This window comes from Carettochelys insculpta, chromosome 5 (assembly GCF_033958435.1).
Source record: "Carettochelys insculpta isolate YL-2023 chromosome 5, ASM3395843v1, whole genome shotgun sequence".
Taxonomy (NCBI): Eukaryota; Metazoa; Chordata; order Testudines; family Carettochelyidae; genus Carettochelys; species Carettochelys insculpta.
The window spans coordinates 129,227,314-129,331,637 of record NC_134141.1 but is presented as its reverse complement, the minus strand read 5'-3'; the positions used below and the strand labels follow the sequence as shown (position 1 = coordinate 129,331,637).

The window sequence follows — 104,324 nt, the reverse complement described above, 5'->3', positions numbered from 1 at the left end:
CTCGGGGCGACCCCCCCCGCCCATCACTCCCCACACCCGTCACCCCCTCGGGGCGACCCCCCCGCCCATCACTCCCCACTCCCGTCACCCCCTCGGGGCGACCCCCCCCGCCCATCACTCCCCACACCCGTCACCCCCTCGGGGCGACCCCCCCCGCCCATCACTCCCCACACCCGTCACCGCCTCGGGGCGACCCCCCCGTCCATCACTCCCCACTCCCGTCACCCCCTCGGGGCGACCCCCCCGCCCATCACTCCCCACACCCGTCACCCGCTCGGGGCGGCCCCCCCGCCCATCACTCCCCACACCCGTCACCCCCTCGGGGCGATCCCCCCGCCCATCACTCCCCACTCCCGTCACCCCCTCGGGGCGACCCCCCCCGCCCATCACTCCCCACACCCGTCACCCCCTCGGGGCGGCCCCCTCGCCCATCACACCCCACCCCCCTGGGCGGACCCCCGCGGCCCGTCTCTCACCCTCGGCCCCGCCCCTTCCCGCGCCCGCCACGCCCACCCCCGCGCGGCCTGCTGGGTTTGCACATCGTCAGTCGCGCGCAGGAGGGGGCGGGCTGTCACGTGTCTGCTCTACGGTCTCTCTGACCAATGGCGGCGGGAGGCCCCGCAGCTCACCAATGAGCGGGCTCGGGGCCGACACAGGCTGCACGAGGTGACGTCATAGTGGATGTGTTGGGAGCGCTTTGCGGAGCGGAAGCGGCCGAGCGAGGTAGCGGGGTGCGGGGAGGGGGGCGAGAGACCCCGACCCCGACCCCGACCCCGACCCCGCCCCCGCCCATCGGCTCCCACCCCTCTCCTCCCCCCGCCCCGGGATAGAACCCCGGCGCCCTTCCCCCCGCCCTGGGGTAGAGCCCAGGAGTGCTGTGTTCCCATCCCCCCCTCTACCCCCCCCCCCCGCCCTGGGGTAGAGCCCAGGAGTGCTGTGTTCCCATCCCCCCCTCTACTCCCCCCCCCCGTACTGGGGTAGAGCCCAGGAGTGCTGTGTTCCCATCCCCCCCTCTACTCCCCCCCCCCGCCCTGGGGTAGAGCCCAGGAGTGCTGTGTTCCCAGCCCCCCCTCTACTCCCCCCCCCCGTACTGGGGTAGAGCCCAGGAGTGCTGTGTTCCCATCCCCCCCTCTACTCCCCCCCCCCCCGTACTGGGGTAGAACCCAGGAGTGCTGTGTTCCCAGCCCCCCCTCTACTCCCCCCCCCCCGTACTGGGGTAGAACCCAGGAGTGCTGTGTTCCCATCCCCCCCTCTACTCCCCGCCCATACTGGGGTAGAACCCAGGAGTGCTGTGTTCCCATCCCCCCTCTACCGTACTGGGGTAGAACCCAGGAGTGCTGTGTTCCCATCCCCCCTCTACCCCCCCCCCGCCCTGGGGTAGAACCCAGGAGTGCTGTGTTCCCATCCCCCCCTCTACCCCCCCCCCCGCCGTACTGGGGTAGAACCCAGGAGTGCTGTGTTCCCATCCCCCCTCTACCCCCCCCGCCCTGGGGTAGAACCCAGGAGTGCTGTGTTCCCATCCCCCCCTCTACCCCCCATACTCGGGTAGAACCCAGGAGTGCTGTGTTCCCAGCCCCCCGCCCCCCACCTCCCCGCAGCGGGGTAGAACCCAGGAGTGCTGTGTTCCCAGCCCCCCACCTCCCTGCAGCGGGGTAGAACCCAGGAGTGCTGTGTTCCCAGCCCCCCCCGCACCTCCCCGCAGTGGGGTAGAACCCAGGCGTCCGGGCTCCCAGGTTGCCTGGGGTAGGTGCACCTGGTGGGTGAGGTGTTGCTGCGTGTATGGAGCAGTTTTTCTGACACTTCCTTTCTCATGACTTGTTGTAGCTCATAGTGGTCCTGCTCTTGCCCTTGCCTGTCTGGGCCCCTGTTCATGGCCAGCCTCCCAGCCAGATGTTCCCTGCGTTTGCAGGGACAATGGGGACCTACTTGACCTGGACTGAAGGCCGCCTGCTTTCACTGCCTGCCCCTGTGACACAGCAGACAGTGTGATCCAGCACAGTTGTCTAGGGACTAACTCCCTGTTTCCCATGCGTGTGGGTTCTGCCCTCCAGTTTGGGCACAAGCTGGCGCACCTGCCCATCATCTCCAGGGAGCGCCAGGGTGCAGAGGGTATTCTGGTTCTGGGGAAAGCTCAGGAAGCAGGCTCATACTGGGACTGGTTGTGCCTACCTCTGTGCACCCTGCCCATCCAGCTTTGCCTTGTGGCAGCATTCTCACGCTGCCAAGTGCCTTGACCACACTGCTCTGCTTCTGGGCTGATAGGCTTGGGCAGTGCATGGTCACAGAGGGAAATGCCCTCTGGGGCCCACCTTGGCATGTGTTGTACTTTGCCTATAGAGCTCCTCGCAGTTACAACTGTGATGTGAGTGCCGGGCAGAGGGGCAGGTGGGAAATGGGTGTCTCCCAGAACCCTTAGATGGCCCTGCTTGTCTTGTGCAGATGTCGTGCCCAGATGAGGAGCTGCTCAGCTTCTTCCTAGCAGATGATTCTCTCTGCACAGAATTCTCGGGGGATGAAACCAGCCTGCTGGGAGACTGGGGTCTGCTGGAGCCCGAGGTGAGAATGCCGTCTGGTACAGAGCCTAGAGAAGTGGACGAGGCTGAGCCATGGGAGGGGGCTTGCAAACCTCTGTCCTCTGCTTAGCGGCAACTTTCTCTGCAGCTCCTGAATGACAAAGAGGTGGAGGACTTTCTCAGCTCCCTGCTGAGCCCCTTTGCAGAGGGGCCCAGCGCCGTGCAGGATTATTTGCCTCCCGACAGTGATAACAGCATCTCCGAGGACCAGAATTCATTCTCCAGTCCCAGCAGATGGCACGCATCTCCAGGCAGTGACCTTTCAAGCAGTCCTTTGAGCTCTGACATTGTGCAGGTTGATCACTGCTACTCCCTCCATCAGGACGAGGTGGTGCTGGAGAGCGTGAGAGCGGAGACGGCAGAAGGAGACATCTTCATTGACCTGGGTAAGGGGCAGGCTAGAGGATCCTCTTGCACAGCTTGAGCCCACAGCTACTGGCAGCACTGGGCTTGGTAGCAAAGCTATTTCCGATTTAGTGTTGTTTCTGGGTGGAGGAAGAGAGCAGGAGGTGGAAAAGAGGTGTCTGGTTGGCCAGCTGGCAACCACACCCAGAGGTGTGTCATTCCTCTCCCAGATACCTGCGGGGATTCAGGAAGTGCCCAGGAGACTTGTGATGAGCAGAGCTTCAGCTCCCTGGTTGCTGTCCCCATGGATGACTTTGAACCTGGATCCTCCATGCAGGTAGAGAGGCCCACGCCCCCGGGACAGGCCCTGTTGGTCATGCTGGTGGATGTCCTTGCTTGTGTCTCTGCTCCCTTTCTGGGCACTCAGCTCCGGCCTTGCCCAGTGCTTCCCTGGCTGGTTCCAGGAGCGGGTTCTCCATTCACAGTAGTGGGTTGCTCTGTGTTCTAGCTTAGCTTCCCAGAGCTGATCCTGACAGAAGAGGAGAAACGGCTCCTGGAGAGAGAGGGTGTCTCCTTACCAACCCACTTGCCCCTGACCAAGGTGAGCCCCACCTGCTCTGGGGCATGGCCCCTTCCCCACTCACCAGCAGAGCAGGCCCAGGCCAGAGACTGATCGTAGTGAGGAAGTGACCCTTTTACCAGTCTCGAGGGCCAGCGCTTCGCTGAGAGGCTGAGCCTGTCCCGCAGCTCTGCCAATGGAGATGGTGCTGGATTCCTGCTCTGGACCTCGTTTGCAGGGTTCCGTCTTCCGTAGCAGCCACTGTCCAGGCCCCTGCTCTGCCAGCTGCTGGGAGGAAGGAAGTGTGGGGGAGGTGCAGCGTGCTGCTGTCCCTTGCAGGCCACTAGGCAGCTGCTGGGTGGGGCGTGTGCGCCGCTGCTGTGCAGAGCCTATGAAGTGTGTCTTGATAATCCTCAGCTGCCCACAGGTACTTGAAGAGCAGTCATGGAGCTGACTAGTCTGCATCCTGCGGCTGGCTGCCCTGTGTGGGGCTGTACGTACCCTGCAGGGCCAATGGCTTGGACCTTCCCCTCCTGCCAGGGAGTTTGGTCACGTCTCCTGGGGCCAGCGGCTCTTTCGGGCCCTCCTCTTGAGACTTCTAGCAGGGCTGGGTTCTGGTCAGCCTGTCTGATGTGACCTGGGCCCAGGCCTGCAGCGCATGCTGGAGTAGGGGCTGTGAGAGCCAGCACGTGCAGAGACTGGAACAGTAGAAGGCACTGTCAGAGCTGGAGCTCCTCTGCCTTTCTTCTCCCTGCTGTGCTGATCGTGCCCCTCTGGTTCCTGAGGCAGCAGGTCTTCTGGGCAGCCCCAGGTCACCTGGCCATTTAGGCAAGGTCCGGTGGTTGGGTTCCTGGTGACATGACAGCCAAAGCAAGGGAGAAGTACATGGACTAATTTCTGCCCTTCCCGTTCTGTTCCTGCACTGGGCCCAATGGCAGGTACCTGCCAGCTGCTGTTTTTCCTTGTGCCCTGTGGGGCCCTGGGCAGTGAGGGGTTAGGCCAGCAGGGGCTTTGCTAGGAGCGTAAGGGTTCCTCTCGCCCTGGAGTGTGAATGCCCAGGGCCTGGCCTGTAACCTGACCTGGCTCTTTCAGGCTGAGGAGCGGCTGCTGAAGAGAGTCCGTCGAAAGATCCGGAACAAGCAGTCGGCCCAGGACAGTCGGCGCAGGAAGAAGGTCTATGTGGATGGCTTGGAGAGCAGGTACTGTGGGGACAGCATAGGGTTTTGCACCCCAGGATGTCAGGGCGTGCCGGGCCCAGCAGCAGGCATGAATCCAGGGTGCACTCCTGCCTTAACTCTGGAACTGGGAAACTCAGTGTACTGAGGGCAGTGACCCGCGTGTCATGGTGAGAAGGGCAGGGCGTCCAGTGCTTGTGCTCTGAGTACTGGAGGCAGCTGCCTGCCCCAGGGGCTTGACAAACAGAAGCTGATTGGCAGGGCCGGTCTGTACCATGCTCTGGCAGAGCTACGCAGCTCCAGTCACAGGTGAGGGCACACGTGTGCCCATCTGGAATTGGGCAGGGTCTAGCGACTCCCTCCTGAGCCAGCAGCCCGATCCCCCCTGCGGGGATAGCCTGACTCGTTTTTTCTCTGCCTGTCACTCTTTGTTTGGGAAGGGTGGTCACCTGCACAGCGCAGAACCATGAACTCCAAAAGAAGGTGCAGCTGCTGCAGAAGGAGAACATGTGAGTTCCTGATGCTCGAGACATGGAAACCTGGGGCAAGGGAGTGGGAAAGGGGCATTGTCTCTCTGTGACATGGGCCCTTCCAGTTAGCACCTCCCCTGGGGGAGGGGGACATGGGCTGTGCAGAGCTTGGCAGGGTATGGGCAGCCTGGGCTCAGGCTGCACTCACCTGTGAATGACACTTGGCCCTAGGTCCTTGCTTGAACAGCTACGGAAGCTTCAGGCCCTGGTGAGACAATCCTCGACCAAAACCACCACTGCTGGCACCTGCATCATGGTAGGTGGCCCAAGGCCCTGCCTCCCAGCATCTGCACTGGCCGCATGAGTCGTGCTGAGGAGAGTCCTTGGCTGGTGTTACATGCTGGTGCTGATGGCTTGGTTGTCTCTCTCCAGGTGTTGCTCCTGTCTTTCTGCCTCATTCTCTCCCCCAGTCTCTATCCACTTGGACCCCGGGTGCAGCCTGTGGAGTTCAGAGGAGGTGAGTGGCTGGCTGCACGGGGCCGGTGGGGAGGCAGGAGTGTGCCATGCAGTGAATTCTTCTGGAGTGGAATATTCCTGCAGAGAATGGGGGTTCCTCAGCTGCAGGCTCATGATTGCCCAGGGCTGGCGGATGCAGGATGTGATGCTTGTTTGTGAGTTGCTCAGCTGTGGTTTCCCATTGCCGGCTGTTGCCAAAGCCGTTCCCTCCCTCCTGTCCTGCACAGAGCTTGAGGTCAGCCCCCACCTGGTGCGTGGTGTTTGGGTGATGCCAGGTAACTCTCCTCTCTCTCTCTCGCAGTGCTGTCTCGGCAGATCCGCGAGTACCCCAGTGACGTAGCCCAGGGCCCGGCAGCAGGTGCCCACCAGGGGGACCACATGCTGGAAGGGCTGGCCTTGGAAGCCTCACTGTCAGGCAGCCTCAATCACTCCTGGGAGGGAAGCCAGAGCCCCCCCAAGGCACAGCATGGCTCTTCCATCAGCAGCAACTCATCCTCTGACCCTCCAGCCGGGGCTGCCTCTGCGCTGGGTCCGCCGCAGCAGCAGTCGGAACAGCTTCCCGGGAGGCCAGCCCTGCACTCAGCAGAGTCGCCAGCCTGGGGGACCAAGCAGCAGGAGTGGGTGGAGCGCACCACCAGCGTGGTGATTCAGCAGCACCGTGTGGATGAGATGTGAGCACCACGTGCCCTGCTCTGCCTGCAAGGGAGCCAGGACAAAACTGCTCCTTACTGACGCAAATGCTTCTGAATGCCGCTGAGCAGGGTCTGCCTCCCAGCCCCCAGACTGCAATGGGGAGGGCTGCTGGGCTGAGGTAGCAGGAGCCTGTTCTTGTTGCAGTGTGGAGGTGGCACAGCAGTGGGAGGTCTGTCCGTGGATCAAGCGCTTGTGTAACATAGTTCCTGCAGCCAGCCCGAAATGGAAATCACTTGGGTTGCGCTGGGCCCTTGTTTCAGGCACCCAGAGCAATTCCTCTAGCTTCGTGTGACCCGATCCCGGCAATGTGCTCTCAGCTGGGCGCACCAAGCCTCTATGCTGTCAGCTGTGTCTGGCTCTGCCCGAGGACAGCACTCACCATCTTGTCTACTACAGAGCCCAGTCACTGCTGGGCATTGCTGGGGACGGTTGCGGGCAGAAGGTCACTCCCCAGTGCTACATGCTGCTTTCCTGCTGCCCAGGAAGCTGCTGACTATGATCCTCTGCGGGGAGGAGTCTGCCCTGCTGCAGGGAAGGGGGTGCAGTGATCCCTGAGGGGCAGCCGCTGTGACTGGGCTGGTGGGTCCAGAGCCCATGGCATGGGGGTGGGGTAGGTAGGTTAGCTGCATCTCTAAGTTGTCACTGCTGTGACCTCCTGCCTGCAGCCCTGTGCAGGGCCGGCGTAATGCAGCAGAGGGCTGCCAGCTGAGCCAGCGACAGCCGGATCCCCCTTCCAGCTGCTTATGGCCCAGGGCCCCGGTCTGGTAGCTCCCAAGCACTTGGTAGTGGTTCTGTTATAATAAAGTGTAAATGAAACAGGCCTTCGTTCCCTCTGCAGGTGTCGGTCTCGACGTGCAGCTGTCTGCCATCCATACCCTGGGGATGCGTCTGGGCTCAGACTTGACTCTGTTGGCCTAGAGCCCGCGGCAGGCCTGGTGCCTGGCTGTCCTGCTCCCTCCTCAGGGCAGCAGGTTCTGCATCTGAGCTATGCCTGAGAATCAGCCTCCTGCAGGCAGCTGTCGCTCTCAGCCACTTTCTCAGGGAACTGGCCCTGCCCTCGCCATGCAATTGGAAGCTCCCTCTCTGCATGGTCCCAGGAAACCAGGGCCCCCGCACATGGCTGGAGAGAGGCCTAGGCTCATCCATGGGGGAAGATATTGGGCCACCTGTTTTGCCCCTAGTTGCACTTTCAAGAGGCTTATCCCAGAAAAGGCTCCAAGCTAGAGTCCTGCATGGATACAAAATTTGTATCTGCATCCTCAAAAAAGCTGTGCTACAGTTCAGCTCGCTGCCAATTTGCAGGGTTCTAGAGACAAATTTTGTATCTGTAGCTGCAAAAGGAAGCTGTGCATGTGCAGGTTCTGCTCCAAAGTGGTACTTGCATGCATGGTGTTGGGCCAGGAGTTGGAATTTGATAATCTAGGGCTCCTGGCTGGAGTCAGGGAAGGCCCCCACAAGCCACTGCTGCAGCGGGACCCTTCACTTGGTAGCAAGGAAGGTGTAAAAGGAACCATGGGAACCATTTACTGCTGGTGCTTCCCCCCCACTGAAGGTGTTTCAGCTCTGGGGTGGGATGTGTGGGGCAGGGAGGGGAAGGGCGTGTTCCGCTCAGACTTGGATTTGTTTTATGGTCATAGCAGTGCTGCAGCTGCTTTGCCCTGTCTGCTTTGCCCTGAGTGCACCCTTGGGGGTGGCAGGAGTTCCTGCTTCCCTTGAGGGCTAGTGCCCTGGTGTGGTGAGGCTGGCATGGGCTGGGAGCTCACCTCTGGTGGCAGCTATGCTCAGCTAACCTCAGTTTGCGCCATGGGCTCCTGGTGAGTGCTAGTCCCTAAATGGGTTCTGCCCCAGGCCCTGGGGAGGGGATGGCAGAAGGGGAAGCTGAGGGGCTGCTTGCTGCAGACTCCAGGTGTGTGAATGGTGATGTTCCCAGGAACCACCCCCTTGGGTCGAGCGTGTGGACCTGCATGCTGTGGTTTGTCTCTGACAGCTCAGCCCTCTGCTCGTGTCGCACGCTGCCTGTGTGGTGAAAACAAAGCAAAGGGGCACAGTCCAATAGGGGCCTCCTGGGCTGCCCCCATAATGCCTCCTGTAAGTTGGCCTTGCTCTGGGGCGGAGCAGAGCCCCAGGACTCCTGCCTGGCCTGCCAACACTGGCTTTGCCCTCCTAGGGTCTTTCCAGCCACCACTCTCCAGCTGGGCCCTGCCCTTCAGCTGCCCTCCAGGTGGCTGCTGACTCAGTGCCCAGCCATTTCCCCTTCTGGCGAATGGTGGGGTTGGGGAACCAGGCCTGCTCTCTACTCCCGAGTGCCGGCACAGGGACCTTGTCAAGAGCAGGTGCTGTGTCCCTTCAGCTGCATTGCAGGGCTGCTCTACTTCCCCCCAGCCCATGCTGTTGTCACCCTTTTCTCAGCTGTGCCCCCATGGATTCCCCACAGAATCACAGGGCTGGAAGGGACCTCAGGAGGTCATCTAGTCCAGCCCCCTGCTTCAAGCAGGATCAACCCCTACTAAGTCATCCCAGCCAGGACCTTGTCCAGCCAGGACTTAAAAACCTTGAGGGATGGAGAATCCACCACCTCTCTGGGCAACGCATTCCAGTGCTTCACCACCCTCCTGGTGAAGTAGTTTTTCCTAATATCCAACCTACGCCTCTACCCCTTCAACTTCAGACCGTTACTCCTTGTTCTGCCATCTGACACCACTGAGAACAGTTTCTCACCCTCCTTTTTAGAGCTCCTCTTCAGGAAGTTGAAGGCTGCTGTTAAATCACCTCTAAGTCTTCTCTTCTGTAAACTAAACAAGCCCAAATCTCTCAGCCTATCCTCATAGGTTGTGTGCTCCAGCCCCTTAATCATTTGTGTTGCCCTTCGCTGAAGCTGCTCCAGCAAATCCACATTCTTTTTATACTGGGGGGCCCAAAACTGGACACAATATTCCTAATGTGGCCTCACCAGTGCTGAATAAAGAGGAATAACTACTTCTCTAGATCTGCTCGAAATGCTCCTCCTAATGCACCCTAGTATGCCGTTAGCCTTCTTGGCTACACGGGCACACTGTTTACTCATATCCAGCCTCTCATCCACCATAACCCCTAGGTCCCTTTCCATCATACTGCTGCTGAGCCAGTCGGTCCCCAGCCTATAACAATGTTTGGGATTGTTCTGCCCTGGGTGCAGGACTCTGCACTTCTCCGTATTGAACCGCATCAGATTTCTTTTGGCCCAGTCCTCCAATTTATCCAGGTCACTCCGGATTCTCTCTCTACCCTCCAATGTATCTACCTCTCCCCCTAGTTTTGTGTCATCCGCAAACTTGCTGAGGGTGCAACCCAGTCCCTCATCCAGGTCGTTAATAAAGATGTTGAACGACACTGGCCCCAGAACCGAGCCTTGTGGCACTCCACTTGAAACAGACCGCCATCCAGATATTGAGCCATTGACCGCTACCTGTTGGGCCTGACCATCAAGCCAGCTTTCTATCCATCTTATGGTCCGAGGATCCAATCCATATTTCCTTAACTTATGGACAAGAATGTCGTGGGACACCGAATCAAAAGCCTTGCTGAAGTCAAGGTGTATCACATCCACTGACTTCCCCACGTCTGCAGAGCTTGTTACCTCGTCATAGAAGCTAATCAGATTGGTCAGGGCAGGACTTGCCCCTGGTGAATCCATGTTGGCTACTTTTGATCACTTTCGCCTCTTCCAAGTGCTCCAGAATGGATTCCTTGAGCATTCCCTCCATTATTTTCCCAGGGATTGAGGTAAGGCTGACGGGTCTATAGTTCCCTGGATTGTCCTTCTTTCCTTTTCTAAAGATGGGCACTACGTTTGCCTTCCTCCAGTCATCTGGTATCTCCCCCGATCGCCAAGAGTCTTCAAGGATAATGGCCAAAGGTTCAGCAATGACCTCTGCCAATTCCCTCAGTACCCTGGGGTGCATTAAATCCAGACCCATGGACTTGTGCACATCTAGTTTTTCTAGATAGCTCAGAACTTGTTCCTTCCCCACAGATGGCTGCCCTCCACCTTCCCATACTGCATCGTCTAGGACCGTCCTGGGGAAGTTCACTTTGTCTGTGAAGACTGAGGCAAAAATAGCATTGAGTACTTCAGCTTTTCCTGCATCATCTGTCACTAGGTTACCTCCCTCATCCAGTAATGGCCCCACACCACCTCTGATAACCTGTTTATTGTTCACATGCCTGCAGAAACCCTTCTTGTTACTCTTCACATCCCTTGCCAGCTGCAGTTCCAATTGTGGTTTTGCTTTTCTGATTACCCGGCATTCTCCAGCCATATGTTTATACTCCTCCTTATTCAACTGTCCACGTTTCCATTTCTTGTATGCATTCTTTTTGAATTTAAGCTGACTAATGATTTCCCTGTTAAGCCACGTTGGTTGCCTACCATGTTTGCATTTCTTACTATGCAGCAGGATTGTTTGTTCCTGTGCCTTCAGTAAGACTTCTTGAAAATACTTCCATTTCTCTTCAACTCTTTTTTCCTTCATCTTCATTTCCCAAGGGATCCTGCTCATCCAGTCTCTCAGGGAATCAAAGTCTGCTCTTCTGAAATCAAGGGTCTGTATGTTACTGCTCACCCTTCTTCCTTTCGTCCGGATCCTGAAATCTACAATCTCATGGTCGCTGCAGCCCAGGTTCCCTTCCACTTCTATTTCTTCTACTAGTTCTTCCCTGTTTGTAAGCAGCAGGTCAAGTTGCTTGTGAGCAGCAGGTCAAGTTGTGCACGGCCCCTGGTCAGTTCCTTCAGCACTTGTACCAAGAAGTTATCTCCAGCATTCTCCAAGACCTTCCTGGACTGTCCGTGTGCTGCTGTATGGGTCTCCCAACAAATGTCCCGATGATTGAAGTCTCCCATGAGAACCAGGGCCTGTGATTTGGAAGCTTCACTTAGCTGCCTGAAGAAATCCCCATCTACCTCCTCTCCCTGATCTGGGGGTCTATAACAGACACCAACTACAACATCACCTCTGTTACTCCCACCGCTGAGCTTCATCCAACACGTGCATGGCTCTGTTCAGCCTCCTGTCTGAAGTGCCGGTCCCTTAGCCAGCCACACAACATCCCTGCTGCCTCAGCCCCAGCTCCAGGAAGGGTCGCATCTGCTGGCCCTACAGCTCTTCTTCTGCTGACCTGCTGGGCCCTGTGTGGAGGTGGGAGGGGAGGTTGCTGGGAAAGTCGGGTTGTGGGAATGCGTCTCAAGGCAATGGCTCAGAGGTGACGTGGTCTGTGTCTCAGTGCACCTGTGTGGGGAGGTGAGTGCTGCATTTCCTCCGGCCGGCCGGGCCGGTGCTGGTGTTGAGGGCTGGAGGTAGAAGCTGCAGACAGGATAGAACATTGTAACAGGTGTTTGCCGGGAGAACAGCTTCCCTTGCTCGTTCTCCATCCAGCCTTGCTCTGAACTGAGACCAGGGATTTCTGTGTAAAAACTCCATCCCAGGCAGTCCCAAGCTACTGGCTTCCACAGCCTCACTTGTGCAAGAGGGGAAAATATTTCCTTGCACTGCAGGGCCCAAGCGCTCACGTGGAACTCATGAGGAAAGTGCAAAAGAGGAAGATCTCGGACAATGAGAAGAGCTGCTGAGACTGAAGGACAACGGGGGCACGCCTGGGGTCACCGGGAAGTTCTGTCTCAAGACAGAGTGAAAGGGGGGAGATGTGTAGATAACCCTTGTAGGCCGTGTGGAGCACAGGTCAAGAGTAGCTGTAGCATGACCGCGGTCTCTGGCCTGGGTGCTGCAGGGTCAGGCTGTATGGTCCCTGCTGCCTTCGATGCTTGCTCGTGAGTCTCAGGCTCACTGGCAGTGCTGAGATCCAGCACCAGGTGCTGTGAGTGCTCAGGCTGAGCCATGTGGACAGCTCTCACCCCTGAGCAGCTCTGTGTGCTGAGGAGAGAACAGTGGGCTGCTGTTAGTGCAGTGGTGCGAGCTGTACAGGTGTCAGATACACTGTGAACGCATTACCCCTTGAACCCGCACAGTTAGCCAGTACTCGTGGCCTTACAAGTTGTTCCCAGCAGCAGGAGAAGTAATGGTGGTGGAGTCAGGTTTCTTGGCAGCAAAAGCTGTTCATTTGCAAAGAATGTAATAAGTTCTGTTCCCTTGAATACAGCAGGAATCAAACCTCTGGGATGGTTTCCTTGTGCTCTATTCCGAGCCCCTTTCCAGCCCACACTGCACAAAAGCTCCTTCAGCTTTCTCTGGGATCACCCTTCGTGAGGACTCTGGTTGGCCTCTGCTGTCTGCTCTGTCAGGCTACCTGGCGTTTCTGGGTTCTGCTGCATCTGCTCTCCCCCACCCCGCTATTACATGCACACCTCCCCCCAAACACACACAGCTCCACCAAAACAGTACCCATCCCTCTGTGTGTGCATTCAGCCTCCAAGGCGCCCACCACCCCCACAGCTTGGACTCTGGTGGGCTTGGCGCATGGCCTGTGTTTTGAGTCGGGGTGGTGGGGTGCTGTCTCAGGCCAATGGAGCTTGACTATTGTGTCCATTGTGCCAGCTTGAAAGGCTCTGCCACAAGCACACACTAGCGTTAGCAACCATAGCTCTGCCTGGCCCTCCATCCCAACGTGTGCTCTACTCCCCTAACAAGCACACCCATATGTGCCCACCTCCCCCCGGAACAATAGCGTGTCTTCGGAAAAACGTTTCTGGCTGTTGCTCCTCCCTTAGGCAGGAGCCTCTGCAGGTGCCTGGCCTCAGGCTGGCGGAGGAGGAGTAATATGCTAGAATGAATCCCTGGCCTCTTGTGAACATCCCAGGAAGGTGCTGAGTGCCAGAGATGACAGAGGATTGGGTGTTCAAATAAGCTGCCTGGGAACCCGCCCTAAAAAGACACAGAAAAACGAAGGCTCCAAAGGTCAAATTCCAGGATGCCCTCCCCACTGCAAAGAAGTCCAATAGACCTTTCACCCCAAATCAGACTCTGGGTGTTTGTCTGCCGTAGAACTCGGCTGTGCCTCTGTATGTCGGGGTGCCTGCTCTGGTTCCTGCAGGCTCATGTTGCACATTCTGTGGTGTGCCCTGGCAGCAGCAAGGTGAAAGGGGTGAGATGTGGCCATGCCCAGCCTCTGGATCCCAACCTGGAGAGCTCCAAGCACCTGACACAACATGACTCCGAAGTACTAAACAAACTGCTTGAACAGGGAGCAGCCCCAATGAGCAGTAAGAGTGAAACTAGGAACAGCTTTGCATAAAAGCTGTCAATAAAAGGAATTTGTTGGTCACCAGCGGCACCTACTGGCTACCAGCAGATGTAGCTGAGAAACTACAACCAAGCAGTCCTGGAACACCTTACAGACTAACACATTTATTTGTTAGGTAATGAGCTTTCATGGGCAAGACCCACTTCTTTTGATTCTTCAGTCTGGAGAAGTGGGTCTTACCCATGAAAGCTCATCGCCTAATAAATAAATTTTCAGTCTTCAAGGTGCTACACAACTGCCTGTTTTTTGTGATTTCTTGTAACCGTTTGCCATATCCTTCCTTTTACTTGGTAGCACTTGTGTCTTGTTCATACGTTCGTTCTTACTGTGTCAGCTCAGCACTGTGCTTAAAGGACAGGGTGTATTTTCCCCAGTAGGCTACTCAGCTGTGTCGTGTTTTTGCGGCTCTGTGGTGTATCTAAGCTGCCCAGGTGAGTGTCAGGCACTGTGAGGCATGCACTTTGGGAAAGGTTGGGATGGAGGGTGAGTTGAGGGATCCCTGGTAACCCCGCAGGTGGGAGCCAGCGTGGGGCTGTAGCCAGGCTGCTGGGCTCAAGTTACATAATCACAACTGTCCAGCACACTCTGGGTGTGACCTGCAGGCTGGGGAGGCTGATGAGAGTGCAGGTGCTACAGCCTCAAAGCATTATCAGGCACACAGGGCAAGACGTGACAACTCCACACCTGTCTGGATCCAGCTGAATACCTTAACAACTCCCTGCCCTGCTCTGCCCCACTGGGGCGCCAGCACTGCCTGCAGCTCCAGCCTCCCTCCGAGGCTCATCTGACTGTCAAACGCCTGCCAGCTGTTCGCACCAGGACGGTGGCTGACAGGTGTGCAGGGAGCCTGGCTCAGGGAGCCGCGGTAGAGACTGCACTGGCTCGTGAACTGTTTGACCTGGTTCTTGTTGGGACAGTGTAGGACCCTGCAGAGACTTGCATCAGCCCCATGATGGCTCATGGGTTTGCAGGGGAGCCCTGCGGTGAGAGGGTCTCTGAGCCTGGTGACCTCAGAACCGTCTCAGATGACACCCATTCTGCTGTCACTTCTCCATGGTCAGGGACATGGAGCAGCACCAGTTTTCAAGCTGTGAGTGCTTGAAGTGCAGCAGCTATCTGGGGAGGGGCCTGGGCTGCAGCAGCTGCTCAATTAAGAGCTCAGCAGGGTCAACAAGTTCAAGTCATGATGAACTTCCAGTTCCCAGCCCATGCCACCGATTTCGTTACCTTAGCTGGCACTGTTTTGCAGCCCATCTGCATGGAACAACAGAGACCCTCATTGGCATGGTGCACCGCAGCCCTGGTGGGGAGTCTGGAGCTGATAACAATGGCTTTCCAAAGACAAATTTGTGAGGATTGCATGCAGCCATGGATCCTGAGGTCAGCAGAGCTCCGTGACCACCTAATCTGACCTCCTGTATTGGGTCAGATTAATATTTTGTGGGCCTGGTGCCACAAGTCTGTGGGCCCCCCATATCGTCATTATTGGTCCCTGCAAGTGTGGGTCCCACGTGGCAGTGCTATAGTATACTGGTAGGGAGTCCTAGAGGCATTTTTCATGTTGATCACACTCCTCTGCAATCTTGTGTGTACTGTCACACACGGCTCCTTGGGGCCCCAGTTTCGCTGTACACACATGTGGGTTACCAGTGTCCACTGGGAGCAGAAGTCTCCTGGTGATCGAGTGAAACGCCCCACAGATTTATCTCCCACCTCCTCCTCCTCCTCCATTGCACAGCCATGACTCCAAGACCACCTATTTCACCTGTCGCATGTGTCCTGGTCTCAGCTCAATACAAATCCACACAGCACTTATCTGATCACAAATCCCTTCTGCATAGGGGGACCATGGCGCCCTGTCCCAAGTAAGAGCCATGAAGATATGGGGGGGAGGGGTTGATCCTCGCAGCTCCACTGAGCCCCAGGGAGCCGGAAGGAGGTGGCAGCCACCAGCTTTCCCCGAGCCCAGGGGAAGGGGCAGCTGCCAGGGCTCTCCCGGAGCCCAGGGGAAGGGGCAGCTGCCAGGGCTCTCCCCGAGCCCAGGGGAAGGGGCAGCTGCCAGGGCTCTCCCGGAGCCCAGGGGAAGGGGAAGCTGCCAGGGCTCTCCCGGAGCCCAGGGGAAGGGGCAGCTGCCAGTGCTCTCCCGGAGCCCAGGGGAAGGGGCAGCTGCCAGTGCTCTCCCGGAGCCCAGGGGAAGGGGAAGCTGCCAGGGCTCTCCCGGAGCCCAGGGGAAGGGGCAGCTGCCAGTGCTCTCCCGGAGCCCAGGGGAAGGGGCAGCTGCCAGGGCTCTCCCGGAGCCCAGGGGAAGGGGCAGCTGCCAGGGCTCTCCCCGAGCCCAGGGGAAGGGGCAGCTGCCAGTGCTCTCCCGGAGCCCAGGGGAAGGGGCAGCTGCCAGGGCTCTCCCCGAGCCCAGGGGAAGGGGCAGCTGCCAGTGCTCTCCCGGAGCCCAGGGGAAGGGGAAGCTGCCAGGGCTCTCCCGGAGCCCAGGGGAAGGGGAAGCTGCCAGGGCTCTCCCGGAGCCCAGGGGAAGGGGAAGCTGCCAGGGCTCTCCCCGAGCCCAGGGGAAGGGGAAGCTGCCAGGGCTCTCCCCGAGCCCAGGGGAAGGGGAAGCTGCCAGGGCTCTCCTGGAGCCCAGGGGAAGGGGAAGCTGCCAGGGCTCTCCCCGAGCCCAGGGGAAGGGGAAGCTGCCAGGGCTCTCCCGGAGCCCAGGGGAAGGGGCAGCTGCCAGGGCTCTCCCGGAGCCCAGGGGAAGGGGAAGCTGCCAGTGCTCTCCCCGAGCCCAGGGGAAGGGGCAGCTGCCAGTGCTCTCCCCGAGCCCAGGGGAAGGGGAAGCTGCCAGGGCTCTCCCGGAGCCCAGGGGAAGGGGCAGCTGCCAGGGCTCTCCCGGAGCCCAGGGGAAGGGGCAGCTGCCAGGGCTCTCCCCGAGCCCAGGGGAAGGGGAAGCTGCCAGGGCTCTCCCGGAGCCCAGGGGAAGGGGCAGCTGCCAGTGCTCTCCCGGAGCCCAGGGGAAGGGGCAGCTGCCAGGGCTCTCCCGGAGCCCAGGGGAAGGGGCAGCTGCCAGGGCTCTCCCCGAGCCCAGGGGAAGGGGAAGCTGCCAGTGCTCTCCTGGAGCCCAGGGGAAGGGGAAGCTGCCAGGGCTCTCCTGGAGCCCAGGGGAAGGGGCAGCTGCCAGGGCTCTCCCCGAGCCCAGGGGAAGGGGAAGCTGCCAGGGCTCTCCCGGAGCCCAGGGGAAGGGGCAGCTGCCAGGGCTCTCCCGGAGCCCAGGGGAAGGGGAAGCTGCCAGTGCTCTCCCGGAGCCCAGGGGAAGGGGAAGCTGCCAGGGCTCTCCTGGAGCCCAGGGGAAGGGGAAGCTGCCAGGGCTCTCCCGGAGCCCAGGGGAAGGGGCAGCTGCCAGTGCTCTCCCCGAGCCCAGGGGAAGGGGAAGCTGCCAGGGCTCTCCCGGAGCCCAGGGGAAGGGGCAGCTGCCAGGGCTCTCCCGGAGCCCAGGGGAAGGGGCAGCTGCCAGGGCTCTCCCCGAGCCCAGGGGAAGGGGAAGCTGCCAGGGCTCTCCCGGAGCCCAGGGGAAGGGGAAGCTGCCAGTGCTCTCCCGGAGCCCAGGGGAAGGGGAAGCTGCCAGGGCTCTCCCGGAGCCCAGGGGAAGGGGCAGCTGCCAGGGCTCTCCCGGAGCCCAGGGGAAGGGGCAGCTGCCAGGGCTCTCCCGGAGCCCAGGGGAAGGGGAAGCTGCCAGGGCTCTCCCCGAGCCCAGGGGAAGGGGAAGCTGCCAGGGCTCTCCCGGAGCCCAGGGGAAGGGGCAGCTGCCAGGGCTCTCCCGGAGCCCAGGGGAAGGGGCAGCTGCCAGGGCTCTCCCGGAGCCCAGGGGAAGGGGAAGCTGCCAGGGCTCTCCCCGAGCCCAGGGGAAGGGGCAGCCACCAGCCCTCCCGCCACTTCCCTGAGGCTCAGGGAGGTGACCTAGTGCTCTCTGGCCAGCAGCTGCAGCCAGCTGGGGGAGGGCCCAAATATGGGGACAATTAGTCCTGTTTAAAGAATAAGTCAGGGCTCCTTTTTGGCATCCCAAAACCAGGTCCGTCCTGCCTAATATGGGACAGATGGTCACCTCGCACCTGCAGCACCCGACAGAGTGGAACAATTTTCAGTTGCTGTGATTGGAGGCTGTTGGGAGCCGTGTTGTAAGACTGTCCCAGGGAACAAGGAGAGGCTGAGGACTCATTGTTCTTTTGTTCCACTCTTTGTTTCTGTGGGAAATCATCAATGCAGACTTACGGTCTTCTTGTTAAAAGAAGGAAACTGAAAACCTGGCAGTGGCGCTTGACAGCAGCAGGGCTAGTCCCAGCGAGCGCTGCGACGATGTCAGCATTTGTTGTTCAATTGTGTCCTATTTTTTCTACACCAAATGATAGAGGGTCAGCGTCTGGCTTGGGAGAAATGACGTGGCAGCTGCCCAGACTAAACTCATGTGCTCCTGGTTGTGGTGGGAAGGTAGGCGCCAGATTCCCTGGTGGAGTGCTAGATAAATCTGGAAGGAAAAGCCCATTTCTGCTTCCCTGGCTGTGGACATAGAGTCAAATCCTCCTGTGTGCCAGGGATTGTGCCAAAAGCTGCCCACAGTTTTCCTGTCCTTACTGGTCATGTTGACTGCTCCAGCTGGGTCCACACACCTCCCTGGCCAGGCTGCAGACAGAGGTGCACTGTCCACCCCTTCCTTCTTGGGGTGCAGCCAGCGAAGGCCACCAGCCTCCCCAAGCCAGTCTGGGGAAGACTTCTGAGGGGGAGATCTGAGCCAGCGCTGCCTGGGCACTCACAGCCCCATACGCTCCTAGTGGCCAGCTCGCCATGCACAGCACGTGCTGTGCAGAGGTCTCACAGCTTCCTCCTCCCTTTCCTGCAGCTCGTGGCCAAGGCAAGACTGGGAAATGCAGCCCTTCCCTTCCCCACAGCCAGCTATCTAGGCGGGAATTGGCCAGGGCACTACGGCTCCCAGGATGCCTTGAGTTCCCACACTCTGCCCTGTGGGTTCCTGCCCAGCACAACGGGGAGGGGAGAGAAACGGGGCCTTTCAGAGCTTGGGGCTGGGGCCAAGGCACACATGGCCCAAAGGTAAATCAGCCACTGCCAGCGTTACACAGGCCAGCAAGCTGCCCTGACTCCCTTCCTGTCTGAGCTGAGCTGAGCTGAGCTGAGCTGGTAGCCAGCCAGCCAGTCCTGACAATGCATCTGGCAGCCGTGTGCCTTGCTGCTCGCCCCTTCAGAGAGTCCTTCTTTAGCCCGGCAGATATTGGCAATGGAAGCCCAGAGGCAAGTGCACAGGCTGTCTGTCTCTGGCTGGCTGGCTGGCTGGCTGGCAGCACCAGTTTGCAGGGTTCAGGCTCCTTTGCATGACAATGTCAGAGCCAGCTGGTTAGTCAGTAACTTTTGGTTCCAGCTGAAGCAACATGTTGCTGGGCTTCCCGGCACCTTGGAGCGCCTTGGAGGGCACATGCCGGGGAGACGCACGGCAGTAATTTGGCCAGGTAACTAGCAAATCCCAGAGAGCCGAGCAGAGCTCACACAATCCGTGGCTGGGCCATGCTCTGGCCTGGACCTCTCTGCTGTCTGTGGTCCCAGGCCTGCACAGCCATCAGGCCGCGGTGTGTGAGTTACCTGCTGTTCCTGGCCGCGGGCTCGTTGCTCACGTCAAAGAGAAGAGTTGGATCTGTTGCTCACCACAGACGGGATGTGCACAAACCCTCTCCTTTTGCCAGTGGGGACTCACTGATGAGGGACAAGAGCAATGGGGCTGCCGCAGGCCTCCTCTGCGTGTGCCTGAGCCTAGCAGGTGCTTCTGACATTCCTGGGAAGGAGCCAGCCATCCTCGTGGGGTTTTGCCTTTGTCTCTTGCTAGGTGCGATGGCTAGAATGTGCCAACAGGCAAGAGGCTGAGCGAGACATCTCACAACCTTTGCAGCTGCTTTCAAATTACAGTGACTACCCCACAGCTGTGGGGCTGTGGTCCAACCTTGCCCCACCATGAGACACTGCAGAGCAGTAGCCTTTGGGGTGGAGGCTGTGCCTGGTTCCCAGCTGTGGAAAGCTGGTGCCGCCACCCTGATCTCACCACCTCTCCCCAGCATGGTGGGACACACAGGGCTCAGAAAAGGCACAGCACAGCTGCCAACTCTCCTCCAGCAGAGCCTGGCGAGGCTGCTCTGCCTCACCCCCCGGGGCAGGCACCAGCACGGAAACCTGGAACCGGCTCCCTGCCTTCTGCCTCCCACGCTCCTGTGCTGAGCAGCACTGGGTGCAGAAGCTCATCCTCACCGGCTGCCTGCTAAACTGCTGAGCTCTGGCAGCGGGACAGGCTGAAGGCAAAGCACAGGCTGGTGTTACCCTGGGGAACTTGGCAGGATGCCAGTGCCCCATTTCCCCCCTGCAACACATCCACCTCCCTTTCCCCTGTCACAGCTTCACCCAGTGCAGTGATGTCTGAGTCTGCTGACAGCCGGGGATCAGCTTCGTGCCCCTCCACCTCCCTGGGCATTAACACCACCTGCTCACCCTGCCCTGCAGAGGTCTGATGGCTTTAGCTGCTGGCTGGGCGACAGGGGCAATGGGAAGAGAAACAAAGGTCAGGTGGCGTGTGGATTCCCTCGGGAGCGCACTGAGGCTGTGTCACAGGGATGCTGGAGCAGGGCGGCACTGCAGTGCTAGACGGTCACAGCTGTGTTACTCTGGGGCCTGAGAAAACCACCTCCCAATCGGCTCCCTGCGGGGGAGCATCCCCCACCCCCCCAACAGCTACTGGATTTACTGTGCAAAGTATAGGGGATCCATGCCCCTACAGCTGCACCTCTGCAGCGTGTCACTGAGCAACTTGCCCCGAGGCGCCACACAGAGGCCAGGCCTGCCCATGACCTTCACACACCCGGCCACGTGAGAGCCTGGGGAAGGGATGCAGGGGCCGAGGAAGTGCCTGGTTCCAGGCTTAGATCCTGCCCCTGCTGAAACCCTGCACAGTACGGCTCCCCCAGCCAGAGTGCCGCTCCGCCCGGGCAGCGCAAGGGGCTGGGACCGGCTTCCAGGAGAACAACCAGACCTGGGCTCTGCTGGTCAGTGGAAAAGGTTTATTTGGCGCCCAGCTCCCAGAACTCCAAGCGTGCGGTGCCTGCCCGAGAACCGAAACGGGGCAGGCAGTGCTGGAAAGGGGCATCCTGAGCAAGATAACGGCCACGTAGCAGGGCCAGGGGCTCTTTGGGGCTGCGCTGCGGTTGCTGCACTCCTGCCCCAGGAAGGGCCTGGCTCTCAGCAGAGAACCTGGCACCTCCCAGGGAAGCCGGCGGTCGGTAGGGCAGAGCAGGAGCCTGGGGCTGCAGAGTGGGTTGTGGAACTGCTGGGTCACTGGCACCGTCACTCCTCTTGGATTCTTCTGTGTCCTGTCACTTGATCCTGGTGAAAGTATTTGTGCCGACCCTGCAGGGACGCGCACTCGCTTAGTGTGCTCAGGACTGCCCCGCACAGGAGGGGAGGCAGGGCCTTACCTGAGATGCACAGCAGCCCACAGAGGCACCTTCTGCAGGCTCCATCTCAGGGGGCACCAGCCCAGAGAGGCAGAGTGGCTGTGAGCCCTCCATTCGAACCTGGCCTCAGGGCCCTCGGTAGCACCCTGGGGCTCTGCAGGCTACATCCCCGGACACACCCTCCGGGGTGGGTTGGCAAGGGCTCTTCTTCCCTGGCACTGACTCAGCTCCCAGGGGAGCTCCCCTCACCACCCCAGCGGGCTGCTCGCCCATTAGCAAGTTCCTGGAGAAGAGCTGTGGGGGGACCTGGCCTGGCCTGGCCCAGCCTCACCCTCGGGGAATCACACACAGTCCTGGGGTTTGGCAAACCCAGAAAATCCAGCAAACCCTCCCCATCCCGCAGCAAGATGCACAGCTTCCTTTGACAGGCCAGAAGAGACCACTGAGGTCTGCGTCCAACCCCTCCCACCGGAATGGCACCGGCCCTGGGAGCGGGCTGATCCCCTCCCCTCCCACGCACAGCACAGGCCCCAGGACTGGTCCAGCCCCTCCCAGCACAGCACAGGCCCCAGGACTGGTCCAGCCCCTCCCTGCACAGCACAGGCCCCGGACTCACGGGGTCCCGTTGCACAGCACAGGCCCCAGGACTGGTCCAGCCCCTCCCTGCACAGCACAGGCCCCAGGACTGGTCCAGCCCCTCCCTGCACAGCACAGGCCCCGGACTCACGGGGTCCCGTTGCACAGCACAGGCCCTGGGGCTTTTCCCCCAGCATCCAGCGAACATGAACTGGGAGGAGACAGCGACAGGGCCACGCTCATGGGCAGCACCTGGGCTCCTGGCCGTTCTGTGCCCAGTCACCCACCTGGTCGCTCTCCAGTCGTTGCTGGGGCCTCTGACCTCCTCACGCAGCAGCCAGGTGGTGTGCAGGGACTCTTCTCCTTTGTCATCCAGGAAGCATTGGCCCACAAAGACGGTCATGGAGTCTGGCGGAGACTCTGCCAGGTGTTAAGTGACAGAGCCATTGCTGTGCGCCCCAGGACCCCCGCCCCCCCCGACGTCCCCAGCCAGAGCCCTGGGCCCCTGGGAAATCACTGTGTGTCACTGGTCACACTCTCAGCGACCTACTGTGCCCACTGCAGCAGCTCCAATGCCGCGCCAGGCCGGTGCAGTGACCCATGGCGGGGCAGGTGAGGCACAAGGCAGTGGGCCGCAGAGAGGGGCAGTGGGGAGACGACGGAGCGCCGGGGTGGAACGGGGCGCTGCCTGAAGGTGGAGCCAGAGGTCTGTGCGGCAGGGGCAATTTCGACCCTGCACCTCTGCCCTGGCTTCCCTCCTATGCCTGGGCCAGGTGGGGCTGCCTGACACCCCTGATTCCCAGGGCAAGCCCTGCGTCCTGCAATAGAAATGTGCTGTGGGGCTGCCAGGTTCCCTGCCCGTGGAGACCCAGTGATCCAGGGGGCCTGGCAGCCCCATGGGACACTTGTGTAAATGCGGGTTGTGGGGGCTCCATGGCTGGAGCTGGTGTGGCTAGTCTGTCGGCTAAGTATTCTGAATATCTGGCAACCCTTGTGCCAGGCCAGGCCAGGGCAGGCCTGGACCCGAGCAGTGCGTCTGAGAGACGGGCTCTGCCTGTCACGCAACGGGACGCTGCAGAACTCTCCTTCCGACCCGACGGACCCCCTGCCCTGGTGCTCCAGGGTCACTCTGAGCCAGGGTAGGCAACAAGGGGCCTGCGACCTGGAGGTGGCTCACTGGGGTTAGCCTCTGGCAGGATGCCAGATGCTTTATGTGCCAGAGCATCTGCCGTCATGGCCCTTTCCAGCTCCCACTGGCTGCGGTTCGCCAGTCCCAGCCAACAGGAGCTGCAGGAAGTGGCATGGGCCGGACCTGGCTGCGCCCGTCCTTGCGCCCACCTCACACGGAGGGCAGCGGAGATGCCACCAGCATCCAAGCTGTGTGAGCTCACTCCGTACCTGCAGGGGAAGTGCTGAAATGCCTCTCACTGGTGCCCCTCCCAGCCCTGTCCAGCAGCGTGGGGGTCACTGGCGCCTCTCCCAGCCCTGCCCAGCAGCGTGGGGGTCACTGGTGCCCCTCCCAGCCCTGTCCAGCAGCGTGGGGGTCACTGGTGCCCCTCCCAGCCCTGCCCAGCAGCGTGGGGGTCACTGGTGCCTCTCCCAGCCCTGCCCAGCAGCGTGGGGGTCACTGGTGCCCCTCCCAGCCCTGCCCAGCAGCGTGGGGGTCGCTGGTGCCCCTCCCAGCCCTGCCCAGCAGCATGGGGGTCACTGGTGCCCCTCCCAGCCCTGCCCAGCAGCGTGGGGGTCACTGGCGCCTCTCCCAGCCATGCCCAGCAGCGTGGGGGTCACTGGTGCCCCTCCCAGCCCTGCCCAGCAGCGTGGGGGTCACTGGCGCCTCTCCCAGCCCTGCCCAGCAGCGTGGGGGTCACTGGTGCCCCTCCCAGCCCTGCCCAGCAGCGTGGGGGTCGCTGGTGCCCCTCCCAGCCCTGCCCAGCAGCATGGGGGTCCCTGGTGCCCCTCCCAGCCCTGCCCAGCAGCGTGGGGGTCACTGGTGCCCCTCCCAGCCCTGCCCAGCAGCGTGGGGGTCACTGGTGCCTCTCCCAGCCCTGCCCAGCAGCGTGGGGGTCGCTGGTGCCCCTCCCAGCCCTGCCCAGCAGCGTGGGGGTCACTGGGACATCTCCTGCCTATTTGCTCCCCTGCCGGGAGGCCAGTTCCAAATCCCACTGCTGTCTCCTCTGCACCATCTCCAGGATCACAGGCGCTGACTTCAGCATTTCCCGGCACTGCTGCACTGCTGCTTTGCCCGATTCCCCATGCCCCACCGCGCCTGCCCCACTGTGCCCTCCCCAGGCCCCCCAACCTCACTCCACCCCGCCTGCCCCACTGTGCCCTCCCCAAGGCCCCAACCTCACTCCACCCCGGCTGCCCCACTGTGCCCTCCCCAGGCCCCCCAACCTCACTCCACCCCGCCTGCCCCACTGTGCCCTCCCCAAGGCCCCAACCTCACTCCACCCCGGCTGCCCCACTGTGCCCTCCCCAGGCCCCCCAACCTCACTCCACCCCGCCTGCCCCACTGTGCCCTCTCCAGGCCCCCCAACCTCACTCCACCCCGCCTGCCCCACTGTGCCCTCCCCAGGCCCCCCAACCTCACTCCACCCCGCCTGCCCCACTGTGCCCTCTCCAGGCCCCAACCTCACTCCACCCCTCCTGCCCCATTGTGCCCTCCCCAAAGCCCCACCCTTGTCCACCCCGCCTGCCCCACTGTGCCCTCCCCAAGGCCCCAACCTCACTCCACCCCTCCTGCCCCACTGTGCCCTCCCCAGGCCCCCCAACCTCACTCCACCCCGCCTGCCCCACTGTGCCCTCCCCAAGGCCCTGACCTCACTCCACCCCGCCTGCCCCACTGTGCCCTCCCCAGGCCCCCCAACCTCACTCCACCCCTCCTGCCCCACTGTGCCCTCCCCAAGGCCCCAACCTCACTCCACCCCGGCTGCCCCACTGTGCCCTCCCCAAGGCCCCAACCTCACTCCACCCCGGCTGCCCCACTGTGCCCTCCCCAAGGCCCCAACCTCACTCCACCCCTCCTGCCCCACTGTGCCCTCTCCAAGGCCCTGACCTCACTCCACCCCTCCTGCCCCACTGTGCCCTCCCCAAGGCCCCACCCTTGTCCACCCCGCCTGCCCCACTGTGCCCTCCCCAGGCCCCCCAACCTCACTCCACCCCGCCTGCCCCACTGTGCCCTCCCCAGGCCCCCCAACCTCACTCCACCCCGCCTGCCCCACTGTGCCCTCCCCAAGGCCCCACCCTTGTCCACCCCGCCTGCCCCACTGTGCCCTCCCCAGGCCCCCCAACCTCACTCCACCCCGCCTGCCCCACTGTGCCCTCCCCAAGGCCCCAACCTCACTCCACCCCGGCTGCCCCACTGTGCCCTCCCCAGGCCCCCCAACCTCACTCCACCCCGCCTGCCCCACTGTGCCCTCCCCAAGGCCCCAACCTCACTCCACCCCGGCTGCCCCACTGTGCCCTCCCCAGGCCCCCCAACCTCACTCCACCCCGCCTGCCCCACTGTGCCCTCTCCAGGCCCCCCAACCTCACTCCACCCCGCCTGCCCCACTGTGCCCTCCCCAGGCCCCCCAACCTCACTCCACCCCGCCTGCCCCACTGTGCCCTCTCCAGGCCCCAACCTCACTCCACCCCTCCTGCCCCATTGTGCCCTCCCCAAAGCCCCACCCTTGTCCACCCCGCCTGCCCCACTGTGCCCTCCCCAAGGCCCCAACCTCACTCCACCCCTCCTGCCCCACTGTGCCCTCCCCAGGCCCCCCAACCTCACTCCACCCCGCCTGCCCCACTGTGCCCTCCCCAAGGCCCTGACCTCACTCCACCCCGCCTGCCCCACTGTGCCCTCCCCAGGCCCCCCAACCTCACTCCACCCCTCCTGCCCCACTGTGCCCTCCCCAAGGCCCCAACCTCACTCCACCCCGGCTGCCCCACTGTGCCCTCCCCAAGGCCCCAACCTCACTCCACCCCGGCTGCCCCACTGTGCCCTCCCCAAGGCCCCAACCTCACTCCACCCCTCCTGCCCCACTGTGCCCTCTCCAAGGCCCTGACCTCACTCCACCCCTCCTGCCCCACTGTGCCCTCCCCAAGGCCCCACCCTTGTCCACCCCGCCTGCCCCACTGTGCCCTCCCCAGGCCCCCCAACCTCACTCCACCCCGCCTGCCCCACTGTGCCCTCCCCAGGCCCCCCAACCTCACTCCACCCCGCCTGCCCCACTGTGCCCTCCCCAAGGCCCCACCCTTGTCCACCCCGCCTGCCCCACTGTGCCCTCCCCAGGCCCCCCAACCTCACTCCACCCCGCCTGCCCCACTGTGCCCTCCCCAAGGCCCCAACCTCACTCCACCCCGGCTGCCCCACTGTGCCCTCCCCAGGCCCCCCAACCTCACTCCACCCCGCCTGCCTCACTGTGCCCTCCCCAGGCCCCCCAACCTCACTCCACCCCGCCTGCCCCACTGTGCCCTCCCCAGGCCCCCCAACCTCACTCCACCCCTCCTGCCCCACTGTGCCCTCCCCAAGGCCCCAACCTCACTCCACCCCGCCTGCCCCACTGTGCCCTCTCCAAGGCCCCAACCTCACTCCACCCCGCCTGCCCCACTGTGCCCTCCCCAAGGCCCCAACCTCACTCCACCCCGCCTGCCCCACTGTGCCCTCCCCAAGGCCCCAACCTCACTCCACCCCGCCTGCCCCACTGTGCCCTCCCCAAGGCCCCAACCTCACTCCACCCCGCCTGCCCCACTGTGCCCTCCCCAAGGCCCCAACCTCACTCCACCCCGCCTGCCCCACTGTGCCCTCCCTAAGGCCCCAACCTCACTCCACCCCGCCTGCCCCACTGTGCCCTCCCCAAGGCCCCAACCTCACTCCACCCCCCCTGCCCCACTGTGCCCTCTCCAAGGCCCCAACCTCACTCCACCCCGCCTGCCCCACTGTGCCCTCCCCAAGGCCCCAACCTCACTCCACCCCCCCTGCCCCACTGTGCCCTCTCCAAGGCCCCACCCTTGTCCACCCTGCCTGCCCCACTGTGCCCTCCCCAGGCCCCCCAACCTCACTCCACCCCCCCTGCCCCACTCTGCCCTCCCCAAGGCCCCACCCTTGTCCACCCCCCCTGCCCCACTGTGCCCTCTCCAAGGCCCCACCCTTGTCCACCCTGCCTGCCCCACTGTGCCCTCCCCAAGGCCCCAACCTCACTCCACCCCCCCTGCCCCACTCTGCCCTCCCCAAGGCCCCACCCTTGTCCACCCCGCCTGCCCCACTGTGCCCTCCCCAAGGCCCCAACCTCACTCCACCCCGCCTGCCCCACTGTGCCCTCTCCAAGGCCCTGACCTCACTCCACCCTGCCTGCCCCACTGTGCCCTCCCCAAGGCCCCAACCTCACTCCACCCCCCCTGCCCCACTCTGCCCTCCCCAAGGCCCCACCCTTGTCCACCCCGCCTGCCCCACTGTGCCCTCCCCAAGGCCCCAACCTCACTCCACCCCGCCTGCCCCACTGTGCCCTCTCCAAGGCCCTGACCTCACTCCACCCCGCCTGCCCCACTGTGCCCTCCCCAAGGCCCCAACCTCACTCCACCCCTCCTGCCCCACTGTGCCCTCTCCAGGCCCTGACCTCACTCCACCCCTCCTGCCCCACTGTGCCCTTCCCAAGGCCCTGACCTCACTCCACCCCGCCTGCCCCACTGTGCCCTCCCCAAGGCCCCACCCTTGTCCACCCCGCCTGCCCCACTGTGCCCTCCCCAGGCCCCCCAACCTCACTCCACCCCTCCTGCCCCACTGTGCCCTCTCCAAGGCCCTGACCTCACTCCACCCCTCCTGCCCCATTGTGCCCTCCCCAAAGCCCCAACCTCACTCCACCCCGGCTGCCCCACTGTGCCCTCCCCAAGGCCCTGACCTCACTCCACCCCTCCTGCCCCACTGTGCCCTCCCCAAGGCCCTGACCTCACTCCACCCCACCTGCCCCACTGTGCCCTCCCCAAGGCCCTGACTTCACTCCACCCCACCTGCCCCACTGTGCCCTCCCCAAGTCCCCAACCTCACTCCACCCTGCCTGCCCCACTGTGCCCTCCCCAAGGCCCTGACCTCACTCCACCCCGGCTGCCCCACTGTGCCCTCCCCAAGGCCCCAACCTCACTCCACTCCGCCTGCCCCACTGTGCCCTCCCCAGGCCCCCCAACCTCACTCCACCCCTCCTGCCCCACTGTGCCCTCCCCAAGGCCCCAACCTCACTCCACCCCGCCTGCCCCACTGTGCCCTCCCCAAGGCCCCAACCTCACTCCACCCCGCCTGCCCCACTGTGCCCTCCCCAGGCCCCCCAACCTCACTCCACCCCGCCTGCCCCACTGTGCCCTCCCCAAGGCCCCACCCTTGTCCACCCCGCCTGCCCCACTGTGCCCTCCCCAGGCCCCCCAACCTCACTCCACCCCGCCTGCCCCACTGTGCCCTCCCCAAGGCCCCAACCTCACTCCACCCCGGCTGCCCCACTGTGCCCTCCCCAGGCCCCCCAACCTCACTCCACCCCGCCTGCCCCACTGTGCCCTCCCCAAGGCCCCAACCTCACTCCACCCCGGCTGCCCCACTGTGCCCTCCCCAGGCCCCCCAACCTCACTCCACCCCGCCTGCCCCACTGTGCCCTCTCCAGGCCCCCCAACCTCACTCCACCCCGCCTGCCCCACTGTGCCCTCCCCAGGCCCCCCAACCTCACTCCACCCCGCCTGCCCCACTGTGCCCTCTCCAGGCCCCAACCTCACTCCACCCCTCCTGCCCCATTGTGCCCTCCCCAAAGCCCCACCCTTGTCCACCCCGCCTGCCCCACTGTGCCCTCCCCAAGGCCCCAACCTCACTCCACCCCTCCTGCCCCACTGTGCCCTCCCCAGGCCCCCCAACCTCACTCCACCCCGCCTGCCCCACTGTGCCCTCCCCAAGGCCCTGACCTCACTCCACCCCGCCTGCCCCACTGTGCCCTCCCCAGGCCCCCCAACCTCACTCCACCCCTCCTGCCCCACTGTGCCCTCCCCAAGGCCCCAACCTCACTCCACCCCGGCTGCCCCACTGTGCCCTCCCCAAGGCCCCAACCTCACTCCACCCCGGCTGCCCCACTGTGCCCTCCCCAAGGCCCCAACCTCACTCCACCCCTCCTGCCCCACTGTGCCCTCTCCAAGGCCCTGACCTCACTCCACCCCTCCTGCCCCACTGTGCCCTCCCCAAGGCCCCACCCTTGTCCACCCCGCCTGCCCCACTGTGCCCTCCCCAGGCCCCCCAACCTCACTCCACCCCGCCTGCCCCACTGTGCCCTCCCCAGGCCCCCCAACCTCACTCCACCCCGCCTGCCCCACTGTGCCCTCCCCAAGGCCCCACCCTTGTCCACCCCGCCTGCCCCACTGTGCCCTCCCCAGGCCCCCCAACCTCACTCCACCCCGCCTGCCCCACTGTGCCCTCCCCAAGGCCCCAACCTCACTCCACCCCGGCTGCCCCACTGTGCCCTCCCCAGGCCCCCCAACCTCACTCCACCCCGCCTGCCTCACTGTGCCCTCCCCAGGCCCCCCAACCTCACTCCACCCCGCCTGCCCCACTGTGCCCTCCCCAGGCCCCCCAACCTCACTCCACCCCTCCTGCCCCACTGTGCCCTCCCCAAGGCCCCAACCTCACTCCACCCCGCCTGCCCCACTGTGCCCTCTCCAAGGCCCCAACCTCACTCCACCCCGCCTGCCCCACTGTGCCCTCCCCAAGGCCCCAACCTCACTCCACCCCGCCTGCCCCACTGTGCCCTCCCCAAGGCCCCAACCTCACTCCACCCCGCCTGCCCCACTGTGCCCTCCCCAAGGCCCCAACCTCACTCCACCCCGCCTGCCCCACTGTGCCCTCCCCAAGGCCCCAACCTCACTCCACCCCGCCTGCCCCACTGTGCCCTCCCTAAGGCCCCAACCTCACTCCACCCCGCCTGCCCCACTGTGCCCTCCCCAAGGCCCCAACCTCACTCCACCCCCCCTGCCCCACTGTGCCCTCTCCAAGGCCCCAACCTCACTCCACCCCGCCTGCCCCACTGTGCCCTCCCCAAGGCCCCAACCTCACTCCACCCCCCCTGCCCCACTGTGCCCTCTCCAAGGCCCCACCCTTGTCCACCCTGCCTGCCCCACTGTGCCCTCCCCAGGCCCCCCAACCTCACTCCACCCCCCCTGCCCCACTCTGCCCTCCCCAAGGCCCCACCCTTGTCCACCCCCCCTGCCCCACTGTGCCCTCTCCAAGGCCCCACCCTTGTCCACCCTGCCTGCCCCACTGTGCCCTCCCCAAGGCCCCAACCTCACTCCACCCCCCCTGCCCCACTCTGCCCTCCCCAAGGCCCCACCCTTGTCCACCCCGCCTGCCCCACTGTGCCCTCCCCAAGGCCCCAACCTCACTCCACCCCGCCTGCCCCACTGTGCCCTCTCCAAGGCCCTGACCTCACTCCACCCTGCCTGCCCCACTGTGCCCTCCCCAAGGCCCCAACCTCACTCCACCCCCCCTGCCCCACTCTGCCCTCCCCAAGGCCCCACCCTTGTCCACCCCGCCTGCCCCACTGTGCCCTCCCCAAGGCCCCAACCTCACTCCACCCCGCCTGCCCCACTGTGCCCTCTCCAAGGCCCTGACCTCACTCCACCCCGCCTGCCCCACTGTGCCCTCCCCAAGGCCCCAACCTCACTCCACCCCTCCTGCCCCACTGTGCCCTCTCCAGGCCCTGACCTCACTCCACCCCTCCTGCCCCACTGTGCCCTTCCCAAGGCCCTGACCTCACTCCACCCCGCCTGCCCCACTGTGCCCTCCCCAAGGCCCCACCCTTGTCCACCCCGCCTGCCCCACTGTGCCCTCCCCAGGCCCCCCAACCTCACTCCACCCCTCCTGCCCCACTGTGCCCTCTCCAAGGCCCTGACCTCACTCCACCCCTCCTGCCCCATTGTGCCCTCCCCAAAGCCCCAACCTCACTCCACCCCGGCTGCCCCACTGTGCCCTCCCCAAGGCCCTGACCTCACTCCACCCCTCCTGCCCCACTGTGCCCTCCCCAAGGCCCTGACCTCACTCCACCCCACCTGCCCCACTGTGCCCTCCCCAAGGCCCTGACTTCACTCCACCCCACCTGCCCCACTGTGCCCTCCCCAAGTCCCCAACCTCACTCCACCCTGCCTGCCCCACTGTGCCCTCCCCAAGGCCCTGACCTCACTCCACCCCGGCTGCCCCACTGTGCCCTCCCCAAGGCCCCAACCTCACTCCACTCCGCCTGCCCCACTGTGCCCTCCCCAGGCCCCCCAACCTCACTCCACCCCTCCTGCCCCACTGTGCCCTCCCCAAGGCCCCAACCTCACTCCACCCCGCCTGCCCCACTGTGCCCTCTCCAAGGCCCCAACCTCACTCCACCCCGCCTGCCCCACTGTGCCCTCCCCAAGGCCCCAACCTCACTCCACCCCGCCTGCCCCACTGTGCCCTCCCCAAGGCCCCAACCTCACTCCACCCCGCCTGCCCCACTGTGCCCTCCCCAAGGCCCCAACCTCACTCCACCCCGCCTGCCCCACTGTGCCCTCCCCAAGGCCCCAACCTCACTCCACCCCGCCTGCCCCACTGTGCCCTCCCCAAGGCCCCAACCTCACTCCACCCCCCCTGCCCCACTGTGCCCTCTCCAAGGCCCCAACCTCACTCCACCCCGCCTGCCCCACTGTGCCCTCCCCAAGGCCCCAACCTCACTCCACCCCCCCTGCCCCACTGTGCCCTCTCCAAGGCCCCACCCTTGTCCACCCTGCCTGCCCCACTGTGCCCTCCCCAGGCCCCCCAACCTCACTCCACCCCCCCTGCCCCACTCTGCCCTCCCCAAGGCCCCACCCTTGTCCACCCCCCCTGCCCCACTGTGCCCTCTCCAAGGCCCCACCCTTGTCCACCCTGCCTGCCCCACTGTGCCCTCCCCAAGGCCCCAACCTCACTCCACCCCCCCTGCCCCACTCTGCCCTCCCCAAGGCCCCACCCTTGTCCACCCCGCCTGCCCCACTGTGCCCTCCCCAAGGCCCCAACCTCACTCCACCCCGCCTGCCCCACTGTGCCCTCTCCAAGGCCCTGACCTCACTCCACCCTGCCTGCCCCACTGTGCCCTCCCCAAGGCCCCAACCTCACTCCACCCCCCCTGCCCCACTCTGCCCTCCCCAAGGCCCCACCCTTGTCCACCCCGCCTGCCCCACTGTGCCCTCCCCAAGGCCCCAACCTCACTCCACCCCGCCTGCCCCACTGTGCCCTCTCCAAGGCCCTGACCTCACTCCACCCCGCCTGCCCCACTGTGCCCTCCCCAAGGCCCCAACCTCACTCCACCCCTCCTGCCCCACTGTGCCCTCTCCAGGCCCTGACCTCACTCCACCCCTCCTGCCCCACTGTGCCCTCCCCAAGGCCCTGACCTCACTCCACCCCGCCTGCCCCACTGTGCCCTCCCCAAGGCCCCACCCTTGTCCACCCCGCCTGCCCCACTGTGCCCTCCCCAGGCCCCCCAACCTCACTCCACCCCTCCTGCCCCACTGTGCCCTCTCCAAGGCCCTGACCTCACTCCACCCCTCCTGCCCCATTGTGCCCTCCCCAAAGCCCCAACCTCACTCCACCCCGGCTGCCCCACTGTGCCCTCCCCAAGGCCCTGACCTCACTCCACCCCTCCTGCCCCACTGTGCCCTCCCCAAGGCCCTGACTTCACTCCACCCCACCTGCCCCACTGTGCCCTCCCCAAGTCCCCAACCTCACTCCACCCTGCCTGCCCCACTGTGCCCTCCCCAAGGCCCTGACCTCACTCCACCCCGGCTGCCCCACTGTGCCCTCCCCAAGGCCCCAACCTCACTCCACCCCTCCTGCCCCACTGTGCCCTCCCCAAGGCCCTGACCTCACTCCACCCCGCCTGCCCCACTGTGCCCTCCCCAAGGCCCTGACCTCACTCCACCCCTCCTGCCCCACTGTGCCCTCCCTAAGGCCCCACCCTTGTCCACCCTGCCTGCCCCACTGTGCCCTCCCCAAGGCCCCAACCTCACTCCACCCCTCCTGCCCCACTGTGCCCTCCCCAGGCCCCCCAACCTCACTCCACCCCCCCTGCCCCACTCTGCCCTCCCCAAGGCCCTGACCTCACTCCACCCCGCCTGCCCCACTCTGCCCTCCCCAAGGCCCCACCCTTGTCCACCCCGCCTGCCCCACTGTGCCCTCCCCAGGCCCCCCAACCTCACTCCACCCCTCCTGCCCCACTGTGCCCTCTCCAAGGCCCTGACCTCACTCCACCCCTCCTGCCCCACTGTGCTCTCCCCAAAGCCCCAACCTCACTCCACCCCGCCTGCCCCACTGTGCCCTCCCCAGGCCCCCCAACCTCACTCCACCCCTCCTGCCCCATTGTGCCCTCCCCAAAGCCCCAACCTCACTCCACCCCTCCTGCCCCACTGTGCCCTCCCCAAGGCCCCACCCTTGTCCACCCTGCCTGCCCCACTGTGCCCTCCCCAAGGCCCCACCCTTGTCCACCCTGCCTGCCCCACTGTGCCCTCCCCAAGGCCCTGACTTCACTCCACCCCACCTGCCCCACTGTGCCCTCCCCAAGGCCCCAACCTCACTCCACCCCTCCTGCCCCACTGTGCCCTCCCCAAGGCCCTGACCTCACTCCACCCCCTGCTCCGCCGCGAGCCTCTGGATGGCTGTTTCGTGGCAGCCCAGATGAGCTCTCTAGGGCGGCTGAGGCGGGTGGGTGCTGAGGACTCTTCGGGGGTGCTCCCGCCTCAGAGCATGCAGAGGGCTGCACGCACGGCCAGGACCCATTTCCTCCCGTGCCCCTCAGTCCTCCCGGCACTCGGCCTTCAGGGGGCCAGGCTACTCCAGCCGCCTGTGCCCATATCCGCCTGCCCCCGTGCGCTCCACTCCTGCCACTCATGCTGCTCTGCCCCACGTGGCCCCACCGCCATTGCCAAAGTCCGTGGCGCTCCTTGTACTGTGGTCTCCGTCCTCCCCCAGCCCCCCACGGCACCTGGGGCCTCCTGCCCCACACTCACCCACATGGACCCTGGGACCCCCCCACCCCATATTCCCTGGCCCCACCCCACCCCACACTCACCCACATGGCCCCTTGTTGCCTGGGACGCCCCCCACCCCACACTCACCCACACGGCACCTGAGACCCCCTGCCCCACACCCACCCACATGGACCCTGGGACCCCCCGCAACCCCACACTCACCCACACGGCCTCTTGTGCCTTGGGATCCCCCACCCCACACTCACCCTCATGGCCCCTTGGGACCTAAGCCCCCTTCCCCAACACTCACCCACACAGCTCCTGGTGTGCCCTGTCCCACACAGCCCCTGGTATCCCCACCCCACACAGCTCCCGGGGAGCCCTGCCCTACACAGCCCCTGGTACCCCCACCCCACACAGCTCCCGGGCAGCCCTGCCCCACACAAGAAATTACCCACACGGCCCCTTGGCCATGACCGTCTGCCAGGCTCCCGGGCCGGAAGAAGAGGCCTGCCGTATGCACGCCCTGCTCCCAGCTGCCTCGACTACCACTCGGCCATCTCCCCCGCCGAGCCCCCGCGTGAGGGTCTCAGCAGCAGCAGCTCCCCTGGAAGAAACCCGCCCCCGCCCGCCGTGGAGAGCGCCCAGGAGAAGCGCATCTGAGCGCACGCGGCCCGGGGCAGCGCAGGCTACGCACCTGAGAACTGCCACTTGATGGTGAAGCCAAAGGTGGGCTGCTCCGGCCAGCCGGCTTGGTGCTGGCAGCCGTGCAGGGGCGACTGCAGGGTCCCGGCCTTGGGGGCCAGTCGGGCAGGCAGGTAGGACCCCGAGAACTCACCAGCCTCGTTGAGGGCGGAGACGACCATCGTGCAGCCCAGGCTGCTCTTCCACGACCCCGACAGGACGCACTGCGAAGGAAGGACATGGGCACAGGTGGGCTCCCGAGCCAAGGCCAGGGCGACGCGTGGGGGGGGTGCATGGGGGTCACATGTTCCTGCCCAGCGGGCACCCCCCCAGCATTAGCACCATGCTGTGTCCATGAGCGCGAGCTGGGCCTGCCCCCCACGGCCGTGCGGCCCCGGAGCAGCACGAGCTGGGAGCTGGCCCTGTGCGTGGGCCCTGCCACGCTGGGGGCGGGGCGGGGCGGGGCTGCCCCCCACGCCCATCAGAAGTGGCACAGCGCGAGGCAGGTGGAGGGGCTTGAGTTACAGAGAGACTGATGGGAGGCACATGGCCGGTGCTCTCCCTGGAGTCCCTCCCCAGGCACCACTGGCCGAGGCTGTGACCTCGAGAGCCTAGACCGCACAAACCGGCGGTGAGCCACACAGTCTGGGTGCTCCCTGAGCTGCCCTGGGAAGCCGCTTCCCTCCCGCCACAGCCCCTCCCCATGCGGGGTCCAGCCAGAGCGCACCCAGCCGGGCAGGGCAGGGCAGGGCACCACAGGGTCTGCCAACCAATGTACGTGTGCATCTCGCTCAGCACCCGGCCCCTGGCGGGGTCCACCCAGAGCGCACCCAGCTGGGCAGGGCAGGGCAGGACGTCACAGGGTCTGCCAACCAATGTACGTGTGCATCTGTGATGGGGTTCTGGGGTCCCCCAAGCTCTGCACCCTGTCCGCAGGCAGGAGAGTCTCTCACTTAGCAGGAAAACAGCAGGTTTATTAGCCGACAGGACACAGCATCGTACAGAGGAGTCAGTGCAGCAGGCAGAGACAGCCAGTCCCATCCATGTTGGGGAGAGGAGGCCCCGAGGGGCCCCCAGAGCTGGGGCCTTGCCCCCTCCTTTGTCTCTCTCTCTCTCCCAGCCCCGACTAACTGCTTCCAACTCCCAGTTCCAATTCAAACCCCTCAGGCTCCACCTCCTCCTTTGTCTGCAGTACAAAGGTGTTACCTGGTTGTCAGGGTTACCCTCAGCAGGAGCCCCACACCCTCTGTGAGCCACACACACACACGCAGGTATCCCCCACTCCATCACATCTCTCCCCCCTTCCAGACCGAACTGAGCGGGGTCACTCAGCCAGTGACCTGGGGAAGTTTGGGGCCCTCCCCTCGTGATTGGGCATCGGCTGCACCCTCAGTGCTCCCCTTGATGTGCACCACCTCCATGTCATAATCCTGCTGGGAGAGGCTCCAACTCAGGAGATTGGTATTGGCCCTTTTCATGTGATGCAGCTGGGCAAGTCCCTTTAGTTCCCTCAGGTTGGTCGGTCTCCCTGCTTCTGTCTCTGGTCCATCAGCCACGTTCTCAAGTCGGGCAGGTAGAGCCCATACAGATGCTGCAGCACCAACAGATCAAATAGTTCTTTTCTGGTCTGGGCCCTGCCCTGTCTGCCCACCAGTCCATACAGCTGCTCCAGCCAATGTTTGGAATTCAGTTACAGTCCAGTAACGGAAGGTACAAATGCTTCCATCCTTGGCATTTAGCCAGACGACCACAATGGCTGTGTGCCTCAGTTTCCCCTTCCATGCCACACAATAGGTTTGGAATGTTCCTTCTCATGTCAGAGGTTGCAAGACTAGTTACAGGGAACAATGGTGACATTTCAGAGTTACAGACTCCTTTAGCATACAATTTATGCTTCTACATCAATGTCATCATGTCACATGGCTCTTTTTAAACATTCAGTGCATGGTACAATTCTACAGCTTTTGGTAGCAGCACCCCTTGGTTACAGCAGTCAGCGTGAGTAACAGAACAAACCCATTGCAACTGCACATTTACGTTGCTCTTTGGTAGACCACAACTTTTGTGTTACCTCCTTGAGAATCTGGTATTTTGGGGATAAATGGCTGAGGCCTTTCTTAGCACCATCAAGTTCTAATCTTCTCTCTTGCCCCCTGGGGTGGAAATTTGATCTCTCTGGCTGTGCCCTCTCTTCTAACAAGAGCTGGGCATTGATGATCTCAGGGAGACGGCCCCCCCCACCAGTCTGGAAATTTGCAAACCAAACTGCTTTCTGAGAGTTGTTTTGTGAGTCCCAGACGCAGAATCCACATGAAGGAATCCCTGTTTATCCCTTACTGGCCCACCAGGCCCAAAGCTCCTTTGTCCTTCCACCTCCAACTACTGCCTCCCCATGGAATCAGAAGTGGAGTCCAGTATAAGAATATAAGTGTTTCCACCATCTGGAGATGGGGAATTGCTGGCGCTCTCCTGCATCCTACAGAGACTGACTGTGCAGCTGTTTTATTTGGTTCTCACAGGGCTGCTCACATTCCCTGATAGTTTTCACTTTACTTGCACCAACTTCCAATTCCTGAGAAACTTTTACACTGCCTGCTTTGGACCCTTCCAGAGCACAGCCAGTGGTTTCATACTCAGGCGGGTCCTGGCCATCAGGAGCTGAAACAAACTTCTCCCCAGGCAAAGGGCTGCTCTGGCTCTTACAGACAAGCACCTTTCCTGTTCACTCTCCTCCACCACACTCCCATTTTCTGCAGTCCCCACAGACGGGTCAGGAAAAGTTTCAGGGAAATTCTCTTCCTCAAGAGCTCCCCCAAACAACAACTCACCCCTGTTTGGCTCCACAGGGGCACTGCTCACTTGAGCCACAACCAGCTCCTGGGGTTCACCTATACCCAGGATCACTTCTGGCCCATCAGGCAGATTCCCATGTAATCCCCCTCCAGGCAGACAGCCAGTACCACCGTAGAGAAGGTCAGAGTCCCTTTCCTCCCTTCTGCTACCAGCTCCTTTATCTTCATCGCTCAGCATAACTCCATTGCCCGTCTGTTCTTGTGTCCTGGCGAGAGGATGACTCTGGTAGGACAGAGTCCTCTCACCCCCTCCCAGTAACACCTCAGCATCAGGCAAAGAACAAGTACCAGAATCGTCTGGTCTCTGGGATTCCCTGATGATACTAACTGGATTAGACCACGTTAAAGCATCATCCCCCCTGAGAGACACAGAGGCAGGCCCACTTCCCATCTGGGCTTCAGCTGCCCTTAGATCCAGCTCTGGGATCTTGGCTCCATCTCGAGCCCCCACAGGCTCAGGCAAAGGATTCACTTCCCCAGAAGCAGAAGCACTTTTCTTGCACCAAGGACCAGTGTCCTTAGCAGGGATACCACTGCCCATCCCAGAGCCATTCCCTCTGCTCCAGCCCCCATGGCTGGATTCAGAGACACACCTGGAATGCTCTTTCCTGGTGGTTCCCTCTCCAGCCACCCCAGGCTGGTGAATCTTCCTCAGACAATGGGCTAGTTTCCTCATTGGCACCTTTTCCAAATGCAGGCTCTGCTCTCTCCCCAGGCTGCTGCTGCTGTTCAACACAGACAGACAATGGGAGACACTCTCTCCTTTGTCCCAGCCCCCCGGCTGGTCTCCACACACACACAGAAGGTGAAGCAGCTTCTCTCAGAGACAACTTGCCATTCCCAGTGGACAAGCTGCTTTCCTGCACAGACACACAGGCACCTTCCTTGGCCCAGGCCTGGAAAACTCTTCGCAGGTCTGTCTTGGCCACTAGTAGACGATGGGTTGGAATCGCTCCTTCCCTCCTTGAGCTGCGGCAGGCCACTCGGTTCAGAGCTCCATGCAGTCCAGGGTTCCCTGCCCCGATCCGGGCTCACCTCTGCAGGATTCTCCTTAACCCTCAGCTCTGCCACTGCACATCCACGCTGCCTTGTCCAGCTCCTTTAATCTCGATTCGGTTTCCAGGTGCTGCCACTTCACAGCGGAGTTGCTCAGTGTGGTTGCAGGCTCTCAGGCTGATGCCCTCTGCACCCCACGATTCCTGGAAGAATCCCTTCAGTGTGCCAGGCTCCTTGCGGGTCACAAGCTGCCCAGGGTTAGGCCGTAGGCCCCTCTGCCCTCTGGGACCGACTCCAACAGACTCCCAGCAGAACCCCTTCTTCAGTGTGACACCCGCTCTCAGGGACCATGAGCACCCTGTCTTGGGAAGAACTCATTCAGCGTCAGCCTCCTCAGGGGTCACTTGTTCCTGGGGGTTGGGCTCTCGGCCCCTCCACCTTCTGGGACTGACTCCAACAGATTCCCAGGAGTAACCCCTCCTCGGGTGTGACACCCCCTCTCGAGGACCACGACCGCAGTTGCTTGGGTTCGGCCGCAGGCCCCTCCGCCTTGGGGAGCTGCACCTCACTGCCCTTCAGCACACCTGGGTCTCGCAGGCCCCACTTCTTCCAGGGCCCCGGTCACTTACTGCTGGATGCTCCATCCTCGGGGTGCAGAACATCCCACTTCTGACACCAGTGTGATGGGGTTCTGGGGTCCCCCAAGCTCTGCACCCTGTCCGCAGGCAGGAGAGTCTCTCACTTAGCAGGAAAACAGCAGGTTTATTAGCCGACAGGACACAGCATCGTACAGAGGAGTCAGTGCAGCAGGCAGAGACAGCCAGTCCCATCCATGTTGGGGAGAGGAGGCCCCGAGGGGCCCCCAGAGCTGGGGCCTTGCCCCCTCCTTTGTCTCTCTCTCTCTCCCAGCCCCGACTAACTGCTTCCAACTCCCAGTTCCAATTCAAACCCCTCAGGCTCCACCTCCTCCTTTGTCTGCAGTACAAAGGTGTTACCTGGTTGTCAGGGTTACCCTCAGCAGGAGCCCCACACCCTCTGTGAGCCACACACACGCAGGTATCCCCCACTCCATCACAGCATCTCGCTCAGCCCCATGCTCAGCACCCGGCCCCTGGCGGGGTCCACCCAGAGCGCACCCAGCTGGGCAGGGCAGGGCAGGACGTCACAGGGCCTGCCAACCAATGTATGCGTGCATCTCGCTCAGCCCCATGCTCAGCACCCAGCCCCTGGCGGGATCCACCCAGAGCGCACCCAGCTGGGCAGGGCAGGGCAGGGCAGGGCATCACAGGGCCTGCCAACCAATGTATGTGTGCATCTCGCTCAGCACCCAGCCCCTGGTGGGGACAGGCGCCTGACGCTGGGGGCTCCCCATGGCCCAGCGGAGCCCTTCCAACCAATGTATGTGTGCATCTCGCTCAGCACCCGGCCCCTGGTGGGGACAGGCGCCTGACGCTGGGGGCTCCCCATGGCCCAGCGGAGCCCTTCCAACCAATGTATGTGTGCATCTCGCTCAGCACCCGGCCCCTGGTGGGGACAGGCGCCTGACGCTGGGGGCTCCCCATGGCCCAGCGGAGCCCTGGGATGAAATGCAGCCCGTAATCACACCCAGCACCCCCCAGAGCGACTGCGGCACACAACATGCAGCGTGCATGCGAGCAGGGTCTGGAGGAAGGCTCCCCTGACAGCCAGTGGCCTGGGTGTGCCCATGTGGATACACCTGGCTCCTGCTTTGCTGAGATGGGCTAGACATTCAGCAGACAGTATTTTGCTCATTGTAATCAACTCAGTTTGTGCCCCACACCAGCAGCGTTTGCAGGACAGGCAGAGAGAGGGTGAGTGGTTATCACTGCTTGCCACGTTGTGGGCATACACGGGGGCAGGGCTGCACTAAAGCTGTCCCGAAGGGAAGGGCTCATCCTTAGCAGGGAGAACCTGTGGCTCAATGTTCAGTGCTCACTGAGAGGCCCCTTGGGCACCACAGGAAGTGGTTCTGGTTGAGAGGTGATAGCTGGGTGGGGGCTTTACCTGGGTCAGTTTGTTTTGTTCCCCCCACTGCTCAAGGAATAGAGGTAAACAGGTGTCATTAGGAGCCTCCTTCTTATGTTAGTTGTGATTGAGCCATGTTTTTTCTCCCCAGCCTGCTGACGGTTCAAACAGCCGGAGCTGAAACCACTCCAGACTGAAGAAGGTGAAGGTGAAAACTTTCTGGATAGAAGGCACCATTTAGTACTGCAGGAACAGCCGGCTGTCCAAAACAAGAAAGAGAACTGGAAGCATGTTACTTCCAGGAGAAGAAAACCAATTCAGGTCTCTCCAATTCCAGTGGAGCTAAGCAACCAGTTTCCCCTCTCTGCACAGGTGATACGGTGGAGATAGCTGGGCAGATACCTCACAGGGAATGGATCAGAAGAAGACCCCACGGATTGTAAGGCCTGGGATGCACAGTCCTAAGCATGGGGGGTCTATGACCACTGCCCCTAAGAGAGGAAGAGAGGGTGGTGGTCAGGGACTCCCTCCTTAGGGGGATGGACTCATCTGCCATCCAGACCGAGAATCCCAGTGGGTTGGCTGCTTACCAGGAGCTAGAATCCAGGAAGTTACAGAGTCTCTTCCAAAAATCATCAACCCTGCAGACTATTACCCCTTCCTACTTTTCCATGTAGGAGCTAATGATACAGCCAAGAGGGACCTTGATGAGATCACTGCGGATTATGTTACTCTTGGAAGAAAGATCAAGGAACATGGAGCACAAGTGGTGTTCTCATCCATCCTCCCTGTGGAAGGAAGAGGTCCAGGTAGGGAACATCAAATTGCTGAGGTAAACATGGGGTTGTGTAGGTGGTACAGCAGAGAAGGATTTGGTTTCTTTGACCATGGGATCCTGTTTTGTGAACAAGGATTGCTGGAAAGAGACGGGATCCACCTAATGAAGAGAGGAAAGAGCATCTTTGCGGGCAGGCTTTCAAACCTAGTGAGGAGGGCTTTAAACTAGGGTCGTCAGGGGAAGGTGACACAAGCCCTGAGGTAAGTGGGGAAGGAGTAGGGAACAATTAAGCGGGTTTCCTGGGTGAAGAGGAGTAAGTGGGCCAATCAGCCCCTTCTCTAAGATGCTTGTACACAAATGCAAGGAGCCTAGGGAACAAACAGGAAAAATTAGAGGCCCTGGCACAGAGACGTAGGAGGTGGTTGGAATAACGGAGACTTGGTGGGACAATTTGCATAACAGGACCACGGTCATGGAAGGTTATAAACTGTTTAGGAAGGACAGACGGGAGAAGAGGAGGAGGAGTTGCGCTCTGTGTCAGGGAGCAGTATGATTGCTCAGAGCTCCAGTATAAAGAGGGAGAAATTCCAGTTGAGTGTCTTTGGGTCAAGCTTACAGGTGGAGGTAACAGAGGTGATGTTGTCATTGGTGTCTGTTATAGACCCCCAGATCAGGGAGAGGAGGTAGATGAGGATTTCTTCAGACAGCTAAGAGAAGCTTCCAAATCACAGGCCCTGGTTCTCACAGGAGACTTTAATGATCTGGACATTGTTGGGAGACCAATACAGCAGCACACAGACAATCCAGGAAGGTTTTGGAGATTGTTGGGGATAACATCTTGGTACAAGTGCTGAAGGAACCAACCGGGGGCCGTGCGCAAATTGACCTGCTGCTCACAAACAGGGAACACCTAGTAGGAGAAATATAAGTGGGTGGAAACCTGGGCTGCAGTGATCGTGAGATGGTAGATTTCAGGATCTGGACAAAAGGCAGAAAGGTGAGCAGTAACATACAGACCCATACTTTCAAAAGAGCAGACTTCATCTCCCTGAGAGAACGGATGGTCAGGATCCCTGGGAAGCTAATATGAAGGGGAAAGAGTTGAAGAGAACTGGCAGTATTTTCAAGAAGTCTTTCTGAAGCCACAGGAACAAACCATCCTGCTGCATAGTAAGAAACGCAAACATAGTAGGCAAACAGCTTGGCTCAACAGGGAAATCCTTGGTCAGCTTAAACTAAAAAAGAATGTGTATAACAAGTGGAAACATGGACAGGTGACTAAGGAGGACTATAAACATACGGCTGAAGAATGCCGGGGAGTAATCAGGAAAGCGAAAGCACAATTGGAACTGCGGCTGGCAAGGGAACAAGAAGGGTTTCTACAGGCATGTTAACAATAAGCGGGGTATCAGAGAAGGTGTGGGGCCATTACTGGATGAGGGAGGTAACCTAGTGACAGATGATGTAAGAAAAGCTGAAGTACTCAATGGTTATGTCTACACTGGCCCCAAACTTCAAAATGGCCATGTAAATGGCCATTTCGAAGTTTACTAATGAAGCGCTGAAATACATATTCAGCGCCTCATTAGCATGCGGGCGGCCGCGGCACTTCGAAATTGATGCGGCTCACAGCCGCGCAGCTCGTCCCGACAGAGCTCCTTTTCGAAAGGACCTCAGCAACTTCGAAGTCCCCTTATTCCTATGAGCAGATGGGAATAAGGGGACTTCGAAGTAGGCGGGGTCCTTTCGAAAAGGAGCCCTGTCAGGACAAGCTGCGCAGCGGCGAGGTGCGTCAATTTCGAAGTGCTGCGGCCACCCGCATGCTAATGAGGCGCTGAATATGTATTTCAGCTCTTCATTAGTAAACTTCGAAATGGCCATTTCGAAGTTGGGGGCTAGTGTAGACACGGCCAATGCTTTTTTTTGCCTCACTCTTCACAGACAAGGGCAGCTCCCATGCTATGGTGCTACACAATGCAGTATGGGAAGGTGGAGGGCAGCCCTTGGCAGGAAGGAACAAATGAAGAGCTACCTAGAAAAACTAGATGTACACAAATCCATGTGTAAGGAGTGTGCCAGCAGGAGCTCAATACTGCTGAAGGAGTTGGGGAATGTGTCCTGCACAGATTATTTGCATGAAAGTACAAAGGTGTGCATATGTAATACTTGTAAACAAAGCCTGCTGGGAGCATGCAAAGCAGGGAGGTTCTGTCTGTTGCAAACATCATCTTGTTGTAAAGTCACAGTTTCTGCTAACACCCAGTGTAAGACTTGTAGAGTCTCAACATTGCTTGAAGTTTTGTGAGGGTACAGGGCAGTCATCACTACTGCGTAAAATATGGATTGCAGAGAGCTTCCCCCACCGCCCGCACTTTGTGAGTGAAAGAAAAGGAAGGATTAAAGGCTGGCTGGCTGGCTGGTTGGTTGGGTTAGGTTAGGTTGGGTCGGGTCGGGTCGGTTAGTTCTTCTCTGCTCACAAGTAGACCCAGAGAGGGATCTCTAGTTATTCTGGGAGAATCCACCAGGGTGGATTCAGAGATGCAGTAGTTAGGGTTAGAGTTGAAAGCCCCTATGAACCGCAGTCACTGAGAGCTGGAATCCCAGGGTTTGGGTTAGAGTTGAATGCCCCTACGAACTGCAGTCACTGAGAGCTGGAATCCCAGGGTTTGGGTTAGAGTTGAATGCCCCTACGAACTGCAGTCACTGAGAGCTGGAATCCCAGGGTTTGGGTTAGAGTTGAATGCCCCTACGAACTGCAGTCACTGAGAGCTGGAATCCCAGGGTTTGGGTTAGAGTTGAATGCCCCTATGAACCGCAGTCACTGAGAGCTGGAATCCCAGGGTTAGGGTTAGAGTTGAAAGCCCCTACGAACTGCAGTCACTGAGAGCTGGAATCCCAGGGTTAGGGTTAGAGTTGAATGCCCCTACGAACTGCAGTCACTGAGAGCTGGAATCCCAGGGTTAGGGTTAGAGTTGAATGCCCCTATGAACCGCAGTCACTGAGAGCTGGAATCCCAGGGTTTGGGTTAGAGTTGAATGCCCCTACGAACCGCAGTCACTGAGAGCTGGAATCCCAGGGTTTGGGTTAGAGCTGAATGCCCCTACGAACTGCAGTCACTGAGAGCTGGAATCCCAGGGTTAGGGTTAGAGTTGAAAGCCCCTACAAACTGCAGTCACTGAGAGCTGGAATCCCAGGGTTAGGGTTAGAGTTGAATGCCCCTACGAACTGCAGTCACTGAGAGCTGGAATCCCAGGGTTTGGGTTAGAGTTGAATGCCCCTACGAACTGCAGTCACTGAGAGCTGGAATCCCAGGGTTAGGGTTAGAGTTGAATGCCCCTATGAACCGCAGTCACTGAGAGCTGGAATCCCAGGGTTTGGGTTAGAGTTGAATGCCCCTACGAACCGCAGTCACTGAGAGCTGGAATCCCAGGGTTAGGGTTAGAGTTGAATGCCCCTATGAACCGCAGTCACTGAGAGCTGGAATCCCAGGGTTTGGGTTAGAGTTGAATGCCCCTACGAACCGCAGTCACTGAGAGCTGGAATCCCAGGGTTTGGGTTAGAGCTGAATGCCCCTACGAACTGCAGTCACTGAGAGCTGGAATCCCAGGGTTAGGGTTAGAGTTGAATGCCCCTACGAACCGCAGTCACTGAGAGCTGGAATCCCAGGGTTTGGGTTAGAGTTGAATGCCCCTACGAACCGCAGTCACTGAGAGCTGGAATCCCAGGGTTTGGGTTAGAGCTGAATGCCCCTACGAACCGCAGTCACTGAGAGCTGGAATCCCAGGGTTTGGGTTAGAGTTGAAAGCCCCTACGAACTGCAGTCACTGAGAGCTGGAATCCCAGGGTTAGGGTTAGAGTTGAATGCCCCTACGAACTGCAGTCACTGAGAGCTGGAATCCCAGGGTTTGGGTTAGAGTTGAATGCCCCTACGAACTGCAGTCACTGAGAGCTGGAATCCCAGGGTTAGGGTTAGAGTTGAATGCCCCTATGAACCGCAGTCACTGAGAGCTGGAATCCCAGGGTTTGGGTTAGAGTTGAATGCCCCTACGAACCGCAGTCACTGAGAGCTGGAATCCCAGGGTTAGGGTTAGAGTTGAAAGCCCCTACGAACTGCAGTCACTGAGAGCTGGAATCCCAGGGTTAGGGTTAGAGTTGAATGCCCCTACGAACTGCAGTCACTGAGAGCTGGAATCCCAGGGTTTGGGTTAGAGTTGAATGCCCCTACGAACTGCAGTCACTGAGAGCTGGAATCCCAGGGTTAGGGTTAGAGTTGAATGCCCCTATGAACCGCAGTCACTGAGAGCTGGAATCCCAGGGTTTGGGTTAGAGTTGAATGCCCCTACGAACCGCAGTCACTGAGAGCTGGAATCCCAGGGTTTGGGTTAGAGCTGAATGCCCCTACGAACTGCAGTCACTGAGAGCTGGAATCCCAGGGTTTGGGTTAGAGTTGAATGCCCCTATGAACCACAGTCACTGAGAGCTGGAATCCCAGGGTTAGGGTTAGAGTTGAATGCCCCTATGAACCACAGTCACTGAGAGCTGGAATCCCAGGGTTTGGGTTAGAGTTGAATGCCCCTATGAACTGCAGTCACTGAGAGCTGGAATCCCAGGGTTTGGGTTAGAGTTGAAAGCCCCTACGAACCGCAGTCACTGAGAGCTGGAATCCCAGGGTTAGGGTTAGAGTTGAATGCTCCTACGAACCGCAGTCACTGAGAGCTGGAATCCCAGGGTTTGGGTTAGAGTTGAAAGCCCCTACGAACCGCAGTCACTGAGAGCTGGAATCCCAGGGTTAGGGTTAGAGTTGAATGCTCCTACGAACCGCAGTCACTGAGAGCTGGAATCCCAGGGTTTGGGTTAGAGTTGAAAGCCCCTACGAACCGCAGTCACTGAGAGCTGGAATCCCAGGGTTAGGGTTAGAGTTGAATGCCCCTATGAACAGCAGTCACTGAGAGCTGGAATCCCAGGGTTAGGGTTAGAGTTGAAAGCCCCTACGAACCGCAGTCACTGAGAGCTGGAATCCCAGGGTTAGGGTTAGAGTTGAATGCCCCTACGAACCGCAGTCACTGAGAGCTGGAATCCCAGGGTTAGGGTTAGAGTTGAAAGCCCCTACGAACCGCAGTCACTGAGAGCTGGAATCCCAGGGTTAGGGTTAGAGTTGAATGCCCCTATGAACCGCAGTCACTGAGAGCTGGAATCCCAGGGTTTGCCTACAGAGAAATCCACAAGACAGCAGATGGATGGACGGTGTGACCAGCGGCTGGCCTGTAGAAAATGCAGCAGACAGATGGCAGGAGGAGCTGCTGGCAGGGAGCAAGTGGAACGCTGGACCATTGTAAGAGGGGCATTGCCTCATGTTCAATGAGAGAATGCATCAGGGTGATGTGTGAGGGCCTGCACAGATTGGATCGAGTTGTAAGTGGGGCATTTAAAAAGCGGGGGGTACAAAGAAAGTTTGGGTGTGCAGATTGGCTGGTTAAAGTATGGGACTGGAGAGCCTGAGAGGCAGAGGACACTGCTCAGTCCATTTGAGGTGGGACAGCTACTTGAGGGTTGGTTATGAACTCTGGGTGTGGTATTTTCCCAAGCTAATGCCATGTGACTTCTCTTCCTCTTTCATTAAAAGTTTCTTTTCTACACCTAGACTCTGTGCTTGCGAGTGGGGAAGCATTGCCTCTCCAAGGTGCCCAGGGGTGTGTGAATTTCCCAAGCTACCGGGTGGGGGCTTGAGGTGGTTCTGTGTGAGATGGATGGAAAGGAACCCCTAGATATTGAACATGGCCCTGGTTGTGGCCGACTCCTTCTGGCAGAAGCGTTACACATAGGCCTGGATTTAATGCATACAAGGGTACTGAGGGAATTGGCAGACGTCATTAAAGAGTCTTTGGCTGTTATCTTTGAAGACTCTTGGAGATCAGGAGAGATCCTGGATGACTGGAGAAAGGCAAACATAGTGCCCATCTTTAAAAAAGGAAAGAACGACAATCCAGGGAAATATAGACCAGTTAGCCTTACCTCAGTCCCTGGGAAAATAATGGAGGGGATTCTCAAGGAATCCATTTTGGAGCACTTGTAAGAGGGGAAGTGATCAAAAGTAGTCAACATGGATTCACCAAGTACAAGTCCTGCCTGACCAACATGTGTAGCTTCTATAATGACATAACTGGCTCTGTGGACACAGGGAAGTCAGTGGATGTGATATACCTTGACTTCAGAAAAACTTTTCATACAGTCTCCCACAACATTCTTGCCCATAAGTTAAAGAAGTGTGGATTGGATACAGGGACTATAAGATGGATAGAAAGCTGTCCTGACGGTCAGGCCCAATGGCTAGTGGTCAATGGCTTAATATCTGGATGGAGGTCGGTTTCAAGTGGGGTGCCCCATGGCTCGGTTCTGGGGCTGGTGTTGTTCAACATCTTTATTAATGACCTGGATAAAGGACTGGATTGCACCCTCAGCAAGTTTGCAGGTGACACCAAGCTAGGGGGAGAGGTAGATACATTGGAGGGTAGAGATAGGATCTAGAGTGACCTGGATAAATTGGAGGACTGGGCCAAAAGAAATCTGATGCAGTTCAATAAGGAGAATTGCAGAGTCCTGCACTGGGGGCAGAAGAATCGCAAGCATTGTTATAGGTTGGGGACTGACTGGATGAGCAGCAGTACAGCGGAAAGAGAACTAGGGATTATGCTGAATACGAGTAAACACTGTGCCCTTATAGCCAAGAAGGCTAACAGCATACTGGGGTGCATTAGAAGGAACATTCTGAGCAGATGTAGAGAAGTTGTCGTTCCCCTTTATTCGGCACTGGTTAGTTCATATCCGGAATATAGGCTACGTCTACACGTGCACCCAACTTCGAAATAGCTTATTTCGATGTTGCGACATCGAAATAGGCTATTTCGATGAATAACGTCTACACGTCCTCCAGGGCTGGCAACGTCGATGTTCAACTTCGACGTTGCTCAGCCCAACATCGAAATAGGCACAGCGAGGGAACGTCTACACGCCAAAGTAGCACACATCGAAATAAGGGAGCCAGGCACAGCTGCAGACAGGGTCACGGGGCGGACTCAACAGCAAGTCGCTCCCTTAAAGGGCCCCTCCCAGACACACTTTCATTAAACAGTGCAAGATACACAGAGCCAACAACTAGTTGCAGACCCTGTATATGCAGCACGGACCCCCAGCTGCAGCAGCAGCAGCCAGAAGCCCTGGGCTAAGGGCTGCTGCCCACGGTGACCACAGAGCCCCGCAAGGGCTGGAGAGAGAGTATCTCTCAACCCCCCAGCTGATGGCCGCCATGGAGGACCCCGCTATTTCGATGTTGCGGGACGCGGATCGTCTACACGTCCCTACTTCGATGTTGAACGTCGAAGTAGGGCGCTATTCCCATCTGCTCATGGGGTTAGCGACTTCGACGTCTCGCCGCCTAATGTCGATTTCAACTTCGAAATAGCGCCCAACACGTGTAGACGTGACGGGCGCTATTTCGAAGTTACTGCCGCTACTTCGAAGTAGCGTGCACGTGTAGACGCAGCCATGGTGTTCTCCCCTCTGAGCTCCTGAGACAGAGTGGCCCTTATGCCTACTCCTCAGGCATCGGCACTGTTTGAAGCACAAACTTGTTTGTGAAATCATGGGGTATGAGGCTTGGTTGCTGTATTAGTGATTTCTTCAGGGCCTGCAAGGCTTCTCCAGGCTGGTCAGACCACGTCACCTGTCAAGGGTGGGAGTTCTTAGTCAGGTCTGATGGGGGGGCTGCCATTGTCCTGAAGCCAGGGATAAAGCTCTGATAACATCCAGCCAGTCCTAAAAACTGATGCACCTACATCTTTGTCTTTGGTGTTGGGGTCTCTGTTAGATGTGGGGTGCCATTGCAGACTTTTTCTTTTTTGGGGGATGAGGGGGTACGTTTAGCTGTGGTTCCCAGGACTATTTTTTACTGTGTCAAAAGTCCACAGTAACTTAAAAACTAGCCCCAAAAGTAGTCCAGTCTATTTATTTAAACAATTTTTAACACTACACACTATACTTTTAAAAAGAATCATTATCTAGAGTATAATCAAATGATGAATGGTAGCAGTATAGCTCTGTAACTAATATATTTTGGCAGCCGAATCACACAACTTAGTCAGATTGCTTTGGTTTGCATTCAGTGGTGGTTTTATACCAATAGTTGTGATAAATTGAAAAGGCAGGGTTCTACTGTGTTGCTATGAGGATTTAGTTGAATAAACCTCACCGCCATGAAATCACTGATCCCACTTGAACATGTGAGACTGCCACCATCAGGAAGGTTTCAACAGTAATTACAAGAGGACATAAGAATATTTGCCCTGGGGTAGGTGGGTGTGAAATTTTGTAAAGGGAGCAACATGATCAGCTGTTGGGGCTCAGGCTCATCCATCTCCTTAAAAATGTTGAAAGATGTTATTCTTTTACGTCTGCACGTTCCCATTTCTATACCAATTAATACATTTTTTACATTCTACAGAGTTATTCTCTAACAGCCATCAAAAGGGTTTTTTTCATATGAACATAACCGAAATTTCCATCTGTTCGGATTACATTAGATGGGTCTGCGGGGGGTGGGGTGGGGCTGATTGCAGGGACAAAATGTGGGGCCAACGTAAAACGTTTGCTCCCCCTGGTCGGATAATACTTTGCTCTGCCTTGCGTGCGGGGGACTGGAGTAGAAGCCATCTCAAGACCCCTTCCAGTTCTGCCCATCTGTGATCTACCAGATATGATGGGGACCCCAAATAATAACGGGGTTTTGTTCTCCAGCTTGTTAGTGATAGCCTCCTGGGCGCTATCCACTGAAGCCCAAACCACCCTCGTGCTGTGCACTGCTGATGGCTCCATTGCCCCACATGGCGTTAGGGAGATTTACAATGAAACACCCCCTGGCGCTGTCTATGTCCTCGCCCTGCTGGGGGATGGAATCTCCTGGCGGGATGAGCAGCCGTGCTCCCAGCAAGAGGCAACCGCTCACCCACTTCACTAGTCCCCTGGGGGTGAAAGTAACTTAAATGTCGCATACCATATAGGAACTGCAACCCGCCCTGGGGGGCTCAAGGCAGTGGGTTGAGGGGCCTGAGCATCAGGACTGGATGGTTGGCGAGGACCATGCTGTCTGGTCACCTGAGTTCTGAGCCTGGAGCCTGAGGCGGGGCTGAGGCTGCGCTGCCCCGTTGTAATGCTCGAAAGAGGCACACAGGATCTTTTCCGGAACGAGACAATATGCCGTGCTTACTGACAGCACCGTATGAAATGCATCGTGGGCACTCACATGCACACAGGCCTGGCTCTCATAGCTCGAGTCACTCCAGCGGCCAGTTCGACTGAACACACACGAGGAGCCGAGCTCTGTCGATCATCAGCCAGTGCTCCGAGGTTTGGCTTGCAGGACCGAGCCCAGAAGCCCGGGCAAAACACCCCACTTTTACATTGGGCGCGTTCCCCTTTGAGTCTATGGGTTTCACAGTGCAGTGCTGCAATCCTTGCCCCTGAGCGGGCGGTAGTGTTGGGTTTCCTGCCGTTACCCCAGAACCCAGCTCCTCCTCACGTTCAGTCAAACTGGCCACTAGGCTGACTTGAGCCAGAGCTGACTGGTTGCCCTGGGCTCATCCGCAGGACCTGTGCTGGTGCATGAGGGAATGCACGTGCTGCTCGCCACGCTGCGTTATCAACACAACACCGTATTGCCTTGTCCCTGAAAACAGAACCCGGTGCTGCGTACGAGCGCGACGCAGGCTGTGTCTCTGGCTGGGGCCTCAGTCCCCCCAGCTGTCTGGGGGTGGCCAGGGGAGGGGGCTGGGGCTCTTGGGAGGGGAGCGTTGAAGGGGAGGGTGGGCTGCCCATGCCCACGCCCATGCCCACCACCAGGCCAGGGGAACCCTATCTGTGTATGTGGCTGGCAGCATCTGGGACCCACTCCCAGCCGGCCTTGCTCTTCCTGTGCACTGCCCAGGTGCCTCGACTGACCTGCACCTCTGAGTCCCAGCACCCTCCTTCCGCCCACTGCCGGAACCCCCATATGTGCCTGACCCAGCGCACAGGGAGTGTCCAGCCCCCCGCCCCGAGACAGCCAGAGCCCCTTAGCCCACTCCGAACCCCAGAGCCAGCCCCCGAGCCCCACAGCCCACTCAGAACCCCAGAGCCAGCCCCTGGGCCCCACGCCCACTCAGAACCCCAGGGCCAGCCCCTGGGCCCCACAGCCCACTCAGAACCCCAGGGCCAGCCCCCGGGCCCCACAGCCCACTCCGAACCCCAGAGCCAGCCCCCGGGCCCCACAGCCCACTCAGCCTGGGCCAGCCCCCAGCCCCCACAGCCCACTCAGAACCCCAGAGCCAGCCCCCGGGCCCCACAGCCCACTCAGAACCCCAGAGCCAGCCCCTGGGCCCCACAGCCCACTCAGCCTGGGCCAGCCCCCAGGCCCCACAGCCCACTCAGAACCCCAGAGCCAGCCCCCGGGCCCCACAGCCCACTCAGAACCCCAGAGCCAGCCCCTGGGCCCCACAGCCCACTCAGCCTGGGCCAGCCCCCAGGCCCCACAGCCCACTCAGAACCCCAGGGCCAGCCCCTGGGCCCCACAGCCCACTCAGAACCCCAGCGCCAGCCCCTGAGCCCCACACCCCACTCAGCCTGGGCCAGCCCCCAGCCCCCACAGCCCACTCAGAACCCCAGAGCCAGGCCCCGGGCCCCACAGCCCACTCAGCTGGGGCCAGCCCCCAGCCCCCGGGCCCCACAGCCCACTCAAAAGCCCAGAGCCAGCCCCCAAGCCCCACAGCCCACTAAGAACCCCAGAACCAGCCCCCAGGCCCCACAGCTCACTCAGCCTGGGCCAGCCCCCAGCCCCTGGGCCCTACACCCCACTCAGCGTGGGCCAGCCCCCAGCCCGCACAGCCCACTCAGAACCCCAGAGCCAGCCCCCAGGCCCCACAGCCCACTCAGAACCCCAGCGCCAGCCCCTGAGCCCCACACCCCACTCAGCCTGGGCCAGCCCCCAGGCCCCACAGCCCACTCAGAACTCCAGAGCCAGCCCCCAGCCCGCACAGCCCACTCCGAACCCCAGAGCCAGCCCCCGGGCCCCACAGCCCACTCAGCCTGGGCCAGCCCCCAGCCTCACAGCCCACTCAGAACCCCAGGGCCAGCCCCTGGGCCCCACAGCCCACTCAGAACCCCAGCGCCAGCCCCTGAGCCCCACACCCCACTCAGCCTGGGCCAGCCCCCAGCCCCCACAGCCCACTCAGAACCCCAGAGCCAGTCCCCGGGCCCCACAGCCCACTCAGAACCCCAGCGCCAGCCCCTGAGCCCCACACCCCACTCAGCCTGGGCCAGCCCCCAGCCCCCACAGCCCACTCAGAACCCCAGAGCCAGCCCCTGGGCCCCACACCCCACTCAGCCTGGGCCAGCCCCCAGTCCGCACAGCCCACTCAGAACCCCAGAGCCAGTCCCCGGGCCCCACACCCCACTCAGCCTGGGCCAGCCCCCAGCCCCCACAGCCCACTCAGAACCCCAGAGCCAGCCCCTGGGCCCCACACCCCACTCAGCCTGGGCCAGCCCCCAGTCCGCACAGCCCACTCAGAACTCCAGAGCCAGTCCCTGGGCCCCACAGCCCACTCAGCCTGGGCCAGCCCCCAGCCCCTGGGCCCCACACCCCACTCAGCCTGGGCCAGCCCCCAGTCCGCACAGCCCACTCAGAACCCCAGAGCCAGCCCCCAGGCCCCACAGCCCACTCAGAACCCCAGCGCCAGCCCCTGACCCCACACCCCACTCAGCCTGGGCCAGCCCCCAGGCCCCACAGCCCACTCAGAACTCCAGAGCCAGCCCCCAGGCCCCACAGCCCACTCAGAACTCCAGAGCCAGCCCCCGGGCCCCACATCCCACACAACCTGAGCCAGCCCCCAGCCCCACAGACCCACACCCCCACCCAGCCTGAGCTGGCTGAGATCCTGCACCAGGCCTCTCGGTCCCCTGCCCTGACATGCCCTGCCTGTACCTTTCTTTCTGAAAAGGTGCCACGGCTCACCAGAGCCAGGACAAGGGTCAGAGAGAGGATTCTCCCCATCGTCTGAGACTGTTGATTGTGCAGGTAGAAACCAGCAGAGCCTGGGGCCAGGCTGACGTTTGAGGCCACCAGTCAGGCCCTGTCTTTATATTCCCTTGGAGGGGCTGCAACCTGAGCTGTGGCTTTTCTCCGTGCTGGCGGTTCCCAGAAGAGGCAGGCACATCGGGTATTTTGTTCCTGGCCCGCGGACATTCAGTCTCCAGCCCAAGCCGCTGGCAGGGACACAACATGAAATGAAAGTGAGATGAGCGTGTGACTTGGGCAGTGACACGAGAAGAGGGATCAAAGCATCCTGCTAGAGACAGAGCCTAGCACGTGGCAGAGCCAGACAGAGACCAGGAGGGCACTGGCCGGTGGTGACAGACAGGAAGGTGCCCGGCTCTGAGAGCTGAGTCTGGCCATGTAATGGGGTGTGTGAGGACAGGTGTATCATGTCCACTGCCTTCCCCATATTCACAGAGACGATTATCTCATCACAGAAGTAATTTGCTTGGTCAGGCATAGGCTTGCCCTCGGTGAATCCGTGCTGCCTGTCCCTGATCACCTGCTTCTCCGGCATGTGCTTCAGAATGGGTTCGATGAGAACGCCTGTCATGAGTTTCCTGGGGACAGAGGTGAGGCTGACCAGAAAGGGGGGAAAGAGATCGGGAGCAGTCGGCATGGATCCACCAAGGGCACAAGTTGTGCCTGACTGACCTGATTAGCTTCTATGCTGAGTTAACCTGTGGTTATGGGGAAGGTGGTGAATGTAATGTACCTCAGCTTTAACAAAGCCTTTGATGTGGTTTCCCACAGTATTTTCACCACCACGGTAAAGATTATGGGCTAGATAAATGGACTGGAAGGTGGATGGAAAGTTGGCTGGCTTGTGGGGTTCAACTGGAGGTGGTCAGCAGCTCACTCTTTGGTGATCGGTGTTGAGCAGAGAGCCCAAGGGCCGGGTTTGGGCTGATTTTAGTCAACAGCATCATTAACGACCTGGATGAGGAGCTGGGCTGCACCCTCAGGCAGTTTGCGCATGACACTAAGGTAGAGGAAGAGGTAGATATGTTGGAGGGTAGGGATGGGGTCCCAGTGACCTAGACGAATTGGTGGGTTGGGCCAAAAGAAATCGGACGAGGTTCAACAAGGAGAAGAGTGGAAGCGGGAAGTAACTCATTATGTGAAATTGAGCTATGAGGGCCTCATTTGTGATGCTGTTGCTCCAGCTTCAGCACTTGGAAGCCACCAGTCCTCAGACAATTGCATAAAGGCATCCCCAAGGCACTGTCCTGCTCCCGCCTGTGGCTCCTCTCTCAGCTCCCAGACCGCAACTCACTCCTCCAGCTAGGCAGGTCTCTGGGTTTCCCTCTTCCGGGGTGTGGTGGTGGTGTGTGTAACTGTCCTGCCACTTCCCCAGGGGGCCCTGGACTCACCTACGACTCCGGGGCTCTCGCTGCCCCTCTGTAACTTCAGTCTGCTGCTCTAGTTCCTGGGCCCCAGCGCCTTCTTCACTCTCATCTCAGGGCCTCAGCTGCTGTCTTAGGGGCCACCCTCTGCTCTGTCCAAGGGGCTTGTAGTGCTCAGCCCTCCAGGGACACAGTCTGTGCTGCCTGGGCTCTCAGCAGCAACTGATCGTACTCTGCCTTTCAGCTCACTTTTCTATGGGTGTGCTGGGTCCTTACCGGCTTTTCCTCACAGCCCCACTCCTATTGGCTGCTCCCCATACAGCTTCTTCAGGGTTGTGCTTTCTCTGCCAGTGTGGGGTGGACACCTGGTCGGGAAGGGTACTAACATCAGCCGGAGCATAATGCACAACTTGTTTGCACCAAAGTGTGGAAGAAGAAGTCGTAGGAGGGACATCATTGGAGCAGCTGAGGGACAGGATCTTGGTGCGCTGACTGAGCCTTTCCCTCGCCACAGCTGAATCTGTGTTTGCATGCCTGCAACCTTTTGGACAGTGAGCTAGCATCGTCTTTTGCTAGCAATACACTGGGCTGAGTGCCTTCACCACCAAACCGTGCATGTGGTCTTTCCTCACAAAGAACTTGGAGGTCTCCTGACGTGGTACGTGTATTTCCTGCTCACTCGGCTGACAGTAAAGTGGCAGGAACTGCAGGCCCAAATCCCTGCAGCAACAACAGGAAGTACAAGCGCAAAGGGCTCAGTTGAGAAGAAATAAGGAATTGCCCCAGTGCAGAATGGGAAATGCCTGCCTAAGCAGGAGTACTGCTGGAAGAGCCTGGGGGTCATAAGGAATCATGAATGAACTATGAGTCGTGTGCCTACTGCAAAAAAAGCAAGTATCGTTTTGGGATGTATTGACAGGAGTGTTGTAAGAAAGACGTAATTCTTCTGCTCAATCCCACAGCGACTAGACCTCAGCTGGAATATTACGTCTAGTTCTGGGCACCATACTTGGGGAAAAAGTGTGGACAAATTGGAGCAAAACCTGAGGCGCAACCAAAGGGATTAAAGGTCTAGAAACCACAACCTACAAGGAATGACTGGAAAAAATGAGGCGAAAACGGGGCTGTCACAACAGTCTTTAAGTACATAAGACCTTCTTATGAGGATGAGAGTGATACAGCGTTCTCCTTGTCCACTGGGGACAGGGCAGGGAGCAGTGGGCTTAAACTGCAGCAAGGCCAGTTTGGGTTGGGCATTAGGAAAACTTCCTAGCTGTCAGGGTGGTCATGCGCTGGGACAGGTTCCTTAGAGAGGTGATGGAACCTCTGCTCCAGAGGTGCTTGAGGGCAGGTTAGACAGACACTTGTCAGGGAGGGTACTTAGTCCTGCCTCAGTGCAGGGGCTTGGCCGAGGTGACCTACAGGGACCCATCCCTTCCCGTCCTATGAGTCTATGACACAGACCAACCAACAGGAGAGCCCAAGGCAAGACAAGGCCACTCTAGTCAGCACCACGGGCAGCTGTGCGAAGGACGGTGGCCGCAGCGCTTTACACCTCTGCAGGCTGCAGTTCCCGTCCCACTGGCCCAGGCCCTGGGGAGGAAGAGTGAGCAGCAGTGTGTGGTGCTGCCAGGTCACAGCTCACAGCCTGGGATAGTACTTTCCCATCAGTACCTAAACTCCAGAACTCACACATGGCTGGAGCTCTCGAGAGACATGAACCTTAGGGCTGGGGGCGCTGACAGGCTAGGCTGGAGCTGGTGCACAGCCCATTTAGAAGGGCAGCACCATCTCCTCGGGACACCAGACCTGACTGGTACGATCTCTGCCATGGGCTGAAGGGTGGGGAGGAAAGGAGTGAACCAGGGCAACAGAGCTGCCGGGGCATCATGGGGTGGATTCCAGGACTTTCCAGAGACGCCAGAGAGGGGCCGCTGGAGTCACAACTGGCAGAGCCAAGAATGACAAAAACATGAGTCTTGTTTGCCTCCAGCACTAGAGGTCTGCAGGGAGAGGACTCAAGCTGCATCATGAGGGGTGTGGGCAGCAGTATGGAGAGTGGGGACAGGAGAGCCAGGGGAGATGGAGCCAGAGATGTGGGACTCTGCAGCCTAGCAAACTGCTGTGACACTGGTGAAGACACTCTCCAGAGAGCCCAGGAGAGACCGGGTGGGCCGAGTAGCCGTGGGGTGGAGAGTGTTCACTGTGCTGCTGGAACAGGAGTCCCGCAGGATGGAGCATGGTCGTGAAGGATTTTCCCCCGCACTAGATTTCGTTTCCGGGTGAAAATGTTAGTGCCGACCCTGCAGGGAAGCACAGGGCTGGGTTACTCACAGCTGCACCAGACCGGGAGCAGGAGCAGCAATCGATTCATGAATTCCAAGGCCAGAAGTGAGCCATGTGATCAGCCAGTCTGAGCCCAGAACATGGCATAGGCCCTAAGGCTGCTCTGACACCCGCTGCCCGACACCATCTATGCTGCACAAGCCATGGGATTGGTCGGACCCCCTGCACGGCACAGGCCAGATCGCTTCCTTGAATTAATTTCTGCTTCAAGTTCAGACACAAGGACTGAGACAGAGCAAACTTTTGAGAGACGCATAATTTAAAACTGCCAGTAACAGAGCCTCACCCAGCCCTGGCCGAGCTGCTCCAGTGACAAATCCCCACCCAGCCGTGGCCCAGCTGCTCCAGTGACAAATCCCCACCCACCCCTGGCCGAGCTGCTCCAGTGACGTATCCCCACCCACCCCTGGCCGAGCTGCTCCAGTGACGTATCCCCACCCGGCCCTGGCCGAGCTGTCCAGTGATGTATCCCCACCCGGCCCTGGCCGAGCTGCTCCAGTGACGTATCCCCACCCGGCCCTGGCCGAGCTGCTCCAGTGACGTATCCCCACCCGGCCCTGGCCGAGCTGTCCAGTGATGTGTCCCCACCCGGCCCTGGCCGAGCTACTCCAGTGACGTATCCCCACCCGGCCCTGGCCGAGCTGCTCCAGTGACAAATCCCCACCCGGCCCTGGCTGAGCTGCTCCAGTGGCGTATCCCCACCCGGCCCTGGCTGAGCTGCTCCAGTGACGTATCCCCACCCGGCCCTGGCCGAGCTGCTCCAGTGACAAATCCCCACCCAGCCCTGGCCGAGCTGCTCCAGTGACGTATCCCCACCCGGCCCTGGCTGAGCTGCTCCAGTGACGTATCCCCACCCGGCCCTGGCCGAGCTGCTCCAGTGACAAATCCCCACCCAGCCCTGGCCGAGCTGCTCCAGTGACGTATCCCCACCCGGCCCTGGCTGAGCTGCTCCAGTGACAAATCCCCACCCGGCCCTGGCCGAGCTGCTCCAGTGACAAATCCCCACCCGGCCCTGGCCGAGCTACTCCAGTGACAAATCCCCACCCGGCCCTGGCTGAGCTGCTCCAGTGACAAATCCCCACCCGGCCCTGGCCGAGCTGCTCCAGTGACAAATCCCCACCCAGCCCTGGCCGAGCTGCTCCAGTGACGTATCCCCATCCGGCCCTGGTCGAGCTACTCCAGTGACGTATCCCCACCCAGCCCTGGCCGAACTGCTCCAGTGACAGATCCCCACCCGGCCCTGGCCGAGCTGCTCCAGTGACGTATCCCCACCCGGCCCTGGCCGAGCTGCTCCAGTGACAGATCCCCACCCGGCCCTGGCCGAGCTGCTCCAGTGACGTATCCCCACCCGGCCCTGGCCGAGCTGCTCCAGTGACGTATCCCCACCCGGCCCTGGCCGAGCTGCTCCAGTGACGTTTCCCCACCCGTTCCTGGCCGAGCTGCTCCAGTGACGTATCCCCACCCTTTCCTGGCTGAGCTGCTCCAGTGACGTATCCCCACCCGGCCCTGGCCGAGCTGCTCCAGTGACCCTTTATTGTTTACGAACTGTGATTTATTTGTAATCTGAATTTGTCTTGTTTCAGCTTCTGGCCTCTGGCTCTAGTTGCAGATTTGCAGTAGCACCGCTGAGCCTGTCAGAGCAGATCCTCCTGTGGAGAGCAGTGCAGGATGGCACCCTGTTGTCAGGGCACCAGGCTGGGGGCTGAGCACCACGGTCTGGAGAAGGCCCCTCCTCCAGGCTCTACCCCATGGGGGTCTCAGCAGCTCCATCCAGGGTGTGACTCGCACCCTGTTCCTAGAGACGTTACCTTGGGGGTGCTCCCAAGTGCAGCTGAGGGACACAGCTTGCTTGTGGGCACCCCACACTAACCGGGCCCCAGAGCCATTTGCCTCACCCTGGAGGAAGGCTGGGGCTCTGCAGGCTGTATGCCTGGGCACACCCTCTGGGGTGGGCTGGCAAGGGCTGTTCCTCGTTTGTGCCTGGCACTGACTTGGCTCCCAGAGGTGCTCCCCTCGCCACCCCAGTGGGCTGCTCACCCATTAGCAAATTCCTGGAGAAGATCTGTGGGGGGACCTGGCCTGGCCTGGCCTGCTGGGGGACCACACACAGCCCTGGGGTGTGGCAAGACCAGCTTCATTCACATTCACACCACTTCGTTTGCCCCCAGCCACACCCAGAGGGGCAAAGGGGAGTCACAGCAGTGTGAGATTCTGGGCTGGGACAGGCCCAGCTCCACAGGTAGCTCCTTTGGGATTGGCCATCCTGTGCCCTCACCCACCTGGTCGCTCGCCAGTTGTCTCCAAGGGATCCAACATGTTCTCTCAGCAGCCACATGGTCCTCAGAATCTCCTTCCTTTTCTCATCCACGAAGCACTGGCCCACGAAGACAGTCGTCGAGTCTGCGAGGGAACCGCCCAGGAGTGAGAGGCAGAGACGGTGTCAAGCGCTGTGCCCCCAGGGAGCTCGAGGGAGCGCGCTGTGGCACTGATACCGCTCCCATGCCACAGGCGTACCTACAGCACCGCTCTCGGCCTCTGCAGCATCTGTCCCCGATGGGGCCCATCCCAAGGCACCCACCAAATGGCACGGCAGCAGGGGCAGCTTCGTGAGACAGTGCGGGGCAGGATGGGGACAGGCCTGGGGCCTGATGAGACTGCACTTCTCCAGACCCCAGTCCCCCAAGTCTAGGCCATTTCCAAAGTGCACTTGCTCCCTCCTCAGCATCGCCCCATTGGCGTTTTCTGTCTGTGTGCCAGGGACAGATCTCCCTCCGGTCCTCCCTCTGCCCCCTTGGCTGCTGTGCCAGGCTCCTCTCGGGCCACCTGGTGCCCTTCAGAGGCCATGCAAAGGGCAGCTGATAAAGGCTTTCCTGTGCTTTGGAAATGTGGGCAGCAGAGCCAGAGCTGGGCCCGGAGCCAGTACTGGGCTCACTGGTGCCGTGCGCATTTCACTGTAACTTCCAATTATTGAACACAACCACTGCAACCAGCCACATTTCCCACAACAATTTCTGGCATGTTGACAAAACCAAGCACCTGTCAGGTGCCCCGGTGCCCCCAGCTGTGCCGGCAGCAGCAGGAATCCCCCTCCGGCCCTGTCCCCCAGCAGTGCATAAGAACATAAGAACATAAGAACGGCCATACTGGGTCAGACCAAAGGTCCATCCAGCCCAGTATCCCGTCTGCCGACAGTGGCCAATGCCAGGTGCCCCAGAGAAGGAGAACAGAAGACAACGATCAAGTGATTTATCTCCTGCCATCCATCTCCTGCCCTTGTTCTGAAGGCGAGGGCACCATACTTTATCCCTGGCTAATAGCCATTTATGGACCTAACCTGCAAAAATTTATCGAGCTCTTTTTTAAACCCTGTTAGAGTCCTGGCCTTCCCAGCCTCCTCCGGCAAGGAGTTCCACAGGTTGGCTGTGCGCTGTGTGAAGAAAAATTTCCTTTTATTAGTTTTGAACCGACTACCCACCAGTTTCATTTGGTGTCCCCTAGTTCTTGTATTATGGGAAAAGGTAAATAACTTTCTATATTTTGCTGGCACATACTTGAGAAATTCTCCCAGTTGACAGTGAAGCCAAAGACAGGCTGGGCCCTCTGCTGCGTGCTGTGCTGGGCTCCCTTCAGGGGCGACCGGAGGATGCAGCTGCTGGTGGCCGTCACGCTTGTGAGGTACTCCCCAGAGAACTCTCCCGTACTGTTCACTGCATAGATTTCCATCAGCGAGCCCAGGTCGTTACGCCACAGTCCAGAGAGTTCACACTGGAAGGGGAGCAGACGGGGTCCCAGGCTCACATCCTGAGCTGAGGCTGTGCCCCCCAAGCTCTGGACACTAAGGAGACCCCACATACCAGGCAATAAAATACCAGCAGGGCAGCCAAGTTAGTCTGCGTCCTCTTGACTGGGACTCCCTCCTTTTTATAAACCTGTGTATTTAAACCCTCCTCCGGACCCCCCAACTGCTGCTCTGGTGAAGCCGGTCTTTTCCCACAGAAGCTCATGCTCTAAAATACCCGTTAGTCTATACGGTGCCACAGGAGGTAGCAGCGTCCTTCAGTCTACGTAGACTATGGATTGCGCCCTTCGTAATTCCATTTGCATTTGAATTCCATTCCATTTGCAGCGTCGGCTGTGACTGTGAAGGCCCACAAGAGAGTGACAGTCCTTGCTGCATCTGTTGCATGTGTAATGAGTGTCTGGCAGGTCCTTGCTGTGCTTTCTGTGCGCTCGCTTCTCCTCTGCTAGCTGTCTGATCTTCATCTCGCCCTTCTGAAGGCCCTTGTGTAACCCCTGCCTCCATCTTCTGCGATCGTCTGCCAGCTCCTCCCAGCTGTCCGGCTCGATGTCTACCTCCCTGAGGTCTCTCTTGCAGACATCTTTGTAGCGCAACTGGGGGCATCCGGAAGGTCTTTTGCCAGAGGCTAGCTCACCATACAGGATGTCTTTTGGGATCCTTCCATCATTCATCCTGTGGACATGGCCAAGCCAGTGGAGCCGCCGCTGCCTGAGGAGGATGTGCATGGTTGAGATTCCAGCTTGCTCAAGGATGGTGGTGTTGGACACTCTGTCCTTCCATGATACTCCAAGGATGCACCTGAGGCAGCGCAAGTGGAAGACGTTCAGCGTCTTTTCCTGGAGGACGTACAGGGTCCAAGTCTTGCTGCCGTAAAGGAGGGTGCTGAGGATGCAGGCTCTGTAGACTTGCATTTTGGTGTGAGTGTACAGCTTGTTGTTATTCCACACTCTCTCGCTGGGTCTGGACAGAGTTGTGGCAGCTTTTCCGATCCTCCTATTTAGCTCAGTCTCCAACGATAGGGTGTCAGTGATGGTGGACCCGAGGTAAATGAACTCGTGGATGACCTCGAACGAATAGTTGTCAATGCTGATTGATGGAGAATCAGCAACGTCCTGACCAAGTACATTTGTCTTCTTTAGGCTGATGGAGAGCCCAAAGTCCTTGCATGCTTTGGAGAACCTATCCAGCAGTTTCTGAAGCTGGTCTTCTGTGTGTGACACTACAGCAGCGTCATCTGCGAACAGAATATCTCTGATGAGGACTTCCTGCACCTTAGATTTAGCTTTCAGCCTTGCAAGATTAAACAGTTTCCCATCAGATCTTGTGTGCAAAAAGATGCCCTCTGTTGAAGATCCAAAGGTGTGCTTCAGGAGGAGTGCGAAGAAGATCCCGAACAATGTCAGAGCAAGGACGCATCCTTGTTTGATGCCTCTCCTGATGCTGAAAGCATCCGATAATGTGCCATTGTATTGGATGGTTCCTCTCATGTCTTCGTGGAAAGACTGGATCATCTTGAGTAACCATGGTGGACAGCCTACCTTGTGGAGCAGTTTGAACAGTCCATCCCCGCTGACCAAGTCGAAGGCCTTGGTTAGGTCGATGAAGGCTATGTATAGTGGCTTCCTTTGCTCCCTGCATTTCTCCTGCAGCTGCCTCAGAGAGAAGACCGTGTCAATCGTAGATCTCTCTGCGTGGAATCCGCACTGTGATTCAGGATACACCCTCTCAGCAATCTTCTGGAGTCTGCTGAGAATGATGCAAGTGAACAGTTTACCAGTGATGCTTAGGAAGGAGATTCCACGGTAATTGTTGCAGTCGCTTCTGTCTTCTTTGTTCTTATACAAGGTTACGATGTTAGCGTCGCGCATATCCTGTGGAACCTCTCCCTCTCTCCAGCACAGGCACAGTAGCTCATGTAGGGGTTCCAGGAGAGTGTCTGTGGCACACTTGATTACCTCTGGTGGTAAACCATCCTGGCCCGGGGCCTTGCCTGCTGCAATGCTGTCGATGGCTTTCTTCACTTCATCCACAGTTGGTTCCTGGTCCAGTTCGTCCATTACTGGTAGGAGTTCGACGTCATCGAGGGCTGAGTCGACCACAATGTTCTCACGTGAGTACAGCTCAGAGTAGTACTCGACCCGGCGCTCCATCTGTTTGGCTTTGTCAGTGATGGCTTCACCAGATTTGGATTTCAGAGGTGCCATCTTGTTCTGGGTGGGTCCTAATGCCTTCTTGATGCTCTCGTGCATTCCCCTGAGGTTACCGGAGTCAGCACTGGTCTGGATGCTGCTGCATAGCTCAAGCCAGTAGTTGTTGGCACAGCGCCTGGCCGTCTGCTGTACTGTTTTTCTGGCTGCTCTGAGCGCTTGCAGGGTATTCTGGCTCTGCGAATGTTTGTACTCCAGGAGCGCAGCACGCTTCTTTTCAATGGCTGGAATCATCTCATCGGAGTTAGCTTCGAACCAGTCATTTGTGTTTCTAGCTCTTCTTCCAAACACCGACAAGGCCGTGTTGTACATTGTATCTGCCAGATGCTGCCATCCGGATGTCACATCCGCACCCCCAGGGCTGCTGTGCAGATTCTCCTCGAGGGTCGCTCTGAACTTTTCAGCTCTCTCTGAGTTTGCCGTCTTTCTGGCATCGATGTGGGGCCTTCCAGTGGGTTTAGAGCAGTACAGCTTCTTGGGAATCACCTAGAGTTTGAAGCAAACTAACGAGTGGTCCGTATCGCAGTCAGCACTGTGATAGCTGTGTGTCAGGAGGACGTTTTTGAGGTTATCAGGTCTAGCGATGACCACGTCTAGTTGACACCAGTGTTTCGAGCGTGGGTGTCTCCATGACACTCTGTGCTGTGGCTTGGTTTGGAAAAATGTGTCTGTGACGCACAGATTGTGGTATGTGCAAAGTTCGAGAAGACGCAGACCATTTTCATTCATTTTTCCCACACCGAAGTGGCCTAAGCAGCAAGGCCACGAGTCACGATTGGCTCCAACAGGATGACTTGTTGTTTTTGAAGAGACAGACTAACCCAGCTACCCTGAACACTGGACACGAAGCAGACTCCACAAACCAGGAAATAAAGTATCAGACAGGTAGTTGAGTTAGTCTGTACACCAGGCCCATCCTGGCTAACAGCCATTGATGGCCCTGTCCCCCAGGAATTTATCTAGCTCTTTTTTAAACTCTACTATAGTCTTGGTCTTCACAACATTCTCAAGCAAGGAGTTCCACCGGTTAACCGTGTGTTGTGTGAAAAAGTATTTCTTCTTGTTTGTTTTAAACCTGCTGCCTATTAATTTCATTTGGTGACCCCTAGTTCTCGTGTTGTGAGAATGAGTAAATAACAATTCCTTATCTATTTTCACCACACCAAACATGATAAGAACATAAGAACATAAGAATGGCCATACTGGGTCAGACCAAAGGTCCATCCAGCCCAGTATCCCGTCTGCCAACAGTGGCCAATGCCAGGTGCTCCAGAGAGGGAGAACAGAAGACAACGATTAAGTGATTTATCTCCTGCCACCCATCTCCTGTCCTTGTACTGAAGGCTAGGGGCACCATACTTTACCCCTGGCTAATAGGCATTTATGGACCTAACCTGCAAAAATTTATCGAGCTCTTTTTTAAACCCTAATAGAGTCCTGGCCTTCACAGCCTCCTCCGGCAAGGAGTTCCACAGGTTGACTGTGCGCTGTGTGAAGAAAAATTTCCTTTTATTAGTTTTGAACCTACTACCCATCAATTTCATTTGGTGTCCCCTAGTTCTTGTATTATGGGAAAAGATAAATAATTTTTCTATGTTCACTTTCTCCACACCATTCATGATTTTATATACCTCTATCATATCACCCCTCAATCGCCTCTTTTCCAGACTGAAAAGTCCCAGTCTCTCTAGCCTCTCCCCATATGGGACCCATTCCAAACCCCTAATCATCTTAGTTGCCCTTTTCTGAACCTTTTCTAATGCCAATATATCTTTTTGGAGGTGAGGAGACCACATCTGCACGCAGTACTCAAGATGTGGGCATACTATAGTTTTATATAGGGGAAGTATGATATCTTTTGTCTTATTATCTATCCTTTTTTTAATAATTCCTAACATCCTATTTGCTTTACTAACTGCCGCTGCACACTGCGTGGATGTCTTCAGAGAACTATCCACTATAACTCCAAGATCCCTTTCCTGATCTGTCATAGCTAAATTTGACCCCATCATGTTGTACGTGTAATTTGGGTTATTTTTTCCAATGTGCATTACCTTACACTTACCCACATTAAATTTCATTTGCCATTTTGCTGCCTGATCACTCAGTTTGCTGAGATCTTTTTGTAGCTCTTCACAATCCCTTTTGGTTTTGACTGTCCTGAACAATTTGGTGTCATCTGCAAACTTTGCCACCTCACTGCTTACCTCCTTTTCTAGATCATTGATGAACAAGTTGAACAGGATCGGTCCCAGGACTGACCCCTGGGGAACACCACGAGTTACCCCACTCCATTGTGAACATTTACCATTTATTCCAACCCTTTGTTTTCTGTCTTTTAACCAATTCACGATCCATGAAAGGATCTTTCCTCCTATCCCATGACTGCCTAATTTACATAAAAGCCTTTGGTGTGGGACCGTGTCAAAGGCTTTCTGCAAATCTAGGTATATTATGTCCACTGGGTGCCCCTTGTCCTCATGTTTATTAACCCCTTCAAAGAATTCTAATAGATTAGTTAGACACGACTTCCCTCTGCAGAAACCATGCTGACTTTTGCCCAACAATTCGTGGTCTTCTATGTGCCTTGCAATCTTATTCTTTACTATTGTTTCTACTAATTTGCCTGGTACTGATGTTAGACTTATTGGTCTATAATTGCCAGGGTCTCCTCTAGAGCCTTTTTTAAATATTGGCGTTATATTGGCCGTCTTCCAGTCATTGGGTACCAAAGCGGATTTAAAGGATAGGTTACAAACCACTGTTAATAACTCCGCAATTTCACATTTGAGTTCTTTCAGAACCCTTGGGTGAATACCGTCTGGTCCTGGAAACTTGTTACTATTCAGCTTATCAATTAACTCCAAAACCTCCTCTAATGTCACTTCAATCTGGGAGAGTTCCTCAGATTTGTCACCTAAAAAGGCTGGCTCAGATTTAAGAACCTCTGTAACATCCTCAGCCGTGAAGACTGAAGCAAAGAAATCATTTAATCGCTCCACAATGGCACTATCTTCCTTGATCGCTCCTTTTATATCTTTATCGTCCAAGGGCCCCACTGCTTTTTTATCGGGCTTCCTGCTTCTAATGTATTTAAAAAACATTTTACTATCGTTTTTTGAATTTTTGGCTAGCTGTTCCTCAAAATCTTTTTTGCCTTTTCTTACTACATTATGACACTTAATTTGGGAGTGTTCATGTTCCTTTCTATTTTCCTCACTAGGATTTGACTTCCACTTTTTAAAAGCTGCCCTTTTCTCTCTCACTGCCTTTTTAACATGGCTGTTAAGCCATGGTGGTTCTTTGTTAGGTCTCTTACTGTGTTTTTTTATTTGGGGTATACATTTAAGTTGGGCCTCTAGTATGGTGTCTTTAAACAGTTTCCATGCAGCTTCCAGGGATTTGAGTTTAGTTACTCTACCTTTTAGTTTCTGTTTAACTAGCTTCCTCATTTTAGTGTAATTCCCCTTTTTGAAATTAAATGCCAGAGTGTTTGACCGCTGTGGTGTTCTTCCCAACACAGGAATATTAAAAGTTATTATATTGTGGTCACTATTTCCAAGCGGTCCAGTAACAGTTACCTCTTGGACCAGATCCTGCGTTCCAGTCAGGGCTAGATCGAGAATTGACTCTCCCCTTGTGGGTTCCTGTACTAGCTGCTCCAAGAAGCAGTCATTTAAGGCATCAAGAAATTTAATCTCTGAATCCTGTCCTGAGGTGACATGTACCCAATCAATATGGGGATAATTGAAATCTCCTATTATTACTGTGTTTTTTATTGTGATAGCCTCTCTAATCTCCCTTAACATTTCAGCATCACTATCACTGTCCTGGTTAGGTGGTCGCTAATATATTCCTAATGCCATATTCATATTAGAGGAATGAATTGTTATCCATAATGATTCTATGGAACATTTTGATTCTTTTAGGATTTTTGTTTCATTTGATTCTATATTATCCTTCACATATAGTACCACTCCGCCACCCGCACGACCTGTTCTGTCTTTCCGATATAATTTATATCCCGGTATGATAGTGTTTCTTAAATGCCTTTACTCGTATAGCCTAGTGGAACCAGAATCAGTGACCAGCTCTGCATAGGACTGGATGATGGGACTGAGTGAGCTTTTCTGGTTTCCGGAATTTTCTGCATGATTTTATAGACCTCTACCATATCCCGCCTTAATCATCTTTTTTCCAAGCTGAAAAGTCCCAGGCTCATTACTCTCTCCTCATATGGCAGACGCTCCAGACCTCTAATCATTTTTGTTGCCCTTTCCTGAACCTTTTCCAATTCCAGTGTATGTTATTTGAGATGGGGCGACCACATCTGCACACAGTGTTCCGGATGTGGATGTACCATGGACTTACATGAAGGTAATATGGCATTTTCTGTCTTATCTATTCCTTTCTTAATGATTCCCAGCATTTTGTTAGCTTTTTTGACTGCCACTGTACACTGAGTGGACGTCTTCAGAGAACTATCCACAATGACTCCAAGACCTCTTTCTTGAGTGGTAACAGCTAAGTCAGACCCCATCATTTTGTATGTATAGCTGGGATTCTATTTTCACAAGTGCATTACTTGGCATTTATCAACATTGAATTTCACCTGCCATTTTGTTGCCCAATCACCCAATTTATTAAGATCCTTTTGTAGCTCTTCACAGTCTGCTTGGGACTTAACTATTTGGAGCAGTTTTGTGTCATCTGCAAATTTTGCCACCTCACTGTTATCCCTTTTTCCAGATCATTTATAAATGTGTTGAATAGGACTGGTCCCAGCACACACCCCTGGGGGACACCACTATTTACCTCTCTCCATTCTGAAAACTGACCATTTATTCCTACCCTTTGTTTCCGATCTTTTAACCAGTTACCAGTCCAAGAGAGGACCTTCCCCCTTATCCTATGACAGTTAACTTTGCTTAAGAGCCTTTAGTGAGGGACCTTGTCACTGGGTTTCTGAAAATCTAAGTACACTACATCCGCAGGATCCCCCCATCCACATGCTTGTTGACCCTTTCAAAAAAATTCTAATAGATTGGTGAGGCACGACTTCCCTTTACAAAAGCCGTGTTGACTCTTCCGCAACAAATTATGTTCATCAATGTGTCTGACAATTCTGTTCTTTACTAGTTTCAACCAGTTTGCCCGGTACTGAAGTCAGACTGACAGGCCAGTAATCGCCAGGATCACTTCTGGAGCTCTTTTTAAAGATTGGCATAACGTTAGCTATCCTCCACTCATCTGGAACAGACGCTGATTTAAATGACAGGTTACAAATTACAGTTAGTAGCTCTGCAATTTCACTTTTGAGTTTCTTCAGAACTCTTGGGTGAATACCATCTGGCCCTGGTGACTTATTACTGTTTAGTTTATCAATTTGATCCAAAACCTCTTCGAATGACACTGCAATTTGAGACAGTTCATCAGATTTGTTACCTGAAAAGAAACAATCTGCATCTTCAAAAACAACAAGAAGTCCTGTGGCACCTTATAGACGAACAGATATTTTGGAGCATAAGCTTTCGTGGGCAAAGACCTGCTTCATCAGAGCATGAGTGGAGGCTTCAAGAGAAGGGTTTAAATGCACAGGCTTATGAAAAGGAGGGAGGACTTTGTTTTGCAATAAAATACTGTGCTGTGGGTTCTGAGACCCCAGGGGACCAGCTGGCCCCCAGAAGAGCCTCTGGCCCTGTTCTTTGTGGGTGCGGAAGGTGCATTTTGAGTGGCTGTATGATGGGGTTCAGGGGTCCTCAAGCACTGCACCCTGTCTGCAGGCAGGAGTGACTCTCACTCAGCAGGTAGAACAGGAGGTTTATTAGGCAACAGAGGCCCAGTTTCTCACAGAAGAGTCAGTGCAGCAGTCACAGACAGTCATTCCAACCCGTCCTGGGGAGAGGATCCCGAGGGGTGCCCCTCTGGGGGGTAGCTTTCCCCCTCCTCAGGCTGGCTTCCCTCCACCTCCCTCTTCCCTCCAGCCTCCAACTGCCGCCCCCAATTCAAAACCAGCGCGGCTCCTCCCTCCTCTGTGTTCAGGGCACAGGTGTTACCTGCCAGCCTAGGTTATAGCCCCAGGGTCATCCTTAGCCGCTGGGAGCTGCTCTGCCTGTCACACACATCCAGCCTGACTCACACATGCACTTCGCCCAGTCCATCACAGGCTGTCAGCTTGGATGGAAGATTAGTGAGCTCCTGGCATTGTCCAGCAGGGTTCCATGCACCGGAGGAGACACTTTGCAGATTTCCCTGCCTCTCGCCATGGCCAGCGTGAGTGGTTACAGAAATCTTGGCCCCGCATTGCTCGTGGGAGCTCCCACCGTGGAGGACCTGGAGCCTGCACATGGAGAGCTGGAGACTGACGACACAGCGTGAAGCAGAGTGGCCAGCACCCACAGCACAGAAAGCCAGTCAGATTCTTACCCTCCTGCTTTAAGCCCCTGGAAATATGGGGCTGGAAGGGACCTGAGGAGACCTCTGGCCCACCCATGCACTGCAGAGGCTTGTGTGGTACCAAGACCAGCGAGGCTCAAGGGGCCCACTTTGATTTAACTTTTTTGTGGACCCCCCCAAGTACGCCCTCAGCCCCAAGGCCCTCCCCTCCCCCCACCTCTTCCTGCCCCCCCTTACCTGCCTCTTTCTGGCCCACCCCTTGCATGCCCTGCCTTCCTGGTTGTAGTGCCTCCCCCTGTGTGCTGGGGCAGGAGCTGATCTGTGGGGCTCGAGGCTGCCCCATTTGAGAAACACTGACCTAGGCCAGCCCTGGGAAGAGTTTATTTACCCTGCTGTTAACAAGCACCTGTGAGGGGTTCACCAGCCTCCCTGGGACAGCTGCCCCTGTACTGTGCGTCCCGCTGCCTGGAAAGCTGCTTCTCAGACCTAGCCCTCGCCCCCTGGCTGCAGGTGGGGCTGAATCTCGCCGTGGGCCTGGGCAGCAGCTCTTACTGGCCTGTTCATGGTCCTGGGTCTGTTACCGAACCCCTGCTCAGACAGATCTCCCCGGCACTGGCCATGCACATGGCAGGCCCCTGGACAGAGAGAGTGGGCTTGGCCTGTTGAGCTCCCCATGACCCCCAGCTCCTGCACAGCCACCACCTGCTGCCCCTTTGCCTGATCTGTGGGGCTGGGGGGTTCTGGCCCCACTGCAGAAATGATCACTGGAACCACATCTGTCACCTCTCTGACCGCCTGAGCCTGGGATGGCCCAGAGCCAGCACCCAGCATCCCCAGCCCCTCATCCTGCCCCAGAGCCAGCACCCAGCACCCCCAGCACCTTACCCTGCCCCAGAGCCAGCACCCAGCCCCTTCAGACTCTCAGCCCACCCCAGAGCCAGCACCCAGCCCACTCACCCCCTTACATTACCCCAAAGCCTGCCCCCTTGGCCCCTTTCACTGCCCCAGAGCCAGCACCCAGCCTGCTTAGACTCTCACCCTGCCCCAGAGCCAGCACCCAGCACCCCCAGCACCTTACCCTGCCCCAGAGCCAGCACCCAGCCCCTTCAGACTCTCAGCCCACCCCAGAGCCAGCACCCAGCCCACTCACCCCCTTACATTACCCCAAAGCCTGCCCCCTTGGCCCCTTTCACTGCCCCAGAGCCAGCACCCAGCCTGCTTAGACTCTCACCCTGCCCCAGAGCCAGCACCCAGCATCCCCAGCACCTTACCCTGCCCCAGAGCCAGCACCCAGCCCCTTCAGACTCTCAGCCCACCCCAGAGCCAGCACCCAGCCCACTCACCCCCTTACATTACCCCAAAGCCTGCCCCCTTGGCCCCTTTCACTGCCCCAGAGCCAGCACCCAGCCTGCTTAGACTCTCACCCTGCCCCAGAGCCAGCCCCCAGCCCCCTCATCCCCTTACGGTACCCCAGAGCCAGCCCCATTGGCCCTTTGCTGTACCCCAGGGCCAGGACCCAGACCTCTGGGCCCTCTACTCTGTCCCAGAGCCAGCCTCCAGGCCCCCCACCCTGCCCCAGTCTAACTCACAGCCCCAAGCCCTGCCCTGTACCTTTCTCTCTGAAGTGCTGCCAACAGCCATTAGTGCCAGGGTGAGGATCAGGGAGAAGTTGCTTTTTCCCATTATCTCTCAGAGTTGAAGGCACCTGCAGAAGCCAGCTGGGTGTCCCAGGAAGTGGCATGTGGGCCACCCGTCGGGCCCTGGCTTTATACCCCTCCCCGCAGGCTGGGGCTGCAACCTGAGCTGCGCCACCTCTTTCTGCTCCGGCAATTCCCAGAAGCGAACAGGCGCCTCCGCTATCTTGTTTATTTCAGTCTCCCCGCAGGCTGCTGGCAGCGCAGCAAGCCAGAGCGCAAGCGAGAGGGGCAGTGTGCCCCACCAGCGACGAAAGGTGCACTCAGACAGCAGCTATAGATAGATCCCAGCGCATGGGCGGGAGGAGTGGCAGGGCCATGTGAAGGCGCCGTGGCTAGGGGAGAGCAGTGAGAGGGAAGCTGAGGTGCTCCGCAGGAGCCTCATGCTGCTGATGGCCAGAGGCTGCCCAGGTTTGTTGGCCTGGCCTGACTGAAGTAACTCCTGCAGCTGAGCCTGGGAGAGAAGTTTCCTGTCACCAGCCCCATGCTGCACCAAGGGCACCTGAACACACTGGCACTTTCTGCTGGCCGTCCAAACAGTGATGTCCCCGGCTGCTTTCTGCTGGGAACCCACATCCCGGCAGTGCGCATCTGACTCGAGGTGCCCAGGCCAGCCCCAGCCTGGGCAGCCTATAAAGGAGAGTCTGTTCGTCCCAGACTGGCGGCTAACGCTGAGCCACAGCCCTGCTCCCTGCCCCCACACTGGGTATCAAGCAACCAAACCAGAAGTCGAGCTCAGCCACTGGTGCCCAAGCATCACGAGCTCCAGTGCAGCAAGAAGTCCTTTAAAAGTCCAGCCACTCTGCAAACTGGTCTTCTGATCCCCAAAGGGGCAGCCCCCTTCCTCGAGCGATACTAGTTCAGAACTTTCCCATATACACCTGGCCGTTATCAGCTGATTCTCCGTGTGTAAAACTGGGGGCCTACTGAAAAGAGAAGAAAAGAAAAGAAAACAAAATTTGTTAACTGGTCTGCGCAATCAACTACATGCATGTTAGTTCAGAGCCCAGACATCTAACTCACAGGCAGAGCCCGACTTTGCTCAACAGGTTCATTGTATAGGATTGCCATGGACGGGCTTCCACGGGCCTAAAGAGGGCTGGTGCCAGTCTGCCCCAAGGCATCACCCAGAACACAGCACAGGCCTGTGTGATGGGGTTCAGGGGTCCCCCTGCACTGCACCCCGTCCGCTGGCAGGAGTTACTCTCACTCAGCAGATACAACAGCAGGTTTATTAGGCAACAGATGCCCAGTTTCTCACAGAAGCAACAGCATAGCAGCCCGAGACAGTCCTTCCAACCTGTCCTGGGGGGAAGACCCCGAGGGGTGCCCCTCTGGGGTGTAGCTTTCCCCCTCCTCAGGCTGGCTGCCTTCCAGCTCTCCCTTCCCCAGCCTCTAACTGCCGCCCCCGATTCAAAACCCAGCTCAGCTCCTCCCTGCTCTTTGTTCAGGCAGAGGTGTTACCTGCCAGTTGTAGCCCCAGGGTCATCCTTAGCCACTGGGAGCTGCTGCTTGCCTCGGACATCCAGCCTGACTCACACATGCACCCCCCCCACTCCATCACATCTCTCCCCCCTTCCAGACCGCACTGAGCGGGGTCACTTAGCCAGTGACCTGGGGAAGTTCGGGGCCCTCCCTGCGTGACAGGGCATCAGCTATGGTGTTGTTGTTCCCCTTGACGTGGACCACCTCCATGTCGTAGTCCTGCAGGAGCAGACTCCACCGCAGGAGCTTGGCGTTGGCCCCTTTCATGTGATGCAGCCAGGTCAGGGGTGAGTGATCGGTGTACACGGTGAAACGCCGTCCAAACAGGTACGGCTGCAGCTTCCCCAGCGCCCACACCATGGCCAGACATTCCTTCTCTATGGCCGCGTAGCTCTGCTCCCGGGGCAGCAGCTTCTTACTCAGGTACACGATGGGGTGTTTCTCCCCTTTGTCAGTCACCTGCATTAGCACCGCCCCCAGCCCCACGTCCGAGGCATCGGTGAACACCAGGAAGGGCTTGTTGAAGTCTGGATTTGCCAGCACTGGGGCCCTGACCAGAGCCTCCTTCAGCGCGCAGAGGGCCTCTTGGCACTGCTCGGTCCAGACCACCTTGTCAGGCTTTCCCTTTTTACACAGCTCCGTGAGGGGGGCTGCGATGGAGCTAAAGTGGGGCACAAACCTCCGGTAGTACCCCGCCATCCCAATGAAGGCCTGGACCTGTTTCTTAGTCTGAGGTGTTGGCCAGTCTCTGACAGCCTCCACTTTAGCTGGCTCTGGCTTTAAGCAGCCGCTGCCCACCTTGTGGCCCAGGTAGGTCACCTCAGCCATTCCCACCTTGCACTTCCCTGCCTTGATAGTCAGACCGGCCTTCTGGAGTCGGTCCAGCACCTGCTTGAGTTGGGACACATGGTCCACCCACGTCTGGCTGAAGATGCAAACGTCGTCCATGTAAGCCAGGGCAAAGCTCTCCATCCCTTTCAGTAGCTGGTCCACCAGGCGCTGGAAGGTAGCGGGTGCCCCCTTGAGGCCGAAGGGCAGGACCAAGAACTCGTAGAGCCCCACAGGAGTGATGAAAGCCGACTTCAGCCGGGCATCTTGGTCTAATGGCACTTGCCAGTACCCCTTGGTGAGGTCTATGGTGGTGAGGTAACGGGCTCCCCCCAGCTTGTCTAAAAGGTCATCAGGCCTGGGCATGGGGTAGGCGTCCGACACAGTGATGGTGTTAAGCTTGCGATAGTCCACACAAAACCGAACAGACCCATCTTTTTTAGGGACTAACACCACGGGAGAGGCCCAGGGGCTGGACGAGGGTTGGATCACCCCCAGAGCCAGCATGTTTTCAACCTCCCGCTCTATGTCCTGAGCCGTCCTCCCTGTGGCTCTGAATGGCACACACTTGATAGGGGCGTGGGTGCCTGTCTCTATTCGGTGGACAGCCAGGTCAGTGCGTCCGGGTCTGTCCGAGAACAGCTGTTGATGCAAATGCAGCACCTCCTTGATCTCCGTCTGCTGGGCAGGGGTCAGCTGGTCTGAGAGGGGAATAGACTCCAGCAAGGAGCCGGCTCCAGTCCTTGTGAGTAACTCCACCAAGGGATCATCCCCCTGCCCCTCCCAGTGTCTGCACACGGCCAGCACCAAGTTCTGCCTGTCCCAGTAAGGTTTCATCATGTTCACATGATAGACCCGGTGGCTGTGGGCCCGGTTCGACAGTTCCACCACATAATTCACGTCATTTAGCTGTTTGACAACCTTGAAGGGCCCATCCCAGGCCGCTTGCAGCTTGTTCCGCCGCACAGGTATAAGGACCATCACTTGATCCCCGGTGGCATAGGCTCGGGCCCGGGCGTTACGGTCATACCAGACCTTTTGCTTCCTTTGGGCCATGGAGAGGTTCTCCCTGGCCAGGCCCATGAGCTCGGTGAGTTTTTCCCGGAAGGTCAGTACATACTGTACCACTGACTCCCCTTCAGGAGAGGCCGTCCCCTCCCACTCTTCTCTGAGCAAGTCCAAGGGTCCCCGTACCCTCCTTCCGTACAGCAGCTCAAACGGGGAGAACCCCGTGGATTCCTGGGGCACCTCCCTGTATGCAAACAGCAGGTGGGGTAAGTACTTGTCCCAGTCATGGGGGTATTGATTCATGAAGGTTCTCAGCATCTGCTTCAGAGTCCCATTGAACCTCTCCACCAGCCCATTGGTCTGCGGGTGGTAGGCTGTGGCCCAGGTGTGCCGGACCCCACACTTGTCCCACAAGCTTTGCAGCAGGGCCGACATGAAGTTGGACCCCTGATCTGTGAGGACCTCCTTGGGGAACCCCACTCTGCTGAAAATGGACAGCAGTGCATCTGCCACGGTGTCAGTGTCGATAGAGGTCAAGGCCACTGCTTCTGGGTATCGCGTGGCAAAATCTACCACTACCAAAATATATTTCTTCCCCGAACGCGTTGCCTTGCTGAAGGGGCCCACTATGTCTATAGCCACTTTCTGGAAAGGCTCCTCTATGATGGGCAGTGGCCTCAAGGCAGCTTTCCCCTTGTCCCGGCTCTTCCCCACCCTCTGGCAGGGATCGCAGGACAGGCAATACAGACGGACAGCTGCAAAGATCCCTGGCCAGAAAAAGTTCTGTAACAACCTTCTCCTGGTGCGGTGGATCCCCTGGTGTCCTGCGAGCGGGACATCATGGGCTAGGTACAGCAGCCTGCGCCGGTACTTTTGGGGAACCACCAGTTGCCTCTGGACCTTCCATGGCTCCGCTTTGCGTCTGGGAGCCCATTCCCGGTACAGGAATCCCTTTTCCCACAGGAATCTCTCCCTGCAGCCCTCCCCCAGCTGTGGAGCTGGGCTGAGACTGGCCAGTTCCCTCAGCTTCTGCAAGGAGGGGTCTCTCTGCTGCTCTGCCTGGAATTCTTCCGCTCGGGCAGGAGCGGATGCTACTGCCCCATCCCTGCCTGGCTCCAGCATCCCTGGCCTGTGAGATCTGGTTTTTGGGGGCCCCCTTTCTCTCAGGGTTGGCCCCTGTGGCTTTGGCTGGGCCTGTACCCCTGAATCTGGGGAGCGCACCCCTCGTTTTCTTTGGCTACGGGTCAGGACCAGGGCACGAGGGCGTTCACCTTGCCAGTTCTCCAGGTCAGCCCCCATCAGTACATCCGCCGGCAAATGGCTGTGCACGCCCACGTCCTTGGGGCCTTCCTTCTTCCCCCATTTCAGGTGCACCCTCGCCATGGGCACCTTGAAAGGGGTCCCATCAATTCCTGTTATCGTCAGGTGGGAATCGGGTATCATGCAGCCCGGTGCCACCACCCCGGGTCGGGCCAGTGTCACGTCAGCGCCTGTGTCCCAGAACCCCGTGACCTTTTTCCCGTCTACCTCGAGGTGTTTGAGACACTTGCTCCACAGAGGTAGCGCTGCCCCCACTCTGTAAACTGGCCTCTGAGCATTTGGTCCCCCTGAGGAGCTGGTCTGTGGGGCGGATTCGGCCCAATCCGAGTGCCCATTGTCAGCACCACCCGCCTTGGCCGCCAGCCCCTCTGACTTCTGGGACCCCACCCAGTTGACTCCATGACCCCCCGGCCTGCTCAACCTGTCTGGGAGCCTGGGGCACTGGGCTGCTCTATGCCCCTTTCGCCCACAGCGGTAACAGCCTGGGTCTGGTTGTGTCCCTCGGGCCGGCTGCTCTGTCCGGGCTCTGTTTGGCTCTCTGGGGGGTGGGTGGCTGGCCCCTCTTTCCTGGGCTTGCCCAAGAGGTGGTCCCCTCTGTCGTACAGTTAGGGACCGGTCTCTCTGAGATTCTCGGTTTCTCCAGGACTCCCTCTCCCTCCGGGACTCCCTCTCTCTCCGAGACTCCCTCTCTTTGTGGGGCTCACTTTCAAACCTGGCCCGGCTGTTTGTGAAGTCATCTGCCAGTTTCCCTGCATCATGTGAGTCCCCTGGCTTCCGGTCCACGAGCCACACCCTCAGGTCAGGTGCGCACATCTCGTAGAATCGCTCCACGACCGCCAGCTCGATCAGGTCCTCTACGGACTGGACTCCCATTCCGAACGCCCACTTCTGGTAGTATTGCTTCAGGCGGGCGGTTGTATCTACGTGGGTTTCCTCTGGCCTCTTCTGCGCCTCCTGGAACTTCTTCTTGTACATCTCCGGAGTCAGCCCGAACTTATGCAGCAGGGCCTGTTTGAACCGTTCATAGTCCCCAGGCTGCAGCCCCACCAGTTGGCTGAGCACCTCTGCGCCCTTCCGGCCCAGCAAGGGGGTGAGGTGCCGGAGCCACTCATCTGGGGGAACCTCATGCAACTCACAGGCTCGCTCGAAGGCGGTAAGGAACTCGTCCATGTCCCCTGTGTCCTGACACTGGGCCAGCACACGCGTCTCCAAGTGACTGGCCACCCCGAGCCGTCTGGCCCTCTCCCCGCTTACCGCAGCTGGGGCCTCTTGGCGTCTCGCCTCTGCCATGGTTCGCTCATGCTCCCGCTCTCGCTCTCTCTCCTCCCGCTGTCTCTCTTGTAGCTGGCGCTCGTGCTCACGCTCTCTTTCTCGTTCCTGGCGCTCATGCTCACGCTCTCTTTCCCGTTCCTGGCGCTCACGCTCACGCTCTCTTTCCCGTTCCTGGTGCTCCAGTTCCTTTAATTTCACCTCGAGTTCCAGCCGTCGCAGCTCTGCGGCGGGGGACTCTGCCCGCGATGGACCACCGCTAGCTGAGCGCGACCTGGTGGGCACCGCGTCTGTCTGACGGCGTCGAGCCCCTGCTCCTGTCGAAGAATCCGAAATGCTTCCCGAGGCTGACCGGCCACTTTCTGCCGGGACAGGCTCTGCCCCCCCGGATCGGTCATTCTCTTCCAGCTGTGCAATCAGCTGGGCCTTGGTCGCCTTCCCCACGGTCAGGCCCCTCTCTCTGCACAGCCCCACTAGCTCTGCCTTCAGGAGTCGGGTATAATCCATCTCCCCGCTATTTCCCGGGGTATCCACTCACCAGCAGCAGCTGCAGGAATGGCTCTGTTCCCCCTCTGACTCTTGTGAGACTCGTTCCTTCTCTGGTGCTCAGTCAGCCACTGCTGGGAGCTCATCCGTGGGTGCAGTGCATCCCACTTCTGACACCAGTGTGATGGGGTTCAGGGGTCCCCCTGCACTGCACCCCGTCCGCTGGCAGGAGTGACTCTCACTCAGCAGATACAACAGCAGGTTTATTAGGCAACAGATGCCCAGTTTCTCACAGAAGCAACAGCATAGCAGCCCGAGACAGTCCTTCCAACCTGTCCTGGGGGGAAGACCCCGAGGGGTGCCCCTCTGGGGTGTAGCTTTCCCCCTCCTCAGGCTGGCTGCCTTCCAGCTCTCCCTTCCCCAGCCTCTAACTGCCGCCCCCGATTCAAAACCCAGCTCAGCTCCTCCCTGCTCTTTGTTTAGGCAGAGGTGTTATCTGCCAGTTGTAGCCCCAGGGTCATCCTTAGCCACTGGGAACTGCTGCTTGCCTGGGACATCCAGCCTGACTCACACATGCACCCCACCCCCCACTCCATCACATCACAGCACAGGCCTGCAACACAGAGATATCACCTGGAGTTCTAACACAGGGTACAAAATTGATACACAGCTATAAACTACATCATACTTAGCAAATCACGACTTGCACTGGTGCCTTCCATGGCATTGCTTGCAAGAGCCAATTGCAGTTTTGTAATAAGGGGTCAGTAATATTCTAGCCGCCCATATTCCACACTGGGTCCTATCCGAAGATGGGAATAGCACCCTATGTCAGCGTTCAACGTCGAAGTAGGGCGTGCAGACGATCCGCGTCCCGCTACTTCGAAATAACGGGGTCCTCCATGAGGCCATCAGCTCTGTCCTTGGTTAATGCACTCAAATTTGCAAATAAATTGCAGCTCAGAGATTTCTCTCTCCATTTGATTTTTTATTTGATTTGATTCCCTCCCGCCACTCTTGCGTCTGATGACACAAAAGCTTATGCTCCCAAAATATCTGTTAGTCTATAAGGTGCCACAGGACTCCTTGTTGTTCTCACTCAGCAGGTAGAACAGGAAGTTTATGAGGGGACAGATGCCCAGTTTCTCACAGAAGAGACAGTGCAGCAATCAGAGACAGTCATTCCAACCCATCCTGGGGAGAGGAGCCCGAGCGGTGCCCCTCTGGGGTGTAGCTTCCCCTCGCCCAGCTGGCTGCCTTCCAGCTCCAGCTCCCCTCCCGCTTCTAACTGCTGCCTCCCATTCAAAACCAGCTCGGCTCCTCCCTCCTCTTTGTTCAGGGCAGAGGTGTTACCTGCCAGCCTAGGTTATAGCCCCAGCGTCATCCTTAGCCGCTGGGAGCTGCTCCGCTTGTCTCTCACATCCAGCCTGAGTCTCACACATGCCCTCCCCCAACTCCATCACCTCTCCCCCCTTCCAGACCGAACTGAGCAGGGTCACTTAGCCAGGGACCTGGGGAAGTTCGGGGCCCCCCCTGCGTGACAGGGCATCGGCTATGGTGTTGTTGTTCCCCTTCACATGGACCACCTCCATGTCGTAGTCCTGCAGGAGCAGACTCCACTGCAGGAGCTTGGTGTTGGCATCTTTCATGTGATGCAGCCAGGTCAGGGGTGAGTGATCGGTGTACACGGTGAAACGCCGTCCAGACAGGTACGGCTGCAGCTTCCCCAGTGCCCACACCATGGCCAGACATTCCTTCTCTATAGCTGCGTAGTTCTGCTCCCAGGGCAGCAGCTTCTTATTCAGGTACACGATGGGGTGTTTCTCCCCTTTGTCATTCACCTGCATTAGCACCGCCCCCAGCCCCACGTCTGAGACATCGGTGAACACCAGGAAGGGTTTGTCAAAGTCTGGATTTGCCAGCACTGGGGCCCTGACCAGAGCCTCCTTCAGCGAGCAGAGGGCCTCCTGGCACTGCTTGGTCCAGACCACCTTGTCAGGCTTTCCCTTTTCCCCACCTACCTGATGCATTCCCTCATCGAACCTGATGCAACCTTTGCACTGGTCCAGCATTCCGTTTGCTCCCTGCCAGCTGCCCGCTGGTCACCTGCTGCTTCTCCTACCAGCCATACGCCAGCTGCTGTCCTGTGGGTTTTGTTGTAGGCCAAACCCTGACCAGCCAGCTCTCAGGGATTGCAGCTCATAGTAGTGTTGGGTTCTGGTCCTAACCAGGGCGTCTCAGTATCCAACAAGCTGGAATCTTTCAGAACAAAGAGCCATCCTTAAACCTACCTTTGAACAGCCAAGCGGGAACTAGGCAAACCAACCCTACAGCTGTATAGTCAAAAGGCTGCAAGACACCTAGTCCAACCACTATACCTCCCCACTTTCAGCCTCCATGCTTTGAGGGAGGGGGACCCTCTGCAATCCATATGTTACACAGTAGTGATGACTGCCCTGCACACCCTGCCGCGCCCCACAAAACTTCAAGCATTGTTGAGACTCCACAATGAATACACTGGGTGACAGCATAAACTGTGACTTTACAACATGTTGTTTACAGCAGACAGATCTCATGGCTTTGCCTGCTCCCATCAGGCTTTGTTTCCAAGGCATTAGATGTGCACACCATCGCATTTTCATGCAAATGATCTCTGAAGGACACGTTCCCCAACTCCTTCAGCAGTACTGAGATCCTGCCGGCAGATTCCTTACATCATAATCATTAAACAAAACAGTCACCATTACTTTCAGTCGGATTAGCTTGGTCTTTAAGCACCGAAGGGAAAGCAGAACCAAGCTGCGTTCCAAACTCCTTACACAGAGCCACATCAGCTAAAACAAATACTTACTCACATTCTCCACTGAGCTTTGCACCCTCACATAGGGAGGGCGGGTGGGTGGCTAGAAGGTGACTCACAACTCCTTCAGTTTGTGCACACAGGGCACCCTTCCGCCACCCTCTCCTCGGACACTGAGCACAGCCACCTTTGATGGCCCTGCACCCAGCCCAACAGGGTCTGGAACCCAACCCCAGCCAAGCAGGGCCAGAGGCAAGCAATTCTGCCAGTGGGCATGTCTGCAAGGGCAGTCTGCTCCACAGCCCTTCCACCCAGCTCTCACTGGGGCTAATTCTACACGAGAGGGTTTTATTCACAAAACCAGCAGTGCATCCACATTCCCAAGGTGCTCTGTCAGCAGTAAATCAACAGCACACAGCACGTTTGTTGACGGCCTCATCCCACTCCCCACGAGGCAGAATGCCTCTGTCAACAGAGAACCAGTCTGGATGTTCCAGGGGACCTTCTGTCAACAGAAACGGCCTCCGGTGTGCTAAGCAGGTGCCCCTGAGGACACCCTGTCCACATTAGTAGTGGGCATCCTTCAGTCTGCATAGACTATGGATCGCGCCCTTTAAAGTTTCAATTGAGGACTTCATTTACAGCGTCTATTGTGACTGTGAAGACCCACACGAGAGTGACAGTCCTTGCTGCATCTCTTGCAGATGAAGTGGGTGTCTGGCAAGTCCTTAGTGTGCTTTCTGTGCGCTCGCTTCTCCTCTGCTAGCTGTCTGATCCTCATCTCGCCCTTCTGAAGGCCCTTGTGTAACCCCTGCCTCCATCTGCTGCGGTTATCTGCTAGTTCTTCCCAGTTGTCCAGCTCGATGTCTACCTCTCTGAGGTCTCTCTTGCAGACATCTTTGTAGCGCAGCTGCGGGCGTCCGGGAGGTCTTTTGCCAGAGGCTAGCTCACCATACAGGATGTCTTTGGAATCCTTCCATCATTCATCCTGTGGACGTGACCAAGCCAGCAGAGCCGACGCTGCCTGAGGAGGGTGTGCATGGTTGGGATTCCAGCTTGCTCGAGGACGGCGGTGTTGGTCACTCTGTCCTTCCATGATATTCCAAGGATGCGCCTGAGGCAGCACAAGTGGAAGACGTTCAGCCTCTTTTCCTGGCGGGCATACAGGGTCCAAGTCTCGCTGCCGTTAAGGAGGGTGCTGAGGATGCAGGCTCTCTAGACCTGCATTTTGGTGCGAGTGTACAGCTTGTTGTTATTCCACACTCTCTTGCTGAGTCTGGACAGAGTTGTGGCTGCTTTTCCGATCCTCCTATTTAGCTCAGTCCCCAACGACAGGGTGTCAGTGATGGTGGACCTGAGATAAATGAACTCGTGGACGACCTCTAATGCTATTGGGTCTGGAAACCACTTTATATGCCCAGTGTGGCTATTGAACATAAGAACATAAGAATGGCCGTACTGGGTCAGACCAAAGGTCCATCCAGCCCAGTATCCCGTCTGCCGACAGTGGCCAATGCCAGGTGCCCCAGAGAAGGAGAACAGAAGACAATGATCAAGTGATTTATCTCCTGCCATCCATCTCCTGCCCTTGTACTGAAGGCTAGGGCACCATACTTTATCCCTGGCTAATAGGCATTTATGGACCTAACCTGCAAAAATTTATCAAGCTCTTTTCTAAACCCTAATAGAGTCCTGGCCTTCACAGCCTCCTCGGGCAAGGAGTTCCACAGGTTGACTGTGCGCTGTGTGAAGAAAAATTTCCTTTTATTAGTTTTGAACCTACTACCCATCAATTTCATTTGGTGTCCCCTAGTTCTTGTATTATGGGAAAAGGTAAATAATTTTTCTATGTTCACTTTCTCCACACCATTCATGACTTTATATACCTCTATCATATCTCCCCTCAATCGTCTCTCTTCCAGACTGAAAAGTCCCAGTCTCTCTAGCCTCTCCCCATATGGGACCCGTTCCAAACCCCTAATCATCTTAGTCGCCCTTTTCTGAACCTTTTCTAATGCCAATATATCTTTTTGGAGGTGAGGAGACCACATCTGCACGCAGTACTCAAGACGTGGGCGTACCATAGTTTTATATAGGGGAAGTATGATATCTTTTGTCTTATTATCTATCCTTTTTTTAATAATTCCTAACATCCTATTTGCTTTACTAACTGCCGCTGCACACTGCTTGGATGTCTTCAGAGAACTATCCACTATAACTCCAAGATCCCTTTCCTGATCTGTCGTAGCTAAATTTGACCCCATCATGTTGTACGTGTAATTTGGGTTATTTTTTCCAATGTGCATTACCTTACACTTACCCACATTAAATTTCATTTGCCATTTTGCTGCCCAATCACTCAGTTTGCTGAGATCTTTTTGTAGTTCTTCACAATCCCTTTTGGTTTTGACTGTCCTGAACAACTTGGTGTCATCTGCAAACTTTGCCACCTCACTGCTTACCTCCTTTTCTAGATCATTGATGAACAAGTTGAACAGGATCGGTCCCAGGACTGACCCCTGGGGAACACCACTAGTTACCGCCCTCCATTGTGAACATTTACCATTTATTCCAACCCTTTGTTTTCTGTCTTTTAACCAATTCCCGATCCATGAAAGGATCTTTCCTCCTATCCCATGACTGCCTAATTTACATAAAAGCCTTTGGTGTGGGACCGTGTCGAAGGCTTTCTGGAAAACTAGGTATATTATGTCCACTGGGTGCCCCTTGTCCGCATGTTTATTAACCCCTTCAAAGAATTCTAATAGATTAGGTAGACACGACTTCCCTCTGCAGAAACCATGCTGACTTTTGCCCAACAATTCGTGCTCTTCTATGTGCCTTGCAATTTTATTCTTTACTATTGTTTCTACTAATTTGCCTGGTACTGATGTTAGACCTATTGGTCTATAATTGCCAGGGTCTCCTCTAGAGCCTTTTTTAAATATTGGCGTTATATTGGCCGTCTTCCAGTCATTGGGTACCGAAGCGGATTTAAAGGATAGGTTACAAACCACTGTTAATAACTCCCCACATGTTGCGCTGGGGGGCCATGTGAAGTGTCTAAGGAAGGCTGAGGATGCCCTGAATCTGTGTGTGCTGCTAGTGTGTCTGTATCATGTGTGTATGTGAAGTTAGAGATGTTTAGCTCTGTGGCGGTGTGAGAAATGTCTCAGAGCTGAGGTTCGCCATTGGAGTTAGGGCTCCACCCCAGCCAGGACAATACCAGACGGCCAACACCCATTTAGTCAGGGTGGGGTTTCCCCCTGAGACCACAGTGAATGGGAACCCAGCACAGGGACCCACCGGGTCGGGTGCTAAGCCAAGGCCTATGGAGAACAGTGGAATTTTCCCTCTGCATTTGAAAAGCTGTAAGATGGGCCCCGGCAGGTACTTGCTTTGTGCTTCGGTCCTCAGGAGTTCAGCCTGGCTGGACTGGGGGCCCAGCTCTCACAGGGATGATGTGGCTTTAGCAGTGTCCAGCTTGGAGCTTTTGTCTTGTGGTCTCCAGGGGTCCATGTCCAGCATGTGGACCCCAGCAGGCTGGATCTACGATGTGGGGACAGCACAGACCAGGTGCTCTGTGCGTATTGCCCAGCTGGCTCTGTCCCGAGACGGGGAACCACATGCGAGGTAACGTGTCCCACCCAGACCCAGCGGGCAGCCACTGCGCACAGGCACCACAAGGGGCTGGACGAACCCCAGGCCCCGGGGCAGGAGGACCTGCCTGCAGCTGCCTCGTCTGGAAGCAGGCCAGCCAGCTACACAGGCGATGGCCTGACCCCAGACACTCTGGGGAGCGCGGCACCCGGCACGTGGGCATTCCTGCAGTGGGCAGCAGCACCCGCTTCTGCGGACAGCGCTGTGAGCCGCACACAAACGGGGCCCCCAGGGAAGGGAGGGCCAGGCGGCTCCTGGCCCACCTGCCACCCAGGCGGCGACCCCTCTGTGGCCAGACATGCATCCCCAGCAGTCGGCCCAGTCCCAGAGGCACCGTGGAGTCCCTGTGCAGGCCCCACACACCTTTGCTGCTGGGACAGTCCCAGCCCGCGGCCTGGGTGGGGCATTGGTTGCGGCTCTCGGTGGGGAGCAGGGCCTCAGGGGCTGTAGTGCGGCTCTCCTTGTGTTCCTTACAGCGGGACCCGCACTGAGCGAGGGCCAAGCCAGGCCCACCCCAGCGCTGACGTGAGGCAGCTCCGAAGCAGCGCCAGGGCGAGCCGGCGCCCCACCACCAAGAGGGCAGGCCTGCGGCTGGAGGGGCTGTGGCTGGGCGAATGAGGAGCTCCAGGCCTCCTGCCGCGGCAGCTGCAGAACAAGGAGGCGTGGTGGGTGTGGGACAGCGTGGCAGTCCCTGGCCTGGGACTAACGGATGTCCTGCTTCAGCGCCATCACTGGCATCTCGCAGGCCCTGTTGGGCCAGCCGCCCACAGCTGCTGCCCCCGCCGCTGCCTGTCCCCACTGGCCGTCCGGCAGGGCTTCCTCGCGTGCTGGCAGTGGCTGAGGGCCATGCCTGACCCCCTGCCATGTCCACCCCCTACCCCCCAGCTCCCCTTCCTGATCCAGACCAGGTCACAGCCCCACTGCCTCCCTACCTCCCCTTCCTCCTGGCCCCAGCCCAGCCCAGTCCAGCCCAGCACTGATCGGGACCCTGAACCTGCAACAGGAGGGGAATCCCAAGGCTGACAGCACTCGGGGCCCCACTTTCCTTCAGAGTTGCATTCCCCACCCCCTCCAGGGACAGATGTCTCCCCCCAAGCCCCCCCACAAGTTCTGGTGCCCCCCCCTTCCCAACCCCCCCCGCACACCGTACATAGTTCACTGGTCTTGAAATTTGCCAATGGTTTTTTTATTACAGCATTTATTTCCCACGCATTTGGCTTCTCTCAGCGCACAAGTTATTTGCACACCCCGCCCTTGGCTCTGGTGATTGTGCAGAGGTCAGGAGGGGGCAAAGGGAGGGCTTGTGGTGGGGCTGGGGCGAGGCTGGGGCAGGGCTTCGGGCCCAAGGTCCCCACTGGGGTGCCCTGGGGAAGGTCACTGGGAGCTGCATGAGAAACTCTCCCTCAGGGCCTTGCAGATACACAGCCCATCCTGGTGTGCCTGGTGGATCAGAGCTGTGCCTGGCTGCTCATAGCCAGGGGTGTCACTCACCTCTGTACCCTGGGCCGAAGGCCTCCCCCTTCCCCTCCACTATGTTGTGGAGAGCACAACATGCAGCCACAACTTGGGGGATGCTGTGCTTCCCCGCGTCCAGACGGGTGAGGCGGCATCGGAAGCATGACTCCTTGGGTGGCTGAAGGCCCACTGGGCCTGCATCTAGGCCCGGCTGCATTGGGCATTAAAGAGTTTCTGGCTGGGGTCCAGCTGCTCGGTGTATGGAGGGTGTGGGGGTAGGCTGCTTCCCCTACCATGCACGCCAGCATGTGCATGTCCCCAGCTGCCAGCTCATGGCGGGGGAAGAAGGTGCCTGTCCCCATCCTCTTGTCACAGGCCGGAGCTGAGGAAGGCCTGTCCCATGTGCGCCCACCCTGAGCTCCCCACGTGGACGCCCATGAAGCATGCGTGGTGGTCGAGTGGGGCCAGCAGCACCATGGAGAAACAGCCCTTGCAGTTGAGGAACAATTCTGCGCTGTGGTCTGGGGCACAGATGGGAATGTGGGTCCTGTCAATAGCCCCGAAGCAGCTCAGGAGCCCCTGGGTGGTGAATCCAGCCACGATCGCGTCCACGACTGCCAGATGGACAAGGACAACCCTCTGCAGCTGGATGATGTTGACGGCTGTCATGATCCACGAAGAGAGGGGACCAGACACGCACATCAGGGACTGAGGGACAAAGCCTCTGGGCCCTGGGGGGTGGCCCCCTCCTCTTCCCTCCTCCCCGAGCTCTCTGGGCATCCTTGCTGTGGGGCCGGACCCCGACAACGGGGCTGTGTGAGGGTGGGACAGCATGGTCTCCCCAGTGATGGGGCTTCCTCCTCCCCACCCCCTTGTGCCCCCAACCCCACTGCCCGAAGGCCCCCTTGGGCAGAGCACCTCCCCCTCTCCCCATTCAGGGATGCAGCCCGAGAGTGCCTCGGGGGAGTGGGGTGGGCATGGGAGTGACCATCAGCAGCCATGGTGAGTTCTTCAAATATGGTGCCTGGCTCGCCCTCCCAGAGGGAGAGCAGGTACTGAAGCACCTCTGGGTGGGGCCAGTGCAAGCCTGGGGGCTGCTCTGCAACCATGGTTAGCTGGAAAGCGCCGTATCTCTCAGCAAGCATGTGAGCCCTGCTGTACCAGCAGAGCTGCCCCTTGTGGGGGGAGGCACGTCTCAGCATGGCAGGGAATGGGCATCTGGGGGCCTCCTCAAACCCAGCTTCTCCCCCATATCCCACTCACCCAGCCACCCCCCTGCACTCTCCAAACCCAGCTTCCCCCCCAAACCCCACTCACCCCCTGCACTCTCCAAACCCAGCTTCTCCCCAAAACCCCACTCACCCAGCAACCCCCCTGCACTCTCCAAACCCACCTCCATGTCATAATACTGCTGGGGGAGGCTCCAAGTCAGGAGCTTGGTCTTGGCCCTTTTCATGGGATGCAGCTGGGCAAGTCCCTTTAGTTCCCTCAGGTTGGTTGGTCTCCTGGCTTTGGTCTCTGGTCCATCAGCCACTTTCTCAAGTCGGGCAGGCAGAGCCCATACAGCTGCTGCAGCACCAGCAGATCTAACAGTTCTTCTCTGGTCTGGGCCCTGCCCCGTCTGCCCACCAGTCCATGAAGCTGCTCCAGTCAATGTTTGGAATTCAGTTACAGTCCAGTAAAGGAAGGCACAAATGCTTCCACCCCTGGCATTTAGCCAGATCACCAAAATGGTTGAATGCCTCAGTTTCCCCTTCCATGCCACACAATAGGTTTGGAATGTTCCTTCTCATGTGAGAGGTTGCAAGACTAGTTACAGGGAACAACGGTGACATTTCAGAATTACAAACTCCTTCAACATACAACTCATGCTTCTACATCCATGTCACCATGTCACATGGCTGTTTCCAAACATTCAGTACATGGTACAATTCTACAGCTTTGGGTAGCAGCACCCCTTGGTTACAGCAGTCAGTGTGAGTAACAGAACAAACCCATTGCAATTGTACATTCACATTGCTCTTTGGTAGACCAAAACCTTTGCGTAACCTCCTTGAGAATCTGGTATTTTGGGGCTAAATGGCTGAGGCCTTTCTTTGCACCATCAAGTTCTAATCTCTCTTGCCACCTGGGTTGGAAATCTGATCTCTCTGGATGTGCCCTCCCTTCTAACAAGAGCTGAGCAATTGATGATCTCAGGGAGACGGCCCCCTCCCAGCCAGTCTGGAAATTTGCAAATCAAACTGGATTCTAAAAAAACAGTCAAGTAGCACTTTAAAGACCAGCAAAATGGTTTATTAGGTGAGCTTTCGTGGGACAGACCCACTTCTTCAGACCATAGCCAGACCAGAACAGACTCAATATTTAAGGCACAGAGAACCAAAAACAGTAAGCAAGGAGGACAAATCAGAAAAAGATAATCAAGGTGCGCAAATCAGAGAGTGGAGGGGTGGGGGGGAAGGTCAAGAATTAGACTGAGCCAAGTATGCAGACAAGCCCCTATAGTGACACAGAAAGTTCCCATCACGATTTAAACCATGTGTTAATGTGCCAAATTTGAATATAAAAGCCAGCTCGGCTGTTTCTCTTTCCAAAAAGGTGCAATAATTCCTTTAAGTTGTTTTGTGACTCCCAGATGCAGAATCCACATGGAGGAATTCCCATTTATCCCTAGTGGCCCACCAGGCCCACAGCTTCTTTGTCCTTCCACCTCCAACTTCTGCCTCCCCATGGAATCAGAAGTGGAGTCCATTAGGAGAATATAAGTGTTTCCACCATCTGGAGATAGGGAATTGCTGGTGCTCTCCTACATCCTTCAGAGATTGACTGTGCAGCCATTTCACTTGGTCCTCACAGGGCTGCTCACACTCCCTGATAGTTTTCACTTTACTTGGACCAACTTCCAGTTCCTGAGAAACCTTTACCCTGCCTGATTTGGACCCTTGCAGAGCACAGCCAGTGGTTTCACACTCAGGCAGGTCCTGGCCATCAGGAGCTGAAACAAACTTCTCCCCAGGCAAAGGGCTGCTCTGGCTCTTACAGACAAGCACCTTTCCTGTTCACTCTCCTTCACCTCACTCCCATTTTCTGCAGTCCCCACAGACGGGTCAGGAAAAGTTTCAGGGAAATTTTTTTCCTCAAGAGCTCCCCCAAACAACAACTCACCCCTGTCTGCCTCCACAGGGGCACTGCTCCCTTGAGCCACAACCAGCTCCTGGGTTTCACCTATGCCCAGGATCACTTCTGGCCCATCCGGCAGATTCCGGCATAATCCCCCTCCAGGCAGACAGCTAGTACCACCAGACAGAAGGTTTAGGATCACTTCCCTCCCTTCTGCTACCAGCTTCTTTATCTTCACCAGTCAGTGTAACTCCATTGCCCGTCTGCTCTTGTGTCCTGGCGAGAGGATGACTGTGGTGGGACAGACTCCTCTCACCCCTCCCAGTAACACCTCAACATCAGGCAAAGAACAAGTACCGGAATCGTCTGGTCTCTGGGATTCCCTGATGATACTAACTGGATTAGACCAAGTTAAAGCATCATCCCCACTGAGAGACACAGAGGTAGGCCCACTTCCCATCTGGGCTTCAGCTGCCCTCAGATCCAGCTCTGGGATCTTGGCTCCATCTCGAGCCCCCACAGGCTCAGGCAAAAGGATTCACTTCCCCAGAAGCAGAAGCACTTTTCTTGCACCAAGGACCAGTGTCGTTAGCAGGGACACCACTGCCCATCCCAGAGCCATTCCCTCTGCTCCAGCCGCCATGGCTGGATTCAGAGACACACCTGGAATGCTCTTTCCTGGTGGTTCCTTCTCCAGCCACCCCAGGCTGGTGAATCTTCCTCAGACAATGGGCTAGTTTCCTCATTGGCACCTTTTCCAAACGCAGGCTCTGCTCTCTCCCCAGGCTGCTGCTGCTGTTCAACACAGACAGACAATGGGAGACACTCTCTCCTTTGTCCCAGCCCCCCGGCTGGTCTCCACACACAACCAGAAGGTGAGGCAGCTTCTCTCACAGACAACTTGCCATTTCCCAGTGGACAAGCTGCTTTTCTGCACAGACACACAGGCACCTTCCTCGGCCCAGGCCTGGAAAACTCTTCGCAGGTCTGTCTTGGCCACTAGTAGATGATGGGTTGGAATCGCTCCTTCCCTCCTTGAGCTGCGGCAGGCCACTCGGTTCAGAGCTCCAGGCAGTCCAGGGTTCCCTGCTCCGATCCGGGCTCACCTCTGCAGGATTTTCCTTAACCCTCAGCTCTGCCACTGCACATCCACGCTGCCTTGTCCAGCTTCTTTAATCTCGATTCGGTTTCCAGGTGCTGCCACTTCACAGCGGAGTTGCTCAGCGTGGTTGCAGGCTCTCAGGCTGATGCCCTCTGCACCCCATGATCCCTGGAAGAATCCCTTCAGTGTGCCAGACTCCTTGCAGGTCACAAGCTCTTCAGGGTTCGGCCGTAGGCTCCCTCCGCCCTCTGGGACTGACTCCAACTGACTCCCAGAAGTAACCCCTCCTCAGGTGTGACACCTCCTCTCGAGGACCATGACCGCAGTTGCTCGGGTTCGGCCGCAGGCCCCTCTGCCTTGGGGACCTGCACCTCACAGCCTGTCAGCACATCTGGGTCTCGCTGGCCCCCCCCCCTTCTCCCTCCTGGGTCCCCATCACTTACTGCTGGATGCTCAAGCCTCGGGGTGCAGCACATCCCACTCCTGACACCAGTGTGATGGGGTTCGGGGTCCCCCAAGCTCTGCACCCCGTTTGCAGGCAGGAGTGACTCTCACTCAGCAGGGGAACAGTGGGTTTATTAGCCGACAGGACACAGCGTCGTACAAAGGAGTCAGTGCAGCCAGTCAAATCCATGCTGGGGAGAGGAGGCCCCAAGGGGCCCCCAGAGCCAGGGCCTTGCCCCCTCCTTGGTCTCGCTCTCTCTCAGCCAAGACTAACTGCTTCCCAACTCCCAGTTCCAGTTCAAACCCCACAGGCTCCACCTCCTCCTTTGTCTTCAGTATAAAGGGGTTACCTGGTCGTCAAGGTTACCCTCAGCAGGAGCCCCCCACCCTCTGTGAGCCACTCACATACACACAGGTATCCCCCACTACATCACAATATCCACACCCAGAAAGCACTGAAACTTGGGACAGGAGGTGCTTCTTCACATGTGATCAGGTATCTTTTTTCATCTGGGCTTTGCTTTGTAGGGCTTCTCTGGCTGATTTATGTTCCATCCCTGCACTGCTCCCACACACTGTAACTGTTCAACCAAATCGCAGGAAAGCAATTCTCTGTTCTTTAATCTACCTTTTTTCAGTTGCTCTGTTACAACCAGCAACCAAGTATCCCTGCCAAGTACATCTCTTTGTTTTATCAATTAAATCACCTTTGGAGACTATGATAGGATTCCTGTCTTAGAGGGCAGCAGTCTCTGTGTGTGCTTGTGCCTGTGACTGTGACTGCGAGGTTAGCTATTAAGGAATTACAGTTGTTTTCAAGCTCTCCGTTACAGGACGTTTTGGATCGTGGGGTTACCCTATAGTGAGACATCCAAGTGGGTCTTCCTGGGGTCTCAAAGCATTCTTTTTAAAGCAGACACCTTTAGTGTAGGGTACTTAAAAATTCTTTAGGATCCCACCTTCTGCCCTCAGTGTGCCAGAGTGGTGATCAGCCTTGACAGCTCTACCCTTTCTGGTCAAGACTCCTGTGGGTCACTGGTCCTGACAGGCACCCGGGTGCTGGGGATCTGGCAGACGAAGTGGGACGTGGGAGCAAGCTGGACCCTATCTGAGCCCTGCCAGGTGCACCCCTCGACCTGGCTAAAGCCAGCAGGGGATGGGCAGTGAACAAAGGAGCAAACCAGGGGGATGAACCTGCCAAGGGGCATCCCAGGAAGGGTCCATGTGATGTGAGAGAACCTGGCACCCTCCAGGAAATCCAGGGTGGGCGAGGTGGGAATCATGGCTCAAGATGGCTTAGAACATAAGAACATAAGAAAGGCCATACTGGGTCGCACCAAAGGTCCATCCAGTCCAGTATCCTGTCTGCCGACAGTGGCCAATGCCAGGTGCCCCAGAGAAGGAGAACAGAAGACAATGATCAAGTGATTTATCTCCTGCCATCCATCTCCTGCCCTTGTTATGAAGGCTAGGGCACCATACTTTACCCCTGGCTAATAGCCATTTATGGACCTAACCTGCAAAAATTTATCAAGCTCTTTTTTAAACCCTAATAGAGTCCTGGCCTTCACAGCCTCCTCCGGCAAGGAGTTCCACAGGTTGACTGTGCGCTGTGTGAAGAAAAATTTCCTTTTATTAGTTTTGAACCTACTACCCATCAATTTCATTTGGTGTCCCCTAGTTCTTGTATTATGGGAAAAGGTAAATAATTTTTCTATATTCACTTTCTCCACACCATTCATGATTTTATATACCTCTATCATATCGCCCCTCAGTCGCCTCTTTTCCAGACTGAAAAGTCCCAGTCTCTCTAGCCTCTCCCCATATGGGACCCGTTCCAAACCCCTAATCATCTTAGTCGCCCTTTTCTGAACCTTTTCTAATGCCAATATATCTTTTTGGAGGTGAGGAGACCACATCTGCACGCAGTACTCAAGACGTGGGCGTACCATAGTTTTATATAGGGGAAGTATGATATCTTTTGTCTTATATCTATCCTTTTTTTAATAATTCCTAACATCCTATTTGCTTTACTAACTGCCGCTGCACACTGCGTGGATGTCTTCAGAGAACTATCCACTATAACTCCAAGATCCCTTTCCTGATCTGTCGTAGCTAAATTTGACCCCATCATGTTGTACGTGTAATTTGGGTTATTTTTTCCAATGTGCATTACCTTACACTTACCCACATTAAATTTCATTTGCCATTTTGCTGCCCAATCACTCAGTTTGCTGAGATCTTTTTGTAGTTCTTCACAATCCCTTTTGGTTTTGACTGTCCTGAACAACTTGGTGTCATCTGCAAACTTTGCCACCTCACTGCTTACCTCCTTTTCTAGATCATTGATGAACAAGTTGAACAGGATCGGTCCCAGGACTGACCCCTGGCTTAAAGTAAAAAGCAATACAAAGAAGAGGCTCATTTGCATCCAAGACCAGGGCTTTACTGGGAAAGGGACTAAACTGCATTGTCAGGGGCGTAGGCTGCAATTCTGGGAGGGGTAATCGGAGAGCAAGGGCAAGATGGAACCACAAGGCTGCAGAGTGTGGTCAGTGGGCACCGTCATGCCTCACCAATTCTCCCATGTTCTGCTAGATCCAAGTGAAAACGTTTGTGCCAACCCTGCAGGGACGCACACAACTGGGGCTACAGGCCCAGCTTGGGCCTGTGCTCAGGGCTGCCCCATACGCTGGCAAGGGAGGGCAGGCAGAGGCACAGGGTGCATCACCCCACAGAGGGAAGATCAGAAGCCACACCCCATCTCCAGGGCACCCGGCCTGGGTGCTGAGAACCACTGTCTGGGGAACACCCCTGGTTCCACCTCACTGAGGCTTCAGCAGCACCATCCAGGGGCAGGTAGGGGACTGGCAGGCAATTCCTACAGACACCACTTCACTGGGGCACCCAGCCCACGGGGCAGCGTGGCAGTGGGCACCCTGCATTGGCATGGCCTCAGAGCCACCCAGCAGCACCCGGCCTCTTGCAGTCCCCTCCAGCCCTGCCTGTCCAGGGCCCTGTGAGACGCACAGCCTTTCCATGGCCTGGTGCGGGACAGGGTGGGTGCTGAAGCCGCTCCCCATGCAGAGGCCTTGTCCTGCATCTCAGCATGGGCTGTGCCGTGTTTCACGGCCTCTTGCTCCACGGGCTTATGGGAGGCCTGGGACTTCTGGGGCTTTTCTGCCGACCCTGCCACTGTGTTCTCTCCTCCTCCCCCTCTTCCTCCTGCTCGTCTCCTCCTCCCCCCTTGGCAGGCTCAAGTTCACAGTGCTCAGTGCAGGAGTGTCTGGGGAACTGCCTGTCCCATGGGGCTGAGCCCCACCCCACCACCTGAGTCTCTGCCGCATAAGTTGGGATGGGAACGGCGCACCTTGCTGCTCCCTGGGCAACGAGGGTTCCCAGACGCTCACGTGGCTGCTTTCCAGTTATCTGCTGGGGAGTCAACCTTCCGTCGCAGCAGCCGCGTGGTCTGAAGGGTTCCTCTCCCGTTATCAGCCGCAAAGCACTGGCCCACAAAAGCAGCTGTTGAGTCTGCCAGGGAACTGAATGAGCGTGTCAGCGCCGTGCTCCAAAACACCCAGTGCCCCCTGCCCCCGACAGTGCCCGTGGGCGTAGGGAGGGTAGCTCTGGGTGCCCGTCGGGTTAGGAGCTCATACCCTGCGCCGATCTCTCACTAGCACGTCCCGGCACCACGCCCAACCTGAGAGGTGGGTCCGGACAAGGATCTCACTGTACCCCAGGGAGGAGACCAGCTTCAGCCCCATCCACCACCCCCCGGCAGTGCCCAGAGCGGCTCTATGAGCTCTGACCCCACACATCTTGGCTGCACAGGCCATTGCCAGAGCAGTGCCCGGGGCACTCCAGACCCTGGGGTCTCACCCCTGTGTGCTTCAGACTTGCGCGGGGCAGGGCTGGAGGCAGCCTGCAGTTATCTAACCTAGTGAGGCTGGCTAACCTAGTGAGGAGGGCTTTAGACTAGGTTCGAGGGGGGCAGGGGAGCAAAGCCCGCAGGTGAGTGGAGAGCATGAATACCTGGGAGATGAACTTGAGATGGGAGGGAGTATGGGCTACACTGGGAGAGTAAAAAGAGGGCCAGGGCAAAACTGGGAGGCAAGACCAAATCGATGTCTGAGACGCCTACATACAAATGCAAGAAGTATGGGAAATAAGCAAGAAGAACTGGAAGCACTAATAAATGAATACAACTACGATATCGTTGGCATCACAGAAACTTGGTGGGATAATACTCATGATTGGAATGTTGGTATGGAAGGGTACAGCCTGCTTAGGAAGGACAGACAGGGAAAGAAGGGAGGAGGTGTTGCCTTGTATATTAAAAATGTACACACTTGGACAGAGGTGGAGATGGACGTAGGAGATGGACGGGTTGAAAGTGTCTGGGTTAGACTCAGAGGAGTTAAAAACAAGAATGAGATCCTACTAGGAGTCTACTACAGGCCTCCTAGCCAGGTGGAAGAGGTGGATGAGGCTTTCTTTAAACAGCTAACAAAATCATCCAGAGCCCAGAATTTGGGGGTGATGGGGGACTTCAACTATCCAGGTATATGTTGGGAAACTAATACAGCAGGGGACAGACTGTCCAATAAATTCTTGGATTGCATTGCAGACAACTTTTTATTCCAAAAGGTTGAAAAAGCTACCGGGGGGAAGCTGTTCTAGATTTAATTTTAACAAATAGGGAGCAAATTATTGAGAATTTGAAAGGGGAAGGATGCTTGGGTGAAAGTGATCATGAAATCATAGAGTTCACAATTCTAAGGAAGGGTAGAAGGGAAAACAATACAATAGAGATAATGGATTTCAGGAAGGCAGATTTTGGTAAACTCAGGCAGCTGGTAGGTAAGGTCCCATGGGAAGTTAAACTGAGGGGAAAAACGGCTGAGGAGAGTTGGCAGTTTTTCAAAGGGACATTATTAAGGGCCCAAAAGCAAGCTATCCCGCTGTGTAGGAAAGATAGAAAACATGGCAAAAGACTGCCTTGGCTTAACCACGAGATCTTGCATGATCTCAAAATAAAAAAGGGAATCGTATAAGAAATGGAAACTAGGACAAATTACAAAGGACGAGTATAGGCAAACAACACGAGCGTGCAGGAGCAAGATTAGAAAGGCTAAGGCACAAAATGAGCTCAAACTAGCTACAAGCATAAAGGGAAACAAGAAGGCTTTTTACAAATACATTGGTAATGAGGAAGACTAAGGAGAGGGTAGGGCCATTGGTCAGTGAGGAGGGAGGAACAGTGACAGGGAATTTGGAAATGGCAGAGATGTTTAATGATTTCTTTGTTTCGGTCTTCACTGAGAAATCTGAAGGAATGCCTGACGCAGAGAATGCTAGTGAAAAAGGGGTAGGCTTAGAAGTTGAAATATGAAAAGAACAAATTAAAATTTACTTAGAAAAATTAGATGTCTGCAAATCACCAGGGCCTGATGAAATGCATCCTAGAATCCTCAAAGAGCTGATAGAAGAGGTATCTGAGCCTTTAGCAATCATTTTTGGTAAATCGTGGGAGACAGGAGAGATTCCAGAAGACTGGAAAAGGGCAAATATAGTACCCATTTATAAAAGGGGAACAAGAATAACCCGGGAAACTATAGGCCAGTCAGCTTAACTTCTGTGCCAGGAAAGATAATGGAGCAGGTCATTAAAGAAATCATCTGCAAGCATTTGGAAGGTGGTAAGGTGATAGGGAACAGCCAGCATGGTATTGTTAAAAACAGATCATGTCAAACCAATCTAACAGCTTTATTTGATAGAATAACGAGCCTTGTGGATAAGGGAGAAGCGGTGGATGTGGCATACCTAGACTTCAGTAAAGCATTTGACACGGTCTCATATAATATACTTATCAATAAACTACACAAATACAACTTAGATGGGGCTACTATAAGGTGGGTGAACAACTGGCTGGATAACCGTACCCAGGGAGTAGTTATTAATGGCTTTCAATCCGGCTGGAAAAGTATAACTAGTGGGGTTCCGCAGGGGTCTGTTTTAGGACCAGTTCTGTTCAATATCTTCATTAACGATTTAGATATTGACATAGAAAGTACACTTATTAAGTTTGCAGATGATACCAAGCTGGGAGGGGTTGCAACTTCTTTGGAGGATAGGGTCACAATTCAAAAGGATCTGGATAAACTGGAGAAATGGGCTGACGTAAACAGGATGAAGTTTAATAAGGACAAATGCAAAGTGCTCCACTTAGGAAGGAACAAGCAGTGTCACACATACAGAATGGGAAAGGACTGCCTAGGAATGAGTACAGCAGAAAGGGATCTGGGGGTTATAGTGGACCACAAGTTAAATATGTGGTGTGTGATGCTGTTGCAAAAAAAGCAAACATGATTCTGGGATGCATTAACAGGTGTGTTGTGAACAAGACACGAGAAGTCATTCTCCCACTCTACTCTGCGCTGGTTAGGCCTCAGCTGGAGTATTGTGTCCAGTTCTGGGCACCGCAGTTCAGGAAGGATGTGGAGAAATTGGAGAGGGTCCAGAGGAGAGCAACGAGAATGATCAAAGGTCTAGAGAACATGACCTATGAAGAAAGGCTGAAGGAATTGGGCTTGTTTAGTTTGGAAAAGAGAAGATTGAGGGGGGACATGACAGCAGTTTTCAGGTATCTAAAAGGGTGTCATAAGGCAGAGGGAGGGAACTTGTTCTTCCTTGCCTCTGAGGATAGAACAAGAGGCAATGGACTTCAACTGCAGCAGGGGAGGTTCAGGTTGGACATTAGGAAAAAGTTCCTAACTGTCAGGGTGATCAAACACTGGAACGAATTGCCAAAGGAGGTAGTAGAATCTCCATCACTGGAGATATTTAAGAAGAGGTTAGATAGATGGCTTTCAGGGATGGTCTAGAAAGTGCTTGGTCCTGCCCTGAGGGCGGGGGGCTGGACTCGATAGCCTCTCGAGGTCCCTTCCAGTCCTACTCTTCTATGATTCTATGATTCTATCTCCCTACGCTGTCGGAGGGCAGGATAGTGGGCTCAATGGGCCTTTGTTCTCACCAAGCTTATGTGCTTAGTCTGAGCCCCTGTTGTGCACTGATCTGCGAGAAGGGAGGAGGGGTGTGTGCTGTGGGTTGGGTCTAAAGTGTACATGCTGCTCTGTGTTGTCGAGAAGGCAAGTCCCAGCAATGAACCTGCCCTGGGAGCAGAAGATGGGAACATCTGTCTGGTCCTTGTTACCTCGGAACGTTGTTCCCACAGGTGGGGCTGGTCCTGGAGAAGGGGCTGCATGCTGCCCTGGCATGGCACTGCACCACTCCCCCAAGCACAGCACACACGCTGGCACAAGGGCTTTCTTTCCGGTTGGGGCTGCCTCTGCACGGAGGGATTTGCAGGCCTGGCTGTATTGGCTGAGGCTGGGGAGGGTGTTCTCCCACTCTCACCAGCACAGCACTGAGAACGGTGCAGGCCCTACTGCTGGAGCCGGCAGGGACAGGTGCCGTGTTTCTCTCCAGGGAGATGATGTTTCTTCTCAGCGGTCTCACTTAGTGCTGGGGCCAGGCCAAGGGTTTGTGCAAGAGGTGGAGGGGTTGCTGGGAGGAGGATGCTGATCACACAGGAGCAGGAGGTGGTGCCGGGCCAAGGGCAGCATGGACGTTGCACTGAGGGAGAACAGAGCAGTGATGGGGTAAAGACTTCTCCAGGAGGAGCTGGGAGGAAGCTGGGTTTCCCTCCCTGCCCCTCCATCCCTGGCTCTGGGGCTGATGGGGCCTCCTACCTGAGAGGCTGAGGGTGAAGCTGACGTGCTGGGATCCGCAGAGAGGTGCGGTTCTGATGGGTCCGAGGGCACGACAAGGCTGTGTAGCACTCCCCAGCGAAGCTGCCATCCTCAGTCACTTGCTCTGTGTGTCTAGGTCGTTCTTCGACATTGCAGACGCTGCACTGAAAGGGGAGGGGCTTGGGCAGTGTGGTGGTGGGTTCGGCACCCTGCACACAACCCTGCAGGGTCAGATGCTCAGCTGAGGCAATGCACGCAAGAGCCCTGAGCACAGGACAGACCCTGGCCACACCCCCGGTGTTGCTATTTTGTCAATAGGGGGTCATAGAATTTAAGGCCAGGAGAGTCCTGCCAGGTGTCACTGGCCACCGAGCCACCCAGCACCGCCCACAAAACCCAGCAATGGAAATGAGAGCAGGGTCCTGCAGCCCCAGGAGACCAGGCTGTGCCATGCCACAGACAGAGACCTGGATGTGCCAAGAGGCACCAAGCCCCAGGCCCCCGCAGGGCAGGAGCTGATGAAGAGAGAGCTTCCCAGGTGATGCTGGCCAGTGACCCGACCCGCACCCACGCACTGCAGAGGGAATGAGACACCCCCCTCTCCAGGGTCCCTGCCATTCTGACCCTGTGGGAAATGCGTTCCTGACACTGTTTGTGTCACTCTGTGGGATGCTGACATGGAACCAGCCAGCCAGCTCCTTACAGAAACGGCTCGGTGCCACCTCTAAGCCCTTGCCCACCCGTCCAGTGTCCCTCTCCTGCCAGAGCCACGCCCAGTGCTACAGCACCAGCGTATGCACAGAAGGAGACCAAACTGCATAGAGCCATGGACACTGGTTGGCGGCTGAGACCAGAAAAGGGGTTTCAGACTGAAAGGAATTGCTCAATCTTGCTTTTAAAGCTGATAACTTAAATAACATGGGGGGTTAAGAACATCAAACAGCCAGACAGGGTCAGACCACAGTTCCATCCAGCTCCATGTCCTGTCTGCTGACAGCGGCCAGTGCTGAGTGCTCCAGAGGCAGTGAACAGAACAGGGAACTGAGTGATCCCTCTCCTGACAGCCATTTCTAGCCTCTGACAGAGGCCAGGGACACCGCTTCTACCCAGCCTGGCTAACAGCCATTGACAGCTGGCTAGAAGGTCGGGCCCAGCAGGTTGTGATCAACGGCTCGATGTCGGGATGACGGTAGGTTTCTAGTGGAGTGCCCCAAGGTTCGGTTCTGGGTCCTGTTCTGTTCAACATATTTATCAATGACCTGGATGAGGGGTTGGATTGCGTCCTCAGCAAGTTTGCGGATGACACTAAGCTAAGGGGAGAGGCAGATACGCTGGAGGGTAGAGAGAGAATCCAGAGTGACTTAGACAAATTGGAAGACTGGGCTGCAAGAAATCTGATGAGGTTCAATAAGGACAAGTGCAGAGTCCTGCACTTGGGCCGGAAGAATCCCAAGCATTGTTACAGGCTGGGGTCCGACTGGCTCGGTAATAGTTCTGCAGAAAAGGACCTGGGAGTTGTAGTGGATGAGAAGCTGGACATGAGTTAACACTGTGCCGTTGCAGCCACGAAGGCTAATGGCATATTAGGTTGCATCAAGAGGAGCGTTGCCAATAGATCCAGAGAAGTGATTGTTCCTCTTTATTTGGCTTTGGTGAGGCCACATCTGGAGTACTGCGTCCAGTTCTGGGCCCCCATTTATAGGAAGGATGTGGATACACTGGAGAGGGTCCAGCGGAGGGTGACGAATATAATTAGGGGGCTGGAGCATATGACTTATGAAGAAAGGTTGAGAGAATTGGGACTCTTTAGTCTGCAGAAGTGAAGACTGGGGGTGGGGACTTGATAACAGCCTTCAACTTACTGAAGGGAGGTTGCAAAGAGGCTGGAGAGAGGCTGTTCACAGTGGTCACAGATGGCAGAACATGGAACAAAGGTCTGAAGTTGTGGTTGGGAAGGTCCAGGTTGAACATTAGGAAAAACTTTTTCCCTAGGAGGGTGGTGAAGCATTGGAATGGGCTACCCAGGGAAGTGGTGGAGTCTCCATCCCTGGAGATGTTTAAATCTCAGCCCAACAAAGCCCTGGCTGGGCTGATCTGATGGGTTTGGTCCTGCCTAGGGCAGGGGGCTGGACTTGGTGGCTTTTTTAGGTCTCTTCCAGCTCTATTGTTCTATGATTCTATGACAGACCTGTCCTCTTTGAATTTAACTTGCTTTTTTTGAATACTGTTGTAGTCTAGTCCTTCACAACATCCTCTGGTAAGGAGTTCCCCAGTTTGATTGTGTGCTCTGTTAAGAACATTGCAGAACTAATTCTGTTTCCTCTGGCCTGTTGCACAGAACATCCTGCTTGTTTAAGGTAACCAAATGCTGCTAAAAATGTTCAAGCTTGTTCATAAGACATTCTGGGGTGAAAGACTTTCCGGAGGGGCAGGGGTCAGAGAGGCCACATCCCATTCTCGCCTTCCCCAAGTGTGAGTGCCGTAACTGATTCTGCCCCTGAGAAGGGTAGAATCCAGCACATCTCCCGCCACCACTGGTACCTTTGTCTCCACAGACAGCACTTGAAGCCTTTACCACTAAAGGCCACTGAACCCTTTGGGGAATCCCACAGCTTGGGTAAAACTCAGACTGAAAGTGACTCCCAGACACTGCTGGAGCAAGGCCTGGCATGGGCCAGAGCCAGAGCCCAGTCCCCTCAGCCCTAACCCTGCCATTGCCTCATATAAACTTTCTATCCTGATAAAGCCCACAAGGAAGCCACCCCCAAAGCTGCTCATTTTCTTTATCAGCTGCGGGGTGGAAGGTGACAGAAGGTGTCAGATGCACTTCATCTCTGGTAGCTCTGGGCCCCACAGGAGATAAGCTTCATGCCCTCTGAGCTTTGTACCAGCGGAAACAGCTCAGCAGTGGGGTGGCTAGATCCATCTTGTAATTAGTTAGTTCCCGTTTCACCAACGATTTCTCAGAAACAAGAAGCAGCTTTGGGGTGAGAGTGAGAGTAAGAAAGAGACACGTGACCAACGTTCCCTCTAATCTTTTCCATTCCCATGTGGAGTTTTTCTATCTGGGCCCAAGGCACGGACCACCTAACCAGGCAGAAGAGGTGGATGAGGCTATTTTTAAAACTAACAAAATCAGCCAAAACACAGAGCATGGTGGTGATGGGGGACTTCAACTCTTCAGTCATCTACTGGCAAAACAACACAGCAGGGCCCAGAAACAAGCATTAGTCCCACCTTGACCCTGCTGGCCCTGCCTACCTGTCACAGGAAGTCCTGGGGTCAGAATGGACACATGACCACCGCTAGGGTGACCAAACTGCCCTTTGGCAAATATGGAATACCAGCCTCCAGGGGTGGGAGCGGGGCTGCTGTCCCATGTCAGGGCTCCTTGGTGATGGGGGCTGCTGCTCCCAGGTGAGGTACCAGGGATGGGGGCTCTGCACCTCCAGTGGGAAGGTGCCAGGGATGAAGGGGAGTGGAGAATGGAGGCTCCAGACCCTCCTGGTGGTGGTGGTGGGGTGCTCCAAAGCCTCCCAGCGGGGCGGGGGGGTGCAGGAAATGAAGCAGGAGTTGCCTTCCTGAAGCGTGGGAGGCCAGGGAATGAGGCAGCCAACCTGCAGCAGGGCTCCCTGGTGCTGGGCACTGCCTCCCCCACAGTGCAGTTCACCAGCAGCCAGTGCTGCTGCCACGGGGTGCCAGGAAATGGGGCAGCTGCCCCACAGAGGAGCTTCCCACAGAGCTCCACACAACAGGGCAGCCACCCAGTGGAGGAGATGCCTGGCAGGAGAATCTGCTGTGATGGGGTTCAGGGTCCCCCAAGCTCTGCACCCATCCGCAGGCAGGAGTGACTCTCACTCAGCAGGAGAACAGCGGGTTTATTAGCCGACAGGACACAGCGTTGTACAGAGGAGTCAGTGCAGCCGGCAGAGACAGCCAGTCCCATCCATGTTGGGGAGAGGAGGCCCCAAGGGGCCCCCGGAGCGGGGGCCTTGCCCCGTCCTTTGTCTCTCTCTCCCAGCCCAGAGTTACTGCTTCCAACTCCCAGTTCCAGTTCAGACCCCTCAGGCTCCACCTCCCCCTTTGTCTCCAGTACAAAGGTGTTACCTGGTCGTCAAGGTTACCCTCAGCAGGAGACCGACACCCCCTGTGAGCCACTCACACACACACAGGTATCCCCCACTCCATCACAGCTGCCACCTGAAGACACAGGGTGCCAGAGAACAGGAGCCCCACAAAATATGGGACAATTTACCTATTTCCTTCAAAGAGTCAGGATACCCATGAGATAGCTCAAATACGGGACCGTCCCAGGAAAACGAGGAAGATGGTCACCATCCCAGAAGCAAAAGGTGTCATATGAGCTCTCTAAGAACTGCTACCACTGCCCGCTACCAGTCGGGAGGGGGTTGGGCCCTGGAGGAGGCCCTGAGAGCAAATCTGACTAATCAGAAAAGTTCTAGTGTGGTGTGATTAGTGCAGAAGTGGGTTGTGTGATCCTGCTAAGAACTCCTCCCGCTGCCCACTAACAGTTAGGGTGGGGTTGGGCCATGGAGGAATAGGGCAGGGTCTGGGGCAGTGTGACATTCTGTAATATGACAGGGGTTCTGGGAACTGCTAAGGGAACCAAGCCAAGGTGTATTGTTTAAGACTGGGCCACTTACAGTACCAAGCGGGGATTTACTTCTCACTAAGGCAAATCCAACCAGCCACAACAGCACCTCTGCCAGCCCCACTGGCCAGCCGGAAACCACACAAGCAAATCCACAAATTGTCTAGCTGCTACAATAGCCCAGACCAACAGCCCCCGACTCAGGTGAGAGGGTATTAAAACCTGTTTCCCTAAATCTACACAGATCCTTCCAGGCCCCAAAGGGTCCAGCCACAGTCACAAGTAAACATATACTTGGCTCTTACCCAAAACTACACACTGTGCCAATTCTTTAGAATCTAAAATCTAATGGTTTATTAACAAAGAAAGAAAGAACAGAGTGTGAGAGAAAAATTGTTAAGGTGACACTTTACATACATCAATTACTGTTATTGATGCAGGCCAGTGATGTTGTATGCTGATTTCTTGAACATTTCTGAAAGCCTCCTTTTGAGGTATCTCCCCCACGCCCCAGTCTAGATAGGTGCAGTTCACGAGGACTGAAAGGACAAAGAACATCCCTGTCAGTTTTCTGTGTGGAGGGAAACACTCCTTTCTTCTTTCCATAGGCACTCGAGGGTCATCTGATCAGGTGAGCTGTGGGGGCACTCTGCCATTGGCTGAATTCCAAATGACAAGTCCCAAACTCCAGAGATGTGTATTGGATGTCTGGGCATCTGTCCCTTTGTTTAACCCAGGTCATCTGACTGGGCAGGGGATCAAACCTCCTATTGTGATGCTTGTCATTAAAATGTTTCTAATACACCTACAGAGCCAATATCTACCACTTCACATGCAAATGTTTCATTAGTCTTCAAAGTGCTACATGGCTGCTTTTTTGGGTTGTTAGGATACAGAATGACATGGCTACTTCTTTGTTGCTATTAAACATGGCACAGACACACAACGAACACAGATTCAGGGCATCACCAGCTTTCATTAGACACCTCACTTGGGCCACCTGCCACAAGGTTTGGTGCCACTTACGTACAATGGTAACATATAAGGCTTCCATACTGAATTTAAAAATCCATTAATGTCACACCCACCATGAAGAAGGGCTAGTGACTCCACTAAGCATCCCCCTACTGAGTGAACAGGATATCTCTCAGGAGGCAAGAGGGCATCTTGTAATCTTACAAAGGGAGACATCTGGAATTCATTTGCACAGTTGACTCATTTTACCTGGGCTTACCAGAGATCTCGATTGTCTTATGTCTGACAAAGGCAAATTCCCAACCTTTGATATTTGCAGGAATGGCAGACAGCCTACTTCCCTTCATTTACTTCTTCCACTGGCCCTATTAATGACAGGTGACTCCCTCTCCTCCTCCTGCTTCTACTTCTCCTTCTCCCCCCCAACACCTATATAAACCTTGTGAGCAGTTCCCACCGATGGCAGGGTGGCCTAGTGGCTAGACCCCCTTGCTGGGGCCTAGGGTGAGCATCTTCAGCCACCACCCTAGAGGCTGAAGGATAAGTTTGGGGTCTGGCCCTGAGAATCTAGTTTCCCCTCTGGCAGGAGAGCAGTACCCTCTTTGTGCCTGGGTGGGGTCTGAGGCTCCATCCTCTAGCAGCCAACCCAGTGGCAGCTCTAGCTCAGGCCCTGCTTGCCTCAGAGCCAGCTCCTACCTCTCAGCTGGTCAGCCCCAAACTGGGCTGGCTTCCCACCTTTTATGCTCCTCCAGGCCTGACGCTGGCTGCCGGTGAACCGGGATGCGGCTGATTGGGCAAACAGGCTCTGTTTAACCCCTGCCTTTCCTCACACCCTTACGCTTGTATTCTTATTTTTGCTCCTAATCTGATGAAGTGAGTCGTACCCTGAAAAGCACAGAACCCAAATACTTGGAGATGGTACAGCATATCTCGCAATGACGCTTATGGCCATGTTGCTCAATAAAGCACCCCTGAGTGAGGGGGTTTAAAGACAATTTTTTTTTTTGTTAAATCAATTACCCTCATATTAAACAAGGTTTTTATAAATGTGCATGGCTTTTCCAGCACACACACTTGATTCCACGTCAGAGGTTTATTTCCTTTTAAGGTATTGCGATGGTGTGATGGGGTTCAGGGGTCCCCCTGCACTGCACCCCGTCCGCTGGCAGGAGTGACACTCACTCAGCAGGTACAACAGGAGGTTTATTAGGCA

General features: G+C 57.3%; 3 protein-coding genes across 5 annotated transcripts; 1 reads left to right on the top strand and 2 right to left on the bottom strand.

The window, feature by feature from the left end:
- The first annotated feature begins 602 nt into the window (after positions 1-602).
- On the top strand, positions 603-7,151 carry CREB3 (cAMP responsive element binding protein 3). Of its 2 annotated transcripts, XM_074995925.1 has the most exons (10): positions 603-723; positions 2,440-2,556; positions 2,662-2,959; positions 3,149-3,255; positions 3,427-3,519; positions 4,570-4,676; positions 5,093-5,161; positions 5,354-5,438; positions 5,555-5,639; positions 5,940-7,151. In XM_074995925.1, exons 1-10 carry the CDS (start codon positions 682-684, stop codon positions 6,311-6,313), a joined length of 1,377 nt encoding a protein of 458 aa, XP_074852026.1. In that variant the 5' UTR covers positions 603-681; the 3' UTR covers positions 6,314-7,151. The 2 variants fall into 2 exon arrangements, with proteins under 2 accessions (XP_074852026.1, XP_074852027.1); XM_074995926.1 differs by lacking the exon at positions 3,427-3,519.
- Positions 7,152-20,646: 13,495 nt separating this feature from the next.
- Positions 20,647-53,055, bottom strand: LOC142013915 (avidin-like). Its single transcript, XM_074995924.1, has 4 exons — positions 52,898-53,055; positions 34,292-34,502; positions 21,918-22,050; positions 20,647-21,007 (listed from the first exon to the last, which is right to left on the bottom strand). The coding sequence occupies exons 1-4, from the start codon at positions 52,964-52,966 to the stop codon at positions 20,974-20,976; spliced, it is 447 nt and encodes a 148-aa protein (XP_074852025.1). The 5' UTR covers positions 52,967-53,055; the 3' UTR covers positions 20,647-20,973.
- Positions 53,056-55,479: 2,424 nt separating this feature from the next.
- LOC142013914 (avidin-like) lies at positions 55,480-70,918 on the bottom strand. 2 transcript variants are annotated; one of them, XM_074995922.1, is made up of 4 exons: positions 70,714-70,905; positions 60,252-60,465; positions 58,980-59,100; positions 55,480-56,657 (listed from the first exon to the last, which is right to left on the bottom strand). In XM_074995922.1, exons 1-4 carry the CDS (start codon positions 70,783-70,785, stop codon positions 56,555-56,557), a joined length of 510 nt encoding a protein of 169 aa, XP_074852023.1. In that variant the 5' UTR covers positions 70,786-70,905; the 3' UTR covers positions 55,480-56,554. The 2 variants fall into 2 exon arrangements, with proteins under 2 accessions (XP_074852023.1, XP_074852024.1); XM_074995923.1 differs by lacking the exon at positions 55,480-56,657 and adding an exon at positions 58,231-58,349 and having other exon boundaries at positions 70,714-70,918.
- Between the last annotated feature and the right edge of the window lie 33,406 nt (positions 70,919-104,324).

Bases quoted from the DNA above. Each gene is read 5' to 3' on its own strand.
- CREB3 (XM_074995925.1), top strand. From the start codon at position 682: ATGTGTTGGGAGCGCTTTGCGGAGCGGAAGCGGCCGAGCGAG. The intron at 724-2,439 runs GTAGCGGGGTGC...TGTCTTGTGCAG, and splicing joins AGCGGAAGCGGCCGAGCGAG to ATGTCGTGCCCAGATGAGGA. The intron at 5,439-5,554 runs GTAGGTGGCCCA...GTCTCTCTCCAG, and splicing joins CTGCTGGCACCTGCATCATG to GTGTTGCTCCTGTCTTTCTG.
- LOC142013915 (XM_074995924.1), bottom strand. From the start codon at position 52,966: ATGGGGAGAATCCTCTCTCTGACCCTTGTCCTGGCTCTGGTGAGCCGT. The intron at 34,503-52,897 runs GTACAGGCAGGG...CTTCCTTCGCAG, and splicing joins GCACCTTTTCAGAAAGAAAG to TGCGTCCTGTCGGGGTCGTG. The intron at 21,008-21,917 runs GTGGGTGACTGG...GCGTCCCTGCAG, and splicing joins AACGACTGGAGAGCGACCAG to GGTCGGCACAAATACTTTCA.
- LOC142013914 (XM_074995922.1), bottom strand. From the start codon at position 70,785: ATGGGAAAAAGCAACTTCTCCCTGATCCTCACCCTGGCACTAATGGCT. The intron at 59,101-60,251 runs GTATGTGCCAGC...GTTCCCTCGCAG, and splicing joins CAACTGGGAGAATTTCTCAA to ACTCGACGACTGTCTTCGTG. The intron at 56,658-58,979 runs GTGGGTGAGGGC...GCTTCCCTGCAG, and splicing joins GACAACTGGCGAGCGACCAG to GGTCGGCACTAACATTTTCA.